Source organism: Gordionus sp. m RMFG-2023, chromosome 1, assembly GCF_954871325.1.
Source record: "Gordionus sp. m RMFG-2023 chromosome 1, tfGorSpeb1-WG-v2, whole genome shotgun sequence".
Taxonomy (NCBI): domain Eukaryota; kingdom Metazoa; phylum Nematomorpha; class Gordioida; order Chordodea; family Parachordodidae; genus Gordionus; species Gordionus sp. m RMFG-2023.
This window is the reverse complement of record NC_088775.1, coordinates 55749941-55894119: the sequence shown is the minus strand read 5'-3', so window position 1 is coordinate 55894119 and position 144179 is coordinate 55749941. Positions and strand designations below refer to the sequence as shown.

Sequence of the window (144179 nt, the reverse complement as noted above, 5' to 3'; positions counted from 1 at the left end):
AATAGATTACTTTTAATTAGTCCTGTAAAATAACATCAAAAGTAACATAGTTATTAACGGCGTTACCTTTTTTGAAGAAAAGGAACTCCATTGGTTACCTTCTTATAGATGAAACGTGTAACTGTAACGCGTTTTTTTGAGTAACGGTAACGCAAAACGTTACTTGTTACTTAAAAAATTTCTTTAAAAAATATGGAGAAGACATATTTATCTTTCAAAATTAATTTTATTTATTATTTTAATTTTATAAATAAATTTAAGCAGAGTTTTTAAGTCAGATCAACCATTATTTTAAATTTTTGTTATTAAATTTTAAGTAAAGATTGTCAATCTAATTAATATTGAATCAATCAATATATGGTAATTTATATTCCCGCCAATAATGACGGGGAATCAGAATTTTCTTCTTTACTCAATAATTTTTTTTTGGAAAAATTCTCAGATGGCAGATTCAAGAATTGCTGTCATAAGGGTGTTTGAGGTTTATTATAATAGATAGATTGAGCATATGAATATAATTTTTACAGATTTTTGATAGCCCGTCAATAATGACGGGAAATAAGAATTTTTTTCTTTTATAAATTTTACCTTTATTTGATAATGAATGAATCAAAATTTTTTTATCTTATGAGGTTCCAGCAAGAATATATATTTTATATTATAAATTACAAATACAAATGAATAAAAATTTAGTTTAAAAGATTTGTGCACAATAATTAAAAACTAATCATATACTTCGTTAATATATATAAAATAAAATGGAAAATTTTCAAATAAACCCTAATATAAATAAATAAAAATTATCACATCTCATAAGATAAGAAAATTTCTGATTCATTCATCATCATATAAAGGTAAAATTTATTATTCGTCCATCATTCAATAAAGAAGAAAATTCTTATTCCCCGTCATTCTTGACGGGCTATCAGCTAATAACTTATATTTTTGATAACGGGTTCTTAAAAAATCCTAAAATATATGTAAATTTAAGGCAAGGTCACAACAGGCATTATTTTTATTTGTGATTTATGCTAAAAAGTGGATTAATACTTCCTCCATATATAACTTCACAATGGCTTTCTTTATTTCCTTGTGTCCTACAATTTCTTAGTCCGGCAATTATCAGAAATTTTTTTGTCTATGGTTTGCCCATTCCTTTAAGTTCAAATAAAGTTATATGGGAAAACGAAATAATTCCGTTATTGAAATTAGAAACATTCACGGGCCTTGATTTATTATTCAGCCCCAGCCAAGGTCAGCAGTAAAAATAATTTGCAGGCCCATTCCATATTTAATATAAAAAAAATTCAAGCCCATGCCCATCATAAGTTTCAAAAATTTTGCCCAAGCCCATATCCAAAAATTTAATTAATTGCTTTAAATGAAAATAAACAATAGGTTTTTTAGGCAATCACTATTTTGCAATACTGAAATTTATTATCATTAGAAGAAAAAAAAATGCAATACATTTTTAAGTTAGTCATTGTTTAATAGGCTAAATTTAAATAAATTTTTTAGGGCCCAGGCAGATTAGTAACTATATTATTTATGCTAAAAAAATGGATTAATATTTCCCCCATATATAACTTCACAATGGCTTTCTTTATTTCCTTGTATTCCAACAATTTCTTAAATCCAGCAATTATCAGAAATTTTTTTGCAAATGATTTAAATAAGGCATATCTATGGTTTGCTCATTTCTTTAAGTTCAAATAAAGATATATGGGAAATGAAATAATTCAGTTATTGAAATTAGAGATCTCACGAGCCTTGATTTATTCATCAGCCTCCAGCTCAGGTCAAGAGTAAAAATAATTTGCAGGCCCATTCCATATTTAATGAAAAAAAATCCCAAGCCTATTATCATAAGTTTCGAAAATTTTGCCCAAGCCCATATTCAAAAATTTAATTTATTGCTTTAAATGAATATAAATGATATTTAAATGTATATAGGCAATCACTTTGTTTGCAATACTGAAATTTATTATCATTAGAAAAGAAAAAAAAATATTTTTAAGTTAGTCATAGTTTAATAGGCTAAATTAAAATAAAAAAAATTTACGGTTTTTTATCAAAAACCCAGTCCTGGCCCAGGCACATTAGTAAATATATTATTTATTCTAAAAAAAATGGATTATTATTTCCTCCATATATTACTTCATAATGGCTTTCTTTATTTCATTGTGTCCAACTATTTCTTGAATCCAGCAATTATCAGAAATATTTTATCTATATATATAAATTTGCAATTGCTATCAGCTAAAGCATTTGATTTAAATGTAAAAAAGAGTTCCAGATTTTGCAGGACTTTTTATTTTTACGTGCTTATCATTTAATGAGCCAAGGCAGTTTAGAAATCTATGTTTCTCAAAATATTCTTGTGCAATATAAAATGTTTGATTTTCTAACTCTAAAATAATTAAAATTTATTAATATTAAAAATTTACTTTGATATAAACTTCTATTTCTGAATGCCACCATCACATATATATATATAAAATTATAATTGCTATTAGCAAAACTAAACAATTGATTTAAAAGGTCTATAATTGTAAAATGGGTTCCAGATTTTGCAGAACATTTTATTTTTATGTGCTTATCTAATGAGCCAAGGCAGTTTGGAAATCCATGTTTCTCAAAATATTCTTATTTTCTAACTCTAAATCTAATGAGCCAAGACAGTTTGGAAATTCATGTTTCTCAAAAATCTAAATTTTACTTTTTCACAATGTTCTCTAGTTGGAACTTAATATCTTATAAAGTTTTCCATATAGCATCGTATCCTCTGAAATGATGGTAGTTATGCATTTGAGTAAATTAGCCATATTATACATAGCATGGAAATTACTATTGGCTTAAAATTTCTATGATGATTATCATTGGACAGTTTTATAAAAGAACACTATTGGTTAAATTTGATTGGCGTTTTAAGGATTATTATAATAGAATATGATTTATTTTATAAAGAATATTAAATCAATTGTACATAATTTTTTTAAATGAAGATGATGTAACCTGCCCTGGCCGTAATATGAAACATTTTTTACAAAAATTCAGATTATAGAGTTTAGGTAAGTGTCCCAACTCAAATATTTCCTCAATTGCGGAATAAACATGGACAGTCTCGATAAGCCACTTGCCTGCAAGACATAGATAAAAGGTATACAGTTTAAATATTGTTTACAGTTTATATTTTAATTATATTTAATTTCAATAGATTCGAACATATATATAAAGATGAACATATACTATCAGCAATAATTCACCGGCAACTTAAATTAGATTAGCCGACTAAAGAAAAGGCAGACTTAGAATAACACACATACCAGACTATTTTCTGTTAAAGATTTTAAAAAAAAATTCATAAGGATTTGAATGTAGATTATTTTAAAGATGATCTATTAATCTTTTTTCAAAATAAGGAATTTTTTTTTAAATAAATCAATTAAAATTTTTATTTATATAATACAACCCACTCGTGTTTTGCACCTGTTGAACGTGTATTAAGCACAGCAAAAGATGTTTTGAGCATTCTTTTGCTTATCTAATCAAAATTTTGAAACTCATTTGTTGTTTTTTAAAAAAATAATTATAAAAATATCTTTTCTTATGTTATATAATTTTATTTATATTATATATAAGAAAAAAAATAATTATAAAAAGATCTCATCTTATAATATATTATTTTTGTATAATGTTATTTATAGTTTATATATATATAGGAAGTTTATATATATATATTTTAATTTTTCAAGTAAACAGTAACCCGTTACTTTTGACAAGCCAGTAACGCGAGTTCCTTTTTACATAAGGTAACGAATAATAATAACGCGTTTCTTTTTAGACGTAACGAGTAACGCGTTCATTTTTGAAGTAACGTTTACATCAGTACTTTTGATACAAATATTATTTGCAAAAATTATAAATGATATATAACATTAATAATCATTAATATTACACATTATAAATTCCATAAATTAAGAATATATTATTTTATTGAAATTTTATGTCTGCTATTGTAGAAAAAACCTATTTTATGGTAACCTTTTGAAAAAAACATACACTGGGCTTAGACTTGATAAAAAATTAATATAATATTAGTGGTGATAACAACCTTTGACAGGGAACTCGTAATAAAAATTAAAATATTAATCAGGTGTATCTAAATATATATTAAAAGTTATATTATCTAAAATACCATAGAGAGTAAAGTTGTTATATGATAGAAAAACAAACAAAATATGACAAGCTTCTTATCTATCTACTCCTATAACAGTTAAATAAGGATACCTGAAAAGCAACTTTATAATAAAAAAAATCCTAAAATTTTTAAATAAATTAATGCTACTTTAACTTAAATATGCACTAAAATGAATATGAGTATTATAAATAATTTTTAAATAGATTACTTTTATTAAAATATTAATTAGCAGATAAGTAATATTATTTTTATTATAAAATTTACATTAATAAATGTATTGACATAGAAAATGAAATGTAAGCAATGAATAAATATTTAATACATGTTTTACAATATTGAATTAGGAAAGGCATTTAAGAAAAAATAAGGGGTAAAGATAAAAAAATCTATTGATAGGAATTAAATTTATATTAACCCTTCAATACTCTGGTGGGGTATATGAAACCACAGGCATTCTAGAAATGATATTACATAAAGGTTAAAGCTTAAATCAAATATTTCTTAGAATCTATATTCCAAATTTCTTATATTTCGGTTGAGTAGTTTTTAAGATATAAGCATTTTGTGACTGATTGGGGTTTGTGAGACCCCACCAGAGAATTTGTAATTTTTTAAGAAATTTTTTTAAAAAATTTTTAAAATTATAAATATATACTAATATATTATAAAATTTATTAAAACAAGATTCAGTGGCGTCACTAGGGAGGGGAGCGCAGGGGCTCGAGCCCCCTGAAAAATTTGAATAGCCCCCCTGACGCAAAATTCTTTTTTTAATGGCTCCTTAATATCCCCTTGAACTAAAAATAAATTTTTTTGATTGTCCCCTGAACGATTTCTTATATAATTTTATTACGTAATATATAGATTAAATTTTATTATTTAAAAATTAATAAGACTATCTAAATTTTTATTAAATGAGCACTATTTTAATTATTAGATTGGATTAATACATATAAATTATATTTTCACTATGTCAGCTTGCAATCAAATTCTGTGTTAACAATAGAATGTCAATATCAATCTCTAAATATTAATTTAGCATTAACAGTTGAAACTTAATTGACTTTTATTATTTAAATTATTATATAACCCTAATTAAATATATATAATCATTTATTAATTGAAAATTAGCAAATTTAATATTGTAATTAGCCGAGTTCAAAATCACTAACTATATTATTCATTTTTAAATTTAATTATCATGCCTCTTCCTAAAAATATTTTCAAAGTACAAATAAGTATAAGAGAAATCTTTATAAAAAGTGTAGATATATAGTTTATAATCCTCTAATATATATAATTGGTTATAAAATATTAGGTAAATTGCCAGTTGTACAGACGTATTTGACAGTTATAATATAATATATTTCAGTTAATATTTTAATAAATTTTACAAATAAATGCTTTTGATAATAAACATAAGTAACAATTTGCATTCAATTCTTTAACGCCATCTATTTATTTTAAAAAAAATTAAACATCTTATTATTCATCTCACAATGAATGTAATAAATTAGATATATTTTCTTCTCTTTTTTTACGTGTTTTCAGGGAAGTTATTGAAAACAGTTTTGAGTTATATTTTTAATACGAGTATATTTTTGATATTATTACAAACTACAATTATTATAAGATATAATATACCAACTAGAGGTGGTGAGTCAATAATATATAAAATCTTAATTGCTTTCATCATATCACTCTGGTTCTTATTTTATAGTTACAAAATGTTTCATTTCTAATATGGCATCCTTGCCGTGTAAATAACTCAAGAATTCAATATATTTAATAATTTATTCTAAAGATTTTTAGTGTTTTTGTTTTATCAATTTATCTAACATAATAAATTCTAATATGAGTTAACATCGTGAGTGTCATGGCTATGACTGCAAATTAACCAGCATCTATTATTTGTGTGGCCATATAATTTAAGATTATTACTATAGCTTCTGAGAGCATATGATTACATATTTAGATAAGCAATAATTGTCTATAGTCGTTTATATATCATTGAAAATGGATGATAATCTTTTAGAAATTTAATATCTCACACTACTTTTTTAATTACTTATCTAGCTTCCAACATGTCATCTAAGAGGAAGCTCTAACCACCATATTGTTTTATGATTTGGGTTGGTCGTTTATATTATCTTCTGCAAGAATTGTTGATTTGGTTAGTATCACCAGTGGCGTAGCTAGGAATTTTTCTTAGAGGGGGTCCATACATATAAAAGCCTGGGGGCTTCGCCCCCCAGGCCCCCTTTAACGGGCCTTAGGCCCTTTTCCAATCATAACCATATCTTCTATAATATATAATAAATATATTTTTTAAATGCATCAATATGTTATTATAATTTAGTAGATTATTCTCAATGACTCTATAATAATACTATCCAGAATAATTTGAATAGTAATATAATATCCTTCCACAAACATCAAAACAGAAAAATACAAATACTAATGGCATTTATTTAATGTAAAGTCACTTTTAAGTCTTTTGAACTTATAATCTGGAAAAAAGATTTAGCTTGGGAGGGGTCCAAACCCGAAAACCACCCCCGTAGCTACGCCACTGAGTATCACTAACTAAATATATATTTAGCATTAACAGTTGAAGCTTAATTGACATTTATTATTTAAATTATTATATAATCCTAATTAAATAAATATTAATCATTTATTAATTGAAAATTAAAATTTAATATTGTAATAACCGAGTTCAAAATCACTAATCAACTATATTATTCATCTTTAAATTTAATCTATCGGTTTTTCGGGTCCGGTTTCCAATGAAACGAAATAAAATTTGTTATCCTCAATCACAATATAGAATACCAAGATTCAATACTATATTAGAAGTTATTATTATAATGTATATTTATTTTTTTAGATCAAACTATAATATCGGTGGTGGGTATGCCATGTAAACACTAATTGAAGTCCTATGAAGAATATTCAAAGTTATGGAATTATTTTCAAGAAGCTTTATATTTATCAGAAGATCCTCAAGGTAAGATATTTTGTTAATTATTTACTTCCAGCTTATACAATTTATAATTATAACATGAAATTTCCTATCTTATATACATTTGAATCATGGTCAGTACATAGATAGTTACATCTAAAGAGAGGTTTTGGTACTTGTGTACCCCAATTATGTACATATATAGAACTGTAATGATCTTGCATTTGTGAATCCCTTAGTTACACCTAAAGAAAGATTTTGGTACCTGTGGAACCGTAATTATGGACATGTTTTTAGAACTGTAATAATATTGCATCTATAAATCCCTTTTAAGGAAGTAGCATTTATTAACTATAATGTAGATAAATACATCTTTTTTTATACATATACCTTTAAACTGGAATAGTTACATTTGATCTATTTTAACTTTGTAGTGTATATCAGATAGATCTAAAAGACCACACAATTTGGTTATTGAACATTTCATTCCACTCTTGATTATACATAGAATATCTTAATTCTTTATAAGGATTAAAAGACATGCAATATTATATTGAATTTTTTTTATTCCACTCAGTATGTAAAAAATAACCATACAATTAGATTTATTATAATATTCTACACTTCCTTTTGCAATTATAAGTTTACTTACACATATAACTTCTAAACTGGAATGGTTTCATTTGATCTATTTTAAATTGTTGAGTATATCAGATCCAAAGTTAAGTGAAGGGTCACACAATTAGATATATTGAATTCTTTATTCTTGTAAATATAAGAACCAAAAGATCACACAATTAAGTTATTGAACATTTCATTCCACTCTTGATTGTATATATCTACATCCTTTTGCAATTTAAAAGAGCAAAGGATCATCCAATTTTATATTAAATATTTATATCCCACTCAATTCCCTTTGAAGCTGAAATGGTTACATTAAATTGAACATAGACTATGATTACTGTATTGTATGGGTTCATTAATAAAAAAATAAATATCTAGTGTTCAGGCAAATTTTTTTATTTTGATCATATTTATTTACAGATTCTATGAAATCTTAATAGTGATAGTAATCATTAAAACTTACATTAAAGAATTTAAACTTAAAATCAGCCATCACCCACCTTTAAAGTAATTAAATTATACTGTAGTTCTCGGGTATAGGCTCTTTTTTTACCCCACTCCTTTTTACTAAGCCTATAGAGGTTTAAGCAACTTTTTTCGAAATGTTGCGCCTACAAGTAGTGTTGTTAAACGACTCGTTTTGAGCCAATTTTTAAAAACGGCTAACTCAATATTTTAGCCAGAAAAATGTTGCCTAAGCTACGAGATTTCGCTGATAAATGTCCAAACCTTTGTTCCTTCTACAAGCAAAATCTTCAGGCTTTATTAATATTATTTTGGATGAAATATTGAGTTAGCCGTTTTTAAAAATCGGCTTAAAACGAGCCGTTTAACAACACTACCTACAAGTACGTGCGGCTTGCCCACAAACGTGTGAAGGGCTCCTCATTTTTCTACCCCTAATTAACTATCCAGTTTGATGGATTTTGAGGAAAACCTAGCGTAGCTCTGTTGTACCCACAACCAGAGGGCGAAAACGCTTTTATCACGTATCACGTAATTACCATGCCTCTTGCTAAAAATATTTTCAAGGCCCAAATAAGTATAAGAGATTTCTTTATAAAAGTAAGTAAACATATAGTTTATAATCCTCTATTATATTTAATTGTTTAAGTTATATAATATATTACAGTTAATATTATAATAAATTTTACTAATAAATGCTTTTGATAATAAACTAAGTAACAATTTGCATTCATTTCTTTAACGCCATCTATTTATTAAAATATATTATTAAAAATAATATATCTTATTATTCATCCCGCAATGGATGTAATAAATTAGATAACTTTTATTCTCTTTTTTTTAACGTGTTTTCAGGAAAGTTATCTTTTTCTTCTTTGAAAAACAGTTTTGAGTTAAATTTTTAATACGAGTATATTTTTGATATTATTACAAACTACAATTATTATAAGATATAATATACCAACTAGAGGTGGTGAGTCAATAATATATAAAATCTTAATTGCTTTCATCATATCACTCTGGTTCTTATTTTATAGTTACAAAATGTTTCATTTCTAATATGGCATCCTTGCCGTGTAAATAACTCAAGAATTCAATATATTTAATAATTTATTCTAAAGATTTTTAGTGTTTTTGTTTTATCAATTTATCTAACATAATAAATTCTAATATGAGTTAACATCGTGAGTGTCATGGCTATGACTGCAAATTAACCAGCATTTACTATTTGTGTGGCTATGTAATTTAAGATTATTACTGTTGTAGTTGGGAGAATTTGGATTGGGAGATTAGGAACCCAAATATAAAATATAAATAAAATTAAATACTAAAATTATAGTTTTAAATCCTTTATTAAATACTAATAATTAATTATAAGTTATATAAATTAATATAAAAAGAAAACATAAAAAAATAAATTAATTTAAGAAAAAGTAAAATAAAAAATTAAAAATTATATGCAAAAAAAATAAGTAAAAGTAAAAAAGAAAGAATATCTTCTCTTTCTCTATAAAACCATATATATATACAGTATCATTATTTACATAATATAATACTCGTTGTATTATTAACAATATACATATTCAAATTTTACATAAACTCTAAATATTCAACTTTATATGGTGGCTGTGGTGGTGGTTTTTTTTAAAAAATTAAATACTAATTACTTTATTAAATAATATTAATTGTAATTAAATAAATTATAAATTAACATAACAAAAATAAAATTAATTTAAGAAAAATAAAAGTAAAAAATTAAAAATTATATGCGAAAAAAAAATAAGTAAAAAAGAGATCTTCTCTTTCTATATAAAACCATATTAATATAGTATCATTATTTACATAATATAATACTCGTCGTATTATTAACTATATACATATTCAAATTTTACATGAACTCTAAATATTCAACTTTATGTGGTGGTGGCTGTGGTGTGGTTTTTTTTTAAAAAATTAAACTAATTACTTTATTAAATAATATTAATTGTAAATAAATAAATTATAAATTAACATAAGAAAAATTAAAAAATAAAATTAATTTAAGAAAAATAAAAGTAAAAATTTAAAAATTATATGCGAAAAAAAAATAAGTAAAAGTAAAAAAGAAAGAATATCTTCTCTTTCTATATAAAACCATATATATATAGTATCATTATTTACCAGAGTTGTTAAAAGATACTTTTTAACTGGATCTAGATACCGATACAGATACATAGTCTCAAAAGTTATCTAGATACAGATACAGATACAGCGTCTAAAAAGTTATCAAGATACAGATACAATTTTTAAATGTATCTGTATATAGATACATTTTTTTATGCTCTTATAGGTTTGCATAAACCTAAATTAATATTATATTGTAAAAATTCATGAAATGAGCTAAAAATTTATTGACGCGATATAACATTTATCAGAATATAACTAAAATTATAATTTTAATATAATATATGAAAATATATGATTAAATAATTATTAGATTTCAGTAATAAAATATTTTCAAAATTTTGATCATTTAGGCATCCTCGTTTATCTGTGAAGACATTTTTAGCAACACTAAATAGTCTTTCCACAGGGGCGCTTGAAGGAATTGTAGTGTTATATTTAATAAATAACAATTTTATATCAGTTCTTTAAAAATGCTAAAATCTCTACATTTATTTTTGAAAAAGTTATTTAAAATTTGTTGATTTAGAAATTATATCTGCTGTAGGGTACTGAAAAAAATCTGAAATTAAATTATTTTTTTTTTGGCAGGTTATTTGCTTGCAGTCAGTTGATGACTTTGATAATTCACCAGCTAATCTTTGTATCAATTGTTTTCTTTTATAATGGCTGCATGCCATCTATAATAAAAGCAATAGTTAAATCATCTAAAGTGCCTTGAGTTTAAGTCAAAGGTCTTTTAGCAAAAATATTATTGGAGGATGAGCCTTGCCAATATTTTCTTTAGTAATTTATTTTCCTTCCCCTTTTTTATTTTTGTTAACAAGGTTGGATATTTTCTCTTAAAATTTTAATTAGAATTTTAAATATATAATATCTATACCCTTATGTGCTTCACGATATTGCACGTTGAAGTCATACTGACGACGGATATTTTTGTATTTTTAGGTAGACACGGGAAACCTTTTACCATCAGAGAATTAATTGTTTTCTTTGTTTTGAGATATTATTTTAAAATATGCTCAATTTGGCCATGGTAAAGCAATAGAACTTGTTGCTTCCTCTTCTTCATCGATATAGATCTAAATAAATATATAAACTTAAAAATTTAGTTATAAAATAAAATTTACCATTTCCATATTGTAATATTAAAATTTGTATGGTTTATTGATAAACTAGGACATAATATTTAAATTAATGAATATTTATATATATTTTTTATATATAAGTTTTAATATTTTATGTATATATAATTCTTTATTATAGTATTAATAAATATTAATATATAATATATATATATTTATTTATTTCATAAGCTCATATGAAATAAAATAAATTTTACAGTCAAATATTTTTATTTATAATAAAAAAAGGGGTATATAAAATGTATCTTAAAAAGTATCTAAAAACAGATACAGATACCTCTAAAAAATATCTAGATACAAGATACAGATACCTTTCTAAAAAATCTATCTTGATACAGATACAGATACTACATTTTTATATCTAGATACAGTATCTAGATACTTGTATCTAGATACTTTAACAACTCTGTTATTTACATAATATAATACTCGTCGTATTATTAACTATATACATATTCAAATTTTACATGAACTCTACATATTCAACTTTATAGAAAAAAAACTATTTTCCGTAAATATTTAAATTTATATACACAAGATCTTTAATCTAAATAATACATCACAACAATTACTACTGTCGTAATTGAATAAAAATATTGAATTATATTTTTAGATTTGTAAAAGTTTGTTTTAGTAAGTCATGATGATTTTTATTTAATTTTATTTTAATCGCGTTAACCTTTTATTTTTAGATTTATAAAATTTGATTATCGTAAAGTCATTATGATACGATAATTTATAATTTCTAAAAATGTATTTTTATCTTATAATTTAAATTTGAAGCATGAGTAGGTGCTTTATAATTGTAAAAGAAGATATTTTTAGATTGTTAATTTTTAATTATTTTTTTAATTATTATTCGCTTCCCTATAAAAGGGATGCAAAATTGTAAATTTATAATTGGTATTTTTTTGGTTGTAAATTTTGTATTTGATTACTTTGCTATATTATTTTAATAATAAAGTTTGCTGAGCGCATATTATTTCCGTGTAGAGTTATATATTAATTCAATCAGAGTAATACGGCACAACGTTAAAAACTACAGCTACTGAGAGCATATGATTGCATATTTAGAATAGGAAAAATAATCAACTGTGTAGTCGTTTATATTTCATTAAAAATGGAAGATAATCTTTAAGAAATTTAATATCTAACAATAATTTTCTTGATTACTTAAGCTTCCATCATGTCATACATATAAGAGGAAGCTCATTCTCTTCTTCAAGAATTGTTGATTTGGTTAGACCTATAAATTTTTCCTTATTAGTCCATTCTGTAATACATTGTCTAAAATGGTAACAGTGAGTTATATTTCATGATCTTTTATCAATGTAAGTTGCTAAGAATTATATTATATTATGTGGTTTTTTAAAACCATTATCAACTGAGGCATATGTATGAATTAATTAACCTTTTTTATAACTTGTAATTCTTTAGACGTAAATTTTTTTATACCAGCAATCGAAATATTTTATTCTGTAATAAATAGATTTTGTATTAAAAAATATTATTTTAAGAAATATCATGTATTGTTTTAATTATTTATATGCTAGCTAGTTTATATTGTAAGCATATAATAAATAACAAAATATAAATTTCAGAATAATTGTTCAGATTTAGCAAATTTTAAAAATATATTATATTAATATAAAACCGGCCCGCAAATTACCCCATAAATTTTTTTAGTTGAGCCCCCTGAAATTGTAAAAGCTAGCGAAGCCCCTGTGTAGGGATATGGATTATCTCATGGGCCATCCAAAGATAATAACGATCTGTTGGACAGTACGGATAAAAGTGGCCTCGTGGACCATCCAGGGATGATAGGGATCTCTTGGCCATTCTAGGATAACGGTGACCTCATGGGCCATTTAGGCACAATGTCAACTAATCTACAATGGACTCGATAACCATACTCCGGTGGGTTATCCATCAAGGTTGATACTCCGATGGGAGAAAAAGCATGTAATAACTTGATAACAATACTCCGATGGGTGATAGATTCGAGGTTGGCATTCTGATGGGAGATCAAGCATACAATGAACTTGATAACAATACTCCGATAGGAGATCCGTCGAAATATTCCTGTGGGAAATCAAGCATACAACGAAATCGATAATGAGATCTGCCAGTGTTGATACTCAGGTGAAAGATCAAATATATAGACTCGATAAGAATATTCCGGTAGAAGATCCGTCGATATTGATGTTCCGGTGGGAGATCAATCAACAAGGCAAGCGAATATTGATGCTCTTTGATGAGATTATAGATTTGATAGGAGGAAAAAGAGCGACCTTCCGAAAATATCAAACAATCATCTGACTCGTTAGGTCTGGAAGATGACCACCTGCTATTTTAGTGGAATACAGACTGGGTCGAGAGATCTTATAGCCGAAGCATTTAGTAATGTATAAATTATGGTATAATTAAAACCATAGTATAAATTAAGGTTTATGTTTTGAAATTTCGTCGTAATATAAATGATAAAATGGCAAATTACTATTTTTACTTTTGTACCTTTCTGGTGGTAGTCATAATACTTAGTATAATTTTGAATAATTAGTAGTATTACAGTTATATTTTATATTTATCTTTAGTTAATGATTTTAATGATAAAAATGTAGCAAAAAAAATAAACCAAATATATCATTATGATTGTATTCACTAGTAGTTTACGTGATTAGCTTCCGAACACTGGGATTGACAGACAAAAATAATGAATCCACATCATATGGTTTTGGAGATGGATTAAAGCTCGAGAATGATTGCTGGGGATTATGGAATGGATGGGGTTGTTTATATTGGATGTTTTTGATTGTATTTTATTATGTTGTTATCGGATAAAGATGATTAAAATAATATGTATAAATGGCTTCTTTGATTGCAATAAAGAATTACAAGTAGTCCAAATTATATATATATATATGCTACAATAGTATTATTTAAAAAAATATAAACATCAAATGTATTATGCGTTATCTTATTTTATATTAATATTTTAAAACCTTGTCTTAGACAAGAAATAACTTGGAAATTTTGCTCAATGATTGTAACAAGGTTTGGACCTCTATTTAGCAAATTTCGCTTACATAATATTATTTTGGCTATCTTAATCGGACCCTTTTAAAAAATAGGGCCAAATCAGGCTCTAGTATTAATGATATCAAATTATAATGAAGATAATTATCAAAGAACTTACTTTATAATTAATTTAAATTTCATATTAATAGAATATCCTTCCACAAAAAATAATTTTAATGCTCAGATTGATATTATACTAAATTTCTAAAAATATATTTGTTAAGATATTTATTTAAATATAAAGTAATTTTTGAACTTTATTAGCTATAATTTGCATTTTTTTGGGTTTAGTGTTGGGGGGGGGGGTCTAAACCCCAAAAATATCCGTGGCTACGCTACTATCTCGGGAGATGATAGACTTATGCCAAATGGCGTATTAGCAAAAAATAAAAGCGATATTTTTTCTTATTTATACGCATATTCCGAATCGATAAAAAGTTACGAAGTGGTCAAGAAAATGGATGTATAAATAATAGTGATGTAAAAATTTCTAAAAAAAGTTCATGTTCAAAAAAAAAGGAACGCGTTCAACTTCATAAAACCGTTCAAAATTTTAAGATAAATTTTTTTTAAATTTAATTTAATATAAATAAACTTATATTTTTTAATACAATATATTTTAGCCATGTTAAAAAATAATATAGTTTTATTTTGATAATATAATTATAAAAAAAATATAATAATATAATATAGCGAATAAAAAGATATTTTTATTTATAAAAAATTTTTATTATTAAATTTTAATAACAATTGTTTTCAATATATTTATCTGATAGAGAGGAACAGTTGGCAGAATTCGACATTAGCCTAAAAACACGCTCTACAGGGGCAGATGAGGGGATTGCGGTATTATACTTAATAAACAGCTCTTTTAACGTGGAAAATTAATTAAAAACATATTGTTTTGTTATTTCAAAAAATTGAGATAAGTTATCCTCCTCCAATCTATTCTCTACTCTCGACAAAAAAAAAGGATATCTCGAAATTAACAGTTCTCTAGGGTTTTCAAAGCATTTTTTTCAATAACGCTATAAGTTTATAATATGTTCGTTCTGTGGAAGTTTTATTTAAGGCCATTGAAGATTAAATGCTGGATGTATAATTGCAGAAAGAAGATATTGATCCTTATATATATGTTCAAATCTTTAAAAAAATAAAATATTTGTAATAATTGAGAGTGATAGGTTTAATACCTTTTATTAATCCCATTTAATACGGCGTCTATTAATGGTTGACCATATTTGATGCCACTAATTTTTTTAATTTAATAAAAAATATCGCTATTGTTGGGGTCAAATATCCCAAATGCATTATTTCTTCAAATTTAATGATTTAACTTAGTTATATAATATAAAATCAAAAAATTAATATTAAAATCAAATGTCTTAAATTGGAACCTGAAGATTTTGACAATATAATACTTTTTGGCCACATTTTACACTTGGTAAGCATTGGATTAGTTCCTTCAATATAGGATGTTAATGTAAAACATTTATCATATTTGGACATAGTAATGATGATTTATCTGATTTTGGATTTTCAGAATCAGATGAAGAGGATTAAATAATAATATCCATGCTTATGCTAATCTATTAAATTAAAATATAAACAAAAACATTTAAATTCATAAACTATATGTTAAAAAAATTGAAATGTGAAAAGGAAATACACAGCCGATTAAAAAATATAGATAATACATTTTAAAAAAAATTTCGGAAATATTAAATTTTTCAAATAAATAAAAATAAAAATATTTTTAAAATTGAACGAACGTTAAATTCGAACGCGTTCGTCATAAAAAAGGAACGCGTTCACGTTCAAAGTTTGTCAAAAATAAAAGGAACGCCGTTCATCATTTTTTTCAAAAAAACGAACTTCGTTCACAAACGCGTTCATTTAAACGCATTCGTTTATAACACTAATAAATAATATAGTAAACGAATCTCAATTACCTCAGAATTTATTGCCATCTTTTCAGTAATGTTATATATCATTTTTTTAAATTTTGGTCACTCCAAGTATTTATAAATAAATATAAAGAAATACATTTTTGTCTTATTTTAAAGGTTACTTGGAAACATTAAAGTTCTTACCTTGTGATGACTTATTCTATAAAATTGACACACAACAATCCCTAGCAAGCTTCAAATCTACAAACAATTGCTCATTTTTTATATAAATTTTTTTATTGAATTTATGTTGAAATTTATAAATTATATCTTTTGATATTTTTTTTTAATAAAGAGAGTTTAGAAAAATAAATTACTCTTAATGAGCTCCCATAATCTTCTTAATTAATTTACCTAAATTAATATAATTTTAAAAACTTATGAACCATTTGGGAAATATTTATACCAATTTCTAAAAGACTTCTTGTGATTTTCTTATGTTTCTAGAATTACTTCAAACTGGTCAAATTATGTATTTTGGCAAAATTTTTGCCATTAAAATATTCATTATGAATTTTAACATTTTATTAAAACTTAATTGATGGCAATTTTTTTTATTTAAAAAAATGATATTCATGTTATATACTAAATTTTTAAAATAGCCATTTTTGAGTTGATGATTTAAAAAAAGGATTAATTCAGATTTTAAAAAAATTTCCAAATTTATTTTTAGAATTTGGGAAAAATTGTACAAGCAATACAAATTAATCTAAAGTAAACATAATAATTGGTGTGATTACATAGTGTTGTAATGAAATGTATATAAAAATGGTATGATTAAAAAAGATATCTTTATTCTATATATTTATTTATAATATGCTTAAAATAGGATAAATAAAAAGAAATATGCATAAAAACTTGTTGGAATTAAATAGAGTTTTTCCATTAAGTAATAATATTGAAATTTCTAAAGATCTCTAATGGTGCAGACTTCAAGAATATAATTTTTAAGTCAATTTATTGATATTTAAATTTAAAAAATATAATTATGATCGCATAACTCAAAATAGTTTCCTATATATATTGACAATTTAATTTAATGTAGTTTATAATAAATTGATCTTTTTAAAGTTAAAATATAAAATTGAACATTCGTTTTTTAAGTAAATTGATTTATAAAATATAAAATTTAATATTAGTTTATAAGCAAATTAATTTTTTAAAATATAAAAGTTGTTTTTAACAAAAAGAAAGAACAATTCTTATTACATTTGAAATATTTTAAGTTACGCCATAAATAGCTTAAGGATGTAAAAAAAACAATTTTTTAAAGTTAAGATAAAATACATGAGTGTCACTGTTTAACATTTCACACTTTTTTTTTTATTTCTTATTTGCCCTCTGTCTATAATTTTTGTCGTTTGTCATTCTTGTTCGTTAACCCCTTCGTTGATCTTTTTTTGTTGTACGTTTTATCAATTTAGTTCCACACACAAAAAAAACTAATTTTGTTTTAATATAAGGAAGAGAAAAAAAATTTATTATCAAATTTAATTCATTATAAAATTTTCAAATTTTCTAGGCAACACACTATTTCTAACTGGTCTTTGAACGTTGCGATTCTGATCATTCACTTGTATATTTTGGTTTCTTGGTTCATCACCTCCCCTTCTAAAATTCAATGTATAAGGTGATGCATTATTATTAACATTCGCTTTAAAAACTGTTGCACCATTAGAAGAAGGTTCAACATTAGTTGATCTTTTTTTTATTTGGTCCAAGTGTCTTTTTATAATTTTGTTCCCAATATCTATCTCATACAACAAATTTCCGTTTTTGCGCATTATTGTACCTTTTTCCCAATTATTATCCTTAAAAGTTTTATACCATATGCTGTCTCCTATTTCTATATCCCTATCTATTGATATCTTGCGATTTAGTATATGATCTCTTTCATCCCTCGGTTTTATCAACTCCCATTTTGTCCTAATCATTCTGGAGAACATTACTTCTCTTGGTATTTTGTTGTTCGTTGCGTTGGGTGTATTACGATAATTAAAAAGAAACTTTTCTAGAGCTATGTCTACGTCTATTTTATTATTATTTTCCATATTCCTTTTATTCATTTTCATTGATTTTTGCTTGTTATCCTTATCATCTTATAATTCGCTTGAACATCATCTTCACACTAGCTTGTTCATCTCGTTATTTATTATCATTTTTATCAATGTTTTTAAATATATATTATGATCAATATATCTCAAATAAAATAATTTTGGAATAATTGAAATGATAATGGAATAAATAATTTATCAGAATGATTCATAAGAATAAGAATCATAATAGAATATTTGGAATTGTTTCATTTTATATAATAATAATTTTTTTTTTATTTATTATTTAATTATTTTTATTTTTTAAATTTTACTAATTTATTTTTCAATTTAAACACTTTTTTTATATCATAATTTCTCTTTAACTTGTTCTTTATAACAAAATTTCTCTTTCTCCTTCCATTTTCAACATATGATCTCCATATCGTACTCCTAATCTCTCTTTCAACATCGCGACATTTAATCACCCTTGTTTTAATTTTCTTTTCCATAGTTTTTTAAATTTTTTATTAATTATAAAAAATTTTATTTTATTATTTTCTTCAATTTTTATTTCATTATTGTTTTTAATAACTATTATTTCTCCAATTGTTATCAAATGATTTATTTCTTCTAATTTATAAGAATTAATTTCTTTTTTAACATTTGGTATTAAGTTACATAATTCAATTTTATTCAAGTTTTTTTTATTATGATATTTATAATTATAATTTTCATACTTTTTATTGTAATATGTACCTTCATAATTTTTACTATCTACTTTTCTATTTTCCTCGATTATATTTACAAAATTACATTGCTCTATTAATTCTTGTATGGTATTATCATAATCATCCTCGACAATATTCACAAATTTATCTAGTATATTCCCAAAAACTGTTATCCAAGTCCTTCCTAATAGTGCAATCTTATCACTCTGGACTACATAAGCAGTTAAGATTTGACTTTTGTCCTCGAATTTTGCCTTGACTTTGGTAGTTCCCAATACATTTATTGTGTTTCCATCATATCCAGTTAATTTAATATCTGATTTATTTAAGATTTTTACTCCAATCTTTTTCGCGATATGAATCGGTAGAATACTAAACTTCGATCCGGTATCAATCTGCATTAAAATAGGCATGTCGTTCAAATATACCGTGACCTTATAAGCATCGTTAGCTGTGTAATTATTATCGGTATCCATATTGTTTATGTCTAAATTGTATAAATTATATTCTTTTCTTTCTAGTTTGTCATTATCATCTTCTTTTATCTCTTCTATATTTACAGTGTTTACTTTATTTGTATATCGTGATTGATTATTGTCGTTGTTATGATATTTACAATTGCATACTTGATTTGTTCCTCGATTTCCAATATTATGATTATCGTTATATCTTTGAATGCATCTTGAATCGTTATAATGTCTGTTATATCTGTAATTATAATCATTATTAAATCTATTATTATTATAGTCATTTTTATTATAACTAGCTCTATTATCATATTTCGAAGAATTATTGTACGATCCTGGAGAGTTTGCTCTGACGTTGTTGTAATAATTCGCGTTATAATTCTGATATCTAGGGTTGTAATTATTTCCCTGATAATTATTTCTTTGAAAGTTGTTGTTTCTCGTAGTCCATAGTTGTCTGTTATCGTTATTCGATCGTGGATTATGTCTATCGTCGTATCTGACCACCTGTTTGTTTCCTTCAACTTTCATGCCTATTTGTCTTTCCAAATGTTTTACGCTTGTTTCTTCTTCAGTCACTTAAAGAAATGTTTTCAACTTTAGCTATTATATTTTCTTTTAATTCTGTCTCCTCAAAATCATCTCTTAAACTAAAGACTTCTGCTAACGTAATATTCTCTTTCAACGTAATTTTCTGCCTGATACTACTGCTATTTGATAAAATTTTTACTTTTTCAATGACTCTACTATCGCTTAACGAACATTCATTTTGTAAAATACATAATCTACTTACCCAATTGATGTAACTTTCATTTTTACCTTGTACAGCTGCATTGAATAATAATAATTTCGAACTTGTAGATTTCCTCGGGTGTAATAACCTAAATTTTTCAATCAATATCGATGGATTGATGAAATCGATAGGTGAACATATTGATTTGAGCTTGATGTATTCTTCGTCGGGTAGTCTACTTGTGAAGGATCCTGCCTTTTCGATATCAGAGATCTGAGCATCGTTGAATATGTCTTCGAAACGACTTAGAAAAACATCGCCATTACCTGTGTATGTTGGAAATTCAATATTAATATTAACGTTATTATTTGAGGTCTGTTTCATAATTTATAATTTACAATATCCTTGAATTTTTCTATTTTATAGTATTGGATTTTATAAAAATTTTAAGAAGTTAATTTATATTTAATATTTTAGAAAATTTTAATTTAGGATACGCTGCCACCATGAAATTTCTAAAGATCTCTAATGGTGCAGACTTCAAGAATATAATTTTTAAGTCAATTTATTGATATTTAAATTTAAAAAATGTAATTATGATCACATAACTCAAAATAGTTTCCTATATATATTGACAATTTGATTTAATGTAGTTTATAATAAATTGATCTTTTTAAAGTTAAAATATAAAATTGAACATTCGTTTTTTAAGTAAATTGATTTATAAAATTTAATATTAGTTTATAAGCAAATTGATTTTTTAAAATATAAAAGTTGTTTTTAACAAAAAGAAAGAAACAATTCTTATTACATTTGAAATATTTTAAGTTACGCCATAAATAGCTTAAGGATGTAAAAAAACAATTTTTTAAAGTTAAGATAAAATACATGAGTAAATATCATGATTTATATATTTTATTTTTGTCATTTATTTTTTATATGATAAATTACATTTTTATTTTCCCACCAATTACATTTTTTTATCTCTTTATATATTAAAACAATAATAAAAAAAATGACTAATACAAATTGATGTATAAAAAAATGTTAATATAAAATTTTCACCGATTAAATTTAAATACAAATTGATATAATATAAAATAAATCAATTGCCAAAATAAATAATAAAATAACATCGATCAACATATTCAACATTCCACCCTCCAAAGAAATTCTGCTTATGATTTCCTTGGATAAGTTGAGTGGTAACGTCATTAACATTCATGATCACCACGCAATACGCCACCCATACGATGGCTTGGTAAAGTAAAGACAACCCCTAGCTAATTTCCAAACCGGGTCGCTTGTGCATGGCATCGGACATCTAGATTCCTTTCGAGCAAGGTTTATTTTGTCGTGCTTCAGACAGCAATCCAATTTCTGAGTCGTTGCATCGATCTTGGCGCACGGAATTCTCCTTGAAGGTATGATCTTAGGCACAGCATCGGTTTTCAAGTGAATTTATCTTGTCTGACCATTTTGGGTTTGTAGGAGTAATTTGATTCGAGGTCTTTTTTTGTTGTCGAGATTATTATCTCGAGATCATTCTCTACATTACCCACCAAGAACGTTTTTAAAATGTTGTTAAAGGTGTGGAGCCACATACGTCCTAGCAGGGGGATCTTTTCACAATACACTACAATGTCTTCCAGTGTATGTGAGTTTCCTTCATAGTTAACCTTCACATTGGCAAGACCTAATATCTTGATAGCGCTGCCGTCATAACCAGTGAGTCTCATGTCCGTCTTACGTATCGCGGTTATACCTACAGTCTTTGCTGTCAGCTTCGAAAGTATACTGTACTTGGTACCGGTGTCAACTTGCATCAATGTTGGTATGTTGTTGATGCTCACTGTCACGTTGTACTGTACGCGTCATATGTGGAATCCTTGACCCCCATATTGTACACTTCCAAATTCTGCAGATTATATTCTTTAAAGTGTGTTTTTGAGTCGTCGTCATCATCTATTACTTCGATGTTCATAGCATGGTTCGTATTCAATTGACAATCACGATCTTTGTAATCAGAAGATCTATTGTAAGTATTATTGTCATTTTTGTACTGGTTGGGCCTCGACGAATATTTCGGAAAACCATTAATATTTTGAGGGTTGTGTCTGTGCTGACCACGACGGGAATAGTTGGTTCGGTTATCACCTCTATAGCAGTCATCCCGTCGATCAGGGCTTTGATGATGGTCACAATGAGAGTCGTGGCGATTGCCATGGACGTTGTACCCGCTATTGTTGTATCGATCGTCGACGTAGTTATCGTTGCGATTATCGAAACGGTTGCGGTTATAGTGACAATTATCGTAGCTTTGATCAAAACGATTGTCGTGGAAGTTGCTGTGCCGTCTGTTGAATTGTTTGTCGCGGTCGTTATCGTAGCGTATATCCGTTCATCAAATCGTTTGTCACATCAATAGTCGCAGCGTAAATCGTAACGTTCATCGAAATACTGTGCGGGGCGATTGTCATTGATGAACTAGGGTTGCTTGATAAGAGATTTACCATGTGCATGAGAGTCCTGAATGGATTTTGTTGTTACGTAACTATTTTTGACTCTGCCCATGTGATTAACCTCTTGTGCACCAGGTGATTCTTTCAAATGTAACATTTTTATCTCGCCCTTGATGCCACTTGGGTCCGCAGTGTCTTCTTCTAGACCTAGATTGTAAATGTCTTCTATGGTCATAAAGCTCTTGACAGCTTTCCTGACATCTTTGGAATACGAAGATACTCTCACTTTCTCAATTATTCTCTGAATGTCATTAAATTTACATTCTTTGTTGAGTCGTGCTACACGCGTGACCCAAGACGAGAATGTCTCATCCTTGCCTTGAGTTGCAGCATAAAATAATGATAGTTTATCGTTCTCGGTCTTCGATAGATAGTGCAACTTGAATTAATTTGCAAAGCAGGGCGATTGGGTCTTGGAAGTCTTCCTCAGTGCAAATTGCCCCAATATTATTGAATTCGTCATCAGGAAGACTTCAGAGAAATAAAGCGGCCTTTTCTCCGTTGGAGATCTTGCTGGTGTTGAAGAAATTCAGCAATTTCCCTATGTAGGCGCTGTCATGGCTACTAAATTTGGTAAAATTCAGCTTGACAAATTCAGTTATATATGTGGAATTGTTCAAAGTACAGAGAATTATAATTGACAAAGGCGTGAAATAGAATAAATGTACATAGCAAAATCAAGTTCAAATTTTGAGATAATACTTACTCAGAGTTCAGACATAGATTAGCCTCCATGTTGGAATTAAATAGAGTTTTTTATTAAGTAATAATATCATGATTTATATATTTTATTTTTGTCATAATTTAAATTTTATTATATGATAAATTACATTTTTATTTTCCCACCACAATTACATTTTTTTATCTCTTTATATATCTTTTTTTTTAAACAATAATAAAAAAAATAACTAATACAAATTGATGTATAAATGTTAATATAAAATTTTCACCGATTAAATTTAAATACAAATTGATATAATATAAAATAAATCAATTGCCAAAATAAATAATAAAATAACATCGATCAATATATTCAAAACTAGACAAATACAATCAACTAAAATACTTTTAGTAAATATCAACATTTGTAATTAATCTTCAAAATCAATAACATTAACAATGGGATCCAGAATTGTTAAAATAAATGTTTTTTATATTTCAATCATCGTATTTAAATAGATACATTTGCAAGCAAAATGAAGCTCCATAGTTAGCATACACCATAATCGGGGTATTGAGAAATGTGGCAAAACTTTCATTACCCATTCAGCATTCTTATTTACCTTTTCAATTATATACTGTTGCACATCATCTTCACATGTATTTTGACCTTAAGCATAATCTAATATATTTTTTTTGCAGCATCAGCAAGACCATATGTGATCTAATCAAACCATACGAGTCTTGTTTTCCTGTAATCTTCATACTTATAGATCTAATTATTTTTTAAAAAAAATTAAATGTTACTATCTAAAAATCAATCATGCTTTAAAAAAAATAATGTTCTGAATTAATATAGGATATAATCATTAAAATTTAAGGTAAAGAAAAAAACAAAACCATATCCTATGAATATTAGTATAAAAAAATACAACTATAATTTATAAAATATTAACCCATATAATCAGGCAAATTTTTTTATGATTTTTAAATTACCAGTAAAAAAACAATTCCCATCTGGTTAAATTGTTTCCATCTGTGATGGAACAGTTAGCACCCTTTCTATATTGGGGGACTTTCCTTTTTACTGACACTAAATTTTAGAAGCATATTTTCTCTAAATATTGGTAGTTGGATGTTTAAATGTATGTTGAATGATTTTAATCAATGTGTCATCTATGGCTTTAAATATTTAAAAAAAGTAAATTAATCATGATTTTTAAGAATTACAATTAACAGTAAATAAATACAATTTTTTAACTTTGAGTCTAAGTGTACAAAGTCTACCTCTACTAGGCCACTTGAAGATCCTTCAAAAGGTGACAAGAAGATTTTTTTAATATCTAATTAAAAAGGTTTATAAATTTGTCTATATCAACAATATACCTTTGGTAAGAACTAAGAACTATTTCGAACATCATCAAAAAATATTGGGCAATTATCGTTTATTTAACTTCGTAACTTTTTATCGATTCGGAAAATGCGTATAAATAAGAAAAAATATAGCTTTTATTTCTTGCTAATACGCCATTTGGCGTAAGTCTATCATTTCCCTACTATCTCAGCTACTCATAACCAAACTTCTGCATTGCTGGTGATATCCATTGAATTATTTTTGTTTTATGTATTATCATGTGTAAAACCTTATCACAAAATATATTTCAGAAATATTTTGTATAAACCAGCGGCATACTCAATATTTGCTGGGCCTACCTTGCCAATATTTATTATTCTTTGAAAAATAGTTTTTTTGTTCGCAATAGGATTATATGTATATTTCGAGAGGCCAATACAGATTATGCTATTTATTATTTATACAAGATTTTGTCTATTTCTACTGATCCTAACTTTTTTGAAGTTTGCTTCAAGATAAATATTTTGCAACTCATTAAAAAACGATATGTTGTTCATTTAAATATGATTATATATATTTTCCGAAAGGACAATACTAGTACGCTATTTTTTTGTTTAAATAAGTTTCATGTCTATTCTTATGGATCCCACCTTTTTTTGAAGTTTGCCCCTTGGCTTCCTTGAACAATATTCTTCTCTATTCGGGATACACTAATTATTTAGCATTATGTTAGTAAAAATATTTGTATATTTGTATAATGTTTATTTTAATTGGCTACTAATAATAAACTCATTTATACTATAGCAATATATAAATTATTAACTATTTTTTTAAATTTATGACATATTTTTCTTTTGTTTAAAACTCTGTAATCTCATGATTTGTGGTCATCTCTATGTAATTAATCACTATTTGTGATTCAAGCCCATTCGTTATTCATGACCATTTCTGATTCCGCGTTGTGATTCCTAGGCCCTACTATCTCCTTCCGATAGCCCTAGGGCCAATATCTAGTGAATATATTAATCGGATTACTACATAGTACATAATATTACAATAGGTGTTGTTAAAAACCTCGATTTGGGTCAAGACCCTATTAAGATTCAAAATAACATAAGCCTGGAGATTTTTCTCATTGATGACAGAAAGGAATCTCCTTTTGCCAAATCTTGAATTATATTATTTCGACAAAAATCGAAATCGGACAGTTTTTAGCTTTTTAAAAATACTAATTGCAGTTAACATTGGGAAGGAAAAATAATATAATGTAATTCCAGTTTCAATTTTACTATATGAAATTATTTACTATGAAACTAAGATAGAAATCACGTAAGTAGTCTGATAATTAACAATTATTATTATATTGAATTCTTAAATTACGATTTATTAAGTTGTATTTTAAAACTTATAAGCCTTAAGAGAGGCATATTTATAAACTAAATTTTATTTTACCTTAAATCTACATATTACATTTATATGAATATTTTATTAAATAAATAAATTATTTATTAACTATTTAAGATCATTTTTTAACATAAATATTTTGGAAAGTAAACGATCAAATTTAAACATAAATCATAATTATATATATATAATATTCTTGTTCAAAATTATTTTAATTTTTTAAAATTTCCTCAAGCATTATATGAAAATGGCCGTTATTATTTCAATTTATCAACCTTGCAGTTATTACTTTTATACAATTAGTCTAAAAACCTTTAGAGTTTTTAAGAGTTTAAACATTATTAATTTTAATTAATTGAACTAGAAAATGACACGTGACTTAAAAGAATACTAACAAAATGTCATCTTTTCTTTAAGAAAATGAAGTGAAATATAAATCATTCAATTATTATTGATAACATAGATAACCTGTAAGTAAATAAATATTGTTATTTGATACCATACCTTTAATTTCAAATTATTAATAAATATAACGAATTAAATTATTAATAAAATTTTATTAATTAAAAATAATTCCGGTGAGCTTAATAAAAAATATAACATAAAAAGTTAACACGCACAAAAATTTATGAAAAATAAAATATGTCGCTAAAATAAAATAACAAAAAAATATAATGATATAAAATAAAACCTTTTTTAAAAAATATTTTTTTAGTTTTGGTTTAGTTCTTTCTCTTATGTTAATATTTGCTGTTTTTAATCACTTCTGACTCTTCAATAAATTTTGCGCCATTCAAATTTTGCGATAATTAAGCTATAGATTAATATTCCATTATCTATTATGCTTTTGAATACTAGCCTATTCATAATCTTAGGAGCGGTCTTGGATGGATACATTTGCACGACCTTGTTAAAAGTGAACAAACACTTTTATTATTCATTATACATAATCAAATAATATCCGTTGCTTGCAGTAATAATATGGAAAATAATTATGAAGAGTTTAATCGAAAATTGAAAACATTCCATCAAAACAAACAGTATAAATATAACAAATTTTTAATTCTTAAATTTATTTAGAACTGATCTTGAATACTATCCAAAAATTGATGGTAACAAAGTTGACCTTTATAAATTGTATAATATTGTGCAGTGTTTGGGAGGAGTAAATAAGGTTTCTAAATAGAATATGCTTGTTATGTACAATATATAGGTGCTAGATTTCAATAAATGGACCAATGTTTTTGAAACTTATGGATATCCCAAATCATGCTTAAATGGCTGTTTTATAATGAAACAAATTTATACAAGGTTAATTTTTTTTCACACATACATTATATATATCAATTTTATTTTTTATAGATATTTGGAGAGCTATGAAAGAGTTGAAAGGGGAGAATTAACAATGGATGAATGTGACATAGAGACAATTCCATCAAAATATCAAATGAATCAATACTTCAAGACAGTTTTTCCACTACAAAAAAATGAACAATTACTTAAAATAGAATCACCATACAGTTTAACATTTAAAAAGTTGCAACTCTTATTATTGTCCAATTTGTCAAATGAAATTAATTTTGCATTAAAATTTTTGCACCTTTTGTCTGAAAATGAATGTGCTATCAATGAAGCTCAACATAATTATAATTCAAATATAAATCCCTCCAATTCATTAGAAAATAGTTTATTTTCATTCCTCAATTCACAAGAATCTAAAATTTTTCAAAATTTTATATTAAATTCATATAAAAATATATGTAGTACTGGTCAAATTACTTCTCACTTCTCTTTATCTCTGCTTAACATAGGTAAAAATTCAAAAATAATTGAAACAATATTACACATCCTTAATCCATTCATACCACGAACATTTGTCAAAAAAGGTATATTTTTATTATTGATGTTTATATATTTAAAGATAACAATTAACATCAGAGACCTGCAGAAGTACCATTTGCATGGTCCTTTAAAAAAATTTTCAGGCCTGGCTCAGATTTAAAAAAAATATATTATATACATTTTTGATTTTTATAGCTAATAATGTCAATTTCAAATATTTGGTTTTAAAAATATATGGCCTGACCTGGTCTGGATAGTTTTTTAAATATACCTGGGCCGGGCCTGAAATTTTTTTAAGCCAGGCTTAGGGTTGTGCCTGCAGGTCTCTGATTAATATATTGCAAATAGGTAGATACATTGAAATCCCCCCCCCCAGAAATGTACCTTTTAGGCTAATAAAAATGTCACACTTTCACTACCCCTTTAGAAATAATTTGAAGGATAAAAATAATGACTAATACAAAATTGAAAAAAACATTTTTATTAGGGGTGTACCAATACCACTTTTTGGAGGCCGATTCAATCCGATATCCCCAATATTAAATTGATATCGGCCAATTACCGATTCGATATCTTATCTAATTTTGTATTCTTTAAAGATACCAAATTTTTTATATACTTTTTATTAGTATAACATTTTAATTTAACTATACCATAACTATGTCATTTAAATAATATTATAATGATCAATTATAGTTTATATTCAATTCAATTGCAATTCTAAAAATATATAAAATAGTTTTTTTGAAAAATCACTTATTTATATAATAAGTAATAACATTATTAATCTATTTACATAATAAGTAATAAACATATATATTTGAAATTTGAAATAAATATTTAAATTAATATATCGAAGATTTCTTTTAAGAAATACCAAAATTTCCAATTTATCAGAGATCAGTCTGCGGTGATGGGGACTGTAAATATCACTAGCTTCACTAAAAACAGATTCTGAAGAGATTATTGCACACTTTTATAACCAGAATGCAAACAAAAATAACAATATGGCAGTATGTTTATTAACTAAGTATTACTATTAAAAAAAATTAAATATAAAAATGGACTTTGATTTTATTTATAATAATAAATGGATTTTTAGATATAACTTTTTTTAAAAAATTTTATATTTTATTTTTGTGATCAGATTGGGAAATTTTATAATATTTGCCAATAACCAATATTTTAAAATGGGTGAAATATAGGCCCGATCCGATCCGATATAAAATATCAGTACATCCCTAATTTTTATATAAGAGTTCTAAAAAGGGTATTTAAAAAAATATAACATAACCAAAAGCAGGCAATAAATAGACTAAACACCTTCAATGAAATATATATGAAAACCTATCCAATTCAGCTAAATGTTGGTCACACCTTTGGCTAATAAAATTTGTTTTCTCAAAATTTGTGAAATCTGCTAGAATTATTATGATTTCTTAATGTTTTGTTCATTAGGTATTGACAATCAACAAATATTTGCTCAAGTTGAGAATGATCAAGAGGATTCAAATATTAATGTAAATTTTACAAATAAATATTTATTCTTATATTTATAAAATTAGTATTGGAAAAAACATGTCAAAAAGGGGATTTGTCAGAAAATTTTGCTCTTAGGAAGTATAATTATTTATACATTGATTACAGCTTTATAACATTTATCTGCAAAATTAATATAAGCTTGAACATTTAAATTTATTATAGAGGGCAGTCTGGGCCAAATATCATTGTTTAAATTTGTATATTAAAATTTTTCTGACTGGGCTGGACAATTTATAGATAAAAAATTAGGTAGGCTCACAGATCTTTGTTTCTTAAAATTTTAATAGGCCAGCTCGAGTTTTAAAATTTTGATAAATTTTTTTTTCAATTATAAGCTAGCTATATTTTTATTTTGATTAATACTATTAAAAAATAAATGTTATTTCTGTGTATTTTAAGAGCTGTAAATCTAAAAATAATATTAGTAAATACACAAAAAATTAAGTTATTTAAATATGACCAATTACAAATAGATATCAAACACAATTGATTTATAAAACATTTGTAGAAATGATTGTCTTAGAGGAGATCTTAATTGACATTGAGAAAAATATAGATATAGATATTAAAAATGATGGCCAGTTTTGTACAAAAAATTTAATGGATTAGCGATTTTTCTAAAAATTTTAACTGGCCAAGCTGGGCAAATTTTGAAAAAAATTATAATGAGCTAGGCTGAAAATTTAATATGCTGTGATGGATCAGGCAACTCTTGCAAATATTCCTAGCAACACCCAGGTGCAGATCCCTAATACTTAGGCCTTTTTGCCAAGTTAAAGCTTGATCTGAATTAAAATTTTTAGCATCATTTTTGCAAACCATTATTTTTTTTACATTATAAAAAAATTAAATAACTTTTACATACAACATGTCATGTAAGAATTGCAATATTCAATCCCCACTTTGTGAGTTTACTGACCAAAGTTAATTTAAGATGCTTATTTTTTTTCCAAAATAGAAAGAGATAGGAATTTGATATTTTCATTTTAAAAATACCTAAAAGCTTGAATCATATTAATTTTTAGTGTTAAGACTTAATAGAATTTATAGTTATTTTTATTTTCAAATCACATTAAAAAACAAAAAAAATCATTATAATCTTAAAAATTTCACTAAATAAATTGTACACAATTTTCATATAAATTACATTTTACATTATATGTATAGATTAATTTTGTAATACTTGAGGCCTATAAAATAATAAAATCAATTATAAAACCTTTCAATACAAAATCTTAGAGTATTTAACTTAACTCAATTTATATCAATTTACATCTTGTTAATATAAATAAATAATTATTTAACAATAACTTTAAATAAACATCACTTAAACATTTCAACAATTAGGAACATGATTTTTATCAATGTGGGGACATACTAGTATTGCAAAATCGCTCATTTGAGCTGATTTTTGAAAACAGCTATCTCAGTATTTTATCCAGAAAAATATTACGCAAACCTGAAAATGTTGCTCATATATGGCATAAAGTTTTATCTATCAGCTAATTTTCGAGACTTGGGTAATATTTTTCTGGTTAAAATATTGAGTTAGCCATTTTAAAAATCGGCTCAAATGGAGCGATTTTGCATCATTAGTACTTAGAACACCTTTAGAAACGTTCATATTTAATAATAAACATTTTATTAAAAATATTATTTGGCACACATAAGATTATATAAAACTTTATTATAATTATTAGAAGCATATTTTTTATTTTATGTTTTAAACAAACGAGTTCAATTCGTAAACGAAGTTTTTTTTTTGAAAATGTTTAACTACGTTCTTTTTATTTTTGACAAAATTTGAGAATGAATGCGTTCCTTTTTTGCGAATGCGTTCGTATTTTACAATCGTTCAATTTTAAAATATCTGCTTGCTTTTATTCAGTTGAAAATAAAAAATATTTGTTTAATATTAAACACAATTTGTTTCAAAAAGAGTGCTTAATCAGTTGCTTCCTTTATCAATGAATTTTTATAACCCGCCACTGAATATTATTATTTATATTTTATAGATTAGCTAAGCATGGATTTTGTTATTTCATTATCATCATATGATTTTGAAAATTCAGAACCAGATGAATTAACATTACCATAGCATATAAATAATAAATATTTTACAGTAACATCCTATATTAAAGGGACTAATTCTTTCCTTATAAAATTTAAAATACGTCTAAAAAGGCTATAAATATTTCTATGAACGTTGGTCGAATGCGTTCAACGTTCATTGACAAAAATCGAACGCGTTCACGTTCAAAGTTCACCTTTAAAAAAGAGAACGCGTTCATTGTTCAAACTTTATGAAAAAAATAAAAAAGAATTTTTTAAAAATTTTATTTAATATTTAATTTATATAAATGTTTAAAATTAATAGTTTTAAATGAATTAAAAAATTATTAAAAAACCAATTTCTTAATATTTTTAGTATATAAAACTTTTATATATCACATAAAATTTAATTATTTAGAAAATATATAAATTTATACGACTTTAAATTGTAATATTAAATGATTTTTATTTTATGCATCTATAATAATCATAATAATTTAATAAGCACATAAAATACAACAATCAAATAAATAAATAACAGGATACTAATAGTATATAATAAATATTACAATAAGTGTCTCTTTTAGAACTTCAAGATTTTGAAACTGAGACACATTTTACATTTGGTATGGATAGAATTAGTTTATTGTATATATGATGTTAGTGTAAAGTATTTATTATATTTGGGCCATGGTAATGTCAATTTACCTAATTCTGAATTTTCAGAAACAGAAGTGATGATGTGATCACAACATTCATGCTTACTCTAACTATAAAATATAAATAATAATATTAAAATTAATGAACTATACTATAGGACAGAAGAAGTGGCTAGTTAAAAAAAATCAATTATGATAAAGGAAATAGCTTATTAAAAAAATAACCCTTTTTTCTTAAAAAATTTGGATTAATATTAATTTAATATTTTTTATTTTTAAATGAATAAAAATGAGAAGATTTTAAATTGTACGAACGTAAAAAAAACGCGTTCGTCAAGAAAAAAGAACGCGTTTACGTTCAAAGTTCATCAAAAATAAAAAAACGTCCTTCATCATTTTTTTCAAAAAAACGAACTTCGTTCAAGAACGCGTTCAAATTGTACGCGTTCGTTTATAACATTACCACAAATTATTATATCAGCTTCAAATTCTCAAGTTTTAATGTAAAGAGACACTGGATTGTAATATTTAGTATTTTATATAATATGACTAATAATAACCCTTTAATAATTTATTTTAGATTGTTGTTTTATGATTTTTATAATATAAAAATAATGAAATTTTGTATATTTACATAAGGGGTGTACCGTACCGATCCACAAATTTTTTACCGATGCGATATCTATTCGATATTTAAATTTAAATGGCATAAAATTAATTCCTATTCAAAAAAAGTTTTTTTTTTATTTCCAAAAAATTAATTATCAGGGCAATGAAAACGCCTATCAAAATTTTAGCCAAAATTTCCTTAGGTTTCGAATTTTGAAAATATATTTCCAAATCATTTTGCCAACTGTGGTCAAAATCTTCAAGCTCAGATAATTTACATTTGACTAAAATCTTGAGTTAGCCGTTTAAAAACATTAGCTTAATGTGACTTGTTAGATATTTTAAAATCATTTTTTGTTGCAGATATAACAAAAAAAATTAAATTTTTAGCTATTCTATCTTTTAGAATATTTCTATTTTTTTAAACATTACAAATAAAATTGAATTTTGTTATCTTCTATAAATTTATTATTATCATATGTATAAAATAAAAGATATTTATTATATAATTATATATACAATCATAATATTACCCATAATAATAAAAGTATCGGATCGGATCGGTTTTTTGTTCGGCCATTTCCGATTTTAAAAAATGCGAAATACCGGTCCCAATCTAATATTGAATATCGGTATAGCCCTAATATAAATAGATATAAAATAGTTAAAAAGAGGTAGAAAAGAATAGTAAAATATTTTGATTTAAGTCTATCTTTTTATCATGTAATTACATTACATGTAATCAAAAATAATATTTTCGTTTTCAATTCATACAAAAATGTTTTTTATTTTAGTAAATGTAAATTTATATGTTAAGATATAGAAAATATTTAATACGCAGAATCATTTCGATGACGGAGATAACATACCCAGACCTGTGCATCAAACCCTAATTGACAGCAGCGGTCTTTTTAAATTTTTTATCAACTTTCGGTTAATTTAATTTATAATTCAATGTATTGATTTTTTTATAATTTATTTGGGCGCATTTAGCACATTGTTAATATAGTTTAATTCATATTATTTATTTAATAGGCTGATATAATTTATTTCCTGTCTTCACCCCTATTTAAATTTATGTAATTATTCTCAGAAAAAGAGTAAGGAATTGCATTTTTACTCAGATCAGAGATCTTCACTTACATATTTGGAATCCTCATTAAATTCGCAATATATCGATATATAATATCTAGTTTTAGACAAAAATTACTAAAATTAATTAAAAAAATTTTTAAAAATATGTAAATTTATATATAATCGGAATCACCATCAAATTAGCAGCGATTCTAAGTATGTAAATATATATATTTATTTATTAAATTAAAAAGATACTCACAAAACTGGAAGTTTTTATCAACAATATTATATTTGTTTTCCTGATTTTGGCCAAATATTTTTTTAAAATTTTCTATTTTTTTTACACTTTCCTGATTTTGGCCAAATATTTCTAAATTTTTTTTAAGATTGAAAACGTTATAATAAGAATACTTTTATAAATTTTTAACAAAATATAGAAATTTATACATATTTTATATATCGATAAATTTAATGAGGATTTTAAATATATATTTATTTATTAATTAAAGATGCTCATTTATCTAATTACAATCTTTGCTCAGAAATGGAAGTTTCTAGCAATAATATTTTTGTTTTTACATTTTCGTGATTTTGGACAAATATTTTTATGAAAACAGAATTATTTTTAAAATTTTTATAATATTTTTTTAAACATTTTCTTGATTTTGGGCAACGCGACTGAAACTAGTGATCAGCATCGGGCCTATTTTTTTAAGCCAAGTCCGAAATTTTTTTTTAAAAAATATTTATCCTGCAAAGCCTGATTCAGAAAAAAAATTTTTTTTATTTGTCCAGAAAAGTCCGACCCGAAGAAAAATTTAATATTTTTTTATTTAAGAAAAATTTAATTTTTTTTTTCTTGCAAGAATTTAAAAATATATATATAATGATATCATAATTAAAAATTTAAGCCCGACCCGGCCCGAAATTTTTTAAAAATAGTTAGGGCTGTGCCTCTATATTAAATATGGGATCGGCACCGATATTTAGCATTTTACAAAAATATCGGATCGGGCCGATACCTATAAAAAACCGATCCGATCCGACCTTTTTACTAATAGAATAGTATTTTATAAGTTTTCTTATAAAAATAGAAAGGAACAACACCCAAAGTTTTATTTATTTTAAATCTTTTAAATAATAAGTTTATAATTTAAATAAAAGAATTGTTTTAAATATGGTATCTGCTGAATTATGGAAATATTTTAAAGACAAAGATAATTTTGTAAAATGCGTTATCTGTGGAATTCTAATTTCACAGCAGGAATAATGAAAAATTTATTTAATACTACCAATATCCGTAAATCATTTTTAATTATTATAGAAGTTTTTTTTAAATCAAATGCATAATTCGACTTTTTGCATAAAAAATAATGATTTCTTAATTACATTTGATTCAAAGGGGGGGTGTTGAAAAATCAATATAATCGGTATCGGATCGGTGAAAAATATGTGGATCAGCACAGTCCTAAAAATATTAGGCCCGACGCAGCCTGGATTGGAATTATTTTTTAAAAATAGACCTTTCGACTCTACCGAGATATTCCATTTTTTATATTAAAAAATATTAATTTTAAATAATTGTAAAAATGTAAAAAAAATATACTGATCTGAAATTACTAAACAGTTCGTAAAAATACTAGAAGTTTCAATTATTCATCTATCTCATTGTGCTATACTAAAATAGATTCTTAAATAAAACTTATATTAATATAGATCAACCAAATATGAGTACCAGGAAGAGTTTTAATGGATAGGTTTTTTGGAGTTCAATCCGATTTTATTAAAAACTATGAGAAAAATCTCTATAATATTCGTATTCCCTTCTTTTAAATCATACAAATTTGAATGCCATTTTTTGTCTAGAATAATTTCATATATTTTTTTATTATTTTTGCATTTAATCTCCTGGTAGCATCAGATGATTTTGATGAGGCACACGTTATATTCAAAAGCAAGGATTCTCGAGATGAAAATAGGAACGAGAAAAATTGGAAGGAAAAGCTCAAACTAATATGCGATATATTCCGTAACTGGTCATTCGTTACTGCAAATGCTATGATTTTAGCCAATAGTTTAACGCTTGTGAAGTTTATGCATTTTTAATTTGTCCATTTTTTTTATAAAGAAGGAATTAAATATATATTATATATTAATCGTAAAAATGAGATATATATATATGGTTTCCCTCATTTAAGGATAAATTATTGAAAAAGAGAAAGTCCAACCAAAAAGGAAAAGATCCGAGAAAAAAGTGAAAAATCCAATTAGAAAATTCTTATAAAGACAAATCGTCATATATTCTATTTTTATTATTTTGATATTATTTTTGTATTTCAATTTTATTTCAAAACTATGCTCTAATGGGAAATTGGTCCTCTAGAATACCCCCCCCCCCCCCCCCAAAAAAAAAAAAAAAATTTATATACCCAAAAATTGCCCCTCTCACCCAATATTTAATAAAATATTTATTTTTCTAAATATTTTAAATAAATTAATTTTAATTTTAATAAGTTATGAAGAATAATAACAATCAAATCGTCTTGACAAATTTTTTTTATTTTTTGCACATTAAAATACAACTTCCATTCATTCAATATCCTTTTCTAACTAGATAGCATTAAAAAAAGGCATAAGCTTTTTAAAGTCAGTATATCTGAAAAAGGAAACTATGTAAATAAAAAAGCTATTATAATTATTGTATATTATAATATTTTTTTTAACTAATATTAAAATAAGAGACCTGCAGAGTTCTGTATTTTGAGCCTTGTCCGGATTCAAAAAATTGTTCTCAAGCCAGTTTTTGCTGGACAGGGCTTTTTATCTTTAAGCTTAGCTAGGATTTTAAAATTTTTACTATTTATGGTTTACTCCCGGTGTAGTATTGTAAAATCAATTTGATAATTTATGACCGAACCTCAAATTTTACGAATAAAATCTAAAATATAATTTAGAAAATTATTATTAATAATGAGTAAACAAATTAAAATTATATAGGATATCAAGAATTGTAAAATAAATATATTCCTTGAAAAAATTATATAAAAGAATAGAAAATCATTTTTATATTCATTTAAATATGTTTAAAACTATTAAAATAAATTTTTTACAAATAGAAAATGGCCACCAATATTTTTGAAGCGATGAAAAAATATATACAGTGTGGTGATGATTTAATGAAACATATTGACGATTAAATTAAAACCCATTCATATAAAATTATAATCTTTGCAAAAATAACTAAAATAACAAAAGGAATAATAAAAAAAAAGAAATTTTAATAATGCTTTTGTCTATATTTTAGTTATTTTTGCAAAGATTATAATTTTATATGGATGATTTTTAATTTAATCGTCAATATGTTTCATTAAATCCTCACAACACTGTAAATAATAAATATTTTACAATTTTAATGGGCGCTAATATATCATATCACATCAAGCACGTTAGTCATGGACATGCCCAAAGTGAGCGAACGTGCCTCCATATAATTATGCCGATTCTCAAGGGTACCAACAAACCTTGTAACTCAGATGTGTTATATCATAATGAGCGGAACTACACCCTTACAATGATAGTATTAGAGTACAGTATAGTCATGAGTGTGTAGGAGAAAAGAAAAGAAGGAAAAGAGAGAGAGAAAAAGAAAACTATTTAAATACCAAAAAGTTATTATTTAATTAGTTGGGTTTTAGATATTGAGAAATTTTATATTTAGTACATATTATGTAATTAGTTTAAGGACGTTATAAAAAACCAAGTTAATTTTTGCTTAAGTATTATAATTAGTAATTTTCCTATAATCCATAAAAGACATAGGTTATCTTACTTAGTATTGGAGTCCTATAATTAGGGCTGTGCCGATCCACATATTTTTGGTTAATGATGCTTACTACCTTAAGGTACTACCTATCAAATTTGAATTTTATTCATTTTTCATTTGGATAGGCACTACCAAATATATTTATAATATATATTTGAAAAATCGTGATTTTTGGAAGGCCTCTATGGTCTAATCGGCAAGAGCTTGGCTTACTGATCCCATACTCCCGGGTTCGAATCCCGGGAATGGTCATGTTATTTTTCTTAATCTAACTTGGTGGTTCCATCCTTGGGGGGATAATATTAAGGAGGCCGGACTCGACCACGTGATTCCGTATTAATATATTAAATAATAAGGGTCTTATTACATTTTAATATATTTTGGTCAGTATTTAGCAAATTAGGTTGGGATTTAAAATATTTCCATACATTCACTTGGTAGTAAGCATCATTAACCCATATTTTTCACCGATCCGATATCAATATTTATATTGATTCCCCCCCCCCCCCCTTGAACCAGATGTAATTAAGAAATCAATTTTTAATATATAACGACTAAAAACGATTTTTTGTTTTAAATAATTTAATAGACATTACTTAACTCTTCCTTTATATTTATAAAAAAAATTGGTCTGGGACGCGGCCTTCTTCATTCTCAAAATAGATAAAAATGTTTAGAAAAGTGTATAAATATTATCTCGAAAGGGGGCGTCTTTGAAAAAATTATATTTAAATTTTAATGTTTTTCTTGAACTATTTGATATAATTTAAAGGATTATTCATCTTAAAAGTGAAAATAACAATAAATGGGGCTTTCATTCAATTATAGAAATTATTATCGATAAAAGAAATTCAATTTATTACATTATTTATAATTTATTATATATTTGCACATATAACATATATTTAATGAATATTAATAAAATATGTTCAACCAAGTTTCGAGTTCTTGAATATATGAAATCTTGTGCATTTCATATATGACGCCAAAAATAATATCAAAATTTTCGCTACTCAATTTTTTAAAATAATTTGATATTTTTAAAATATTACAAATATTAATTTATTATTATTATGAAATTTTATACAAAATAAAAGTATTATCATCATAAAATAACCTAAAACAATATAATTATTGGATCGGATTTTTCTAAAATTGGCATAGCCTTACTTGTATAAATATGAATAACAATAAATCTGTGTTTCAATCAATAAAATAAATAAAATTTTACAATTGATTAATCATTCAATAACACATGTTCACTATATTAATTCATTTTTAAATTAATTTCTTGGTATTTTGATTTCTATCAACACCTAACCCCAAGCCTGGAAAAATTAAAGATTAATACAGTTAAAATTGTACAAGAATTTTATTTGTATGGACGAAATAAACAGAATTATACCAGGCAAGAAAGATTGCATTTCGATTTTGACCAAAGACGGAAAAAAGAATACCATACAAAAGAGATTAATTTTAGATAATTTGAAAGAAATTTATATATTTTTTAAAGAAATTCGCCCTGATGTTAAAATTGATTTTTCGAAATTTGCAAGCATGCGCTCAAAAAATTGTATACTCGTTGGAGGTAGTGGTACACTACACATCATGTATGTGTTTGCAATTTTAAATTAATGATCATTGGATCAAATTTACCCAATTTAACCAATGATATGATGCCCTTTAAAACATACAAACATATTTTACCCTTAATAATTTGTAATCCGCCTCAACCATCCTGTTATATGGGCAAATGTGATAATTGTCCAGGGTAAACACATTTACACGATCAAATAGAAATATTGTTTCGTTCTAAGGACTTCGAATTTATAACATACAAACAATGGCTATCCGTAGATAGAACCACTCTTGAAACAATAACCAAGCCAGTAGATGGATTTATCAATGCCTTTTTTTTGAAAAAATGGAATTTTTATTACCCCATTCTTTTATTTCAACGCAAAAATCTAAACAATCTAAAATTGAACTTAAACGAAGGCCAATATTTAATTTTAAGTGATTTTTCAGAAAACTATAGCTTTATACTTCAAGAGAAGTACATTTATAATTGGAATAGGGCTCAGTCCACTGTTCACCCTTTTGTTATATTATAAAGATAATTTTGCCAATATTTGTCGCCTAAATTATGTAATGATATCCGAATCTTTGCAACACAATACAATAGCAGTACATTATTTCCAAAAAATCATTAGCAAATTTTTTAATAATAAAATTTGTATGCCAAATAAAATTATCCGCTGCACAGTATAAAAATCGTTAAAATTTTATTAATATTTGCCATCATGAGATGGATTTCAAGGAACAGGCGGAATGACATTCTTCTGCTACAGCACAAGGGAAAGATGTTTGTGATGGGATTGATCGCACTGTTAAAAGATTAGCCGCTGGAGCTAGTTTACAAAGGCCTTACTCAAAGCAAATAACCATATCATATGAATTGTACGAGTTCACTAAAGAAAATAAAAAAATTATAATTACAAAGAATTATTACTGAGGGAAAGATTTTCAAAAACTAGACCTATACACCATGATTCCAACAAATCTCTATCAATTTAAAAGTAAAATGTATTCCAATTCAATAGAAAGCACTATAGAATATTTATCATATAATGATGAAAGTATAATTTTTGGAGAAATATCAGGATACATAACGTGTGTTTATGATTCTAATTGGTGTTTCACCATTAACTGTGGGGCCTATTATACATTGTCGTCACAAGAAAGTACATTAGCTACCAAAGAATTAGCAATTAAAAGTGAGTTATATATTTGATTTTTAAATTTATATTATATCAATAATTTTAATATTTAGGGCGCCATATATGAAATGCATAAGATTCTGATTCATATATTCAAGAACTATAAACTTGTTGAATATATTTTATTAATATTCATTAAATATATGTTATGTGGGCAAATATTTTTATAATAAATTATAAATAAAGTAATAAATTGAATTTCTTTTATCGATAGACATTTTATATAATTGAACGAAAACCCCATTTATTGTTATTTTCACTTACAAGATGAATAATCCTTTAAATCATATCAAATAGTTCAAGAAAAAACCATTAAAGTATAATTTTATTCAAAGACGCACCCTTTCGGAAAAATATTTATACACTTTTCTAAACATTTTAATCGATTTTGAGAATGAAGAATGGTCCCAGACAAATTTTTTTTATAAATATAAAGGAAGAGTTTAGTAATGTCTACTAAATTTTTAAAAAAATTCAAGGTCGTATTATTTTTAAAAAATCGTTTTTAGTCCTTATATATGTCGTAATTTTAAAGGGATCATAACTACCCGTGATCATCACGGGATTTAAAGGAATCCCTTTAAGAATTCAATTTTTTAAAGGATTATACGGCATTATCACGTTTCTACCCTACCATGATATAGAAGAATCTTATTTTAAAATGCGTTTTACGCGCGTTTCGCTTTATTTTTTTAAAATTATTTGTTATTTATTATTTTCAATGTTGTTTTTTTGGCCTTATGTAATAAGATATGTCTAATATAGGGTATCAATCGATAGCTAATAAAAGATCTATTCAACTGGAGGTCAATCTCTCCCCCATAATGGGCGGGTGGTGTTTTCCCGATTAGTGGCCTTAGTTTTGGCCATTTTTTTTATATGGAGATTACGTTAAAATGGATGATGACATATGAACTTGAAGCTGGACTATCATTGAAAGCTGATTGCGAAATAATTTCAGATAAATTTAGTTGAGTCTCATTAGGATCTTTATTATTATTAAAATTAATGAATTCGAATTTTCGTCATTAAGAATCAAAGGATTCAAAACCCTCCCGAATATTTGAAGCCGTATGGCTTTTGGAAGATTCTCCTTTACCATTCCACAGATATCATAAAAAGTAAAAATTTTCCCTGGGTGCATTCTCATCCATGCATCCAAGGGACTATTTTAATATTTTTTATCCAAAAACAGTTCTATCCAATGATTGGAGTCCAATGGTTGAAGTTTATGAGTACAATGGGGAGGCAATGCTAGTCAAAGCACAGCTCAATGACTTCAATACATTAATGATATGTATGATTATCTATAATAAGTACAACTTTTTTTTCAGGACTGGGCTTAGCATATTCTATAAAATGTTTTAAAAAATGTATAAAATCTTCATCCAGCATCCATCCAGAACCATTGGACATGCCAAAGAATCCTACAGGGCCATATATTAAATAACGATCATAAAGATTTTTTGGGAGATATATAAACATAGGTAGAATAGAATTTTCTAAGGTATTAACGCCAATTGCCAAGGTCATGAGTGCACCGCGTTCTGATGTAGTAATTGCCCCAACTTGTTTCTCGCCTTTCCTTGCTATAACTGTATTAGGCCGTTGAATGTTGTTAATCTTCTGAAAATATTAAGCTGAAGTTTTTATACATTTTTTAAAACATTTTGTAAAATATGCTAAACCCAGTCCTGGAAAAAAAGTTTTACTTATTCTAGATAATCATACATCTCATCAAATTGAAGTAATTGAACTGTGCTCTTCAGAATTTATTTTAGAATTAAAATATACAATCTTCTGCTAAGATTATTTAAAATATATACATAGTAATTTTTAATGTATAGGTAAGAACCTAAATATATTTTAATGCAAGATATAATATAAAGCTAAATCAATGAAATCATTTTAAAATTAATATATATACATGGCAGCATCATTTTATTTAAATATATATCATAGACAGAAAATTAAATCTTTTATTGATATAATATATAATGCTAAATCATGTATAAATCATTTTTAAATTAATATATATACATGGCACATTTTAATGCTTAAGTTAAATGAAAGTATTTTAGTATTAATAAAGATGTTGTAGTTGGACAGACGGGTCCCACCGTCAGGGAAGGGGAGATATTGACGGGGTTCGAGGGTCCGGAATAATGGGGACAGGGGGACCGGATTTATATATGACCTTCGTCATAAAATCCCAGTAGCTAGGACAGGTAATTATTGAAATGCGAATTTTATTTTAATAGTTAATTCATAAGAACATCAAATTCATAAAAAAATAAGTAAAATTTTTAATGATCACAATTCGTCCCTTTTTTTTCAATCGAACAATAAAGAAATATTAATTTCATCCTCGTCCATCTCGAAAACTGGCTAGAACCATTTTGAGGATGAAATCAAAACAGGCTCGGTATAAGTGAACAAAAAAATATATAAATGGTAATATACGTATAATGTACAAACATAGAGAAAATAAACAAGTTATATCGTACAAACAAAGGGTAATATAAATTATAAACAGTGCTGAAACAACAGTTTCATTAACATATAATATATTTAATAATGAAAAAAATTTTTTATTAAATTGTTCTCAAGTTTATTATTATTTAACTAAAGAAATACCATGGCACAATTTTAAATTTTATAACAAAATTCTTTTACAGAGAATTTATGATATAATAAATAATTAAAATAATTGTTTAGGGCATAATCCTGAGAATAGTCTTGATCCTTTAATTAAATATTCTGTTAATTTAGCTTCTTGGATAGGAGTAAATACTGATCTGTCAACATATCGCTCTTGAAAATCTTCATTACTTTCCTTTTGAGATTTATGATACCTCTTAATTCTTTTTCTTAAATATATTGATTTAAATATATTAATATACCTCCCATAACTTAAATTTGTATTAAAGGCTATAGCTGTCAAAAGAACCTATCTTTCATCATTTGAGGAATGATTGCCTTTTGATTATCATTATTTTTTTTGTTTTTCTGAAATATGTTCGTACCATTTTGCAAAATCAGAACTGGTAATTTAATGAATGTATGTAGAAAGATAAGACGCACCCCGCTAATACCTTCCCCAGGTCCTCGGGATTATTTAAAAATTATTTAGAATATTAAATTAACTTAATGATTGTCAATATTTTTATATATGATAAACAGATTTTTTTATCATTTTGAATTAATATTAAGTCTGAACAACTTTTATAAAAAAAAGTTATTAGTCAAAATGTAAAATTTAAAAATGTTACTTTAGGTATGTTATAATAAATTATGCTTTTAAAATTTTTTATGAGCAATTTTGTCTGAAATAATTTTAGACCTACTTAAGCACCTTATTAAAATACATATATGGCTTAAATTTCAAATCTCAAAGTTTATTAAATTTTAAATTATTTGAGAAAGAAATACCTACCCTGATTCCCTATTTCTTAAAACCATAGATTAATCTTTTTATATATGATAATATAGTGGCCTGGATTGATTTTTAAAAACCGACCTATTAAATTTTAGCTAAAGATTTAGCAAATAGTTGTCCAAACTTTTCTGCCATCAATGAATCTCCAAGCATACATAATATAGTCTTGGTTATAATCGTAATCTGGCCGTTTTTAAAAATCGACACGAATCGGGCTTACAATACCAGATCTTATAATACAATTGCTTATTTTTAAATTTAAAAAAATTGTTAAATTTATTAACTGCAAATAATTAAATACTGCGAAAATAATTTCTAAAAATAACTGCTCAATGGTTAAAAATTGGAAATATTATTTTAAACTGCATATTTCGATTAAAAATTTGCGCGTATAATTAATTCTCTATATAAGTATTACATCGTCCACTATATCATTGCTGGATCACATAAATACTTTTTTCTATTGTAATTTTAAAGGAATAAATCAATAATAAGAACAATTGAGGGAAATACTTAGATAAAATTTTATATTCACTTTTAGTTTTTTTGTTAAATATGTATAATCTGTAATCTCGTTTTTGTGACGTATTTATTTACTAATAATTCAATGAAAATGTGCATTATAATGTTTATATTATGGTAATAATTACTTTATCTAGCTTTATGACCTTCCAAAAATTACGTGAAAAGAAAATTTTGGTTAGAATAATTAGTTGAAACACAATTAATACATATTAACCTTTTTATATACATTATAATACTAATTATTTTACCCCTCCCCCCTCTAAAAATGGAATTACTTAGAGTCTTGTTGTTAACCATCCATTGCGACATTCCTGAAGCCAGATCATCAGCCTTCGATACATTATCCAACATATCCAAATTTTTAAATCTCACCAAAATGGCCGTTTCCAGGTTTCCCGTCATTGTAGAAGTCTTAGTCGTTACAATTCTTCACGGCATATTTTCCTATGATCGCTTTGAATTAATTAGGAGTTTGCAGCTATTGATAATAAATTTTTATACACCCTACCTCATTACTATAAATCCAACCAAAACTTTAACTTACCTATCTAACCCGTTGGTTGAGTCAAGTCGGGTATTATTTTTATTTTGGGTTGGGTCGGATTGATAATTTTTTTCAGGTGTGTTGTGTTGGGTCGAGTTTGGAAATATTTTGTTATATTCTTTAATTTTATCAGTTGTATCAATCAAAATCATGGCTTATTTTATAAATTTGTTTTTTAGATGATTTCTTATAGCAATACTAAAATAATTTTTTTTTATATTTTGATTTTCAGTTTGGGTCGGTATATAAAATTAATTTTATGTTTAGGTTACGTCAAAAAATTTATGTCTTACAGGACTTAAAGCCTTGTAATCTACATTTTTTTAGATTTTTTTTGTTTACTCTTACCTAGTTATCTTATATTTCCAATTCCTATATCCTCAATAAGCAGTAAAAACACTGGTTTAACATGACATAAATTTATACGAGAAAACTTTCACTGTGGCCATCAAATTGATATAGTAGGGTACACTGTCAAAGTTTTGATAGAAAATCATAATTTTCTGCTCTGTTATTCACGATATATTATCCATATCCACAAGTTGAAAATCTATTGCATAATTTGTCGGAACTTGGAAGGAACATATTTTATTGACGAATATTTACTTTTTAAAATATTTTTTAAATGAATGATGAAAAATGAAAAATAACTATTGGATTTGGTTGATATCAGTAAAAGATTTTGAAGGATATTTTTCTCATGTAAAAGAATATATAATCCTGCTTTTTGTATTTATATTTACATATAATGGCAAAGAGTCCTTGCTAATTATAAGATATTACAGATGTATTATTTATTATACGTAATTGATTAAAAAGACATCATATATTTGGAATAAACGCGATTAGAATATTATCAAAATATGTAATAAGAAATATAAAAAATTGATCAAGAATATAGGAGTCTCAATTGCAATTAACGTTGGTTGAGTATTAATGTGAAATACACTTATCTAAATATAGAAAGACAAATATTTTATAAGGATATAAATTACCCAAATCTTACAAATTTTTACCTGTTCTCCTTATAAGAATGAAGCTTGTTTATTTCTCAACAGCCTTATTTTTTATTCTGAAAAGAAATATTCAGAATTATTCTTTAAACCATTTAAAAAGGAGTGTTTTAATCATTTTCTGATCACAATGCTATTAAAAATTTTAAGAACAGTGAAGTTGCTGTTTTTTTACTTTTTTATTCAGATTTTATATAATATCCATACGAATTTTGTATAAATTATAGATCTATTTAACTTAATTTATTTTCTTCTTTGAAACGATCCTAAACAAATTAAATAGTTATATTCATATCACCCCCCCCCCCCCCCCCCAAGGCTTAGAAATTCTGGGAAACATTTGTCACGATATTAATTTGAACATTTTGATCAACAAGATGGGTCTGGATGTGTGCGGAAGATTGGTCAATTTGCTTACATTATATGGGGACATACTTATTTTGTGCAGGACGTTAGAAACGCTTTATCAATTAACCTTTTATGGAAAGGATAGCTTGTCTAATCATCTAGTTTTGGTTCCACGTTTTATAGGTACATGTTTTTTAATTCAAACTTCGTTTTTAACATTATTTGGTTTTTTATATATATATTTGTTTGGTTGTTTTATTACTCCTTTATTTTATAAGTTTATTTTTAAACACATAATTATGGGGATATGAGGTATTTTAGCAGCCTATGTTATTATTTGTTAATGTATGAAGTAGTTGTCAGCAAAGCAAGCCAACCTAATAGTGCCTTGAGCCGATATTATCCTAATTTTAAAATTACTTTTTGGATCGTATCATAAATTGGATTTAGAGTTGGGCTAGTATTTTTTTTTAATTTTCTAATTTTTTTAGGATTATGAGTTTTTTAAAAATTTAACAGTAATTACTTAGTCATCAACAGGTTATAATTTTTTTACATAGCATATCTTCATTTTTAATTCAATAGTGCATTCATTTAATTAATATCATTTTTTTATATTAAATTACTTTTGAAAGTAATATTTTAAATATTTGATAAGTTAATGTACATTGATCGATTATATTGTGGTCTTAAAGTACTTCCAGGCCAGCGGGAACATCATCAATAATATATTTTCTTAATTTCTTCCTTTTGCATGATTGAATATCACAATTATAAAATATCTAAAAAAAACCAGGGAGTAGGAAATATTTGATAATATATTTTGCAGAAACCTGCAGAGATACCAATTGCAAACCCTACCATATTAAAAATAAATTTTTTTTCTCTGCTATTTTTTTAAAAGATGAGTAATATTATATGGGGTTATTATATTGTAATTGTTTATAAATTACCAACTATTTTTTTAACCTAGTATAATAGAAGTATAAGGACGAATTTAAATTGTTTGATTTGCCAAAAAATAAATAAATAAGTGAATATTTAAAAAACAACTTTATGAAATTTTTTTGAAAGGATGAGAAGTAAATGAATGTGTTATATCATACTATGATATAATTTATAAATTTATTATATTTTATAAAATTATATATTATAATAGTCAAATTTTTAAATATATGGCCTGGCTTAGTGGCTAGGTAAAAAAATATTCCAAGCTAAAAAAATAAATCTTCAGGCCCGTACAGGTTTATTTAAAAATATATCGGTTGGGTTTTGGTCCAAATATAAACATCTAATATTTTAGAATATATCGCTGAATTTAAATTTATTGCATAACAATAACTAAGCAGGAGAATATAATAAATATTTTAAGTTTTAGATATTTCCCACATATGTTTTTATAAAAATTAGGCCAGGCTCTATTATTCCACTAGGCCACTATTAGTCAGATGCTGGACAATATTTTTCAGGTCTGCAGTAAGCTGGTTTACCCAAATGCCCGCCCATTGTTTTTTAACCCATTCACTTGCCGGCCTATGGTTTTTTTAAAATTTACCTATAAATGTGGGGTTCCCTGGCTGAAGGTAAGAGAACCTCATGAGCTATTTTGGTTAAACTAACTTCCATAGCTCGCCTTTAATGTTTTAAAAACTATCATTGTCACATCATTAATATCAGAGACCTGCAGGCACGGTGTTAAGCCTGGCCTGGGTACACGGGTCCAGTCCGGAATATAATATTTTTAAATATATTCGGGCCGGTCCTAAAAGATTTGTTTTTAAAAATAACCGGGCCAGGTTGATAAATTATGTAATAAATTATTTTATTGGAATTTAAGAAAATTATCAAGAATGGCGTCCATATACATCATGCAGTACTTACTTTCTGGCCATGGGTTCGAACCGAACCGCAAAACCGGAATGAACCGTTATGATTTTCTGCTTAACCTAACCGTTATGAAGAATATATTAAAAGAGTGAACCGAACCGTTATAAATATTTTAAACCGGTTCAAAACGGTTTTAAAAATAATTAATTTTAAATTATTAACCTAAATTTAAAATTTTAATTTTCCTTGGGGGCATTTTTTAAATTGGTGATTTCTTTTCAAATTAAATATTTCTATATTATCAACATTATATATCAAATTAAATATTTTTATATTATCAACATTAAATATCAAATAATACCAGGTTTGTTGTTTTTTCTTTAAATACTTAATTTATAAGAGATTAGACAATTTATCTGTTAATTAGATAAGATATATTAAAATCAGACATATTATTCTTGGCTAAATTAACAAATTTATATATAAGATATTAATAAGCTTTTAGAATAATACCTGCTAATAATTATGAAAAAATTATATAATTCTATTATTAATAAATAACATCTAATAGAAATCAAGTACCTTTTACATTCATTTTTATATTATATGGTTTATTTTTTATCTCATTATAAAAACTTGGATCATAGAATTTAAATGACAATAAATAAAATAGTCAGCAATATTTTAATGATATAATAATTTTTTATTTATAATCATTGTTTTTTTAAATTCAGAATTCTAATATTATAAATTATTTACTATTATAATATGTTAGTTAGCATTTACCATTATCATATATGCAAAATAAAAAAATATGATTAAAGAATGGCATTTGTAATGAATATTTTTCTAAATTTGTATTTTTAAATAATAAAAATCTTACTATAAATCTTCTGTTTAAATAAGTTAATTAACATTGCATTAAATTATTTTTATACTTTTATTTATTTATTAATGTGTTTTATATTTAAATAAACTTACAGTGAATTAAAAATAGGAATTACATTTTGATGTTAAACTAAATATAAATACTATAGTTTAACTTAAATTACCTATTCTGTCATATTATATTAACATCTAATAGAAATAAAGTACTGACCAATTTTTATATAATATTGTTTTACAATAATTTCTTATTAATTGATATATTCAAAAAAAGTTTATCTTAGTTTATATAGAATATATCAGAGTGGGTAATTTGAATTAAACTATACTAGATATTTAGTTTAACATCAAAATGTAATTCCTATTTTTAAATGTAAGTCTATTTAATATAAAACTAGTGTGATGAAATATTTTTATTATAAATTTAACAACTTTTTACCTTTTGTACCGCAGTATATATATATTTTACAAAACAAACAAATAATCGTCGTACACAATTAATAATATATATATTTTAAATTCATCATATATTTAATTGCCTTTGAGGCTAATTGTTTCTATTTCATCTATTCTCTCCTTTTTTGGGCTCTCGATTTGAAACGGTATAAATTGTTTTCTTATCCGTTTTGGATAACGGCTGCTTGTACTGTCGATTTTCATCTTATCATTTATGATGGTGTCTTTGTTTATTGAGTCTTGTATTGGGTCCATGTCTTTTATCACAAATTCGTGTATAGGATCTATGTCTTTTGCTATCGAATTTTGTATATGATCATTTTCATTCATTTGTGGTGTAGTTTGCATCGTTTCTTCTTCTCTTCCCTCCTCTCTATTTTTTAAATCGGAATTGTCGAACCTATGTTTTAACTGATTAATATGTCTTCTCCATACCCCTAATTTAGTTTCAACTAAAAACGTCAATGGTCCTGTTCTTTTAACGATGATACCTGGTATCCAATTATCTTTTTTAAAATCTTTTGCATATATTTTTTCATTTATATTAAAAAAACCTGGTAACTGAGGTATATATGGATGAGGATAAATTGGTTTTATTAATTGTAAAGGTCCTATGTGTTGAAATTTAAGCATAATTGAACTTGGTGATTGTTTTGTGGTTATTTGTGGCGTATTTCGATAATTAAACAAAAAATCTTGTATTTTATTATAATCATTATGTTTTTTTTTTAAAAGTTTGTACTAATCGCTCCGCTTCTCCGTTGGTTCTAGGCAGTATGGGGCACTATATACATTTTTAATTGATAATTGTTTGCAAAATAAACTAAATTCTTTACTTTGGAATGGGGGGCCATTATCCGTAACAATCGTATTGGAGTAACCGAAAATAGCAAAAAGTCTTAACAACAATTTTCTTACTTCAGTAAAATTATTCGTCGTCATTTTTTGTATTTCAGGCCATTTACTAAAACTATCTATTATTACAAGATATATATCTCCGTTAATTGGTCCGGCAAAATCTAAATGAATTCTTCCCCATGGTTTATTTGCGGAGGGCCATTTCCTTATGATCGTTTTATTGCCAGGATTATTTGTTTGACATAAATCACAATTCTTACCGTGTAATTCGATATCTTCGTTAATATTCGGCCACCAAACGTTCTCTTGTGTCAATAATTTTGTTTTAGTATAACCCTGATGCCCCATATGTAAAAAAGACAAAATATTTACTTGTAATTTTTTTGGAATTATGGTTCTTAATCCCCATAATATACACCCTGCCTCCATCGTGAGTTCATTTCGGCGCTGGAAAAACGGTTTTAGATTTTCCTCTATTATCTTTGGCCATCCAGTTGTAATGTAACGTGAAACTTTTGATAATATCGGGTCATTTCTTGTGTGTGCTTTTACATCTAACGCTGAAATAAATTGTGGAGCATCCGATACTATTAAATTAATATCTAACTCTTGCCAAGCAGATGGTTTACCGTCAATTGTAAACCGGGAAAGCATATCCTCATTACTATTTTTTTTCGTCCCTCGAAGTTGCAATTCATAATCATAATTTGCTAGTAGTAATGACCATCTTACTAATCTTGATGACATATCTGTTATTCTTTTATGTGGATTAAGTAACGATATTAGGGGTTTATGGTCAGTAATGATAATGAAATGTCTGCCAATTAAATATTGTTTAAATTTAATTAATCCAAATATAATTGCTAAAGCCTCACGCTCTATCTGACTGTAATTTCGTTCGGCAGCATTTAATGTTCGAGACGCGTATCCAATCGGTTTTTCCTCGTTGTTATTGATATGAGATATAACTGATCCTATTCCATGTTGAGACGCATCAGCAGCTAGAATTATCGGTTTTTCCGGATTATAATGTGTTAAAATTGGTGCTTCTGATATTAATTTTTTAAATTTATTTATCACAATTGTTTCATTATTTGTCCATTTCCATGGCACATCTTTCCTTAAAAGCCTATATAATGGAGCGGCAATAGTCGAAAAATTGTTTATAAATTTTTGATAATAATTTATTATACCGATAAAAGCTTGTAATTCTTTGACGTTTTTTGGTAACGGTGCGTCTAAAATTGCATTGACATTCTTATTTGTTGTCGTAATTCCCTCTTCGCTAACGGTATGACCTAAAAATTCAATCTTTTCTTTCAAAAAATCACATTTTTTTAGATTTAATTTCATACCGTTTATTTCTAACGTCTTTAATACATTTATCAAATTTTTCAATTGATTTCCCCGTAATTATTATATCGTCCAAATATATCGCTACTCCAGGTAATCCCTTTAATAATGAATCCATTGCTTGTTGAAAAATCGCTGGCGCTGAGGCTACCCCAAACGGAAGTCGTGTGAAACGACACAATCCACTAGGCGTGTTGATTACTAACAGCTTTTTTGCCTCCTCATCTAGCTCTATTTGAAAATACGCTTCGGATAAATCTAATACTGTATATTTACACCCATTACCTAGTGTGGCTAATAATTCATTAATTCTGGGTAAAGGATATTTATCTATCAAACTCCCATGGATTCCAGTCGTTGTAATTCCGTTTCGAGTTTTGCCTTCCACGCAAATGGTATCGGTCTACTTTTCATACATTGAAACTGTGGGTTGGATTTTACCGCTAAACTGGCCTTAAAACCTCTTAGTAAACCTAATTTTTTAGTGAATAATAAGGAAAATTTATGTACAATATTATCCTTCCAAACCTCATTAACTATATTACTGATTTATTTTTATTTGTTTATTAGGTTTCTACCTTTCAAGTTAATCCCATTGTTTACAATAATAAATTCATGATATATAACTTTATTCATATAATTAACGGGTAATATTCACTTACCTTTAATATTGATGATTACATTATTATAAGATTTTAAAATAATATCCGTTTTTGTTACTGGTATTTTTAAACGGTAAACGTCTTCTATATTCAAAATAGAGACTGCCGATCCTGTGTCAATTAAAAATTTAATATAAATTTTATCTATCAATAATTTCACCTCAAATTTTTCTCGAGACTCCTTTGGAAATTCCCAATCCTCAAAACTTTCTCGCTCATTTTCTGGAACATCTATCGTTCGAATATATTCTTTCTTCCCACGATTCCTTCTGCATACTTTTTGTAAATGTCCTTTTATCCCACAATTATGGCAGATGGCATTCAAATTAGGGCACTTCGGTTTTATGTGATCTCCTAATCCACAACAATAGCAAATAATTTTTGATACGGTTTGTACTTGTCATACTGCTCCCTTGTTACTGTTTTTTAGATTTTATTTATCTCCTTCCCTGCAGATAATTTTTCATACGACATCATTTCTGTAGTCTCCATTGCGGTCGCGATTTGTATTGCACTTTCCCATGTCAAGTCCTGCATGTTAATTAATTTCATTAATATTTTTCCATTATTATTTTTCCATTATTATTTTTCCATTATTAATTCCTGACACTAATTTGTCCCGCAATATTGTATTATACATATCTTTAAATTCACACGTCTTTGACTTTATCTTTAATTTATTAATATACTCTACGATGATTTCATCTTTTTCTTGTTCCATTTTAAAGAAATAATATCTTTCTAATATGAAGTTTGTCTTTTCATATAATAATTTTTTTAAAGTTTAATTATGTCATCATATGATATTTCCTTTAATGTCTTTGGCAAACAAAAATTAAAAATAATTTAGAATAAACCTCTAATCCAATATTCGCTAATAAAAATGATTTTTTATATTTTTGCGATTTTAAATAGGAATTCCATTTTTGTAAAATAAACTTCCATATTGCACTCCTTTATATTATATTTCTCCATTTGAAACGACTGCGCCATTGTGATGAAATCAATTTTTATTATAAATTTAACAACTTTTTACCTTTTGTACCGTAGTATATATATATTTTACAAAACAAACAATTAATCGTCGTACACAATTAATAATATATATATTTTAAATTCATCATATATTTAATTGCCTTTGAGGCTAATTGTTTCTATTACAACTAGGACAGTAGTTGTTAGCACTTTCGGGCTACTTGACTGTCAGTAACAATGGACATGATTTTCCCATACATGTTCTTAGTATACCTCCTCCACTCTGATTTACACTTTTGATTAATATGATGTGTTACGAATGTGGGAATAATAAATGCACGTTCGATCTCATCAAAGGGAGGGAGAACTCCAAGGGCCCATTGGCGATTCCTATATATAGGTTCGATGCATCCACCTGTATGATACCATTAAGAAAGTGTTACATAGGATTGATGATGCCGGCTATGACTTTGTAATAAGGGATCTATGGGTTCCATCTCGAAAGTGTGAATCAATGTGCTATAGTAATGTACAAACATATTTGATAGTCTTGTGATGGACTATATTGAGTATGCCCAGTACTTCTAATGCGACCTCTCCTTGATTCTGCATTACTGACAAAATCTCGATCTCGCTTTATTTTCTTTGTCGATTGTAACCGTCTTGGGATGACGAGTCCTCAGGCCACTACAATGTTAATGAAAGCAAGTGTGTCTTGGTATGTGACGTCTAGGTCACGACAAAATATTATTATATCATCCAGATATATCCAGAAATTCTCTTTACTAGCTTATCTTAACCGACCTGCCCAAATTGAGCGAACGTGAATCTCCATATAATTCTATTTTTTTCTCAAGTATACGAACAAACCTTGTAACTCAGATGTATAGCTATCAAAATGAATGGAACTACGACTCTCCAATTTGTATTATTAAAGTGAGGTATAGTTATGAGTGAAAGGTAAGAAAAAAAAAACTATTTCTTCCAAATACAAATGGCTATTTACCTATTTAGTCAAATTTTCCGTTTAGGTATTGTAAATATTTATTATAAATGTTTTGTTACGTTATATTTTAATTCACTTTGTAATCGAGAAAAATTATTTATAAAGTTTCATTTGTTTCTCATAGTTTGACTTCTAACTAATAATCAAATTTAATCTACTTAATTTCGGCCTATAAGTTTCCTAGTCATGATGAATTTTAATCTTTATACTACTGATGATAATAGAGTAACATTATATACAACAAAAATATATCGATAAAATATCATTAATTTAGAAAACTAACAGAGAAATCTTAAATATAAATATATAATTACCTCTCAAACATTACAAGTTATTCGTCAATCGTAGATTTGCCTTAGAATAGTTTTAAAAGTTCTCAAGCCCGCTTAATGAATTCTCAGGATATGTCTATCTAAACTATTGATCTGGTTATCCTGCCGAACCAACTATTATTATATATTAGAAATGATTTGAGGGATGACTCCTCTGGGGATACTTATAACGAGTGCTTGATATATAAGTGGTTTGGGGCTTGCTTAAGAATATTGCCTACTAGTTCATTTTTCCTATATTCTATCATTCTATATAATGGAAGTGTGTCGCATCTGGCCCATATGTAAAAATCAATATTAAAGTTTAAAATCGAATATAGGGAAAGCTTAGTGATCAATTTTGATTGAGATCTAACTTGGGCAAGAATTAATATATTTTAATTTAGTTTTTATTTTAATATATATTGGGAATAAATAAGTTATTATCCACATCTAACTCAAAAATTTTGAAAATGTCGAGTGGAGCACTCCAATTCTATACCGACGATATACCTAACATTAAAAAATTTTTGCTATTATAATTGGTAATTTAATAAGTAATTTATAAAAAAATGGATAACTGGTAATCTAAGAGTGATATTGCTGAATTCTAGATCCTTGAACGTCGCGCAACTAAGAATTCTTTTAGACACACTGGAGGTGGATTTAGTTTGAATTCAATAAACTAAATGGACTGACTAATAAACTATACTGTAAGGGTTACCATTTAATTAGTTCAAGAGAGACAGAAAAAACTGGTGCTGTATATGTATAATCATTAAGAATAATCTAGCAAGTTATATTCAAAATTCAAGGCTCTAAATAGCAGGTTATATAGCATTAAACTAAAATCGAGGTGCAGAAATCGTAAATGTATATCCAGCAAACTATCTTGAAAGACAAGCATTTTTCCCAATTTTATGGGAGTATTTGCTTGCTAAACATGAAAATTTACTTATAGCTGCGGACTGCAATGTGGGGTGATTAGTAATAAAGAATCATAACTCCCTAGGTTCGGGAGCTCACGACATAAATTCTGATGGAGGGGGGAAACAACTTCTAAAACTATGCCGTAATCTTAACCTTCCTATTACAATTACTTTTTTCGAACATGCTGACCCCATAGAAATATATACTTATATAGCCCATCATACAATACATAGTCTCCAATTGACTATTTCATTTGTTCTAGAACGACAATTGGTTGGATAAAAAATATTAAAGTAATCCATCAAGTTATGTTTAATTTAGACCACAAACTCCTTATTTGTTGTATGATGATTGATCAAAAAATCTGGTATAAGAGCAAAAAAAGTAATGGTAAGAAAAATGAAAAGCACACCAAGATAGATATTGAGGCCTTGTTAGATCAAAATATAAAGGATGAGCACGTAAAACTAATTAGAGAAAAGTTCCAAAGTCGTTAGGATTCAGTTGAACAGGGTTTCGAACCGTTTAGTATAACGGTTCGGTTCGTCCCGGTTTTTAGTTTAAAATTTTATAAAGGTTTTGTTCCATTTCGGATTTTTAAAAAAAATCATATCGGTTCGGTTTATAATTTATAACAGTTCTTTTCGGTTTGTTCCGGTTTTTATAAATTTAATTTTAAAAAAAATTAATCATTAACCATGTATATATTAATTTTAGAGAAAAATCTTTTTAGTTTATAATTTCTTATTTAATTTATCCATGATAATCTAATAGATATTTTTATTAAATTTAGGAAATATAAATTAGACAAATTAGTTTTTTTTTATTTCATAAATAAATAAGATAAAAACAAACATGCATAAATACAATAATGATAAAATAATATGTATACTATACTATTTAGGTTTAAAAAGAGAATTCGAGCGGATAACTAAAATATTTTCTAATATTTCAGGATTTAATTTAGTTCTCTGCGCAGAGAGTATAAACTTAAGGCTTGAAAATGCTCTTTCTACGGAGACCTGCGTACACAGTTATAGCTAACTTATAAAGTTCTGGCATACTATTCTTTACATTTTCCCAATAATTCAAAAGATTAGTATCTTTTTCTAATCTCTCTATATTATCAAATGACCGAATTATATATTCTATTTCTATTACATTTATTATAATTCTCGATGCCCTGAGAATTATTCTTATTAAGACTTTCATGCGACTTTAATAAATCTTCAAAATCATCATCTAAATTATCCTTCGAATACGAACACGTAGGCATAGTATTTAGAATTTCAATATTCTGATTATTTAGATTTTGTATCAAGTTCTAAGTTTTACAAAGATGTTTTCTGGCGATCTCTCTTTCTTCAAAAGTTAAAAATACATTATATCTAGGGTCGAAATAAATAGCAGAGCAAAAAACTTCATTTTTGAAATTTATTTCTCGTGCTTTCATCGTAGAAACTAAAAGTCTGGCAAATGGAGTGTCTACTTTACTTGTTTGCATGAGACATTTGCTCCACGCAGCGTAAAAATCCCCCATTGTCAATTGTTCACTTTGTAAATATTTTGTCAAAACATAAGCTGGATATAAAGCTTTTAATATGTCACTAATTATTTTCCATTCATTCTCTGATAAACATTTTTCGCGATCGCTTTGTAGCGATATTTATTGGCAAAAGCTTTTTAACTCTAGTACTCTCTCCAACATTAAATAGATAGAGTTCCATCTTGTGCAACAATCTATTAGTGGTTTTTCAAATTTAATTTTGAGAGAATAGCCATTGTTGTCTGATTTCTTATTTTTTTGCAGATGTTTCTTGCTTTATTTATAATGACAATTTCATTTGAATTTTTAATGCAATCATTAATTGCTAATTGAAATGTATGTGAAGCACATTTAATATCTATTAATATGGATCTGGCATTTGATGCAAGATTAATATTTTCAATATTAAAAGGTTCTTTATTTTCATCATGAATTATATCATTATTATCTAAATCATCATTATCTATATCATTATTATTTAAATCATCATTAATTAAATAATCGTTAAGGTCTTCATCTTCTTCATCGTGTAGTATTAATAGTTTATTTAACTTAATCATATTTGCTGCATTATCGGTGGTTATTGTGTAAATCTGCTCAATTTTTATTTCATATTCTTTTAGAACATCTAGAATAATTTTTTTAAGATATTCTGATGTGTGTCGTTCTTTAATCACTTTCATGCATAGAGTCCTTAATTTTATTTTTCCGTTATTTATAAATTGGATCCCCAATATGGACCTATCATATCTAGTTGCTATATCTAATTTTAACGAAATAAGCTTTTGATATACTTCCTTTTTTATATTTTCCGAAAAATCTAACGCCATTTTTTTTAATATTATTGCGTATATTTTCCGAATTGATAGTTAAATTTCCACCCAATCCTATAATTATTGGATCTATAATATTTCGAAATGATTTGTCGTCAATTGATTTTATTGGCCTACCGTGAACTGTTATTAGCTCGGTGCAGAAGCGGATTAAAGTTTCTTTATATTGATTTGTATTGTAGTAGTGTTGGGCTTAAAAGCATCTTGGATTGTATTATACTGGTTTGCAGTTTTCGTTATTTGAATTTTTTTAATAGTCAAATTTTCTCTTTTTTCTTAATAATTTGAATTCCATATTGTGGAATCTTTCTATATGTCGTTCAAGATTTGCAGCATGGTCCCCATTTAAGACCTTACCACAATCTTCTATTTTACAAATAGATTGATTTTTTATGATATCTAATTTAAAATAGGAACGCACAGGATTTGACTTTTCCCGAACCATTTAATAGATAACTAAAAAGCTATATGATGATAGATGAAAATCTTTTATTATATAAATAGAATAAATAAAAAAGCTTAATAGAAACAATTTTACCTTCATTTTTATTTTTTTAAATAACTTGGATTATAGAATTTAAATGACAATAAATAAAATGGTCAGCAATAAATATTTTAATGATATAATAATTTTTTATTTATAAAAATCATTTTTTTTTAAATTCAGAATTCTAATATTTATTATTAAAATATGTTAGTTAGCATTTACCATTATCATATATGCAAAATAAAAAAAATATGATTAAAGAATGGCATTTGTAATGAATATTTTTCTAAATCTGTATTTTTAAATAATAAAAATCTTACTATAAATCTTCAGTTTAAATAAGTTAACTAACATTGCATTAAATTATTTTATACTTTTATTTATTTGTGTTTTATATTAAATAGACTTACATTTAAAAATAGGAATTACATTTTGATGTTAAACTAAATATAACTAGTATAGTTTAATTCAAATTACCCACTCTGATATATTCTATATAAACTAAGATAAACTTTTTTTGAATATATCAATTAATAAGAAATTATTGTAAAACAATATTATATAAAAATTGGTCAGTACTTTATTTCTATTAGATGTTAATATAATATGACAGAATAGGTTATTTAAGCTAAACTATAGTATTTATATTTAGTTTATCATCAAAATGTAATTCCTATTTTTAATTCACTGTAAGTTTATTTAAATATAAAACACATTAATAAATAAATAAAAGTATAAAAATAATTTAATGCAATGTTAATTAACTTATTTAAACAGAAGATTTAAAGTAAGATTTTTATTATTTAAAAATACAGATTTAGAAAAATATTCATTACAAATGCCATTCTTTAATGATATTTTTTTATTTTGCATATATGATAATGGTAAATGCTAACTAACATAATAAATAATATATAATATTAGAATTCTGAATTTAAAAAAACAATGATTATAAATAAAAAATTATTATATCATTAAAATATTGCTGACTATTTTATTTATTGTCATTTAAATTCTATGATCCAAGTTTTTATAATGAGATAAAAAATAAACCATATAATATAAAAATGAATGTAAAAGGTACTTGATTTCTATTAGATGTTATTTATTAATAATAGAATTATATAATTTTTTCATAATTATTAGCAGGTATTATTCTAAAAGCTTATTAATATCTTATATATAAATTTGTTAATTTAGCCAAGAATAATTATGTCTGATTTTAATATATCTTATCTAATTAACAGATAAATTGTCTAATCTCTTATAAATTAAGTATTTAAAGAAAAAACAACAAACCTAGTATTATTTGATATATAATGTTATTTAATTTGATATATAATGTTGATAATATAGAAATATTATATTTGAAAAGAAATCACCAATTTAAAAAATGCCCCCCAAGGAAAATTAAAATTTTAAATTTAAGTTAATAATTTAAAATTAATTATTTTTAAAACCATTTTGAACCGGTTCACAATAAATATATTACAATAACTCAGATCGTAACATTAAAGGTGCTGGAAAATGATCTACTATATGTCAAACAATATATATATATGGTTAAAAGAAAATATTGATGATATTACCAAATATTCTGAGTCAATTTTAAAATTGACAGACAAATGTAAAATATTAAAAGGCAAAAATATAAAATAGTTTTTTATTTTAGGAATCTAAAAATTGACATCTCGGAACAGTATTATTTTATATATGTATATAAAATTAACTGCATCATACCTCAATGAAATTGCTACCCCTATGTCTAATGATTGTTACTATTATTTGTTATTTATTATTGAATAATAGCTAGATCAAGATAATACCAATAAAGCAAATGTAAACCCTATAGTTATTAATAAAAATATTCCTATTTCTACTCTTAAAAGATATTATATCATTTCTATTATAATTTTATTATATAACTCAAATATAATAATTTATATATATTTTACGGAAAAATTATCTTTCAAAATAAAAGTAATTAGTTTTCCAACTGTTTATTAAATATTGATACAATTATTTACAACATATATTTATTTATTAAGTAAATAAATAAAATTTAAATATAACCAGAGTTGTTAAAAGATACTTTTTAAATGGATCTAGATGCAGATACAGATACATAGTCTCAAAAGTTATCTAGATACAGATACAGATACAGCGTCTAAAAAGTTATCAAGATACAGATACAATTTTTAAATGTATCTGTATACAGATACATTTTTTTATGCTCTTATAGGTTTGCATAAACCTAAATTAATATTATATTGTGAAAATTCATGAAATGAGCTAAAAATTTATTGACGTGATATAACATTTATCAGAATATAACTAAAATTATAATTTTAATATAATATATGAAAATATATGATTAAATAATTATTAGATTTCAGTAATAAAATATTTTCAAAATTTTGATCATTTAGGCATCCTCGTTTATCTGTGAAGACATTTTTAGCAACACTAAATAGTCTTTCCACAGGGGCGCTTGAAGGAATTGTAGTGTTATATTTAATAAATAACAATTTTATATCAGTTCTTTAAAAATGCTAAAATCTCTACATTTATTTTTGAAAAAGTTATTTAAAATTTGTTGATTATCAAAATTTAAATCATTATTAGAAATTATATTTGCTGTAGGGTACTGAAAAAAATCTGAAATTAAATTATTTGTTTTTTTTGGCAGGTTATTTGCTTGCAGTCAGTTGATGACTTTGATAATTTACCAGCTAATCTTTGTATCAATTGTTTTCTTTTATAATGGCTGCATGCCATCTATAATAAAAGCAATAATTAAATCATCTAAAGTAAGTTAAAGTCAGTCTTTTAGCAAAAATATTATTGGAGGATGAGCCTTGCCAATATTTTCTTTAGTATTTTATTTTCCTTCCCCTTTTTTATTTTTGTTAACAAGGTTGGATATTTTCTCTTAAAATTTTAATTAGAATTTTAAATATATAATATCTATACCCTTATGTGCTTCACGATATTGCACGTTGAAGTCATACTGAGGGATATTTTTGTATTTTTAGGTAGACACGGCAAACCTATTACCATCAGAGAATTTTTTGTTTTCTTTGTTTTGAGATATTATTTTAAAATATGCTCAATTTGGCCATGGTAAAGTAATAGAACTTGTTGCTTCCTCTTCTTCATCGATATAGATCTAAATAAATATATAAACTTAAAAATTTAGTTATAAAATAAAATTTACCATTTCCATATTGTAATATTAAAATTTGTATGGTTTATTGATAAACTCGGACATAATATTTAAATTAATGAATATTTATATATATTTTTTATATATAAGTTTTAATATTTTATGTATATATAATTCTTTATTATAGTATTAATAAATATTAATATATATTTTTATTTATAATAAAAAAAGGGGTATATAAAATGTATCTTAAAAAGTATCTAAAAACAGATACAGATACCTCTAAAAAAATATCTAGATACAGATACAGATACCTTTCTAAAAAATCTATCTTGATACAGATACAGATACTACATTTTTATATCTAGATACAGTATCTAGATACTTGTATCTAGATACTTTAACAACTCTGAATATAACCCTTATCTTTAATTGGTACCATGTTGCATTATTTATGAGGGAACTTATAGGGTTAATGTATCTACCTACCTTTAGTATACATCATCTTATTATAATTCCATATTATAAGTAATTTTAAATAATACTAATATGAATATGAGTTATCATCAACAATGAAATAATATTAATCATTTATTTATATAATAAAATCGTTGTAATTTTGTTCTGCTCCAAAATTCTTTCACATGTAGAAATAAGAGAATTCTAACTAACGTAAACTGTTAGAATTTTTTGAAATTATTTATTTAGTTTAAACTTCAATTATATATGTTCTTAACTTATCTATTTATCGGATCGTAACAGTAAATTTAATAATATCTTCCGATAATCGATATTTTTAAAAATACAAATAATTGATCCGATCTGATACGATAAAAAATATCGACACATCTCTTGTTTTTTGCTATCTAATTAAAAAAGGCAAAATAATATGTCGCCCAACCCTACCAATATTTAATACATAGTTAATTTTTCGGGCCTATTTTGCAAAACATTAGTTCAAATTATTCAAGTAATCTTATTTTTTTTAATCATTTTTATATAACTATATAATAAAAACCCCTCCCGATATAGAAATTCTGATAGATTTTCTTACCTATCAATCTAACAATCAACCTCAACCTTTAATTGCTCAAAAGCCTTTATCAACACGAGACATTCTTCATATGGTCATGCCGATTCAAACATGGCCTAAAATGGAGACAGTCTTCAAGGGTGATAAATTTGACAACAGTATGCATATACAACATATTTTATATTAACATATGTTATGTTTCTTAGCCTATTAAGGACGATCGTTATATTAATGAAAAGTAAATCAATTTTTCCCAATCTGACTCAATATTTTGGTCGTATTTAACGACTTCGACCCAAAGTTTGAGTGGTATTTTTTTCCTGGCATAAAATTCTTGTCATTTTTTTTCGACCAAGATTCAATTCAAAAATATATAATTAAATAACTCTTAGATATTAATATTAGGGGGGGGGGAATTAAAGTCTCATAATTTTGAGACTGACTCATTCGATAATCATTTTAATGGGCGTGTCTTGGGGGTTCAGAAATATTACTAAAAATAACAATATCGTAAATAAATGATCAATTAAACTTTTTATTAAAAACTTTTTATTAAAAACTTTATAATAAAAATCTTTATGTATGAACTTTATCAAACATATTAAGCTCACTATCAAACTTTTAAACCTCCTCTCAATTCTTAAATATCTTTTTTTATTTTAAATTTTAAAAAATCTTGCAATCTTAAAATAAATATCACACAATTTTTAATTTTCAAATACTTTTAATATTTATCACAAGAGTTGTTAAAAGATACTTTTTAAATGGATATAGATACAGATACGTCGTCTAAAAAGTTATCTAGATAAAGACATAGATACATAGTCTAATAAGTTATCTAGACACAGATACAATATAAAAATGTATCTAGATTTTTATTATACTCTTATATAAGGTTTGCATAAACCTAAATTAGGATAGGATTCTATTGTGAAAATTCATGAAATGAGCTAAAAAATTTATTGACTCAATATCACATGTATCAAAATATAACTAAAATAATGATTTATAGTTTTTAATATAATAATATAATAGAAAATATATGATATATGATTGAATGATTATAAATAATTATTAGATTTCCTTATATTTTAAAAATTTTGTTCATTAAGGCATCCTCGTTTATCTGTAAAGACATTTTTAGCAACACTAAAAAGTCTTTCTACTGGGGCGCTTGAAGGGATTGTGGTGTTATATTTTATGAATAACAATTTTATATCAGGATATTATTTAAAAATACACTAAAATCTCGACATTCATTTTGGAAAAAATTATTTAAAATTTGTTGAGTATCAAAATTTAAATCATTATTAACAATCATACTATTGGCATCCACAGTGGCAGCAAGATTCAATGTGTGACTGGCACAACATTTATGATTATAAACTATATGATTCTGATATTTCAAAATTCTGAGCAATAGTTAAAGACTTGATTGGTATAACTGTTTCTTCATCTTCCATATCATCCATGACTAGTATTTTCATTTTATAATTATAATAAAATAAACCTTTGAGAAAATTTTTGGCATTGTAAGTTTGACTTTGAATGCAATAATCCTTTGCTATATCTTGTAAATTCTTTTCTATTTTATCATATGTATGACTATCAATCATTCTTTTACAAGTTAACGCTCCATTTTTTCTTTCCAAACTTGTTGGATCTATATAGTGCATAGTGATTCCTAAGTATGAACTAAAAATTATCATACAAAATTAAATGTTAGATATGCCGGCGATAAGCACTCCAACAATCTGTTGTGCATATTAGTGATGGTTCTATTATACTTTTTATGATATCTTTCTTTTCATTTCCCCATATTTGGGAAATTCTACCAACCACTATCTGTCGGCAAATTATATTTTTTTATGGAGCGCTAATGTTTTGATCATTTTTATATGAAGATTGAAAATGGCTGAATGCTGGTTTGGGTTCAAGTCTGAGGTCTCTTAATATAAATATCAGCGAACGATGAGCCTAGTTCAAATTTTCTTTAATAGATATATTCTCCTTCCCCTTTTTATTTTCATTATCAGTGTTTGATGTTTTCTCTTAAAATTTAAAATCACAATTGTAAACATTTATTTATTATCTATACACTTAAATGTTTTACAATGTTGTAAGTTGAAATGCTAACTGAAATTTTCGTATTTTTTGGTAGACATGGTTAAAAAATATTTTACTATTAGAAATTTGTTTTCTTTATTTTGAGATATTATTTTAAAATATGCTCTATAAATTTGCCATGGAAAAACAATGTCTGAACTTGTTGATGCTTCATTGATTATTACTTCTTCCTTTTCATCACTATTAATATTAATCTAATTCTTAAAATTAGTATAATAAAATAAAATTAACCGATTGGATTGAAAATAAAAATGGTAGATTCCTTGTGATGGATTGTAATATCAAAATTTATCTGGTTTATTTATAAACTTGGACATAATATTTAATAAATATTTATATATATTTTTTTATATATAAGTTTTAATATTTTATATATATAATTTTTTATTATAGTAGTCTTAATATTTTCTAATATATATATTTAAATTATATGTTCATATGAAATAAAATAAATTTTGCATTCAAGTATTTTTATTTAGAATATAAAAAAGCGTTAAATTAAAAAATATCAAAATGTATCTTAAAAGTATCTAAAAATAGATACAGATACCTTTAAAATAATATCTATATACAGATACTTTAACAAAAAATCTAGATACAGATACCACATTTTTATATATAGATACAGTATTTACATGCTTGTACCTAAATACTTTAACAATATCAAATCAAAATTTTTTTTTACAATAAAATTCTATAAAATCGAATAATCTACTATATAATTTAATTAAAAACTTTTTTTTAATTATGAATTTTATATTACAAAAATAATAATTATTTTTTATTTATTATAACTAATTTCTGAGTTAATATATTGTAAAAATTACGCATGCTGTGACAATTATATTATTTACATATAAATATGTAAACAAATATATTATTTACATAATAAATATGTAAACAAATATATTATTTATAATCAATTCAATGCTGACTAATTAAGGCGAAGGGAAAATTTTTTTTTGGTGGACATGATATATGCAATTGAGAATTTATAATTGTTTTTTAAAGGACTTATTATATTTATATTCTCTTAGTTTTTTTTAACGTTTCATCTATTAATAAAATATTTAGAGTCAGCATATTTATTTATAAAAATGAGAATATAAATTTTCTAAAGCATTATAACAATAAATTTCATTTATATCAACATTTTAAAAATATTTTTTTTGAGTTAGGGTTAAGTATTTTTTATCCCTTGGAAATAATCTAAATTCATCATGATAATTATTCTGATTTCCTGGAAGGGTTCTTTATATATTTTTTAATTAAGGCCATACCTGTTAGAGCTCATAATTAAAAGGATAAACCAAAAATCAGTGGCGTCACTAGCTTTTACCATTTCAGAGGATCAATCCCCAATTTGGTGGCCTTCATTTCCACTTCGGCCGGGTTCCTTTTAATATCTTGTATTCCATTTATATTGCGATTTATATCTACCGAGTATTCAAATTCTCACATTTTCCCATTTATCATCATATTAAATAGAATTCTGGAGATTCGGAATCTCTTAATTGCACAGACTATAAATTTTAAACAATTTTTCCCTAAACTTATATTGGGATATGGAATCTCTCAATTTTATATCATTTTCTGTGGGCTCTCTTTAAATTTTATTAATTGGATTTGACCTGAAATATATTCAGCATATGTAGAATATCTCGAACCACCTCAATACCGCTAAACATTCCTTAATAATCTCAAATGTATTACCGCGAATATTGATCACCTCGAAAAGCTATAGTGAATGCATTATCGTGGATATTACCGCCAAAACAACAGAATATGAATATATATTTTATAATATAAAACGACAAAAAATTAAAATTCATGTAAAAGTTTTTTTGAGCAAAAACAAAGATGTATCTTTTCCATATGTATAAGCATTTATTTATATATTTTTTGTTTTTTACTAATAATTACATTCTCAAATTTTCTTAAACCTTTAACAATCTTTATATAATGAAAATTAAATTAAATCTTGAATTATTATTATATATGAGAAAAATATAATTCAATAATTTTAATTAATATTATTTTTTAATTTACAGACATAATATATCTTGAATTATTATTATATATGAGAAAAATATAATTCAATAATTTTAATTAATATTATTTTTTACTATTTTTTAATTTACAGACATAATGTTAATATCTCTGACTTTTTTTCTATTATTTTTATTCCTGACCTTATTATTATATAGAATAGGATGTGACTTTAATGATTATTTATTTTTTAAAATTATTTAGGTTTCCAATTAACAATAAATCTTTTTTAAGTAAATGGACCCACACAGTTAAAAGAGAATTTTTTAAACCAAAAAAATCGATATCTCTGCTGTACATTTTTGAAATGAACCTTTTTATTCATTATCTGAAAATTATCATATTTTAATTTATCAATTAACCCTTTGACGCCCAACTTTTTAATAATTAAAAAAAAATTTCTATGAAATATTTATTTATTCACTATAGATGCCCAAAATTTTTTCCAACTTTTATTTTTAAATACACAGGTAAAAAATGATGATGCAATTTGCATCAGGTATATTGTAATACAAAAAATACAAATATCTATTTACTATGAAAATCACGAAATCTTTGCCTCGTTTCGCAGGTATCCTACCAATGACCAATTTTGTCATATCTAGTATCAGATATAGAAGCCATTATTGAAGAACTTTTTTTAAATTATCGGTTCATTCAGTCTATTTGATTTTCTTTTACTAATTTGCCTGCGGATAACAATGCTTTTACAATATGTGTTTTAAATTGATAATTCAATAATTTATTCTCTTTTTCAGGGCATATTTGCTGCCTATACAAAAGCCATGAATACATACATATCAATGAGATAAAAAATGATTCTCAGGTAGAACCTTTTACCTGTAATATCTACCTGATAGCATTCAACAATCACATCATGTAAATCGACTCCTCCCATACCTTCATTATATATTTTTAATATATTTGTCCCTGACACTTCATTATATTTTTTTCTACTTGATTATCTTTTTACATTTACTATCGGATGAATACCAACAAAGAATGAGATGACGTGCACAAACTTATTGTCATACCTTTGACAATTATTATATTTTCATTTTTATCAACTTTACATACATAGCTCCAGCGACCTACTTTTTTAAAGTCTCTATCACATTTTAACTTGCAATCTTCATCCGATCTTCTAATACTGTCATAATATACTGATCTCTTTTAATTTTTACAGCCAATGCTAAGGAAAAATTTGGAAAGCGAAACACCTGGAAATTTTCTCAGGAACTATACTAGGAGGCTAAAATTTTGGATTCGACGCTTTCAAATGATATTCTCTCAGCATACAAAATTTTATCAAAATTAAAAAGGTTGAGCCGAAAAGTTATCGATTTGTTATGGAATTACCCTAACGTCAAATTCAAAATCGATGAGGTCTGATTGGATTTAGAATACATTTTATGGTGAAATATAATTATAACTATGGAAAATCTTTATAAAATAAATTAAAAAGAGTATTCTAATATCCCATTGACTTATTTTGGCATCGTACACTTTAAGTTGATAAGAGTTCATTTTTAATAAAATAATTATTCATAATATTATACTCTTACCTTTATGAATAAAAATTTTAGCCTTATTACATATCAACAGAATTCGTTATATTATCGTTATAAAATCATATAATGATTGGATGAAATCTAAAAAAAACATTGTGATTTAATAATTTTAATAAAATATGAAAGTATTTAATATATCTATATTATATGATATCAAAACAAAGTGAGACATTAAATGGTTAAATATTTTTAAATTCTTCCATTAGAAAAATATTTACAAGCTAAATCTAAGTGGCCGATATATGTGGCAATTTCAATGGAAGAAATAAGTTTCTTTTCATCCAATTCCTTTATTAATTCTAAAATCAATACTATATTAAATTAACAATCAATTATAAGTATATATATTACGATAATATGTTTTTTCCGGGGATGTGCTTAAAGTAAGTTCAAAAATTTATAATTCATAGGATAGGTTTTCCAAACATTATGCAAATACATTTCCGGTTAAATTAGATATATAAATTCAAAAAACGCACTCAAAAAATGATATAAGTTGAAAAAATAACACATTTTTTAAAATAATACATTGTTACTAAATATATTAATTTTCTTTGTTATTAATTTGAACTAATTAAAGTATTTTAGGGCCATTCCACAAAAACGGCATTCTCATTTATTTACCTATTTAAATAATTCCAGAAATTTTTAACAATTTTAAAAAGGGTCGGCCGAAAATCTGCCCTTTTTGATCGATTTGACATGGAATGGCCTATTAATAGAATATCTGGATGATTTTTTTGTTATCATGAATAAAAATACTTAAATTAATATTATTATTTTTAACATACCTATATTATTTACTATATTTTAATTTACAGATATAATGTTAATATCCCATATTTTTATTTATCATATTGAGGATGTGTCTTTGAATCAAAATGATATCATTTTTTTAAAAAATTATCAAGGTTTCCAATTAATAATAAGTAAGTGAACTTTTTCAGTTAAAAGAGAATTTAAAACATATGCTAGATCAGGAATTAGGATCCCTTAGTAATTTGCAAATAATAATTAAACTAGTTCCTAGATATAAAAACATTTTATTTCATCATTTTGAGAGAAAATAAAGCTTAAAAAATATGATAAATGAATAAATTAAATATATAATAGTTTTAGGCCAATAATTTTTTTCCATTATATAAAACATAATTTCCTGTTTTTTATAAACCTTTGTTTTCATGAATTATATCAGGTTATTTTTAATTTTCTTTCTTTTTGTTATTTATTAATTTATCTATTCTTCCGAAAAAATTAAAAGCTTTTACATGAATTTTAAATTTATATCATTTTATGTTATGTCGTATCTGGATACAAAATCATGTGGGATTCACCACGTTTTATTCGAAATATTTTGTTTAAAACTATTAAATTAAATTTTTACTAGCTGATAGCCCGTCAAGAATGACGGGGATTCAAAATTTTCTCCGTATAGATAAATAATAAATTTTACCTTCACTCGACGATGGATAAATAAAATAGTCAAATGAGAGGAATAGATTATCCTTCATCCTTCCAAGATTTCTATACGTTTTTAATAAAAAAAATGATTTGTGAGTTATGATATTTATCAATTCTTTTAAAAAAATTTCCACATCCAGATGCAATGGCTTTTGCTCTCTCACTTCGTATATACATTCATCTCAAAGTTTAAAACCTTCCTAAATACTCCTTTAAAAAAGACCTGTCATCATAGATTTGAATCAATTATGGGGCAAACCAGATTATCTCACAAACACTGTGGCGGTATTCACCCCATTGCAATGGGCTATTTAGAAGATTATTAGCAAAAAAAATTGTCATGGGTCAAAACCCAGGGTATTAAATTAGGATTTGGTGTTAAGGAAGAAGGAAAAAAAATAGCTTCACATGCCATTTGTATTATATCCAAAATCCTCCTCCTAACATGGCTATTATCAAAGTAGATTTTAAAAATGCTTTCAATAGCAAAGTGAACATTTCATAAATTGTTTTTATCCCAAATTTCCTGTTTATTCAAAATTCCTAGAGACATACTGTAACATTGAAATTCCTTTATTCAGCTCACATGTCATAGATTCTGACGAAAGGATCCAGCAGGGGGCAAATCCTCGTTTATTTTACCTTGGTATTCATTATCTCATCCATCATCTTAAATCTAGATTTGATTTGGATATAAATATATGGTATCTTGATGATGAAAGAATCTGTGATGCTCTTCCTAAAATAATTGGTTTTCAATTTCTTGAAACTAATTTTAAAAGACTCATTCTTAATAAGTCCAAATCCGAAATCTGTTTCCATGATAACAATACACAAAACCCTCATCTAGCAAAATTAAATTTTTTATTGAGTACATAAATAATAAAAATTAAAAAAATAAGGAAATTAATATAATTTAAAAAAGTATACAAAGTTGTATTAAGAAAAATAAATGCAATGCTGGGATTCGAACCCAAAACTATCAGATTCGTAAACGAGGCTCTTATCGATTAGCCAAAGATGTTTTACAAAATTTACGATTTTTTAAATATATATTATAAATTGTGGCACTGTGATGTGACACGGCTTTTATTATATATACTAGCTGATAGCCCGTCAAGAATGACGGGGAATCAGAATTTTCTTCTTTTCAATGATGAATGAATAATAAATTTTACCTTTATTGATGGATGAATCAGAAATTTTTCTATCTTACTATCATCCAATAATTATGATTTTTTACATGGAAACAATAATAAAAAAAGATAAAAAGACTTTAAAAATTTACTGTTAAAAATATAACTTGCCTATGAGATATTCCTAATAAAACTTATTTAATATATATGTATTAATTATGTAAAATGTAGAGAAGGCAATAAAATAGGACCTTCATGGCAAAAATTTTTAAATTTCTCATAAAAAGGTTTTTCAGAAAAAAATCATAGCATTAAAAAATATAATCAAAATAAGAAATTTATATAGGTCTTTGTTTTTTTATTAGGACCGACTTGTAACCAGTTTATATTAAAAAATAAAAAACTATAAAAATTTAATTTCCATTGCCTATGAGATATCCTTAAAAAAACTTATTTAATATATATAATATATATATATATATTAATTATGTAAAATGTAGAGAAGACAATAAAACACGACCTTCATTCCAACAATTTTTAAATTTTCCATGAAATGGTTTTTCAGAAAAAAATCATAGCATTAAAAAATATAATCAAAATAAGAAATTTATATAAGTCTTGTAAAAAATAAAATAACATAAATTTACAAATATATATGTATTAATTATGTAAAATTGAATAGTGTAATATTAATATAAGATTGTGTAAGAATATCTATAATATATCATTTAGTTTTAGTATATATATATATATATGATGATGAAAGATGGTAATCGTGTTATGATTAATGTAAGATGAATGAATGTTTGATATGATATGATTATATGGTGATTTTTATTGGACGAATATTTTTTAAAAGAATTTTAAAAATTTAAAAATAAAAGAATATATTTAATAGTTTGAATAACTTTGAATCGTATCTTTTATATGATTAATTTTGCTAGATTAAGAAAAAAAAATCTTTGCTGGGATTCGAACCTAAGTCCATCAGATTTATAAACGACGCTCTTGTCGATTGGGCTCAGACACTTTTCAAAATTACAAGGCTTTTATATATATTATAGATAGATGTTTATGATATATAAGATGGTAATGTTAGATATTATTTTAATGGATGCTTTGATGAATGAGTGTTTGATAGTGTTGTTATTTTACTTGGTCGTAAAATTTACCTCCCAATTATGTGCTCAGGCCTGCTCTGAGCACAAACCCGGGGTTCAAACTCGAGGTTCGGATAAATGAAAAGTAAGATAAAATAAATCTCATTTACTAATCTTAAATTAAATCTTATACATTCTAATTAGTAATTAAGACTTTTTTATTTAAATCAAATTTTGATACTCGTACTTCAGCCCATTGTTAATATTCTTGGTCATTATTTATAAATATATTATACTTGAATTTTAAGCTATAAAAGCTCAATTCAATTACTAATATAATATTAAGTAAGATATTAGTATTTATATAATATATGCATACGTTTCTTTGGACAAAGCCCCTAAATCAAAATAAAATAATTATTTGAAATTTTAAAATAAATTCTTTCTTTTTTTAAATAATATATATGTCGTATTGGGATATGAAATCATGTTGGATTCGGAATCCCAACGAGGGGATTCGATAAAACAATTAAATAATATTTTTTTTTCTTCCTTTTTTGCCGCCTGGCTGGCACCAGAAACTTTAATTTTTTTAGAGATATTTTGTTATAATAAATAAATTATCAAAAAGGATAAGAGAATGTTTAAAAAAGTAAATAGTATAAAATTAAAGCATATAATGAATGAAAAAGAATAAGGTTAAAAGACATTTTTTTGTAAAATTTTAACATAAAAATCCGAATAAAAAAAAATTATTTATTGCAACAATTATTCAATGCAATATGATATTTCGTTGAACATTTGATGTTGTTCTTGAAGAAACACTCGCACTTTTTATTCATGCAACTCATTTTGCAATTGCATAACTATGTTTTCCCATAGTTTGTGACATTCCGGGAAGCCTCTAAATATTTTTAGCAGTTTAAATAAAAATTAATATATTTACATGAATTAATTTGAGGAGTATGTGGTTACTATAAAAATAACTTAAATTGCCTATGATTGATATATCGTTGTTGCGAACTTCAAAATCATTTAATTTTATAGTTTTATATAGATTAGAGGCAATAAATGGTGTTGAAATTCTCCCAGCCCACGTTCCTACCCCTATTTTATTTTGTTCAATTTTATACACTTTCCCTTCTAAATTTTTAGAACAGAAATTAGTTCTATCTCTCCTATGGATAGGTATTAACACGTGATCACCTAAGATAAAGTTATTTTGTCCAACTATTTGAGAATAAAATTATGTTTTGACGCCCACGATTATTTAAATATTAAATAAAAGAAGGGACCCTTTTTAAAATATTAGAAATATTATTCCCAATAATATTGGTAGTACAACTTTTTTTCCATGTTACTTTGTGGCCAACATTATTTGAACAAGGACTATTAGTAATATTATGGACAATTTGAAAGCGCGGATCCTTATTTGAAACCTTTGCTATTTTAGTAGCAATGTATAAAGCGTTCATTGGTAAACAATAAAAAAAATGACGGATTCCTTAATATAAAGGAAAATCGCTATCGATATTTAATTATATTTGAAATAATTTGGCTTTTAATGATTTTTTAAATAAAAAAAGATCGCCCTCAGCCTAATTTTTAGAAAACCTTAATCTTAAAATTTAAATTTGTTAATTTTTATTATTTTATGGCATACTTTGGATTTTTGTGAATAGTTTAAAAGGAATTTATTGTTAAATAAAAAGTATTAATATTTTAAATTTTATCACTTCACAGCCCTGTACAGGACTAGTATAATGTATTAGAATACAATATTTAATATCATTTTTATATCTTACCTATTTCCTTATGTAATTTGAGGCGAAAGAGCATGAAAAGCTCAATAATTGTTAAATCGAATCGCTTTTTTTTTATAAAATATAGTGAGTAATTTTTACCATTACGATCTAACTTCTGATTCACAAGTAAATAAACCTCTGCTGCTAATAATATCATAAATTTGGACAAATAATTAATGGAAATGTTATTTTATATCTTACCCATGTCGGTATATTCTTTGATTGGACGAGTTGCACTAACTTGTTAAATATATGCTAAATCTAAACAATATTATTTAAGAAATATAAACTTTGGTAAAATTTTCTTTTTTAATATAATTATTTAGATTTTTATATTGTCTAATATCTAAGATTTCATGTAGAATAAATTTAATGAAATTATTTTTATAGCTTACCTATTTCTGTAGGGTCGGTAACGAGCAGAGAATTTCCAGGAATATGATCAATAATAGTTAAATCTTTATTTTATTCATGAACAAATATTTGAGTAATTTTTACCATTGCTATCGATCGGTGGAAACAATGTTTATATCACCATTTTCAATTATCTAGTAAATACTATCGAAATCCAAAGATGCGTTGTCTGGCAATAAATAAGGTATATCAATCACCCACTACTAGTTCTGTATAGGGCTGCGAATTGATTTAAACTATTCAAAAAATCCAAAGTATGCCATAAAATAATAAAAATTAACAAATTTAAATTTTAAAAGTAAGGTCTTCTAAAAATTAGGCGGAGGGCGATCTTTTTTTATTTAAAAAAACATTAAAAGCTAAATAATTTTAATAAAATTAAATATCGATAGCTATTTTCCTTGATATAAATAAAGTAAATTTAGATTATATTTTTATCGATTAGGGAAAGAGGGGATATTAAATAAAAATATTTATTTATATATTCATAGATAAGCATTTTTTATTGTTTACCATTGAGGAAAATTATGTGAACGCTATATACATTGCTAACAAAGATTTGCGCTATCAAATTGTCGATAATATTACTAATAGTCATTGTTTAAAAAATGTTGGCCACAAAGTTTCATGGAAAAATAATTGTGCTACCGATAATATTGGGAATAGTATTTCTAATTTAAAAAGGGTCCTTTCTTTTATTTCATATTTAAATAATCATGGTCAAAACATATTCTCAAATAATTGGACAAAATAACTTTATCGTAGGTGATCACGTGTTATTACCTCTCCATTAGGACAGTTAAAACTAATTTATGTCATAAAAATTTAGAAGGGAAAGTATTAAAAATGAACAAAATAAAATATGGGTAGGAACTTGTGCTGGAAGAATTTCAACACCATTAACAGCAATTTAAGTTATTTTTATAGTAACCACATATACTCCTCAAATTAATTCATGTGCATAAAATATATTCATTTTTTATTTAAACTGCTAAAAGAAGCTTCCCGGAATATCACAAACTATGGGAAAACATTGTTTAGCAATTGCAAAATGGGTTGCATTAATAAAAGGTGCGAGTGTTTCAAGAAAAACCTTAAATGTTTAAGGAAATGTCATATGGCATTGAATTGTTGCAAAAAATAATTCTTTTTTAATTTATTTTTTTTTTAAAAAATTTATTCTTTATTTTATTAAATTTCTTTTTACATAAAACCTAGTTAATAAAAATAAACTTCTATAATTAAGTCCCCAAAAAGGAACCATAATTGTGTCTTTAAATTTCTATTAGAATTTTTTGTCGAATAAAAAGAAAATCTCTAGGTTCATTTGTGAAAAATATTTTTTTACCCAGATTTTTTAAAAATATAAATGTTGAAGGCGAAAAATGCCCGTTAGAGTTTTTAAATTTTTTTTATTTGTCTGTCTTTTTAATTTCTGCCTGTGTTATTAAATTGAAATTTATGTTTGAAGGGAATGATGAGACACACGTGTAATCCCATGAGTGATTTGCCGAGGGCGCAAGCTAGTATCATACCATCAGGTCTTAAACCATCTACTTTTGGTCTTGATGGGTATGACTTGGTCTGGGGTGGTCGGGGGGGGGTGGAGCATGGTGTGTAAAAAATAATTTTTTTTGATATGGATATCAAATAAAGGTAATTAAATTTTTTTAAATTGTAATAATAATAATAATCGCTTATAGAGGCGGGTCTAAGTCTTGCGGGGTCAGGAATATTTTTATCAAAATAAAATATCGATATGGGTATCAAATAATAGCTAATTTTAATATCTTTTGGCTGAAAGTCTTCATTCTTATTCTTAATGGGTATGACTTAGTGTTGTTAAACGGCTGGATTTTAGCCGATTTTTTAAAACGGCTAACTCAATATAGCCAGAAAAATTTTACCTGAGCCTCGACCGAAACGCGTGTAAAACGCTTTTTAAAATAAGATTCTTCTATATCATGGTTCAAACGTGATAATGCCGTATAGTTCTTTATCCTTTAAAAATTGAATTCTTAAAGGGATCCCTTTAAATCCAGGGATGATACCGGATAGTTATGATCCCTTTAAAAATTACGACATATATATTCATATTCTCTTGTAAATTAAACTGCTATTTTTTAAAAATACTCCATCTTGCCGAAATTTTCTTGTTACTTTATTTTCTTATATATTATTATTCTAAAAATTGTTTAATATATATATATATAATTAGTTTTTTACATTCATAGTTAATTATTTATATATTATATCGTTTTACAAAAACACCTTGCAATATATATTTATATGCGATATAAAAAAATTTCAGAAAAAAATACGATTAGAATCGAATAATTGCATTATTCATCTTCATTTAAATTGAATAATTCATTATTCGTATTCGTACTAATTATAAAATTATTATTCGATTATTCCAATATTCAATTTAATTTGAAAATTTTATTTAACCATAAATTAAAAAAGATCGAATATTTTATTTTGTAAAATTTAACTATGGGTAAAAGACAAAAATTTTTTATTAGGAAATGAAGTTGCATGCTTCAGTTATTGGTGGAAATACCTCAACAGTCAGTCCATGGGATCGAGTATGAGCCATTATAGATTATTTAAGAAAACTAAAACGCTTGCATATTCAAATGACACGTAAAATTTTATTTTAAATTTTATTAGGTTAAAAAAATAAATAAGTATAAAAATTTATTAAACCAAAATTATAGTATCAAATTATAAATCAAAAATGTATTAATCCTCATAAAAATCAGTCTCAGTGTAAATGCCCAATTATAAATTAAAATATAATTGGCGCAAAGTAAAAAAAATAACGTTTTTGCGAAAAGGAGTTTTGGGTTTAACGTACATAATTGGAGATAAGACCAACCCCTCTATACTTTTCGGAACTCAAATTATACCTCTAGACGCAGGGCGATCTCCGGGACCTAGATATCTAATTTATATTTGCTGAACACCTTACTAAGGACTCCAAAAGTACCAAAATCCCCTAAGTAAAAGAAAACAAAATCCATATGTTGTACTTTTAATAAGCTTAACTCAAACAAAAGAGAGGCCTAAAAAACTTTATTTAATTTTTATGTATTTAAGACAAAACAAAAAAAGGGTAAATAAAAAACTAGAGTTAACCACTTTTAAAACTCAACTAAATCTAGTTTGGAAAATCTGTTAGCACAATCTCCAATCTTGGGTAATTTACTTTTGGATAAAATCTTGAGTTAACCTTTTTTTCAAAATCGTGAAATCGATCCCTTATAAAGAAAAATATAATATAATTATTATTATTTTATACGAATCTTAACAAAAATATATCTGGTCGATTTTTAAAAATATCAGCCCTATCCGATTTTAAAAAAAACGTTAAATATTGACTCCGATCCGATATTTAATATTGACAACTTTACCAAGGATTTAAAAAATTCGGTAAAAAATTAAGCGCATGAACGTTAAGGGTTATATAGTAATAAAAATCTTTTTATAACCAAGGTATTATAAACTCGATGTCAGTCCGACTAAAAAACCTTGACCCCTCTTCCCTTATTGTGATTTCGGAAAATCCCAATACACGCATTTTGGACCCTCCTACCAGCTTCATTATAAACATGTCATCACTTAAAATCTGTGATAAACTGAGCTCCCATTCCTTGCAACATTACAATGACTCTACATCTTTGGTATCTTCCCATTGCTCGCCCAACAACTTGATGCACTTCGAAGCAGCTAGATTTGCTGAAAGATGGTTTAAAATAATTAATTCACGATATAAATGTTTCAACCCAATACTTTTCGTTTTGTATAGTTTTTCTTATGCCTGTTTAAAATTGCGTTTTCTTTATTCGGAATTGATTTAAAAAATTATTTTTTCTTATTATTTGAGGACTTCTGGTTAAAAAATGATAAATTAACATCTCTCAATAAGTTATATAAATAATATGAATATTTGTCTAGCAATAATTTTTATTTATACTGTCAACGATTATACATAAACGATGCCAAATCTGAACTCGCATGCATTCATTTTTAATTGGAAAGTTTTTAAATCAAAATTAAATTTTAAATGCAGACAATTTTTTTAATATACAAACCTACCTTATATCTCCAACCTTTTGATTGACCATACCTTAACCTCGTCCTAGTTTTATAAGAAGTAAGTCATTTAGATTCGAATACCATATGCTTATTAAACGCACTGCATACCCCTTGAGCTTCCACACCACTTCAAAAAATAAATTTTTTATGTAAATAATTCATGTAGTTTTTGTTGCAGGTGTTTTATTTGGTAATATCTTAAAAACAAAGACCATTAAATGGTATATTATATAAAAAAAATTTTTTTTTATTATTCATTTATCTTTAAAACATGTAAACAAAATATAAAAATGAATATATATATACAGTATTAAAATGATTTGTTGTAACACATTTTCATAATGTGAAAAAACATTCTTATATAGTTAAATAACTTTCCATAATTATTGTAAAAACATTTTGATATAATTTTTTTTTAAATTTTTTTTATAATAAGAGTTTTTAAACTTTAATGAAGATTTACGTCAAAGTTATATATCGAATATAATTTTTTTATGTTTTGGACTCAAGTTTAAGTGGGAAAATGAGAATAAAAATTTTCTAAGATTTTTAGAATAATTTTTTTTTAAATGCATTATAAATTTTTTTAAATTTAAAGTATTATTACAATATATTAATGTTACTTTTATGAAAATCAGGATAAGAAATTCGATAATTTCTTAATAAACATAAGTGAAAGGAAATTCGAATTTAGGGTTTTTAGATAAACATAAGTGAAAGAAAATTCGAATTTAGGGTTTTTAGATAATTCTTATTTTTTTTTGGTTTTAAAATTAAATAAAATTTAAAATTTCCTAAAATGACGCATACCAAAAATCATCGAGATGTGCCACCAACCATTCTACCCATAACGGAAGCCCCGACACTTCAATTTAACTTTCCGTAATTATTGTAAAATCTTGTTGAGAAAAATACATCCTTTTTTAAAAACTTTTAAAAACTTGAAAGAAAATTTTGAGAAACACATTATATTTTTAAAAACTTCCGGTAATTAACTTAAATTAAAACCTATAATAATTCTTTCTTAAATTTATGACAATTTTAATTTTAAACTTCTATATTTTATAATTTTTTTTTCTATAAAAACTATATTTCCATTTTTTTAAATGTCAAATTTTACTATCGCTAGTATTTTGAATCTATCTCCAGTTTCAGGTTTGTTAATATAATATTCTATTATTTACTAACCTTATATATAAAATTCTAGATACACCTAATGAAACTTTTAATTCTCTCGGGGGGTTATCTGAAATAACAAATAGATACCAAAGTTATTCACCTATCCCATCAAATTCCTCGCCGCAATTAAATCCGATAGAAAATTTTTTCGGAGTAATTAAAAATCAATATAGATCAAATTCTCTTAAACCCAATAACCGAAATGAAGTTATTTCAATTGTTACGAGTATTTTAGCCAATTATTTTACATATAATTTTTCAAATTTTTATTCTCACACCATAAAATTTATTGAAGAGGGAATTCGATGCATTCCTTTAAATGATTGAATTTGTAATTGTTTTATATTGTGGTATTTTAAATTTTTTAAATATACGCGGGCCGGGCCTAAAAAAATTTTTTTAAACATATCCGGGCCGGGCCTAAAAAATTTTTTTTAAATATATCCGGGCCGGGCCTTAATATTTTTTATAAAAATTTTTACATTATGGGTTAATGGTTATAAGATTATATTATATTATAGTTATGATTAATATAATATTGGGTGATGGTTAACACTACCTAACAACCCACAGATCGATCTAATTATTAATTTCCTGCAAATTTATTCAAAGTATTAATATTTTTTTTATAATTCATATCTAAATTTTTAGAATATATTTTACCAAAACAATCAAATAAAGGATTATCACTTCTTAAAGTTTGTAATTGATTTTACTTAATATAAAGCATTTTTTAATTGAAAAATTTGTTTTACACAAGTATCATTTTATTTCTCTTTTTCTCTGTCCCAAATTCAAGCAATTACGTATGTAGTCAGGGACAGATCGCAAAATGACGGAAAACTATATAAAAGATTATATTAAATTACAAGAGGCTCAGGAAGTAAATGAAATACCATCGACCAGTCAAATTACGACTGTTGTTAAACAAACTGAATCGTTTTATGACAAATGGGGCGATGGTAATTCTGTTAATATGTCAATACCCGATGATGAATATTATAATTACATAAATAATAGATAAAACATTTAAGGTGGATAATTTGTTAGAGTGGTGGGCGGCTCATCAAAGCGAATTTCCAATTTTAGCAAAATTGGCAATTTCTGCTTTAAGTGCAAGCTGTGAGCGGAATTTTTCCACTACTGGGAGAATTCTTGAAGAAAGAAGAAGTAATCTTAAACCTGAAAAGGTAGATATGCTTCTCTTTCTTCATGATAATTTGTGAATTTTTAATATCTTTCTTGAGTATAGGGTTTCGTCAATCATGCTGGTTTTTTACTTTGCAAACTGTCAAATATTTATTGCATTTATTATATTTACCTTGAGTCATGAAAGTTTTTAATCCAACATTTTTCATTATTTTTTTTTACAATATTATATAATACAATTATCTTCTTTTGTTAAAAATTTATATTATAAAATAAATTATATTAATATTGTGCAATTAGATTATATTTCCAAAATACTATTTATTATACATGCATTTTTTTAAATAGCGATTTATTTTTATTTTATAAATTAAATAGTAAATTAAATACAATATATTATATTCTCAAAATATTTTCCATTTTTATAAATTAAATATTAGTTTTATTATTTTTAAATGCAATATAAAATATAGTATATGCTCAAAATATTATTACCATTTTTATGAATATTAATTTATTTTTATAAATGCAATATAAAATATAGTATATGCTCAAAATATCCATTTTTATAAATAACAGTTTTATAATTTTTATAAATTCAATATAATATTCTCAAAATATTAGCTTTTTACATGCATTTTTTAAATAATAAGCGATAATACTCGCTGAAAAATATGGTTAAATACCTCATAGGTGAATTTTTGTGTATACCAGGTCGAATATAATTTTAAAAATTCCAAGCCGGGCCTGAAATTTTTTTTAAAAAAAATATCCGGGCCGGGCCGTAAATAATTTTTTTAAAAAATATCCGGGCCGGGCCTCAAAAATTTAAAACCGGGCCGGGCCGTGCAAATGGTTCCTCTGCAGGTCTCTGCAAAGAATAAATAAATAATAAATGTTTTTTTTTATTTGATGTTTCGAATTGATCATAAAATATTCTAAACAAATAAGAATTATCTGAAAACCTTAAATTCGAGTTTTCACTCATGTTTATTTAAGAAATTATTCAAATTTCTTATCCTGATTTCCATTCTTTTGGATAGCTAAAAGTAAAATTAAAATATTGGAATAATTCTTTAAATTTAAAAAGATATTGTAAAAATCTTAGAAATTTTTTTTTATATAATATCTTTTAAAATTCTTATTTTTCCACTTATAAACTTATGTCCAAAACATAAAAAAACTATATTCGATTCATAATTTTGACGTTAGTCTTCATTAAAGTTTAAGAACTTTATTAATAAATTTTTTTTTTTGAATTCTCATTTTTCCACTTAAACTTGTGTCCAAAAAAAACTATTTGATTCATAACTTTGATGTTAGTCTTCATTAAAGTTTAAAAACTTTTAAAAGATTTAAAAAAAAATTTTATCAAAATTTTTTTAATAAATTTTAATTTATATCAAAAATGTTTTTTACAAAAATTATGGAAAGTTATTTAACTATATAAGAATGTTTTTTCACATTATGAAAATGTGTTACAACAAATCATATTAATAATATATATTAAAAGTGAATGTATATTTTAAAAATATCGATGGCTCTAAAAAGAGCTTATAGTAAAAATGTTCCTAAAAACAGGTATAATTATGTTTAAAAATTTCTAATTGGAGTTTTTGTTTAAGAAAAATTGATTCGCGTTTTTCGTTTGTAATGTTAAAAATTTTACGTGCTAAAATTTAAAAAAAAATATATGTGGATTGTGAGAAATTGCCATTAGTTGAAATGACTATGGGTTGAAAAATAAAGTTATTTAGTATTGAGTATTTATTAATTTTTTTATTTTTGAATTAATTGATGAGGGAAAGGAAGAGACGCAGGTTGCGTCACAAATTAGGGATTTCCCATTGGACCATGGGGTGCAGGTTAAACCGTCAGGTCTGAGACTATCTTGTAAAGAGAGGTTTGTTGGTTCTAGGATGTTAGGTATTTTAGTTTTATTAAGAGCGTTATGGATGAATTTATTTATAGCTTTATGCCGGAGGTGGCGACCTTGGCTGCGGGAGCAGTTTAGGCCTTGCGTTTGGTTAAACGGGTAGGTTGCAAAGGTGGCAAGTGTGTGAATGTGTAAGCGAGCATCCAAGTCTAAATCCCTCATTTAGTCATTGGTAGATTATCAAGGCTTAGGCTTGGAAGTGCCTCGAGCCATTCATGCCCGCCGTATTTATCGTTTAGTTGAAGAAGTTGTATATCGCTGATATCGGAAGGGTTAAGACTATTTTGTAGTTTCTTTATAAGGGGTTCCAAGATTGATTTTTTAGAAATTTCGGTTGGGAATGTTTAGACCGTCTGGGGTTAGTAGATTCCATTTTTATTAATCATTTCCATGAAGTTTAGAAATATATTAAAAATTTAAATAAGTTGGAGATAAGAGGCTTTTCACAATTGCCTTCAAAAATAGTTGGCCAATTTTTCAATAGGTAAAATTTTGTTAGGCAACATATGAAGTCTTTTTTGATAGTTTTTAGAATATAAAATATATAGTGATCCATGTCAAAAATTTGTCATTAATTGGCAAAATAAAAGCATGACTTTTATTAACTCTTAAATAGCGCCCTTTTTTGTTTTTAATGCTAATGATGGACTATTAAATGATATAATTATAATATAAATTCTATGGTGAAATAGGAAATTTGCAATTTGACCTGGTCTCCTCTATTTGATAAAATTTTTTTTATTGAAGTTATAAATCTTGCTAAATTATATTTTTTTACTGCCCAATTTAAATTAAATATTACCAAAAGTGATGAAAAATGCTGACCATTTAATCAAAAAACATCTATTTCAAAGGTTATTATTAGCACTGATTATTATATATTTCAAATTTTATATTTATTATTTTGCTTATGAATTTTTTTAAAAAATTTACAGAAAGAAATAAAACCATTTTTAAAATAAGCCCTTGTAAAAAGTGGTTTGGATCAATACTAATCAGATACAATTTTTAAAATAAAAAGTATTAACATAAAAAATTTCCATTTTGTTATTTTGGTCCAGGATTCATACTGATATAGATTTACGGAACAGAATAGTGTTCTAATATAATGTTATATATATATCTATTTAACTTAATGGCTAGTTAGTTTTTAATACCCCCTCTTCCCTTTTTCATGGTAAATATAACGTGGTTAAATGATCTGTTTTCATAATATCTATTGAAATCCAGATGAAAAGTAGATTATGAAAATAATCTCCTTATTTCTAGGATAAAAAATTTCACTTTTTTTTCAATTTTAAATTGCAACCAGAATTTTTATAAAAATCTATCATGTTTTCTTTCCAAGATGTCACAAATCTTTATGCTATCTACTAAATTATAAAGTATCAAAGCTACCAACCGATTTATCGATTCTCATATTTTAAGATTTCCCTTTTATCCCTTAGAATTAAAACAAAAATAATGCTCAAAAAAATATCCACAAACGTCGAGAATAAATACTCAACTTTCAGAAAATACTGATTATAATTTTTTAGAAATATTTTCGTTATTTTAGCAGCAGGATTATTTTTGATAATTTAAAAAAAATATTCGGGGAATTATTTTCCGCTTACCAAACATTTTAGTGAAAATTTAAATCAAATTAGATGAAAAATTTGGTATCACGTCAATTCGGCACGGCGACAATTCAGCGCATCGTTAATTCGGCTCGTATCTAATGCAATTTATTATAAATTTATTAGTATAAAAAAAGAATGATTAAATAGAATTCATTTTGAATGTTAGTCCTATTAATTAAAAATCTCAATTTTATTTACCAAATGTGTAATATCAATATAGAAATTTAATAATATAAAAAAAAATTAAAAACAAATATTTATACCGATTTCTTTGGTGGACAATTTATCACATTATATGGTATACATCATATTATTTTGGCTAAGTTTATAAAAATAGACCCAAATCGGTCGTTTAACATTTTGATTTGAATTTATAAAGAGAGGTCTATTTTTCTCTGAGATTTTGCTAATTCATCTAGAATCAAATTTTTATCTAGAATAATCTCCTTATAAATATTTAATAGGGCTAATTCAAAAATTTTCACCTGTAGTATTTCTTAAATAGGTTTTTTAACCTTTTTAAAGTTGAAATAGTGCAGGTACTAATTGGTGATGTAGCTAAAATATTAATAATGTTTTGATATTGGGAACCTAAAGTGCAATTACACCATGGTAAGGGTCTGCAGAGCATTTTTTGGTCTCAAAGAATACTTTTTTCTGTCATGATTACGACATCACAACATAACTTATCATATGAGCCTGCTATATTGAGATTTTCCTAATATCCTCAAGCGAATCAACAGTTTAGATTCAAACCGCAAAAGAAAAAAAAAGCCTTTTAAAATAAAAATATGACTAATAAATCTTTCCTTTAATTTAAATAAAATGTATCTATAAGATAAATAAAAATGTTTATTTTATAAAAATCCTCAATCGTAGATGCATCAATATTTGAGCAATTGGATTGTCTAGAAACTAAAGTTTAAAAATTTCAATCCCAAACATATTAGGAATCTCCTTACTTTCTCATATTTGATGAAATTTTTATCCACATTCTCTCTAATATTTGTTAATATTTCAACAATATCCTTTGCTCTATTCATAACCTCCCTTAAATCCAAATCAATTTTTTGTAGCATTTTGCTAAAATCATATGTATAATTAAATAAAAAATAAACATAATGAATAGATATTAAAAATTGTGGCTTAATAATAGCCTGCTAATAAATCTCAGCATCTGCTGAATCTTTTTCCTTGCTTGATATATAAAATTTCAGTGCTGCAATTACAACATCATATAGTTCAATAGAGAGTTTCACCGACTCTTGTCTTTCAATGAATTTAGTCTTAAAATCTTTTTAGTTTCATTTTTTGATTTTTTAAGTAATGTCACGATAAGCCACTTATATTTTTTTATCCATGATAATTGGAATGTTAAATTTCTCATATTTAATGACACTGGAATTTTATAGTTTTATTTTCAATTAGTATATTTATAAATTCAATACCTATAATATAAATAAATTAAAAAATTGCGCAGTAATTCGTCGGGGCGATTTGGGCTTATTTTTAAAAACGGTCTATTATAATTTTAGCCAAAATAATTTCTAAGATTAGAGATAGAGGTCCAAACCCTTTTTTATTTATTTCTTTCATTCTTCTATGCGCAAATTCTCCAGGGTTACATAATATTAGCTACTAATCAACATACCTTATAATATGGTAAATTGGTCCACCAAAGAAATCGGTATAAATATTGGTTGTTAATTTTTTTTTGATTTTATTAAATTTTTTGTTTATATTACACATTTAGTAAATAAAATTGAGATTTTTGTAAAAAAAAATATAAAGAAATAATTAATAGGACTAACATTCAAAATGACTTCTATTTAATCATCCTTTTTTTAATACTAATAAATTTATAATAAATTGCAGCTGTATTAGATAGCGCCGAATTGTCGCCGCGCTGAATTGACGCTGCGCCGAATTGACGTGGAACCGAGAAATTCTGTTTATTTTTAATGAACTTAGAATATAAACGCGTTTCTTTTTTTAAGGAACGCCTTCGGGTTTTACTATTATTCAATTTTAAAAAATCATATTATTTTTCGATTTTTTTTTAAAAAAAGATTTATTTTTATCAGCGGTTTACTTAATTATATTTTTTTAACCCGCCACTATTTCTATCCTATAATATAGTTTATTAATTTGAATATTATTGTTTATAATTCATAGACTTACATTCAGAATCAGATGAATTACCATGGCCTAAATATCACAGGCGGACTGGCGATGCTATGGCCTCATGGGCAATTTTTTCTAATTTTATGCCGTCCGCTACGATAGGCTAAACACTATAAACTTTTTAAAAAAATTAAAAGACTACTATGATATGATAATTACATATTTTATTTTAAATGTCGCGCATTTGAATCATGTTCATTGCACATTTAAAAACATATTTATCGTAATTGCGTATATAAGAATATATGTTTCCATATAAAATCATTAATTGCACATATATCTAAAATTACATCAACATTATATTGCATCACTCATTGTACAAATAAAATCAGGCATATTGTTTATAGTTTTAGAAATTGAATTTAACTAAATGAATACGAATATTATATAATTTTTAGGCTGATTATTTAAGAAAATAGAAAACGACATCACTAAACTCCATAAAGAAAAGATCTGAAAATGAAGAAAAAAAATCCCATTTTCTCTTTCTATTGGATATCCTTGTTTAGGCATAATAATAAAAAATGTTTTAAAAGTTAGGAAAAACAAACTATAAGTTATACAAATAAATATAATGTTATTTCAGCAGAGGAAGATGAAAATGAATTTTATAAACTATAAATTGTGCATAACAGTTTATTTAAAGTTTTATTTAAAAACATATCGCTTTATTTATATTAGTTTACAAGATAGAACCAATATTTCATAATGACCTTAAAGAAGTTGAATTATTTCATATTGGGTGGAACTAAATATCTCCATTCGTTTGGGAGAATTTCGAATAAAATATAATCAATTTTTCATTAATACTTTAAAAATCGTGATTTTTGCAATAGTATTAAATGAATATTTTATAATAAGGGTTATTGTATGACATTAGAATTAGTGATCTGCATCGGGCCTAATTTTTCAAGCCTATCCCTGCCCGAAATTTCTTTAAAAAAGTTTTGCCAGGCCCGGCCCGAACCCGAAATTTTTTTAAAAAATTATGCCGGCCCGAATCCGAAATTATTTTTGAAAAAATTTACGGGCCTGGCCCGAATTTATTATATATATAGAAATTAATTTTTATAAATAATTCAAAATAAACGATATATGTTATATGGCGTCTAGTTTTTATTATAAAGAAAATGAAATATTTTTATTTTACATAAAAAATTTAACATAAAATTGATAAATTTAGATATATTTAAAAAATTTATAAGGCCCGACCCAGCCCGGTCAGAATTTTTTTTGCAGATCTCTAATTAAAATAATGTTGTACATTCGTGAACGAAGTTTGTTTTTTTGAAAAAAATGATGAACCACGTTCCTTTTATTTTTGATGAACTTTGAACATGAACACATTCGTTTTTTACGTTGGTATTTATTTAAAAAATTTATATTAATCCAAATTTTTTAAGAAAAAGGGTTATTTTTTAATCCGCTGATGAATGTTATTTCATCATTATCATCTGATTTTGAAAATTTAAAATCAGATGAATTTACATTATCATATTTTAAATAAATTAATTATATCCTTTGTAAAATAAATCCAAAAAGTATAATATCAATTTCAAAATATTCAAGTTTTTAATTTAGAGATACTTGATTGTAATATTATAATTTTGTATAATATAACATAAGTATCCTGTTAATAATTTATTTTAGATTGTTATATTTCGTTAATAGATTATGATGGTTATTATAATACATATGCAAAATATTTTCATAAAGTTTTGAACGAATTTGAATGTGACCTTAAATGTGATTGCGTTCGATTTTTGTCAATGAACGGAACGTTAAATGCGAGCGTGCTCGACTCTTTTAGAAATAGTTACGCGCCACATTAGAGGTCTGCAAGAGATGTCCATAAGCTGGTCCCAGCCTCGGGTTCGGTTAGGACATAAAAAATTTAATATTAATATAAATATTTTATCATTTATTTCATAGTGCCAATTAAAATAACATGTTATTTTTCTCTAACACATTTCATCATTAAAATGTCAATCAGAATAGCATGTTTTTTCAATTATTATTTTACATAACATCCTTTTACCAAACTGTTTTATGTGATTATATTTTAGTGAGACATATATCGCCGGGATAGCTTAATGGGTTGTGATGCATGCTTGGAAACAAAAGGTCCCAGATTCAATCCTGGTAAGGAACTTTAGGTTTTTCTTTGACTAATGTGTAAAGTCATATGATAAGATGAATTTCGGAGCTTAGAGATGACACCCCGGTCCTGACAGGCTTGGACAACCGGGCGCTAAAGATACTTGTCCAATAAACAAATGAAGGATACAAACGGAAATATAAATATAAAAGCTATGGCATTCCCTCCAAGCCACGTGCAGGGTGTAGACCCATCATATGAAAAGTAAAATAAAGGTCAAAGCAAAGAAAACAAGGTTAGCAAATTTGAATATTGGTACACTTAAGGGTAAGATGAGAGAATTGGCATCAATGTTGAACAACAGAAAAGTTGATATAGCATGCATACAATGACGAAATGTTAAGGTCAGAAGACTCTAATGATTGAAGATAGGTATAAATTGTACTATAATGAAATTGTTAGTAATAGGAGGTCTCGTCATCATCCTCAGTCCTACTAGTCATGGATTTACACCTCACAAATAAATCCACTCAAACAAGATAAAACTTGAACCATGCATCAAATGGTGTAGATTAAAATCAATGACAGATGCCTTTGCAATCAATTGAAACAATAGATTCCTCACAAGTCAGTGATAAAATGTGGACAGACCTTTCATCCAGATTAATAGACAATGCCAAATCGAGGGAAAAAATCATACAAAAACTATGGTGGTGGAATGAAGAGGTACAAACCACTATACAGGAGAAAAAAACTCTATATAAAATATGGTACAAATCCAAAAACCAGATGATAAGACAAAATACAAAAAAATCCAAGAGAATAACTACAAAGGCGGTGGCTAGGGCGAAAGTAATGGCATACTATGACATATACGAAGAACTACATTCTAAAGAGAGGCAAAATAAAATATACAGATTAGCCAAACTGCTCTCCTAAAATCCTACCTTCAGCCTCACCGTGGGAGTGGCAACGTCTTTTGGCAGCTAATGGAGGTCTAAAAAGTTCCCTGTGATCTGGGTCTAGAATAGGATTACCGTCTTCTCGACGGGGTATAAAAACCACTTGAGTTTGATGTCAGGAAAGGCATCCGATTGTAAAAGCCTTGCTACAAAATTTCCCTATGGTTACAACAAAGCATGGGCAGGGTACAGCCCAACGTACCCCGTAAGCCTCCTCATCCGCCTACGACAAAAAGAAGGATGGGAAACCTGATGGAACAACGATTCATGAAAATGAAACTTATGACGGCCATAAACGACCTGATAAAAAGTGGAGAAACCTGTTTACGAGGGATCGAGTAAAGGTCGCGACATAGAATGTTGGGAGTATGACGGGAAGAGCGGGAGAAAGGGTTGATGTATTTCATAGAAGACATATAGATGTGTGCTGCATACAAGAGACCAGATGGAAAGGAAATGGGACAAGAATGATTGGCTAGACTAGTGAAAAGTATATATTCTTTTGGCAAGGAAATAATGATGGTAAGGCTGGAGTTGTGGTATTGGTTGCGGATAAATTGGTATTCAAAGTAGTCGAAGTGAGAAGACTAGATAACCAGATAATGGTTATCAAGATAATTTTTGGTAGAAAGCTATATAATATTATCTCGGCATTTCCCCAGGTTGGAAGAAGTGAATAAGAGAAAGATATATTTTGGGACAGTCTATTGGGGGTGACATCGAGACTGGCAAATGAAGAGGAGATTATCCTGGCTGGTGATCTGAATGGACATGTAGGAGCGAGTAGTGAAGGTTATGAAGGAGTACATGGAGGGTACAGTTACGGCATGAGGAATTTGGAAGGGGAGAGTATTTTAGATTTTAATGATGCTATGGATATGATTGTCTGTAATACAATGTTTAAGAAAGAATCAGAGAAGTTTGTGACTTATAAGTCAGGTAGTACCAAAAGTGCGGTGGATTATTTGTTATTAAGGAGATGTGATAGATGTATAATAAAAAATGTAAAAGTGATACCGAGAGAGGAATGTATTAATCAGCATCGACCAGTTATAGGAGATCTTACTTTTAAAGGCGCCAGGATCACTAAAAGAAAGTTTGTGCCAAGACTGAAGGTCTGGAAATTGAAAGAGGAGAGTGCAAGACGACAATCAATATGACATTGGCGATAAAGGAGGCGGAGGTGGCACAAGCATCTGGGGTAGATGACAAGTGGTAGGCCATGAAGAAAACCTGGGTGATGACAACTGAGGAGGTATGTGGATGGACAAAAGGGCCGCCTAGATAATAGGAGATTTGGTGGTGGAACCTTGTGGTAGCAAAATCTGTGGATGTGAAACGCAGGTGTTTTAAAGAATGATATAATAGTAAGGATAATAGTGATAACGATATTTACAAGATGGCGAAAAGAAATGCAAATAAATTAATAGTGAAGGTGCAAGAAGAAAAAAGGCAGGAGTTTGCTAAAGAAATGGAATGCGCTGGAGGAATGGGAAATGTGGTTCGAATGGCAAAGCAGATGGCAAGATGTGGTAGGTGTTAAATGTTTGGAAAATATGGAAGGAAAAATGGTAATTGATAGTAATGGTATTATGAACACCTGAAAGATCTACATGGAATGACTTTTGAATGAGGAAAATGAATGGGATAATAATGTTAGTTGTGCAAAGGTAGAAGGTCCAGGGTGTAAATTTGGCAAGGATTAAATAAAGAGAGCAGTGAAAAAGATGAAAAAAGGGAAGGCATCGGGTTTAACGATGATGGTATCAGAAATGTTTAAAAGTTCTGATGACTTAGGGATTGAATGGTTAATGAATTTGGCAAATCAAATTGTCACAGAAGGAACTATTCCCGAGGACTGGCGAAGAAGTATAATTATCCCAGTATACAAGGGAAAAGCTGATCCTTTAGATTGCGGGTCTTACAGAGCTATTAAACTCTTGGAACATATAATGGGTATTTGAGAGGGTATTAGAGAAGCGGATAAGGGAACAAACTAAAATTGATGAAATGCAGTTTGGTTTTACATCGGGAAAGGCACGGCAATTTTTGTGGTGAGGCAAATACAGAAGTATCTTGCGAAGTAAAAGAAACTGTGCGTTTGTTGATTTGGAGAAAGCATTTAACAGGGTGCCGCGTGAGGGCCTTGAGAAAATCAGGTGTGGAGAAATGGTTGGTTATCGAAGTGATGGCAATGTGTGTAGGAGCACAAACATCAGTACGGACAGATTATGGTTAGTGAAAGCTTTGAGGCGAAAGTAGGACTTCATCAAGAATCCTTTCTGAGTCCATTATTATTTATCTTAGTAATGGATGTGGTGGCTAGAGAAGATGACCTTGTATTAATGGCAAACAGTGAGGAAGAATTGAGGGATAAAATTAGTAAATGGAAGATGACTATGGAAGCAAAGGGCCTGAAAATGAATGCATTAAAGACAAAGGTGATGATTGGTGTGGAAAATCTAAAGATGGAGGAATCCTGTAAGTGGCCTTGTGGTGTATGTGGGAAAGGAGTTGCTAGAAATTCAATCCAATGCACCAGATGCCAAAAATGGGTACATAATAGATGTAGCGGAAAAAAAGGAAGTTTGATGTTAGAAAGAATGACCTTTATTTGTAGAACATGTATGAAAGGGATACATAATAATGATAACGTAGAAAATGGTGGTCTGGATATTGGCTATGGGTTAACCCTAGAAAAAGTGGAAAGTTTTGTTATTTGGGTGATATACTAAACGCAGATGGTGGTATAGATTATGCCGTTGTTGCAAGGGTCAGACAAGCTTGGAAGAAGTTTAGAGAGATGTCGTCTATTCTTACAAATAAAAAAGTCTGAAGTTAAAGGGGAAAGTTTACATAGGCTGTGTTAGGAATTGTTTAGTTTATGGCGGCGAAACATTGACAATGAAAGCCACTAACGAAGCCAAATTAGAAAGAACAGAGATGAAGATGATTAGATGGATGTGTAGGGTATCTCTGAGAGAGAGAAAAACTAGCAAGGAATTGCGAGCAAGATCGGGTATAGAAATGATTGGAGTGGTAATGCGACGAAATAGACTAAGGTTTGGGCATGTGGAACATATGACAAAAGATGACTGGGTAAAGAGATGCATTTTGATAAAAGTAGGAGGATCAAGACCTAGAGGAAGGCCCAAGATGACGTGGACAAATGTGATAGCGGCGGATATGAGAAGCATGAAACTTACAAATATTGATGCTCAGGATCGTCATGGAAAAGAAAAATCAGAGGGAAAACTGGACTACCCGTGTGAACCAGGAAATCGCCATAAAACGGAGAAGAAAAAGCCAAACAGTGAGAAAAGAATTCTAGGGATATAAACGGAGCTCCGAAAGTAATCAAAAATAAAGACGGGAAATTGATAATAAAGGAAAAAGTAATAATGAATAGATGGAAAGAATATTTCAGGAGCTTCTCAACTTTAATCCCCACATAATCTAGATGAACACTCCCCATGTCATAACTTCATTCAACCAATAACGGAACGCGAAATAATTACGTGCCTCAAGTATATGAAAAGCAACAATGCTAGGGGTCCAGATGATATTCCAATAGAAAGCCTTAAAGCACTAGGAGATGATGGAATACATTTCCTCACAAATCTGTACAATAAAATACTGGAAACGCAAAGATTCCTCAAAAATGGAGGCAGAGCTCTAGATCCTATCTTCCAAAATAAAGGGGAACCACACAATTGTCAATATTACGGGAGCATGAAACTATTTTCACACTGTCTAAAACTTTACGAAAAAATCTTAGGAAAAAGGTTAAGAGACATAATCGAAATAGGAGAGACTAGAATTTTGAAACAATAACGGGCGGGTTAAGGAAATTTGAAATTTTAGTTCAAAAACAAACTAAAGAAAAATCATAATTAATTAAATAATCAATAACAATATTTCTTTTTTTATTGTACCAATCCGTTATTGAGTGAAGAACACTTTACTAGTTTTTCGATATCTTTATCTACTTTTTCCCACCATATATAATGTCTCGTAATGGATTTCATTGATGTAATACCCTGATGTCCTGTATGCAATATATGTATAACTCTTTTTTTAAGTGAGTACGGAATGATTAATCTGCCATTCCAAAATAAAATACCCCATCATTTTCTATTTCATCTATTCTTGTTCTAAAAGCTTGTAATTCTGATGCTTGATTTGTATATTTGTACTTTTTATTAATCTTTTTGTTGGCATTCGTTCTTCGTTGAATATCAGGGTTGAATTCCTTCTTGACTTGGTTCTATTGTTTCTACTGTTTTACTCCTAGCTTTATTGATTCGGTTTCTAATGGTTCTTCCCTTGTTCGTAGTTGGTCGGCATGTTTTCCTACGATTTTTTCTTTTTCTTCTTTCCTTTTCCAGGGTTTTGATGGCGGATTCCCCTAGTATACGGCAACACTTAGGTATATCTCTGCATTGTTTATGACATCCACTTCTCTTTACTAGTTTTTCGACCCACCATATATAATGTCTCGTATTGGATTTCATTGATGTAATACCCGGATGTCCCGTATTATATGTAAAACTCTTTTTTGAGTGTGCGGAATGATTAATCATCCATTCCAAAATAAAATATCTTCATTATTTTCTATTTTATCTATTCTTATTCTAAAAGCTTGTAAATCTGGTGCTTGATTTTGTATATTTGTACCATTTATTAATATTTTTACACTTCTTAAAATTGGATCTTTTGCGGTTTCCTCTCTAAGTTCTTTTCTTGATAAGGTTAATGTGTCATAAGTAAGATTTCTTATATATTTCACTGTTTTAATTTCGCTTGTTATCTATCATCATTTTTCTCTATTGGGTTACTCGAAGAAGCATCTGCAATTATATTATTAGCGCCTTCTTGTACATTATATCATAATCATTTGCAGATAATTTATAAACCCAATGTATTAATCTTTGGTTTGTTAATGAGATTAAATCTCTGTTATTACCATATGTCTTTATTAAAGGTTTGTGGTCTGTTCGTATTTTAAATTTTCGTCTATCAAGTTATTAATATTTTCTGCGCCGTTTATTATTGCTTTTGCTTCTTTCTCTATTTTAGAATAATTCTTTTCAGCGTCTTGTATAGTTCTTGAGGTGTAAACTATTGAAAATTCGTTATATCATATTTTTGCATGAGTACAGCTCCAAATCCATGGTTAGATACACCTGTTTCTAATATTATCTCGAGGTCCGGTTTATAAAACTGTATAGTATTTTGTTCTGTTACTATTCCTAATAGCATGAAAACGATTACAAAAATAGCACGGTATTTTATTTTGGAATGGCAAATTAATCATTCTGTACTCATTTCAAAAACATATATTGTATACGGGACATCCAGATCTCACTTGAGTAAGAGGATTTACTTCAAACGGATATCCTACTTTGGTGGAAACGACAAGAAAGAGATTTGTCAAAGCTATCAAGATAAGCAATTAAAATATTGGCAATTCCTGCAACTAGTGCTTCTTCTGAAAGAGGATTTAGCATTGCTGGAAGGTTTTTAAAGAAGAACGTGTTTGAATTCAGAAAATGTCGATTCATTATTATTTTTGCATTATAATTACATATAATATCAATTTTATATATATATTTTTTTTTCATAAATATTTTATTTGATCAAATAAATTGTCATAATTTAAATTTAATATTTTTTATGCATAAATTAATTTCCTAAATTATAAACTTTTTGTAGAGGGGTCATTCCATGTCAAATCAATCACTTTACAACCCGACCAACTCAGATTTTCTTAAAATTTGATATTTAAGTTAATAAACTATTGTAATTGACTAATCCAAAATATTAGAGTCTTAACTCTATTAGAACCGGAAATATAGGGCTTCAAAGTGGATCAACTTGGTCATTTTTCGAAAAAAATGATTTTTTAAAATTTAGATAACTTTTATATTAGACTATGTATATCTATTATGGCTCATTTTATAGCCCTAAGTAAACTCTTTAACATATGGTAAATAAAATTAATTTTTAGTTTATATATTTTTTTTTAAATTGCGGTTAAAAATTTGTAATTAATTTTTTAAAATATTAGACTAATTTTTTTTTCCAAATTTCAGGTATTTTATAAAGAGTACCAAGAACTGTTCATATAAAAAATTTCAGAGTGGGGCCAAAAAATTAATTAGGAAAAAATCTCATTTTTAAAAAATCCGCTAGATGGCGCAAGAAATTTAAAATATTAATTATAACAATATAAGTTAATCTATTTTTTTATTCCATAATAAAATATTTATCGAATAATTAATAGTAAGCGTATAATATAAATATTTAAAATAATTTTAATTTCTTTGAAATTAATTGAATTATCGATTTTTCGAAATATTTTTCCAATTAATGACGACAATGCGCAACTACCTACTCTTTTTTTAGAATCCTTAAATTCTACTTTAAATTAAATAGGGCATTCTCCAGTAAAAAAAAAGAGACTAAGAGAAAAACGATATCCCAAGGAAAAGCTCAGCAGCATTTCAAAAGCTATTGTCAAAATTCTTCAACCAAAGGTGAATAAAAATGATAGCGACGATTGGATAATTCATATGAAAAATAATTATCCATTATTGTCTAAAGCACAAAAATATCAATTATTAACGACTGGAGCATTCACAAAATTAAAAAACAATTTAACGCTTCGTTTTATATGATCCATAAATCTAAATACATTCATAGTCTAAAGGGGATTCTTTCAACTCCTAATCCCAAGGCAGGTAAAACCATAGATCAAAACACAGTTGACGTTGTAAAAAGTTTCTATTTAAATGATGAATATAGTAGATTATTGCCCGTAAAAAAAGATTGCGTTTCTATAATGGAAAATGATGAAAGGATTAACGTTCAAAAACGGTTAATTTTTTATAATTTAAAAGAAATCTATATAAATTTTAAAACTATCTAACTTAAAATCGGATTTTCAAAATTGGCCTCATTGCGCCCTAAAAATTGCATAATGCCAGGTTCAAGTGGCACTCACTCGGTTTGTGTCTGCCTAATCCATCAGAGTGTTAAGTTGCTAATAATAGGTAGCAATTTAGCAACTTTAACAAAAAATAGGGATTTTGAGATAAATACTTACAAAGACATATTTCCAAAAATGATTTGCAATCCTCCACTGCCAGCCTGTTATTTTGGCGAATGTCATAGGGACCAAGTATTAAGGACTAAATATGAAAATTTATTAATTGCACAAGATATATACAGGATAACCTTTAAGCAATGGATAACTGTAGATAGAACCAGTCTAGAGACCCTAACACAAACTGCTGACGAATTTCTTAATTGCTTATTTGAAAAAATATTTATTTTGATTCGCCATTCTTTTATTACTGAACAGCAAAATAGATTCCATCAGAATCTTAAGAACAACTTAGAGCTAGATCATTATTTGGTTATCTACGATTTTTCTGAAAATTACTCTTTTATACTTCAAGATGATGTCCAAAGTTATCACTGAGCCACTTTTCAGGTCTACATCCATTTGGTATATATTATAAAGTAAATAATGTATTAAATCATATAATTTATATGGCCATATCCGAGTCGCTAGTACATAACACTTGTTTATTTCATTTATTTCAAAAAAAATGATAAATTTTCTAAAAAAATTACTTTTTATCTGAGCCAAAATACATTTATTATTATTCCGATGGGTCCGCGGCGCAATATAAAAATAGGAAAAATTTTATAAATTTGTGTTATCATCAAGTGGATTTCGCCATCCCAGCAGAGTGACATTTTTTTCCTACTGCCGATGGGAAAAATGTTTGCGATGGAATAGGGGGAACCTTTAAACGCTTGGCTGCGCGGGCCAGTTTACAACGTCCTTATGATAATCAAATAAAATCTCCCTAAAATTCTTTAAATCGCTGAGGAAAATATAAAAAATATTTATTTTTCCTTTACATTCCATAAAGAATACCAAGATGAGCAAGAATTTTTATAGGAACGATTTTCAAGAGCTCTTCAATATCTGTGACTCAAAAAATGCATGCAGACTATCCTGTTAATTTATGCTATTGAAGCTAAATTAGAAAAATACAAAATATAAAGCGAAATATCAACTAAAGATATTAAAGGGTATGTTACATGTTTATATGATAATGAATGGTGGTTATCATAAGAAATTTAATTTATTTTAAATATTTATATTATACTCTTACTATTAATTATTCGATAAATATTTTATTATGGAATAAAAGAAATTTCTTAGATTGACTTATATTGTTAAAATTGATATTTAATATATCTTGCGCCATTTAGCGGATTTCTTAAAATTAAGATTTTTTTAGTTAATTTTTTTGGCCCTACTCTGAAATTTTTTGTATGAATAGTTCTTGGTACTCTTTACAAAATATCTGAAATTTAGGGAAAAAAATTTAGTCTAACATTTTAAAAAATTAATTACAAATTTTTAACCGCAATTTAAAAAAAATATATAAACTAAAAATTAATTTTAATACGTTCAAGAGTTTACTTAGGGCTATAAAATGAGCCATAATAGATATACATAGTGCATCTAATAATTAAAGTTACCTCAATCTTAAAAAATCATTTTTTTCGAAAAATGACCAAGTTGACCTACTTTGAAGCCCTATATCTCCGGTTCTAATAGAGTTAAGACTCTAATATTTTGGATTCGTCAATTAGAATACTTTATTAACTTAAATACCAAATTTTAACAAAATCTGAGATGATCGGGTTGTAAAGTGATTGATTTAATGTGGAAAATGACCCAGAGGTGTAATACTGAAATATTTTTATTAACCCAATACTGGTGGTGCATATATACACCACCTCCTATACATCATTTTTAAACATAGTAGTTTTTATTTTAAAAAATAATAAAACAGATTTTTATATAATTTAGACATTGTACCTCAACACTGGAAAAGAAAAATGAAAAAAATTTTTTTTATATCCCTAAGAAGCCCTCAAATAGGGCGAATTTATGAGGTCTAAAATGCAAAGTCTTCTAAGTGATCTCACGAGCATATTATGAAATTATTTTGATGAAAACTAGTGTATATTTTTTTTATAAATATATCAATATTTATCAATCATTTTTGAAATTTTAAATAATTAAAATTTTAATTGATAACCATATAAAGTTGACTGGTGCATATATGCACCGTTAACCATCTAGCAGTATAAATTTAAAAAATTCAAACAAATCAAATTTAACATAATGAATTATAATTTTTTATATTATACTTAGAACTATTACCATTACTAAGGATGGGGGGGGGGGGGGGGTTGGCTCGAGCCCCCTGAAAGTTGACTGGTGCATATATGCACACCATCTAGCAGTATAAATTATTTTAAAAAATTTAAACAAATCAAATTTAACATTATGAATTATAAATTTTTATATTATACTTAAAACTATTACCATTACTAAGGATTGGGGGGGGGGGGAGTTGGCTCGAGCCCCCTGAAAGTTTTGAAGAAAAATTTTATACCCAAAAAAAGGTCTTGAGAATATTTTTGAACCCCCTGAATCGAATAATATGTTTCTTTTATAATTTTTTATCTCGACCTAATTATATGAAATTCGCAAATATACGGTTCATAAATATTCGAAAATCAAAATTATTCATAAAAAATTTAAATTATTTGTACCCTCTTCCTTGCTGAACATTTTTTTTTCTTATGCACCTGTTTTGTCAATTCAATCAAAATTATCAAAATAATAGATGACATTAAAAAATCAAGATTCTATAAAATAAATATTTAATTTTTAATTAAAATTTTTAAAAATCGTTTTTAAAATGACTTAACAAATGACGGAGTTTTACCTTGATACTCCTGGTGAATTGGAGATTCATAATTCAATTGATGACGACATTCATTCCAGAACCATCTGCTACAAGAAGCTATTCTGTAATTTCTCGCCATTTAAAATGAAGAAACGTTATATTCTACAATTTCTTTCAATGGGGAAAATGAAGATATAAAAAAACTTGAAGACAATTTGCATGGTAAAAATACATCAGATATATTTTTTAATTTTCGGCGAAGACTTATATTCACTAATTGTAGATCAAAGTAATATTTATGCAAAACCAATGAATAGGTCTAATAATGTATAACCATCCCAGATATTAAGAGTTAGGCCTTACAAAACCAAATTATCATAAAATATATTTTGATAATTTCTATACCTCAATTAAACTTTTATGGGATATTTTACAACTGGAACTGTGAGGGATAATAGAATGGAGCATTCCCCAGTTAAATCTATAAATGCTGTAGAAAAAAAAGAAAGAGGATATTATGATTATGAAAAATTAAACGAAATATTTATAGTTCGTTAGAATTATAATACGGTGGTGACGAGTTATTCCAAGAAAATATCTTCTAAAATAAAAATTCCTCGACCAAATATGATCACTGCTTATAACAAACACATAGGTGGAGTTGATCTGTGTGATAATCCCATATCTACTTTAAAATAAAAAGAGGGAAAAAAGGGCGGAGGAATTTTATCGATGTAACTTTGGGAAATTTGGAAATTCATGAAAGAGATTGCTTGTAAAAATTGAAAAAATTTAAGTACAGGTCACTCAAGCCAGTTTGCATAACAGAGCGAAACCCTACTGATTCATCTGGATATTATTTATCCAGAATCTATAGATGGAAAAGACATAGATGCAAATATTGCCATACGCACTCAAAATATATGTGCCAAACATGTCAAATCACACTTCATACTAAATGTTTCAAGGATTTTCATAATATATAAACATTTTCTCGTTTTTATTATAAATTACAAAAAAAAGAATAAAGATTTCTATTGTTTTTTGATCTTATAGTATTATACATAATTTTTATCTTTTTTAACCTCTTAATGGTCAACGGTGCAGATATGCATCAGGCTAGATTTTCTATTTAGGATTATTTTTTTCGGCTGATTTTTTTAGAATATCATATTTGAGCATTAATCAATATAATTTGAAAAAATTGAGCATATTTATCCACGAAAAATCTTGACCATTAATGGGTTAAATGTTTAAAAAATTGAAAGAATGACCATAATTAAATTTTATAAGCGGGCTTGGGTTAAATTTTTTTATAAATAATAGGCGGGCGGGTAAAAAATTTTAGATTAATAGGCAGGCGGGTAAGGAATTTTAGACAAATGGGCGGGGCGGGCGGGCATATATTTATTTGAAAACTTTGGGTGGGCGGGTAAAATTTTTTTGAAAACATTGGGTGGGCAGGCTTTTGGTCTAAAAACCCCCCAATGACCTCTAAGAGAGACTCAGTTTGGCTTTATGCCTGGAAGATCAACAACTGATGCAATCCACGCAATTAGACAAATAATGAGTGCTCGATCTAGAAAATGCCTTCGATAGAATCTCAAGAAAACTTGTATGGTCGGCGCCACGCTACAAAAAGTTTCCCGAAAAATATATAAGAATAATACAGGATATATATATGCGCCATACGACAATGGTCCATGGTACTTCAGTAGGCTTCACGAAAGCCGAGGGAGTCCATCAAGGGTAGGCTCTCAGCCCACTTCTCTTCATAACAATAACAGTCCCGTGGAATATGATATTTGCCGATGTTATTGTGATACTTGCCGAATCCAAGAATGAAATGGAAGAAAGATTAGTGAGTTGGATAAATATCCTAAGCACGGACTAAAAGTAAACAGAGAAAAGACTGAGTATATGGTGATAGGAGGAGATGAAACAGAGAGCATTAATATAAATGAATGGCAGATATTGGCAATTGAAAGCTGCAAATATTTGGGCTCCACGATACAAACAAACGGTACAATAGAGAAAGAGATAAAGAGTTAAATTAATCAAGGGTGGTTAAAGTGGAGATGTTTATCTGGAGTGCTCTTTGACAAAAGAATCCCACACAAATTGAAGGGAAAAATTTACAGTTCCATAGTACAACCAACTATTCTATATAGTTCGGAAACATGGCCAACCAAAGAATCAGACAAGAGAAGTTACAAACTATGGAGATGAGATTGCTGAGGATGATTGCTGTGGTATCAAGAAAAAATTTAATGCGAAGTACAAGAATACTAGGAAGTTTAAAGATAGTGCCTATTAAGGCTAAGATAATTGTGAACAGACCTAGGTGGTATGGGCACACAATGAGAAGGCCTATGAACTATATAGGAAATAAGGTTGAGAGTTTGGAAGTGATAAGTAAACGTAAAAGGGGAAGGCCAAAACTTCAATGGGGCTTTAAAGTTAGAGCCAATATGAAAAAATATAAATTAGATAAAAGAGATAGCATGAATAACATAAAGTGGAGAGATATATTGAAGGCGCTTACCACTAGAAAGGGTGAAAGCTAAAAAGAAATTTTTTTTTTAGTGAGACATATAGCTCATTCGCCAAAAAAGCCTTTAATCAAAAATTTAAAGGGCTTGAAACCGATTATTAATTTTGATATTATACACTACAATTTAAAATTATTTAAATATTCCTGACTATCACTTAAGGATGACATATTATTTTTCAATTATTTGTTTATTTTTTAAAAAAAATATAATATAATTGCCCTTTTTGGTTTATTTAAATTCAGATTTAATATACAATTTAGAAAATACCATTAACAAACAATCTCACGTTTTATGATAGTTAGAGAATAAAAAAATACTAATGCAGAAAGTGCGAATTTAAATGCTCACATAAAATAAAGTATTTCTTCGAAATTATAATTGTAAGAGACTATTTACATTTTGGATTTTTAGAAATCTGTCATTCTAAGGAAAAGATTGCAATAATTATAAATATATATTTAAATTTCATTATTAAGTTATATTTGTGAAGAATTTAATATTAAACTTAGATCTCATTTTTATACACTATTATATTTACTTCTATAATATAAGTCACATTAAAGAATTATCTTTTAATTTAACATTGCTTGTTTTTGGTTTATGCTTTAGTTATTATGTTATATATATACGTTTTTGTTTTATATTTGATAAATGTGTTTTGTTTTTCTCGATTTTTTCGGATATTCCATAAAAAAAATTTTTGATTCGAGCCATATATAAGTACATATAAATTATTTTTGAAAAACCGACGGAACCATTTTTGATCTTCATTATTTTAAATAATGAATCACAATTAATTTTTTTTATATCTTCTCATAGGTTTCGAGCTTATTATGAGGAAAGTATCGACCAAATTACTCCACGAGCCGAAATGCTCAACTGTTATTACACATACGGAAGAAGATATTTCAAGGAAGAATTCAGACCTCTCAAATATACTTCTCTATGTAATTGTATAAAGTAATGACGAAAGCATTAGTTACGTTCATTATTTCTGACATCGTTAACAGACCTTTAAAAACATCATTTTTAATTCCAATTTGAATTTAATTCTTGATTTATCGCTTAAAACGATTAAAACTCATATATTACAACTTGAAATAAATTGTCTCCCAATATTTTTTTAGACGCGCCTTCCCGAGAGCCAGGCTAGACCGAAAGATTCGCGAGAATGGCCAATTACAAGTCCTCTGCGAGGGCATTAAAAAAAGATCCAACCCTTTGCCATTACATCAGGGTTAGCGTTAACAATAAATTATAATTTCTATAATTTACTTATCTTATTGACAAACTTGAAATTAATTTATACAACACGTTTGGCTGCTTATAAGAGGTCTATCTGACATGAATTGAGTTTATTTTTCGAAATTTGTTATTAGCTAATCATAATATAATAAGGTAAGACAACTTATCGATAATTAAAAATGTATTTTATAAATTTACAAGAGAACTTTTATTTTTAATATTCCTCTTTTCACAAAGTCCCTCAATTGCTACCCACTGAATATCAACCACATTTGATGAAAAAAAACATTGAAGAAGGTACTCCCAAAAAATTTTCACCCAACCCTGTCACAAAAACCGTTTCTCCTTCCATAACATATCCCTCTGCGGGCTTGGATAGCTCTATTACCCAAACACTACCACCCTATTTGAAAATTGACAATAACAATTTTGACCAATTGCATAGCGTAGATAAACTTAAATTGCTACACACAGATAGGAAACCTAAATCCCCACATCTAGATAAGAAAACTAAATTGCTGCATAACGAATTTTATAATGGTGCCTACCCTCTGGTTTACAAGCCTAAACTTTTAAATTCTATATACGTGCCTTGTTCTCACAGTCATATAGACCTTTTAAAAAGACCTCAGGGTAGACCCAAGGGCTCTTTCGGTAAGAAAAAACGGTTGATTCTAGATACCTTGAAACCGCTGGTTAAATTGGAGCTCGAAACATTTTACGACGATTCAAATTTCAACTGGTTTTTTAAAATTATTTTACTTGAATTGTTATACAACATCATAACCTTGGTGTTGAATTCATTTTAAATTTTTTAACATTCCTTTACTACCAAAATTATCACAGAAAACAATAGTTACTCTTATATATTTTTTTAAGCTCACAAAGTTCTCAGAAATTTATGAAAATACTAGACACAATTCCTGCTGCCGTTACATGCTTAGACTGTCCCTTGTTACAAGCCAGGCTAACCTTTAATAACTCCCGACTCAGATTTGGATTTAAAACCAACAAAATTAAGGTATTTGTCATTTAAACCCTAATTTAGCATTTTTTAAATACTAATTTACATGGCCAACCCCCCCCCCCCCCACATAATTTATTTATTTAAGCCACCCACCATACTAAATCAACCCTCTTTGACTTATCCTGCTCCTCCTTTCGTAGACTCCCACAAAAAACTTTTGAATAATGCCCACATTAATGGATCCACAAATTTTGGTACCAGAAAAATGGAGTTTCTCTCCAATTTGCAAGAAAATCTTTTAACGAATGACCAGATTACAGACTTTAGGGTAAAATGTATGGGTGAAAATTTTGACCCGGAGCCGATGGAACTCGATCAAGAATTTGTCCAACCAGAAAATATCGACATACATATTATTGGGGGTGACAAGAAACGTCATGCTGGTTTGATCGATCATAATACAACAAGCTACTCAAAGGAAGATCGCCCCACTTTAATAATGATACCCACTCCTATCACGACTGATCCTTTAAATATCATTATTTCCACAAGTTACAGCAAAACCAGCACATTGAGCGAATCCATGAATGGGGTCGTCAAATCCCTGGCTAGTAACTTGATTCTCATTCGTAAATTGGGAGACAAAAACTTTTTTATCACGAATGGACCCCAATTGGGTTCGCCAGTTGATTCTGAACCCACCAACAAGAATTTTACCAGAAATATACCTTATACGAACAACTCTGTTTATGGCGAAACAAAGGGATCAAACCATTTTATATGTCATTTGTTTGATAAGAAAAACTCTCTATCCACTGACACTATTTATAAGATTTGCAAAGGTGGGGTTAGAGAAAAGATTCCTAAAATAGCAGAACAGATCCTTGCATTACAAATCAATGAAAATGTTAAAGAGAATTTTGTTTTAGCCAAGCCTGAAAGTTTTTATAAGTTAAACCAAATCCTCGAATTACCTTCTCAACCTTCCGAAAATCTAGAAATTAACCCAACTGAGAAACTTCCTGCCAAAGAATATAACTCATTTATTCTTCCTGATAAATGCGATGATGAGCAAATGCGCATAATGTTCAAAGGGTACAAATGTGGATGGAATGACTGCGGGAAGTAGATATTTAAAATGATATCATTTTGATATATTATTTGAACATTATTTATTCACTGATTAATGCCAAATATGTTTAGTTTATTTGTGAAGTAAATTTATCATAAGGCCATTCATATCAAATCGATTAAAAAAATACATTTTCGGCCACTTTTAAAATAGTGAATTATTAATATAGATAAAAAATGTGAAAGCTGTTTATTTTAGCTCGCAATAGATTTCTTCTATATTATAAAAAAACGAATGTGAGAAGGAGCAAATAATTTTAGAAGAGATTCAATAATTTCTCTGAATAAAATTTTATTCAAACAGAATCGCAAATATAACATTTCTCTCGAATATTAATGCGAATTTAAGAAATGGATATTTACAACCTATTTCACAAGAGCCGATAACGTTGCCAAGTTTTTGCATCGTATATATATTTATTTAAAAATGTGTCTAAATAAAAAGCAAAAAAAAATTTCGAAAACCAACTCTAAATTACTAAAAAACACTGGTGATGCCGTAAATGTATACCCAGAGTTGGGCAGTACCGCGAATACTTGTATCTAAGATACAAGATCCTTTTGTATCTTGTACTCAGTATCTTATTGACATTTTTAATAAGATACTAGTATCTGTATCTAAGATTCTTTATTTTGAAAAGAATCTTGTATCTATTTCATTTTCTTTTAAAAGATACAGATTCTTTTTAAAATTCATGTTTAAAACATTTACATATCACACAATGTAACTTTATTTTCTTCGTGAAATCTTGTATTGATAATAATAATAAAACAAAGTCCATTGACAAGTTAGAAGATTATTTAAAATTTCATGATAGTGAGAATACTCTAAGCTTAATAGGTAATTTACCAGATGAATTATATTTAGTCATGAAAGCAGTGTTTCCAAGAGAGTTAAATTCGAGTTATGATAAAACATTATATACATTAAAGTGTTTATGTAATTATAAATCGGCTACAGAAATAAAAGAAAATTGTTCTAATAAAAATTTTAGTAAATCAATAATGAGAATTATTATAAAAATAGAAAATTGGATAAAGAGACACATTATTATAAAAGAAATTATCATTATAATTGTAAATCTTTTAGTATAAAAAAATTAAAAAATATTAAATGAAAACCTTATAAACTAAAAGAAATAAATTATATAATAAAATTTGAAACATTTGTGATTATAGAAAATAAGAAAATAAACTTTAAAGAAAATAAGGAAATAACCTTTAAAGAAAATAAGGAAATAAACTTTAAAGAAAATAAGGAAATAAACTTTAAAGAAAATAATGAAATAAAAATTGAAGAAAATAATAAAATAAAAAATTTTATAATTAATAAAAAATTTAAAAAAACTTTGGAAAAGAAAATTAAAACAAAGGTGATTAAATATCGTGATGTTGAAAGAGAGATTAGGAGTACGATATGGAGATCGTATGGAGAAAGAGAAATTTTGTGATAAAAAACAATTTAAAGGTTAGTATTAATCGGTCATATTAACATTCCACCCTTTAAAAAACTTTCTCCACTCAGGTTTTTCTTGCATGTGAATCTTATCGTACAGTCAACGTTTCTTGATAAATGATATTTATTTTGGTTGTTCATATGATTGTTCAAGTCGTTCATGAGTCATTGTAGTCGTTGGCTTGATTCTATCACGTTGGTTTGTAAATATCGTTCTGAGTACGCTGGCTCGTCGTTAAGCTCCGTCATGATCATTGTCAATTTTACAAAATTGTTATTATCACCAATTGTAAAATTATCATTAATAAATAGGATTTCGGAATATATGAATAATTAGAGAATCGATCAAATTTGGATGTTAGAATAATAAAATGATGATAAATATATATTATGATCAATATATCTCAAATAAAATAATTTTGGAATAATTGAAATGATAATGGAATAAATAATTTATCAGAATCATTCATAATAATAAGAATCATAATAGAATATTTGGAATTGTTTCATTTTATATAATAATAATATATATTATTTAATTATTTTTATTTTTAAATTTTACTCCTTTATTTTTCAATTTAAACACTTCTTTTATATCATAATTTCTCTTTAACTTGTTCTTTATCACAAAATTTCTCTTTCTCCTTCCATTTTCAACATACGATCTCCATATCGTACTCCTAATCTCTCTTTCAACATCACGATATTTAATCACCTTTGTTTTAATTTTCTTTTCCAAAGTTTTTTTAAATTTTTTATTAATTATAAAATTTATTATTTTCTTCAATTTTTATTTCATTATTTTCTTTAAAGTTTATTTCCTTATTTTCTTTAAAGTTTATTTCCTTATTTTCTTTAAAGGTTATTTCCTTATTTTCTTTAAAGTTTATTTTCTTATTTTCTATAATCACAAATGTTTCAAATTTTATTATATAATTTATTTCTTTTAGTTTATAAGGTTTTAATTTAATTTTTTTATTCTAAAAGATTTACAATTATAATGATAATTTCTTTTATAATAATGTGTCTCTTTATCCAATTTTCTATTTTTATAATAATTCTCATTATTAGATTTACTAAAATTTTTATTAGAACAATTTTCTTTTATTTCTGTAGCCGATTTATAATTACATAAACACTTTAATGTATATAATGTTTTACCATAACTCGAATTTAACTCTCTTGGAAACACTGCTTTCATGACTAAATATAATTCATCTGGTAAATTACCTATTAAGCTTAGAGTATTCTCACTATCATGAAATTTTAAATAATCTTCTAACTTGTCAATGGACTTTGTTTTATTATTATTATCCCATATTGGTCTATTCATAATTTAGAGAAAATTTTTTTTTTTTAATTATTCTTCACTTTTTTAAATTAATCATATCTTACGTGTTTTTAGAATAATATAAATATTACATTCCTGAACTTTTTTTATCTAGATGTCTATATTCTAGTAGCTAAAATCATATCGTCTGTGGATTTAGAATATTTTGTAAGTCATTATAGCCCAATTTTATTTAGTTCGTCTAATTTGATATACACCTCATCTGGTAGTCTTCTCGTAAAGGAACCTGCTTTTTCAATGTCCGAGATCTGAGTGTCCTTGAAGATGTCATCTGCCCAAAAAAAAGATTGCCATTGCCTGAGTATATAGGAAATTAAATATTTATATTAACATTATTATTGGGAATCTGTTTCATATTTATTTATTTATTTACGATTTCCTCGAATATGTAGCTGAGCTGCCACCATAAAGTACTTTAAAATATTAGATGTAATCCATAAAGTATTTTAGAAGATTAGTTTATATAAAAAATCGTTTATTTAAATAAATTATTTTATTTTATACAATTTAAAAATTTTACATCTTTTTTTAAACTAAAAAAAATCTGCTTTATATAACAAAATATATAAAAAAAATTAATCTATCAATATATATAAAAAAATCAATTTATATCAACATAAAAAAAAACAATTTAAAGGTTAGTATTAATCGGTCATATTAACAATTTTCTTTATTTTTCCCCGCTATATTTTAAAACCAAAATTAGTTGGAAATTTTTACAGGTCACAAAGATAGATAGATTAAAAATAACAAAATACATAAAAGAAGGATATATTTTATATGTAATATTTTTTAATTTGTAGAATGTTTAATAATCATAGTAGTGAAGATGAAATTATTTAGATAGGTTCTCCTGAATCAAATCCGAATATTAAAATTCTAGATGGAAAATTTTATAAAGTAATTCATGTGAAAAAGAACAAGGTACAAGCTGAATGTAAAATTGCACAAGTAAAAAAGTTATTTAAGGTTCAACAAACTCCTTTACAAACTTTGTTAAACATATTAAAGTATATTATACATTTTTATTTTAGAATTATTAAAATATACTTAAGTCCCTCTTAGATAATTGTTATTAAAATTTTTTATAGAAGATGGTTGATTATCAAATTAAAATTATTTTGGATATATATTTTTTAGGGGTGTATCGATACCACTTTTTGGAGGCCGATCCGATATTCCCGATATTAAATTGATTTCGGCCGATTACCGACCGATATCATATCTAATTCTGTATTCTGTAAAGATACCAATGGTTATTTTTAATATACTTTTATTAGTATAACATATATAATTTAACTATACCATAACTTATGTCATTTAAAATATTATAATGATCATTTATAGTATATTCAATTCAATTGCAATTCTAAAAGTAAATATTTTTATTGTTAAATCACTTTTATATAATAAGTAATAACATTAATCTATATACATAATAAGTAATAAACAATTATATTATGAAATTTGAAATAAATATTTAAAATAATATTTAACATTAATATATCGAAGATTTCTTTTTAGAAATACCAATATTTCCAATTTATCAGAGATCAGCTTGGCGATAATAACTGTCAATATCACCAGCTACTAAAACCAGACTGAAGAGAATCTTGCACACTTTTATAAACAGAATGCGCAAAAAAATAAAAATATGGCAGAATTTATTAATTAATTATTATTATTAAAAAAATATACATAAAAATGGATTTCGATTTTATTTATAAAAATAAATGATTTTATAAATAACTTTTTTAAATTTTATTTTTGTTAAAGAAGCCATTTTATATCGGATCAAATTTTATAATATTGGCCGATAACCGATATTTTAAAATGGGTGAAATCGGCCCTATCCGATCTGTAAAAAATATCGGCACATCATTAATATATTTTATATATAATTATTTTAGCAAGTTCTTATTAGAGGAAATATTTAAGCTACAATTGATATATAACATTAGATAATTTTAAAAGGCTCTTAATAAAATAATTATAATAAGGTAGAATTTAACTTTATTCGTTACTTTTATTTATTTATGATATAAGTAAAATTACATTGCGGTATTTATTTACAAAATTTAATCAATTTAAAATGCATTAAAGAAAATTGTTATGTATTTAATAATTATAATATAATGTTGTACATTATTTTCATACTTTTTATATATAATTAATGATTTTGCAAGAAATATATAAAAAAAATTTGAAAAGCGATGTAAATGATAATTATATATATGATATTACAAACGCAAGAATTAATAAGTCATACTAGAAAATAAACTAATTTAAAAAATATATAAATATCACAAACGGGTCATTCCACGTCAAATGAGCAAAAAAAATGAGATTTTCGGCCGACCCCTTTCGATTTTTTTAAAATTTGGTAAGCAAAGAAAGGTCAATGTAACTAAGAAATAGCCTCGGCCGACCCCTTTCGATTTTTTTTAAAATTTGGTAAGCAAAGAAAGGTCAATGTAACTAAGAAATAGCCAAAATTTTAGCCTCCTAACATTTATATTTTTGAAAATATTAGGGTTTCAAAGTAGCAAAAATGACGTATTTTTTCCATTATCTGCGTTCATTCAATTAAGCATATCTTAAAAACTACATAATTGTAAATAACGAATTTAATATCAAAATTACGTAAAGATTCTACTTTTAGATAAAAAAAATTTTTTATTTTTTTTTCCAATTTCCGGCCATTTTATTTAATATATAAGGACTAAAAACGATTTTTTGGAAATAATACGACCTTCAATTTTTTTAAAAAATTTAGTAGACATTATTAAACTCTTCCTTTATATATATAAAAAAATTGGTCTGGGACGCGGCCATCTTCATTCTCTGATCGATAAAAATGTTTAGAAAAGTGTATAAATATTTTCCCGTAAGTGGGCGTCTTTGTATAAAATTATATATTAATCAGTTTTTAATGGTTTTTCTTGGACTATTTGATATAATTTAAATGAGTATTCATCTTGTAAGTGAAAATAACCCTAATATCTTCAAAAATATAAATGTTAGGAGGCTAAAATTTTGGCTATTTCTTAGTTACATTGACCTTTCTTTGCTTACCAAATTTTAAAAAAATCGAAGGGGGTCGGCCGAATCGTGGTTGATTTCTCATGGAATGACCCAAACAAGTAATGATAAATACTTATTAAAAATGAATAAAATAAAACTAGTATATTTTTTTTAGAGATGCCATTTAGCCATATACTCCGAATATAAGCTATATTTAAAACAACACAGAAAATAACCTGCAAATTCTAATAAATCATTTGATTTAATTTTTTTTTCCTATTTGAGAATTTTCAATTCCATTAAATATACTACTCTCCCTTCCCTTTCACAAATAAATAATAAAAACTGTATTTTATAAACTATTCTAATTTAATTGGTAAAAAAGTATCTTGTATTTAAGATAATCTAATTTAGTAAAAGATACTTATCTTTTTGATATTTTGAAAAATATACTGGTATCTGTATCTAAGATTCATTTTTTTATAAAGAATCTGTATCTGTATCTAGATTCTTTTTCTGGAAGACGTGCCCAACTCTGTGTATACCATAAAAGACTCAAATTATCGCCATTTTTTTCTTTCGATAGACCTTTAGAAATTTTTTGTACCTACAATATGATATATTATATTTATTTATAGTTTTTGAGATAAAGCATTTTTGAAATTTTACAGATTCAAAAGTCACTATTTTTCGCACCTTAGAGACCCTCTAACTCAGAAACCAGGTGTATTAGCGAGCCAAAAAAACGAATTTCTCATTTTTTTACCTATCTAAATATTCCAGAAAATTTTAACAATTTTTAAAAGGGGTCGACCGAATCATGATCAATTTGACAGGAATGTCCCCACAACTTGTTTAAATTACATAAATACTAGCACACTCATTTGAACAAAGAAGTGTTCAAAATATATAACTTGCTTAATTATACAAGTCAAAATAAAAAAATTCCAAATTTATTTTTTTTAGAAAATAAAGTTAATTTTTAACAAATGATTTTTGATAGAGTTGGTAAAGAGATTTATTTTATACGATTGCAGGATATTCAAATCTGTTCAGTCTATTCAGTCTCATGTTTACTTTATTCACTCATCTCATGACGGGTATTGTTCTTGGCCACCTTGTGTCGGCAAAATTTACCGCCGAAAATTTTCTCTTGCCAATCATTTGCAGGTTTAAACGGGTATTATATTTGAATATTTTACACGATATTCGATTCGTATTTAGCGAATAAAAGAAAGAGTTATTATTTTCTATCTAGTCGATTTTATTCGTATAATTTATTATTATTATATATTATTTGAAATAATTTGTGATTATTATAAATGTTCGAAATTATTCTTAGATATTTGTAAATCCTCTAAATTATACGAAAATACCAATCGAAAACGAATAATGTAAATACCCTATTATTAATTTTGTATAAATCACTTCTAGTTATTTAAAATTTTGTAATATAAAATTAATTAAATTTTGATTGCTCCTTATGATTGGGTTGATACAATGATCAAAATCCTCATACATGAACCCTTTAATGTTTTAAACGTTCTTTGTATGCTGTATATCAATCTTTTATTAATTTATAAAGTTTACTCATAATGATTTCTGATATCGACTTATTACATTATATTTTATGTATTTTTTAAATATATCTTTGTAGGATTTTCATTGTGTTGATAAAAATTTGCAAATCGTGTCGACGTACATCCCAGACATAAAAAAGGGCAATTATAAAATTCAAACCCAAAATCCTGGCCCCACTTCTCCCAAAAGGATTACCGAGAACGAGCTTAAAGTATGCCAAGAGCTCAACTCTAAAGATTTATCGCACAATATCAATTATATGCGAACTCCCAATAATTTTTTGAATGATTACATGAATCAATGTTCTCACGATATGCCTGACCAGGCTGCTTTGCAGACTATCTACCGGTATTTCAATGCAGCGATTTCTTCACAAAACATCTCCGTAATATATTTTTTATATGTACATATACTTAAAACTATTTTCCGGTATATCTATCGGCGGCCTGTGCGATTTTTAAAAGAATTGGGCACAGCTTTATAGCCGCCATCATTAAGGGCGACATGAATCGGTGCAATAGATTTTTTAAATAATATATTCATTATTGAATTATAATTTATTTTTTTAGGAAACGCTAAATGCTTATACGATGATTCTTTAAAGAAAACTATAAATTCTAATTTTCATTCTTTCCCTCTAATATAAATAGCAACCTGTTTGCTTTATGTAATACTTTTTAATTTTATACTATATTAAACAAATAAATATTTTTAAAAATTCAATTTATTATTTTATAGTTATCACGTATAAAAATAATTTTATTGAAATTTGCCGTACATAAGGATGATCTCCTTGAATTCAATCAGGCCTAGCGATAGAGAGGACTTTTTCACTATGTGTGCAGTTGCTGGTCCCTAAAAGTTTTTTTAGCAACATGGAAAGATACGGAAGTTTAATCCTCATACATTCCAAAATTTATAACATCCATATTCTGCGAATGACATTTTCCGATAAGAGTGATATTCTTGCTCTAATTCATTGATAGTAGAATCATAATTTATGTTTGTCATTGAATTTTACTTGCGAACTTTATTAGATCGCTTGTATATTATATCCCCCCTCCTTGGCTTTCAATTTTTACATTTATTAATTGTATATCATCATTCTTTAGACGTTTAAGATGCTTATAATAAATTCAATTTACATATAATTTTGTTCTGTCATATGTTTTGATTGAATGTTAATTTTTGAGAGGGGGTCTAATAAAAAGGCCAAAACCTAGATAATTTATGAAATAAAAAAATCGCTAAAAGGAAATCTTCAAGTTAGTTTTTTTAAACATATTTTCCTTTAGTGAAGTAACCTCCGAGCTATCATTATAATTTATTAATAAATGAGTTTATATCTAGTTCCTGAAAAAAAATCTTTTTTATGTTGAAGGAAATTTAATTGTTTCCTTAAATTTTGACAAATATGTTAATAGCACCTCCACTAGATCCAATTCATAGTTTGAGATTTGAAGTATTATTTTCTAATTCTTTTTAAAACACTATTGAGCGGATTTTTAGTTTCTGGAATACTTTCGAGCATATATTTTATTCTTTATTTAAAAAAACTGTAAATTATAATTCTCATCCTTTCCCTCTAATATAAATAGCAACCTGCATGCTTCATGTAATATTTTTTTTATACAACATTATATATTTTTTATTTATTAAACAATTAAATATTTTAAACACATCTTTTTACAACTAAATCTACGTAGTGCTATATCGTTATATAGAATTTAAAGAAAATTTAGAATTTTCAACTATTTTCTGGCCAGTTAAAATATATAAGTTTCTTGTTTATAAATATCTTGATAGATGTCGAATTATTTCATAAATATATGTGCTGTTAATACGGTTTTAAATTTGGATAACTTTTCTAATAAAAGTCGGATTCTGAGGTCGTTTTTGCAAAAGACATTTTGTTATATAGATAATATAATGCACTTATTGTCGTAGATATTAGCGCATATTTTTATAATCAATCCGAAAAAATGCTTTCTCGCATGCTCACCATCTTGTTCCCATTTTTTGAAGCCTACTTAATTTTATTGAAGCATTCTTTTATATAGTGCTGTGAAGTAACGTCAAAAAATTAACATTATTATTAACGACGTTCCTTTTTTTGAAGAAAAGGAACGTCATTCGGTACCTTCTTCTAGAGGTAACGAGTAACGGTAACGCGTTTTTTTTGAGTAAAAAGCGTTACTCGTTACTTTATATTTTTTCTTAAAAAATATCAACAAAAAGAAAAACACAATCATAAAATTACTTTTATTTATTTTTTAATTCTTAATATAAATAATTTAAACCAAGTTTTAATTTATATCAACCACTTCTTTCATTTTTATTTTAAATTCTCGTTGAATAAGATATTATTATTCTTATAATTTATTGTAAGAATATTATGTCCATAGTACTTACTTCTTCAGATGATTTAACCCTTCCCTGGCCCAATTTGAAATATATTTTAAACCAATAAAGAAATTAATGGTACCAAGTCTACACTTTTTAAATGTAAATTATATCCCAGCACAAATATTTCAACCTCAATGTCCAGCAGTTCAAACTTAAAAAAGCATTTCAGGGTAAAAAGATGAATTTTACTTTAATAATAGAATAATATTCTTTCATAATATTTTGAAAAGCCTAATCATGGAATTAAAATATAAGTAAGGCTGTGCCGATATTAAATATCGGATCGGGCCCATACCTGTAAAAACCCGATCCGGTTTCTTTACTTTACTTTTTTTGTTATTTTATGTTATGTATATTTATTTTACATTATTATAATATTTTCTAAATAATTTTTTTTTAAACAATGCAAATGCACAACACCCTCTAAATTTTATTCTTTTTTAAAATTTTATAGTATTTTTTATAGAAATAGAAAGGAACACCCAAAGTTTTAATTATTTTAAATCTTTTTAAATAATAACGCCAATTTTATTATTTTTACTAAATAAAAGAATTTTTTTAAATATGGTATCTGAATTATGGAAATATTTTACAAAAGACAAAGATAATTTTGCAAAATCATCTGAGTTTACCTTCAGTACGGCAGGGGATATAGATACTCCATATCGTAAAAACTTATTGCCAGAAAATCTAGAGGCTCTCGTATTTATCAAAAAAATCTAATATTAATTTTATATAATCTTCTTCTTCTTCTCCGTTTTATGGCGATTTCCAGGTTTACCCGGGTAGGCCAGTTTTCCCTCTGATTTTTCTTTTCCATTTTTGACGGTCCTGAGCATCAATACTTGTAAGATTCAAGCTTCTCATATCCGCCGCTATCACATTTGTCCACGTCATCTTGAGTCTTCCTCTAGGTCTTGATCCTCCTACTTCCATCATTGTGCATCTCTTTACCCAGTCATCTCTTGTCATACGTTCCACTTGCCCAAACCATCTTAGTCTATTTCGTCGCATTACCATACCAATCATTTCTATACCTAATCTTGCTCGCAATTCCTTGCTAGTTTTTCTCTCTCTCAGAGATACCCCACACATCCATCTAACCATCCTCATCTCTGTTCTTTCTAATTTGGCTTCGTGAATTGCTTTCATTGCCCATGTTTCACCGCCATAAACTAAACAACTCCTCACGCAGCTTACGTAAACTTTCCCCTTTAACTTCAGAGAAACTTTTTTATTTGTAAGAATAGATGACATCTCTCTGAACTTCTTCCAAGCTTGTCTGATCCTTGCAACAACAGCAGAATCTACACCACCATCTGCGTTTAGCATATCACCTAAATAACAAAACTTATCCACTTTTTCTAGGGTTAACCCATTGCCAATATCCAGACCACCATTTTTTAGGTTATCATTATTATGTATCCCTTTCATGCATGTTTTACAAATAAAGGTCATTCTTTCTAACATCAAACTGCCTTTTTTCCCACTACATCTTTTATGTACCCATTTCTGGCATCTGGTGCATTGGATAGAATTTCTAGCAACTCCTTTCCCACATACACCACAAGGCCACTTACCTGATTCTTCTATCTTTAGATTTTCCCCACCAATCATCACCTTTGTTTTTGATGCATTCATTTTCAGGCCCTTTGCTTCCATAGTCATCTTCCATTTACTAACTTTATCCCTCAATTCTCCCTCACTGTTTGCCATTAATACAAGGTCATCTGCATATAATATCTCCCAGGGAAGTCCTTCACGCATTTCTCTAGTCACCACATCCATTACTAAGATAAATAATAATGGACTCAGCACGGATCCTTGATGAAGTCCTACCTTCTCCTCAAAGCTGTCACTATCACCTTGATCCGTCCGTACTGCTGTTTGTGCTCCAAAATACATTGCCATCACTTCGGTAACTAACCATTCCTCCACACCGGATTTTCTCAAGGCCCATCTTGTAATCTCACGCGGCACCCTATCAAATGATTTCTCCAAATCAACAAACGCATAATAGAGTTTCTTTTCCTTCGCAAGATACTTCTCCTGAATTTGTCTCACCACAAAAATTGCATCTGTCGTGCCTTTTCCCGATGTAAAACCAAACTGCATTTCATCAATTTTGATTTGTTCCCTTATCCGCTTTTCTAACACTCTCTCAAATACTTTCATTGCATGTTCCAAGAGTTTAATAGCTCTGTAAGACCCACAATCTAAAGGATCACCTTTCCCCTTGTATACTGGGATAATTATACTTCTTCGCCAGTCCTCGGGAATAGTACCTTCTGTGACAATCTGATTTGCTAAATTCATTAACCATTCAATCCCTAAATCATCAGAACCTTTAAACATCTCTGATACCACCATCGTTAAACCCGATGCCTTCCCTTTCTTCATCTTTTTCACTGCTCTCCTTATCTCGTCCTTGCCAAATTTACACCCTGGACCTTCTACCTTTGCACAACTAATATTATTATTCCATTCATTTTCTTCATTCAAAAGTCCTTTCATGTAAATCTTCCAGGTGTTCTTAATACCACTACTATCAATCGTCATTTTTCCTTCCATATTTTTCAAACACTTTACACCTATCACATCCTGCCTCTTTTTTGACATCTGTTTTGCCATTCTAACCATATTTCCAATTCCATCAGCGCATTTCATTTCTTTAGCAAACTCGTGTCTTTTTTCTTCTTGAGCCTTCGCTATTAATTTCTTAGCATTTCTTTTAGCCATCTTGTAAATATCATTATCACTATTTTCTTTGCTATTATACCATACTTTGAAACACCTCCGTTTCTCATCCACGGCTTTCGCTACCTCTGGGCTCCACCACCAAGTCTCCTTATGTCTAGGCGGCCCTTTTGTCCATCCACATACCTCCTCAGTTGTCATTACCCAAGCTTTCTTCATGGCTTCCCACTTGTCATTCACCCCAGATGCTTGTGCCACCTCCGCCTCCCTAATCGCCAATGCCATATTGAATTGACGTCTAGCATTCTCCTCCTTCAATTTCCAAACCTTCAGCCTTGGGACAAACTTTCTTTTAGTGACCCTGGCACCTTTAAGAGTGAGATCTCCTACAACTAGTCGATGCTGATTTATACATTCCTCTCCCGGTATCACTTTCACATTTTTTATTATACATCGATCACATCTCCTTAATAACAAGTAATCCACAACACTTTTGGTACTACCCGACTTATAAGTCACCAGCTTCTCTGATTCTTTCTTAAACATTGTATTACAAACAATCATATCCATAGCATCACTAAATTCTAAAATCCTCTCTCCTTCCAAATTTCTCATGCCGTAACTGAACCCTCCATGTACTCCTTCATAACCCTCACTACTCGCTCCCACATGTCCATTCAGATCGCCAGCCAGGATAATCCCCTCTTCATTTGCCAGTCTCGATGTCACCCCCAATAGACTGTCCCAAAATACATCTTTCTCTTCTTCACTTCTTCCAACCTGAGGAACATATGCCGAGATCATATTATATAGCTTTCTACCAATAATCATCTTGATAACCATTATCTGGTTGTCTAGCCTTCTCACTTCGACTACTTTGTCTACCAATTTCTCCGCAACCAATACCCCAACTCCAGCCTTACCATCATTACCTCCTTGCCAAAAGAATTTATACTTTTCGCTAGTCTTGCCAATCATTCTGGTCCCATTTCCTTTCCATCTAGTCTCCTGTATGCAGCACACATCTATATGTCTTCTGTGCAATACATCGACGACTTCTCCCGCTCTTCCCGTCATACTCCCAACATTCCATGTCGCGACCCTAACTCGATCACCCGCAAACTGGTTTCTCCACTTTTTATTAGGTCGTTTATGGCCGTCATAGGTTTCATTTTCATGAATAGTGGTTCCACCAGGTTTCCCATCCTTCTTTTTGTCGTAGGCGGATGAGGAGGCCCACGGGGTACTTTGGGCTGTACCCCGCCCATGCTTTGTTGTAACCATAGGGAAATTTTTGTAGCATGGTTTTTACGATCGGATGCCCTTCCTGACATCAACCTCTTTAAGTGGTTTTTACACCCCGTCGAGGAGACGGTGATCCTATTCTAGACCCAGATCACAGGGAACCTTTTAGACCTCCATTTGCCGCCAAAAGACGTTGCCACTCCCCCGCCACGATGAGGCTGAAGGTAGGATTTTGGGAGAGATTAATTTTATATAATAAATACAATTTTATAATTCATACCAACATAAAATGGATATATTATCAATTATATGTTTTTTTTAATTATAGTCTTAATTGTAGAAATAAAAAAAAAATTAAATTAAACGCATAATTTGATTTTTTGCATAAAAAATATTGATTTCAATTAAATAAATATTATTTTTGTATATATTTAATTTTTTTAAGGAATTCGTTACTTTTTTGAAAAGTCGGTAACGCGCTTTCCTTCTTTAAAAAGGTAACGAGGAACGGTAACGCGTCCTTTTTTCAGATGTAACGTGTAATGATAACGCCTTTCTTTTTTGTAGTAACGTTTACAGCACTATACTATAAGATTCAATAAATAAATGTGGCAAGCCTATTAAGTATCTACATATATTTTTAACTTAAAGATTATCACAAAATACTTACATTGGGTTATGTTATATGAATTAAGCAAATGATTTATTTTAGGTAGGGAGAGGAGGGTTATAATTTTTTAAAATATTTATTGCACATGCATAAATAATCCGACCAGCCATTACTTTAAATCAGGGGCAGGGAAAAGGCTTCTGGATTAGACTAGGTAATTTTTATTTTAACTTAAGATAAATGTTTTAATATTCTATTTTTTTGGCAAAATTAAAATGAATATGAAAGAAATTTTATTTTTTATAATAAAAATCTATCTTATCTTATATACATCATACTATGACTAAATACTGCATTGCTAAAAAGGAATTAATCATAATCAATCAAAATTTGATTATATAGTATTTTTTTTAAAATAATTTTTAGAAACATTTTTTTAATACACAAATCAATTTTTTACTCAAATAATTTAAAATTCTATTTTTACTTAATATTATTGGGAAAAAAATATATTTACTAGCTTATTACAAAATGCATAAAAATGAAAATATATTCTTACGAAACCAGAATAATTATTCGATAGTGCTTTTTTATATTTGGATGTAAATACATATGAAAAACCTAATTTTTTTTAAATAATATAGGTTTCTTTGACATTTAATTAATGAGTAGGTTTAGAATCGAAAAATAATAAAAAATTTGTAAGGCACACATTCCTAGCGTTATTGATCAAAATCTCTTCATTTTTTGTTTATAGTGCGCACAAATTGAATGTTACAACGCAGCGTTTCAAAACGCATATAAAAAACGTAAACACAGCCATGTTTAAATTGATGCGTTAAGTTTTATTTTTTCAATAATAAGCATTTAAATTTAAAACAAAAAATCACCACAAGACCTTTCTTCAATGACATATAATAATTATGTCATTGCCTTTCTTACCAAGCAGGGAAAATAATTCATATTCAATGGAATCAAAAATTCCTAGAGACAAATTTAAAAATTTCATAAATTATTAAATATTTATTATTGTATAAAATTTATTTATGAAAATATTTTATATTAAATTATGTTTACATATTTAATTTTATAGACATTATGTTATTAAATGAGATAAATAAATGGAATATTAAGAAAAATTTAATTGATATATCCATTAATCTCTAAAATTAAATAAATTAATTGTATATTAAGAAAATTTTATTTGATATATTTAGACCTGTGCGCCGACGAAACTATAGGCGGCCGGCGCAATTTTCAAAAATCTAATCAACGGCCGGCGACGCGCCGATTTTTAGCCGCCGTTAACAAAATCGGCTTAAATCGGCGCAGTTATAAATTTTTATAACATAAATTTTTTTAATTGCTTAATAATTTTTTAAAAAAAAACAAATAACACTACTCTACAGATATCTCGGCATAATTTTTAATATTTATTAAATAATCCAAAATCGATTTCGTATTTATATAATTAATTATCATGTATAAAAATTATATTATTTAATTCGGGACATAATGATGATCTCCTTGAATTATACGTCAAACCAGCGGTAGAGAAAACTTTTTTACTAGGTGTGCTGGTTGCCGGAATGCAAAGAATTTTTTTGGCGAGTTTGGAAAGATTGGGAAGTTCACTCTTCTTTTCTCTCCAAAATTTTAGAACGTCCACATCTTATATTATCGTTTTCCAAGAAAACTGGCATTCTTGTTCTAAGTCACCTAACCTATAAATATGATACCTTCAAAAAATCTTTCATTCCTATATTATCAATTGATTGAAAAGATAATAAGTCAGCACAACATAATAACACATAATTTCTTGCTAGAATCTATTTTTTAGAGGTTTTAGAATTTGTCTGGAATTTTGGTTTGGATATAAAATATTTTTTTAAATCTTGCGATTTTGATGAAGTATCTGCTTTAATATTATGTTCAGAAGTCAAGTGTTTTAACAAATTTCCCGTGCTAATGTTTATTGAAAAGTTTTGAATTTTATAGCTAGTTTATATTTTACAAAAAATATATTTTAATTTAGTAAAGATTTTGGCTATATATGAGAAAATAATATTTAAAAAACAATATACTGTGAAAATGGCTTATTTGAATCATCATCGTCTCCAATAGCCTTTTCTAAGCAACAATTGCAGTAAAATTTGTCAGAATTTATGGAAATTGTTTTGTTATCTCTTTTTAAGTGTAAGTATCCTAAAAAATTTCTAGACTATGGATTTTTTATTTTCCAGAGTTAGGATATTAAAATTATTTATAGAATTATTATGCATCCATTTTAAAAATATGTAAAATCATGGTAACTTTTAGAATTTTTGATTGATTAAATCTATAATGACGTCAATATAATTATGATTTTAAAATAGTAGAAAATAAAAATTCATCAAAATCCTGATTGACATTAAAAAAATTACAATAGGGATGTTGACCTATTATTAAAATAAAAAGGTATAAAATATGAAAGTAATTTTTACGCCGGCCGTGCGCCGCTGATATGAAAATCGGCAGCACGCCGGCGAAATTTTCTTAAACAGCGGCGTTTTCGGCGTAACCAAAAAAGGTAAGCGGCCGGCGCACAGGTCTAGATATATCTCTTAATTTCTTGAATGTTAATTTGGACATGATTCTAGATGTAGCCCATTGAGCTTTTTTAAAGGTTGGGGAATGAACCTCAGACTTAAAATAATATTAATTGTATTCTCTTTGATACAATTAAAATTTTCATAGAATTTAAGAATAATTTATTTATTTTTTAGTTTAAAAACTATATCTAAATGAGATTTATCTGTTGCTTCTATAAATAGTTTTTCAATATCAATCAAAGTAATTAAATGATATAACTAAATTAATTGAATATTAAGTAAAATTTATTTGATATAGCCCTTAATTTCTATTGCATGTTAATTTGGATACTATTCTAGATGTAGCCCATTGAGCTATTTTAAAACTTGGGGAATGAACCTCAAACTTAAAATAATATTAATTCTATTCTCTTACAACATGATACAATTGAAATTTTCATAGAATTTAATATATATAATTTAATTATTTTATAGTGTGAAAACTATATCTAAATAAGATTTATCTGTTGCTTCAGTAAATAGATTCTCAATATCAGCCATAGTAATTAAATGATATAACTAAATTAATTGAATATTAAGAAAAATTATATATATCTCTTAATTTCTATTAAATGTTAATTTGGACACTAATATAATTTGAATGTTAAGAAAAAATAAATTGAAAATGAAAATAGAGACAAATATAAATATATAAAAATTTTATTAAAAGAATCTAATGTCAATATAAAATTTATATATATTATATTTTTATAATAAATAAATAATTTATATAATGCTATTAAATATATCAATGCAGATTCATTTGTAGGTCTTGGTAAGGTACCATTTGTCTTCAGATAGTGTAGAAATTTTAAAACCTCAGTTTTAAACAGCACTTGGTTGTCTAGACTCTTCAAGGCTATCCATAAAAAGTCTAAATAAAATATAAATAAATTATAGATATAAATTAGCTTTACTGCATCCCAGATGGCTTTTCTTTCAAAATTTAATAACATATTAGCATGTACTTAAGGTTTTTGTTGTTGTTTAGAGTTCCACATGAAAATTAACATTTCAATTATTTTAAAATTAACTTTTTGAAAATAAAGAAACAAAATACACTTATAATTTTTTTATGAATAGTAAAATATTTTGTGGGATTTATTCAAATATAGATAGTAAATAAAATCAATATAAATTTTAGATCAGTATTGTATAGGCTTTGTAGTAATATCAGAACAAAATTTGAGGGTTGGCACAGCCCTACTCTTTATTTTCCAAGTAGTTATTATCAACTTACCAATAAAATAAATAACATTAAATAGGATTTCCTATTTTATCCTTATTCAGCTTATCCTTAAAGTTTGTCAATTCCAATGCTAATCTAGTTATATTATTATATTTATCATTCTTATATATTTATACCTGGAAAAAATAACTGATAAATGTTCCATAACAATGAAACTTTTTTTATGATAGTCCAGGATTTCTCCAAACCTTTTGGTTATTTCATCGTTCCATATCCTAAAAATATTATTATATCATTTAATAATAATTATTCTTACAATTTAGAAGAATATTATCACTTCAAAATTTAAAAAGTTTTGAAAAACGCAAGCAAGTTTGTCTTTTAAAAAATAATTTAAAATGAAAAATGGAAATGTTCTCAATTTGAACGAATGCATTGTTTGCGTTTTGAAACGCTACATTGCAACGTTCAATTTGTGCGCACTATAAGTGTATATTTAGGTGTTAGGCTTTATCCTAAAAAATATTAGGATTTGACCGAATGCCGAGCTCAAAACCGACCACTTACTAAATATTCGATTGACCAAATTTGGTAGTAATATATCAATTGGAAAAAGTTCATTTTTTGGTTTATTTATCTATAAATTAGTGATCTGCATCGGGCCTAATTTTTCAAGCCCGGCCCGAATTTTTTTAAATATAGAAATCAATTTTTAAAAATACGGCGTCTACTTTCTATAAATAAAATCACATATTTTTATTTTACATAAAAAATTCAACATAAAATTGATAAATTTAGATATATTTAAAAAATTTAAAGCCCGACCCCGCCCAAATTTTTTTTAAAAGGCCAAATTTTCCAGATCTCTACTATAAATACGTGTAAATCATTATCCCAAAAAATATTTTTAAAATATCGTGATTTGACAGATAACTGATTTGAAACCGGGCAAATGACTAAATACTGCATTGCTGGCGATATCCATGGGAAATTTTTTATTTTTGGTTTATACGTTTACAATAACATGTTAAGCATTATCCTAAAAAATATTATGATTTGACCGAATACCGAGCTCAAAACCGAACCACTTACTAAATATTCGATCGACCAAATTTGGTAGTAATATTATTTGGAAAATGTTCATTTTTTGTTTATTTATCTATAAATACAATTATCCCAAAAAATATTTTAAAAATATCGTGATTTGACCGATAACCGATTTGAAACCGAAATACTGCATTGCTGGCGTTATCCATGGATAATTCTTCATTTTTGGTTTATACTTGTACATTAACGTGTTAAGCATTATCCCAAAAAATATTATGATTTGACCGAATGCCGAGCTCAAAACCGACCACTTCATAAATATTCGATTGACCAAATTTGGTAGTAATATTATTTGAAAAATGTTCATTTTTGGTTTATTTATCTATAAATACGTGTAAAACATTATCCCAAAAAATATTTTAAAAATATAGTAATTTGACAGATATCCGATTTGAAACCGGGCCAATGACTAAATACGGCATTGCTGGCCTTATTCATGTAAAATTATTTATTTTTCGTTTATACATGTATAATAACGTGTTAAGCATTATCCTAAAAAATATTATGATTTGACCGAATGCCGAGCACAAAACAGACCACTTATTAAATATTTTGTAGTAATATTAATTGAAAAATGTTCATTTTTGTTTTATTTTTCTATAAATACGTGTTAACATTATCCTAAAAAATATTTAAAAAATCGTGATTTGACAGATATCCGATTTGAAACCGGGCCAATGACTAAATACTGCATTGCTGGCGTTATTCATTTAAAATTATTTATTTTTGGTTTATACATGTACAATAAAGTGTTAAGCATTATCCTAAAAAATATTTTAAAAATATTATGTTTTGACCGAATGCCGAGCACAAAACAGACCACTTATTAAATATTTTGTAGTAATATTAATTGAAAAATATTCATTTTTGTTTTATTTATCTATAAATACTTGTTAAACATTATCCCAAAAAATATTATAAAAATCGTGATTTGACCGCTAACCGATTTGAAACCGGCCCAATGACTAAATACTGCATTGCTGCGTTATCCATGGAAAATTCTTTATTTATGGTATATACGTGTACATATACTTGGTAAGCATTGTCCTAAAAAATTTTGAAAATATTGATTTGACCAAATGCCGAGCTCAAAACCGACAATTTATTAAATATTCGATCGACCCAATTTGGTAGTAATATTAATTGAAAAATGTTCATTTTTGGTTTATACATCTATAAATACGTGTAAAACATATCCTAAAAAATATTGAAAATATTATGATTTGACCGAATGCCGAGCTCAAACCCCAGGGCTTAATAAATAATCTTAATTAAAATAAATTTTTAATGTTAAAAAAAATAATTTCAATATTACAAAAAATTATTCCTCCCTCCACCTCTGTCGAGATTACCTGAATGCCTGGTATTTTTCAATTTCATGAAAATTCTAAAATTTTTTAAAAAAATTTTTTGGCATTTTCTAAAGCAAAAATAAAAAAGTGAAAGTACATAAAAAAATAATAAATAAATAATAATTTTAAATATTAGCCGTTAAAATTTAAAATTATTATATAATTATAAATCATATTGTTTTAAAAATGTCTGATTTCCCGCCATATTTAATTTGGTAAGCTGAGGCCGTGCCAGGCCCTTCTAATTGTCTTTATTTAAACTATATATCTACAATTTTAAAGTAAAGACGATTGAGATAAACAATTATCAATATAATACAATTGGTTACAATTTGGTAAACAAAAATATGGCGGAGTTTACATTGTATATAAATCATGGCTTATTACAAAATGGTCAATTAATATTACTACCAAATTCATTTAGTAAATTGTATAATATTTTCAAAATATTTTTTAGAATGCTTAACACCTAATGATACACTTATAAACCAAAAATGAAGAGATTTTGACCAATAACGCCAGCAATATTATGCCGTACAAATTTTCTATTATTTTTCGATTCTAAACCTACTCATTAATTAAATATCAAAGAAACCTATATTTTTTAAAAATTTTTTAGTTTTTTACATGTATTTACACTCAAATATAAAAAAAGCGCTATCCAATAATTATTCTGGTTTCCTAAGAATATATTTCCATATTTATGCCTTTAACGCCCTTTTATGGATATATATTTGTTAAATTTTGCAATTGAAAAATAAAATTTAAATTGTAATAAGCTAGTAAATATATTTTTTTTCCAATAATATTAAGTAAAAATAGAATTTTAAATTATTTAATCTCAATTCAGCATCTTGTTGATATTGGATTTATTCCCATAAATGATGATATGGATAATCGATTATCAAACCATTTTAAATTATAATATTATTATTAGAATCTTATAATCATGGGACCCTCTTCCTCGGTTATCGGCCAATATTATAAAATTTGCCGATCCGATATTAAATGACGTCTTTAACAAAAATAAAATGTTATAAATTAAAAAGTTATATCTAAAATCATTTATTTTTATTAATAAAATATCCATATTTTTTTTTGTTATTTATTTGCGCATTCTGTTTATAAAATTGTGCGATAATCTCTTCAGAATCTGTTTTAGTGAAGCTGGTGATATTGACAGTTTCCATCAGGCTGATTTCTGATAAATTGGATATTTTGACATTTCTAAAAAGAAATTATATTTGTTTATTACTTATTATGTATATAGATTAATGTTGTTACTTATTATATAAAAGTTATTTAACAATAAAAATATTTTATATACTTTTAGAATTGCAATAGAATTGAATATAAACTATAACTGATCATTGTAATATATTTAAATGACATACGTTATGGTATAATTATATTATAGATGTTATACTAATAAAAAGTATATTACAAAAAAAAACCATCGGTATCTTGAATACAAAATTAGATATTTAATATCGGATCGTATCAGATTATTAAGTGGGGAGGGGGGCATTATCAGGTAGGTTTTGTCCCCATAAATTTTATTGGGGATACTTAGGTCCACTTATTATAAGCCTTTGGCTCTATAATAGGTTTTTATTAAAATAATTTTGGGTTTTTATATAAATATGTTTTTTTTTCATAATATATTATAGTCGTTATTTTAAAAGGTTATTAACTTTCATTAAATTTTAATTAAAATTCTTCTTTGTTTTGATATATTGTATACATTTTTTGGAGAAAGGGTAATGTAGGCAGGAATTTTTTTTAGCTTAAAATGATAATTACGAGAACAGGCATATTTATGGTGGGGGGAATTACCACTCTTGCGCATCTGCTTTGAAAATTTCACCTAAAATTGATTAAACAAATAAGCTACGTTCCTATTATATAACATATTAATACATTTAAAATAAAATGTTATTACCTTCACTAAAAATTCACTATATTTCACTTTTTAAAATTGATATAAATTAAAACAAGATTTACCTAAATTGAAATATATAAACCAAGAAATTTTGATATATGCGGAAAGTAAAAATGATTTATTATTTTTAATATTTTTTTTTGACACCCAGAATTCTTAACTTAAAAGGGTGGGGTTTGAGTCTAGCAAAAATACGAGGGTACGGGTTCACATCCCATATATAAACTCTTCGACAAAAAAAAGGTTCGGGTTCAGAGAAAAAAATTTTAAAAGCGGATTTAGGGTTTGGAAAGCATAAAGAAAAATTGTCCCAATATTAATAAAATAACAATTTTTTTTAATATTCTACTAAATATATATCATAAACATAATTTACTAGCAAAAAATTTATATTTTAGTTAATGTTTTATTAAATCGAACAATCATAACATGTTCCAAAATATCCTCTTTAAGATTATTGCGCATATCTGACAATATGCATCATATTTTATTTATTAATTGAATATCTAGAAAAAATAGATATTATTTTATATACTTATTTATATGTTTTTGTCCTATTATTTTACTCTCAAAAATTGATATAAAAACTAGTGTTGTTAAACGGCTCGTTTTGAGCCGATTTTTTAAAACGGCTAACTCAATATTTTAGGCAGAAAAATATTGCCTAAGCCTCGAGATTTCGATAATATATGTCTAAGCCTTTGTTCCTTCTGTGAGCAAAATCTTCAGGCCTGCGTAATATTTTTCTGGATATAATATTGAATTAGCCGTTTTTAAAAATCGGCTCAAAACGAGCCGTTTAACAACACTAATAAAAACAAGTTAAGCAATATATTCCTATTATATGATTATTTATAGCTTAAATTATCATTTATAATAATATTTTACCTATAAAATTGAGGCAAGATACTAAAAATTTTGAAAAATGAAAAATGCGAAAAAAATGGCTTTATTTATAAAAAGGATTCGGGTTCTGCAAAAACATGAGGGTTCGGGTTCACATCCTTGCTATTAATTATTTTTAACATAAAAATTTAATTACTTAATTTCATTTCCTACTTCAATTTTTGACACGATATATAAAAATAATTGTTAATTCCAATAAACCGATGCAACTTTTTTGATGAACAAAAATTATTCCATTATTAAAAAAGTAAAGATAAGAAATAATATATGAAATTTTTAAAAGTAAAAATTTATCAATAAAAAAATTACCTTCTTTCGGTTTAGTAATTTATAGATCAAATATTTTTTTATCAATTATCATGTAATAAATGCTTAAAAAGTCTTAATTTATGACTAATGATCATTTTGGGTATCCTAGCGAAAAAATTAACTATTTAATCCCATTTTATTTATATAATGAGTATTTACGAAAGTGAACCCGAAGATATAAAATTTTTTGAATAATGGTTTTACTGAGTGTTTTTATTACTCTATTGTGTTTATATGATATAGTTTAGCAGACAATCTATAACACTAAAAACTCCACATCCTCTACATGCCATTTAATTTTGATGTAAACTTTAAGAGAGCCTTTTTAGCAACTCTCATCTGTATTAAAATAAATGAGTAGCATGTTATACGAACTCTTAATTCAAAAAGATAATGTATTGGAGCTAGTAAATAGTCCACGTTCTTATATTGAGGAAGATGAATTATTTAGTTTCAAAAACTCCATAAATTTAATATAGCTTCTAACAATGTAGAACAATTACTATTTTTGAATATACAGTCAAACCTGTCTAATTCGTGTAACTTCCTAATTTGACCAAAATTTTGAGTCCCCAAATTTCTATTAACTACTTTTAGAAAATGCCTTGATAAATTGGAACTTTGAAAAGTCAGATTTTTAATTTTTTATCCATTTGGGTAAGACCTCTATAAAGTTAACATTTTTTAACATTCCATCATCTTTTTTAAACTAATCATGTCAAATAACAAAATTAACAAAGGAAAAAATAACAAGTTAAAAAATTTAGGATATTACTAGATCATCATACTCAAAGAGAATGTGCTAAAATATTATTTAAATGAACTGTTCACAATATTCATAAATCCATAGAGGAAATTATCAAACGCAATGCAAATAAAATATATTCTTCCAAATAAACCAACAAAGATAACATTTTATTTTATAAATTAATTTTGTTTTTTTTTCTTGTTCTGTATACAACCATTTTCTAATAATTATATACATTCTTATTTTGCATAAGTTTATGTATAGGGGTGACCGGGTATAATGTTATCTCGAGGCAGGTAATTTCTTAAATAATTTAAAAACTAATAAACTTATTTGAAATTTAAGCATATGTATTTTAACTAGATTAAGTAGGCCCAAAAATGTTTAACACAAAATTGCTCATAAAAAATTTAAATGCAAATTTAAGTTTTAACACGTCAAAAGTAATTTTTTACATTTTTATTAATTGATTTTTTATAAATGTTACTCAGACTAAATATTAATGTTGTGTTTGGATACTTAATTGCTTTTTAGTATAGGCTAAAAAGTTTTTGAACTTGGCATTTTATTTAACCATCACATTTCATGATGGTTATCAATATATATTTTTTTCAACAATTTCCTGACTTGGTATCCTGGTAAATTAACCCTTTTCTTGCAAGGTAATAACTGAGGTAAAAAAAAATTATAATAGTTTTTAATCTAAATTCATAATTCTTTAATTAAGTTATTAGTCATTTGATTAAAATAGTGATTTAAATATATGTTTATCAATCATACTAAACTAAATAAATAACCAAATTGGGGTCAGACTCAAATGGTTGGGTAGACGTAGATAACCCCCATTTTAAATATTAAACTCGCTCAAATTTCTCTATTAAGCTTTTATATTCTTAACATTTAACCCAGTCGGAATTCTCGACCTTCGCATATATCATAAAAATCAATCGTTTTATATTATATTTGTAGATTCAAGAAGATTCTTTGACTAAGAATGTCCGTTTGATATCAGCGTTGATACTTAGAAACATTGCTAAATATTCGCCAGTAATTGGAAAAAGGTACTTCATTGTTTTTATAATCAAAAATTAATATAGTGTGTAATACAAAACTGTATTTAACGGTAATAGGAAAAAAACCTCCGGCAAAAAACCCCATGGAAAAAAAATTCAAAAAGAAAAGAAAATCATTATTTTTTAAAAAAAATTTCTTGTCAATTTTTCTTAAATTTTTTTCTCAATTTATATTTTTCTTCCCATTTTTGCTTTAAGTCATTGTTAATCTTTATTTTTCTGATCTTTTCTCAATTTTTTTCTTCTCAATTTTCCCTTAATTTTTTTAATATAACCTAGCAATAATTAATATTGATAAATAATTTTATAAGCGAATGCCACAATCATTAACTCCAAAAAAAAACACAAAATACTTACGAAAAAATATTCGAAGTAATAATGTCTAAATGTCAAGAAGGGGATTTATTTCCTGATCCATTATATATATACATGGATTTCGAAAAGTCTGCTATGAGCGCGGTTAGAACTGTCATTGGTATGATTATTAATATGTTAAATTATTTATATTTATTTTTTCAATTAGGGGATCACATCATAATCAGAGGATGCTTTTACCATTTGTGTCAAAGTACCCATAGAAAAATTTAAAAGCTAGGTCTGGAAAGCCAATACAGAACCGATGAAGCCCTAAGCTTCTTTTGTGGCATGATGGACGGCTTAGCATTTGTTCCTTAATGTGATATGGGCAATGCAATGGCATTCCTTAGATCGGTTACTCCGAGCAATGGTAAGGATATTCTTGAATATTTTGATAAAAATTACATCAATGGAGTATCAAGTGAGGTCACAAGAAGCAATTCTTAATCCCAGACACGTCGAATTGGCCCTCGATTTTCTCCAGAAACTTGAAACGTGAATGAAAGCACTCTATCCGACGAAGAACGCATGCTTAATCAATGCGAAGGTTGGAATTATCGTTTTTTCTAATCTGGTTGGGAATAAACACCCATCAATGCGAGGTGGCTGCCGATGAAACCAAACTTGAACGTGTAGGTAGTTGGGCACTGAAAACAAAATCGCAGTGCTTAAACAAGAAAAAATGCTGATGTTCAAATTGGTACTGGGAAAAAAATATGAGTAATCTTTAAGTAATGAATTGGGGCCTAAAAATATTTATTATTAAATTATATTTTTATAATATTCTTTTCTAAAATACTAATTTGTTTATATCTTATTAAATCCAAATAAAAATATACCGATATTATTAGATCTTAAGTAAATTCGAAAAAAAATTTCGGGGTTTTTTTCCTGGGGGTTTATTTTCCGGGGGTTTTTTTCCGAGATTCATTTTTACCTTATAAAATTTTTGAATTTCTTTCAAATTTTTTAAATATTTTATGTTCAATTCTTTGTTCACTGATTTTATAACAATAAATATGAACATACAAAATCATATTATAATGCTTCTAATATTTTATTTTAGGAAAATTAAGATTTACGAAACTTATATTTCAATGTTGGCATTGAGCAGAACAGAAGCATCTCGAACGCTGGCTCAAACTCTATGGGAAATTAACCATTAATATGATTTTGATAATATTTATGAAAATATTTAAATTTTTTCTGTAACTTTTGTTGAATTTGCGTTCTGTATATCTTATATATTTGTAAAAAAATAATATTTTATGAATAAGTGTATATTTAAAAATATTGTATAATTAGTTATTTTTCTGACTTGTATAGCTATTATATATATATGAAGTAAAACAAAGAAGGTATTCAAATAAATGTTTAGACTTATAAGAACAGTATAAGGCCATGCCCTATTTAGATCCTATGTTTACAATCTTCCACAAACAATTTAAAATCAACATTAAAAGGCTCCATTGCTCCCTAAATGATATATGGAGGCAAATTACTTCTACCCTCCCCCAGTCATCGAAATATTAAATCAAGGTTTTAAAGAGGTTGAATTAAAATCTATAGTGGGCTGGGGCATATGAAAGTTTACCCCTCTATCAAACGCTTTAGATAAACTCTTGATTACTTAGTTTACTTAAAAAATATCCATTACCTTAAAAGCATTCTTATTGAATTCCAAATGTAACATGGCGTTGGGCAGCAATCTCCCTTCCTTATATTAATGTGTGGAGTTCCGAATTTAGAGACTGAACGTTTGTTTATAAAGTCCTTTTATTAATGAAGGTGTTAAAAGAAACAAATAATCACTAGTTTAATTATTTTATTTCCAAAACCAAATACTAGTGAATTTTTTGTTATAATCGGTTCTATACCGTTCAATGATAATATTTCCGTATAATTAAATATAAGATAATTTAAATTTCCAGAAGGAAATCCAAATTAATAAAAATAAAAAAAAATTAGCACCAAAATCTTACTATCATGGAATTATATTTAAAATTTCACCCAAAATACATGCGTTAAGTTATGTATCTGGAGAAATCAACAAAAATTAAACTATTTTTAACCTGATCATTTAGTAATTAAAATAATTGTAAAAGATTTCATATGTAAGACTCGAGCATATTTTACCAATTTGAATATCTCGAAGATATTGAGTTAGCATTAGCCTAAAAATTTTTTACTTTTATGGAAAAAATTAAAGGCAAACACAGAAATTGGTATAAAAAGAAAACGATACTTATCATCCTTTGGTATTTTTAGTACAATATACAAATCAGAGACCTGCAGAAGTACAATTTGCACTGCCGGCCTGGTTTTTTTTCAAAAAATTTTTATGGCCCGGCTAAGCCTTTTTTATGAAAAAATTTTCAGGCCCGGCCCGAATTTTTTTTAAATATATTATTTTTATAGTTTCAAATATTTGGTTTTAAAATTTCAGGCCCATCCCGGGTCGTATATATTTTAAAAAATTGAAATCCGACCCGGATTTAGAGCCGGGTCTGCAGGTCTCTGGTACATATATATAAAGCTTAGATGGTGGTTCTAGAAGTTTTGACTTTATTATTTTGTAAAGGGAAATGCCCTAATTTCTCTCATACTACATATCTTAAACAAGTTACAATAAGATCTGTGAAGTTAGCGAAACGACTTGAGGATCACTTAACATAACTTATGCCAACATTTGGAGTCCTAATTGATCATCAAACAAGACACTGGCGGAATCTAACCTTAGTGAGTTATATTGAAAGTGGAAAAATTTGAAGCTAGTGGAACGACTTGAGGATCTATTACCAAAACTTAAACCGCCCGTTAATTGATCTTTAATCCAGACAAAAACGGAATCAAACGTTACTGAGTTATAAGCAAAATAAGCAAGTATAACACTTGCCAAAATCGAAAATAAGAAGGATCATGATCTGAAATTTAGCAATTATTTAGTATTTTATTTGTGTTTTAATATTCTCTAAAACATATCAGTATCAACTAATAACCGAGTTATATTCATTTTAAAAGCATGAAATTGACGGAATTACTTGAAGTAAGTGAGGATCAATTACCGAAACTTATGCCAATGTGTAGTCGTAGTGTTGTTAAATTGCTTGGTTGGGTCGAATAAGCATGATTTTTGGTTGGGTTTTTGGTCGAAAAAATGAACCAAAACCAAAGCAACCAAATCCATAGACCCGAGCAGCGACCCGAGCCCCAACCCAAATCAACTTATAATAATTTATTGTTAATGTTTTGCTCAATTTTATGCATAGAGGACGAATATTTCAATAATAGTCTTTTTTTTTAAATTGTAAACTTATATTCAAAATTAAAAATTAGAGGACGAGTAATTCAATTTCATATTAATTAAATAATTGATATGGAATTCGAAATAATTACCTTCTGAGACCGGGAAAAATTTATTATAGGAATTTATCGATTTTTAGATATTTATAATTCATATATCATCGAAAAATGAGGATAATTTATGTTGATTTAATTCTTGCCCTAAAGTTGTAAAAATTGGCTAAGGCTCAAACAGATTAGATATGCTGGCTCAGGAGTTGACATTAGTCACCTCATGAGTTGACTCTAGTAGCCCGACTTTAATTTTAAGCTGAAATCAATTTATTTGTTGTTTAACTCTAATTCGATAATGGATATTACAAATTAATGTATAGCCTAAAATTGCCTTCCCATCAAAATATTTTTACATTTATCCAAAATATCCCTCTAGCGAGTAGTTCTAGCTGATCTTTGCTCACATATATCGATGGAAAGATCCTTCAGTGCACTACAAAGTAACCACATTACGAAATAAATTTGACAAATATACTTTAGACGATATTTTAATCATAAAACTTAATATAAATTTGTTAAACAACGTTATCTTTTTTGATATTCATTTTATTAATATTTGTAAATAATTTTATATTTGTCATAGAATAAATAAAATAATTTTAATGAAATTGTTACGACTTTTGATAGTTTTGAGGGAATACGGGTCATTAAATTAAAAGTAAATAAAATATAGATTTAATCACTTGACAAACCATGATATTTTTTAAAATTCTATATTTTGATAAATTTGCTTAGTCTATTTTTATAACACTTATTTTTAATGGATAAAAATAACCCCGGTCCGGTCTCCCGTATTAGATTGAAACAATCTAAGTTTTATTTGATCAGATTAGCTTCTGCTTACAATTATTCCACACATAGCCCTTAAAAAACAAATTTCCAAACTTTTTAAATCGTCTAAAATTAATTAAAAACAGATAGGATGTACACACCATAAACTAGGTTTTGAAGATGATTTTTGAATACTTTTAATCAGAATTGGCAAGTCGGTCAATTGACCGTTCAATTTAAGTCAATTGACGGGAGGAGTATTTGACCTGGTTAACTACGGTACTCAAAAATATTTTAAGTGATAAAATTAATTTCAAAAGTATAAACGTCATGTTTAATAGTTAATTAAGGCAGTAATTTCTATAAGAAACAATCAATTCCCACCTAATGTTAGTGGAATAAACTATGCCCACCATGTCCATTAAGGGACTAATAATTCCTAGTTATACTTTAAAGAAATATGTCGATTTGGGATATTTTTACGAAAACAGAAATCGATTGAAGATTTCGACATCAGGAAAGATGGAGAGGATTTGATAACTTTATCTAGATATTTTTTTGGAAAAATGTTTACCCCTACCCTCTCATGATTTAAACCACCAGAAGACATAGATTAATGATTAATTTGAAAGCTCAAATAATCATGCTTCGCTTAAAAATAAAAATATATAGTAAAATATGCTGAGCCATATATTATATTTTCTAAGAAATTCAATTTTGAGAAAATTAAAATTTTTACTTGGCAACTTTTGAGAATTCAGTAAAAATTACTTTAAGTAGTAATTCTGAGTAATTTAGGGGAAAAAATTAATATATTTTTAAGCACTAACCTTTATGTATTACAACTACTAAGCAATATATATTGGCTTACGCTTCATAATTAATGTTTGTCCTTATGGCTAACTTCGTGCTTAAGGCTACTTTTTAATATTAGATTCAGATTCATATCAAAATTTTTCAAAATATAACTAATATTTTATATAAATATAGACAGAAAAGATAAAAAAAATATCTATAAGGATCGCAAAATCATATGATTCAAAAATATTCTGGAATTGGGAAAATCCCTTTTAATTTAGATGTAATTGATTTTGAATCGCCATTCAAAATCCGATAAAGACAGTTTAATGAGTAATGTTATAGTTTTTATTTTTATAATTGTTTTTGGTTTGTGATTGGCAAATGATAAATTTATAAATATTAAGTACTCATCAAATAATCTTTTTAAAATGTTTAAGAGTGAGAAAGTACAGATTAAAACGGCCTTTTTTTAGTCACACTTTAGAGTTAACATTTTAAAGCGAAAATAATTAATACGTAGAGTTGTTAACATTTTTCTAAAAAGAAATCTTTTAAATATTCATTTAATAAATATTTATTTCAAATTGCATAATTTGTTTATTAAGATTAATTTTTATATAAATAAACCATTTATCAATTAAAATATTTTAGTAAGATTTTCTGAAATTTTATTTAATTCTTCTTAATTTATAATTATTTAGCAATTTTTCACCATAACAAATATAGTATAGTCTTATAAAATCGAGATATCTTCTGTATTTTTATATTAATATGCCAAGGTTCAAAATAGACCGGGGATAGTGTTATCACATTTCATTTTCCTTCAGAAAATATTCAAATAAAGTATCCCATGACCGGAAAAAAAAATAATAAAATTTTAACTATTGTAAAGAAAAAAACTACTTTGTTATTCCACACCTAATCCCCATAAAAATAGATCTTATGGCACACCATAAACTTTTTAAAATTTATTTATTAAATTCCTAGAATAAAATATAATAAAAAAATATATATAATATTAAAAGTATGTATTATAATTTTGTTCTTAAAAACACCCCTCCCCCTCCTTCCTTGATTTTATATTTTTTTTAAAAAAAAATTTTTCTCTATCAATGAAAAAAATAACAATTCTATTTCTATTCTACTTTTGAATCCTTTTGCCGAAAAAATTTTCAGTTTTATTTTTTTTAATATTAATAACTTCCGTTTTTTACTTATTTTTTGTTTTTTCCATAAGAGCATAACTAACTTCCAATTCTATTCCCCTCCCTTTTTTTTCCCCCAAAAATTAATTCCATAATAAAAATATTTATTTTTTGTTAAAATAATTTCATTCCCAAGTCAAAATTAAATATAGGCCCTCTCCTTCCCTCCTTTCTTTACTTTAGTAATAATTATCGCAAGGTCTAAAAGTCGAAAGGCTGCATGATACGAAAGGCTAAAAAATAATATTGAAAATAAAAATAACAAAGAAAATGATTAATGTGTAATTTGAATTGATTTATTGCTTTTTTTACGAGAAAAATATAATATATTAAAAAAATGGAAATTTTAAGATCTTTTCAATTTTTTTATTAATTCTTTGAAATAAATTGAGGTTTTAATTTTATTTAATTTTATTAATTTTTCATTTATATTTTTAATTAAATTATATTTATTTATTTAAAAAAAATGGAATATAATATATTTAAAAAATGGAAATTTTAAGATCTTTTCAATTTTTTTATTAATTCTTCTAAATAAATTGCGGTTTTATTTTTATTTTTATTTAATTTTTAATTTTTATTTTTAATTAAATTATATTTGGTTATTTTAAAAAAATGGATTATAATATTTCAATTTTTTTATTAATTCTTTAAAATAAATTGCGATTATAATTTTATTTAATTTCATTAATTTTTAATTTATATTTTTAATTAAATTATATTTGATTATTTTAAAATGGAATTTTTAAAATTATATGTATATTCTATTTAAGTTTTTTTTCAAAACTAAATTGATAGTAAGTATAACGATATTGTGAGTACTGGATTAGGGAAAAGGCTAACATCTTATATGCAATTTTGAATATTTTTATATCATTCTACTCAGAATTAAATTTCCTATCCAATTATGCTTAGATGTATTTTTTTACATTTCCGGTTCAAAAAATAACATTTTTGTCGCGAAAACGTTCGAAGGGAAAAGGCTAACATCTTTAGTTTAATTTTATAAATTTTTATATCATTGAACTCAGAATTAAATTTCCTATCAAAATATGCTTTGATGTGATTTTTTAAATCGGTTCAAAAAATAAATTTTAAAAATTTTTTTGTGGTAAAAACGTTGGAAGAGAAAAGGCTAACATCTTATATACAATTTTGAATATTTTTATATCATTCTACTCAGAATTAAATTTCCTATCCAATTATGCTTAGATGTATTTTTGTTCAAAAAATAACATTTTTGTCGCGAAAACGTTCGAAGGGAAAAGGCTAACATCTTTAGTTTAATTTTATAAATTTTTATATCATTGAACTCAGAATTAAATTTCCTATCAAAATATGCTTTGATGTATTTTTTTACGTTATCGGTTCAAAAAATAAATTTTAAAAATTTTTTTGTGGTAAAAACGTTGGAAGGGAAAAGGCTAACATCTTATAATCAATTTTGAATGTTTTTATATCATTCTACTCAGAATTAAATTTCCTATCCAATTATGCTTAGATGTATTTTTTTACGTTTCCGGTTCAATAACATTTTTGTCGCGAAAACGTTGGAAGGGAAAAGGCTAACATCTTATATGCAATTTTGAATGTTTTTATATCATTCTACTCAGAATTAAATTTCCTATCCAATTATGCTTAGATGTATTTTTTTACGTTTCCGGTTCAAAAAATAACATTTTTGTCGCGAAAACGTTCGAAGGGAAAAGGCTAACATAATTTATTTTTTGAACCGATAACGTAAAAAAATGCATATTTAGATAGGAAATTTAATTCTGAGTTCAATGATATAAAAAATTTTAAAATTAAATTTAAGATGTTAGCCTTTTCCCTTCGAACGTTTTCGCGACAAAAATATTATTTTTTGAACCGGAAACGTAAAAAAATACATCTAAGCATAATTGGATAGGAAATTTAATTCTGAGTAGAATGATATAAAAATACCTAAAATTGCGTTTAAGATGTTAGCCTTTTCCCTTCGAACGTTTTTACCACAAAAAAATTTTTTAAATTTATTTTCTGAACCGATAACGTAAAAAATTACATCAAAGCATATTTAGATAGGATATTTAATTCTGAGTTCAATGATATAAAAATTTTTTAAATTAAATTTAAGATGTTAACCTTTTCCCTTCGAACGTTTTCGCGACAAAAATGTTATTTTTTGAACAGATAACGTAAAAAAATACATCTAAGCATAATTGGATAGGAAATTTAATTCTGAGTTCAATTATATAAAAAAACTTAAAATTGCGTTAAAGATGTTAGCCTTTTCCAACTGAATGTTTTTACAACCAAAAAATTTTTAAAATTTATTTTTTGAACCGATAACGTAAAAAAATACATCAAAGCATATTTAGATAGGAAATTTAATTATGAGTTCAATGATATAAAAATATGTTAGCCTTTTCCCTTCGAACGTTTTCGCGACAAAAATGTTATTTTTTGAACCGGTAACGTAAAAAAATACATCTAACCATAATTGGATAGGAAATTTAATTTTGAGTTCAATGATATAAAAATACTTAAAATTGCGTTTAAGATGTTAGCCTTTTCTCTTCGAACGTTTTCGCGACAAAAATGTTATTTTTTGAACCGGAAACGTAAAAAAATACATCTAACCATAATTGGATATGAAATTTAATTCTAAGTTCAATGATATAAAAATACTTAAAATTGCGTTTAAGATGTTAGCCTTTTCCCTTCGAACGTTTTGGCGACAAAAATATTATTTTTTGAACCGGTAACGTAAAAAAATACATCTAAGCATAATTGGATAGGAAATTTAATTCTGAGTAGAATGATATAAAGATACTTAAAATTACGTTTAAGATGTTAGCCTTTTCCCTAATCAAGTACGCACAATATCGTTATACTTACTATCAATTTAGTTTTGAAAAAAAACTTAAATAGAATATACATATAATTTTAAAAATTCCATTATTTTAAAATAACCAATTATAATTTAATTAAAAATATAAATTAAAAATTAATAAAATTAAATAAAATTAAAATCGCAATTTATTTCAAAGAATTAATAAAAGAATTGAAATATTATAATCCATTTTTTTAAAATAACCAAATATAATTTAATTAAAAATATAAATTAAAAATTAATAAAATTAAAACCGCAATTTATTTAAAGAATTGTTAAAAAAATTGAAAAGATCTTAAAATTTCCATTTTTTTAATATATTATATTCCATTTTTTTAAATAAATAAATATAATTTAATTAAAAATATAAATTAAAAATTAATAAAATTAAATAAAATTAAAACCGCAATTTATTTCAAAGAATTAATAAAAAAATTGAAAAGATCTTAAAATTTACATTTTTTTAATGTATTATATGGTAATGTTATTATAATATTTTTCTCGTAAAAAAAGCAATAAATCAATCAAATTACACATTAATCATTTTCTTTGTTATTTTTATTTTCAATATTATTTTTTAGCCTTTCGTATCATGCAGCCTTTCGACTTATAGACCTACCCATAATTATTTATATCCTTGTTTTATAGTAAAATAAAAAAAATAATAAATCAAAAAAAAATATATAATTTTTTAGCTTACTCTATGAATATGGATATTTTTTTAAAAACTATCAGCCGAATACTCCTAATTTTAATAGGGACCCCGCTAGTAATATGGATCCTGATGTCGACGCTTCTACGTGAGCCTTAGGAAGTCAGAGATGAAAAATGTAAATAGGTAATTTTACTAAAAATGCCAAAATGATAAGGAATATTGTCCCTGAACCTCAACCTCTCAAATTATCAGACATCCCTAATTCCGATCATGATGATAATTTGAGGTTGAGGTTCAGGGACAATAAAAGTAAAAGCAGCGGCGTTCTTGCTACTCTTGTATATTTAAACCTAATTTTCTACACTCTTCTGGACGATTATTCGATTTTATTTTCCTATACGTAAGTTTTGATACCTTATTTTCTTCTAATATTATTATATGGTGCATATAAGTCAAATCTACATTACCTTTTCATCTCTATTTTTATTTCCCATGGGCATTTAAGTAAGGGGTTTTGCTTCTTGCGCGCAGGTAACCGCAGCCTTCCCAAAAAACGCGGATGGTCCTCTTAATTATTTAAGTATTTCCCATCTTCTATCTCAAGATGGGTTTTTCATGAGAGAACCAAGCGTTGCTCTGTTGTGTATATATTTCTGATATATATATATGACGTTTTAGGGCTAGTGCGCTTAATATCACCTAAATTATATTAAAAAAAATTTTTTTTAGATGGATATCGAACTCGAAAATATTGGACTAGATTTCTTAGCTGAATTTGCACAATCGACACCCGAAACCTCCTTTAATAATTCCTCTATATCGTTAGATATAAAGGGGAGTTTTGTTGAGACTCCCACCAAAAATCATAAGAAGTGTATTCATTGCTCAAAAAAGTACAAAAATACAACTTCCACAAGTAATATTTTATTCCTATAAATTATATTTTTGTTAATTTTTAGCAAATTTAAAAAGACACTTGGGATTATCTCATCCTAATATAATATCAGAAACATCTATCACAACCCCTGATGTTATGCCGGGAATAAGAAAACCCACAATTCAAGAAAATTTAAAATTAAATATGCTGATATTAAAATATCTCATCCTAACAAATATTTCATGTAGACTATAGAACATAACCAGGCGCGTAACCAATGGGGGGGAAAGGGGGAAATCCCCCCCATCGCAAATTTGACTATTTTCATAAATATCATATTAAGCTAATAAAAATTTTACCCCTACCCCCCAGACCCCTCCCCCCCACCTAACCAATCAAAATTTTACAAATATTTGAATATCAATTTTCCAACATATTATTCAAAAATATTAATAAAATGGAAAAATATTTAGCCAAAGAGATTGAAATCAAACGATAATTTATAAATAAGGTTGAGCATGAAAAAAAAGTAATGTGTCGTTAGCAGCGATATCATTATTGAATTCAATTGATCAATCAGAGTTTATCATTGCTGCTAGTTGCATCAATAAATTATTTTCCTATAACTCACTACTTTGTAGAAATTTACAAAAACCAAATTTAGATTTGATTCAGGTTATTGATTTGGCGGAAAATATACATGAACAGGTAGATACAATAAGAATGAATGTAGACGTTGAATCGAAGGCTAAATATTATGATATAATACTAATTAAACCTCGTCTAGCACTTAGGCCATTATTGAGATGAAAATAAATATTGGCTCAACTGAAGAATATTATAAAATATCCATTTTCATCCCATTCTTAGATACTTTTTTATCGCAAATAAAAGTACGGGTTTTAGATAAAAAACAAGTCTTTAGCAATCTTCAAGTTTTATTACCCAAAGATCCTTCTTCATTTTCTAATGCCACTATTGGTAAAATTAAATATTTAGAAAAATTTTATTCCTATGAGATTGATACTGAAATAAATTTAATCAGTGAATTCGAATTGTGGTATAAATATTTATACGTTTAGCTATTTTACCTGAGCATGCTATTGATGCACTCAATCGGTGTAAAGAAACCTTGGCTCAATTTCCTAATATTTCGAATTTGTTTTATATTCTTGCATGTTTGCCTATTACAACATGTACGAATGAAAGGACTTTTTCCAACTTGAGAGGGTTGAAAACATATTTACGAAATACTGAATCTCGGCTAAATGGGTTAGCTCTGTTAAATATACACAGAGATTTGGTTCCAACGACAAACGAAATAATTAAAAATCTTGTATTTGATAAGAAGTTAAAAAAACTTGTTAATTTAATTATTTTCTAGTCAATATTTTAAACTACTATTAGTATTTTCAATAAAAAAATTATATTCTACTTATATTGTATGAGAATTTAAGCTGAGGCTAGTTTTTAAAGCAAATTTTATAATGACATTACACTCTATTTCAACTTTACATTTAAAAAAACTTTATTAAATATATACCTATCTTGAAATAATAAAAAAGAGGCTTATAATATCCTATCCATAAGCACGAATTAGTAAATAATAGTTAAAAATAGAAATATAATTAAATTATGAATAATTTAACCGAAGGCCGGGGGAAAGCTGGCCGAAGGCCAGGTAAAAGGGGTTTGGGGGCGAAACCCCCAAAAAATTTTTCCCCCCTATAAGAAAATCCTGGATACGCCACTGAACATAACAGTTTTAAAGAGATGATTCATTATTGTAACAAAGGCTTTAAAATTTGGACGAGACAAACACTAAAGAAAAAACTTTGTACAATATATGAATCGTCTAAAAAAATAATAATTAAAAAATTAACTGATATAAATAAACTAGCAATCACTACAGATTGCTGGTCAAGCCCAGATTCCATAACCTACTGCGCTGTAACTATTCATTACATCAGTAGTGAATGGACACTAACAAATTTATTACT

At 26.5% G+C, this 144179-nt stretch overlaps 1 protein-coding gene across 13 annotated transcripts; it reads left to right on the top strand.

The window, feature by feature from the left end:
• Positions 1–26888: 26888 nt before the first annotated feature.
• LOC135923002 (AT-rich interactive domain-containing protein 2-like) lies at positions 26889–132994 on the top strand. Of its 13 annotated transcripts, XR_010571097.1 has the most exons (24): positions 27124–27534; positions 27575–27668; positions 27708–27805; positions 27857–28380; positions 29795–29856; positions 29902–29956; positions 36191–36365; positions 45122–45312; positions 46718–46930; positions 63075–63233; positions 77246–77326; positions 78237–78489; positions 103132–103272; positions 103440–103549; positions 103795–104299; positions 104437–104578; positions 104670–105649; positions 112524–112656; positions 113144–113452; positions 131178–131269; positions 131593–131756; positions 131805–132008; positions 132054–132369; positions 132705–132807. XR_010571097.1 is itself a non-coding variant. In XM_065457582.1 (22 exons), exons 2-22 carry the CDS (start codon positions 27476–27478, stop codon positions 132802–132804), a joined length of 4476 nt encoding a protein of 1491 aa, XP_065313654.1. In that variant the 5' UTR covers positions 26889–26964; positions 27353–27475; the 3' UTR covers positions 132805–132994. The 13 variants fall into 13 exon arrangements, 6 of the variants coding, with proteins under 6 accessions (XP_065313654.1, XP_065313659.1, XP_065313655.1 ...); XR_010571095.1 differs by having other exon boundaries at positions 131805–132358; positions 132705–132994; XR_010571094.1 differs by having other exon boundaries at positions 131805–132369.
• Positions 132995–144179: the final 11185 nt, after the last annotated feature.

What these genes read in the sequence shown, in the direction of transcription:
- LOC135923002 (XM_065457582.1), top strand. Translation starts at nt 27,476, where the DNA reads ATGGAAAATAATTATGAAGAGTTTAATCGAAAATTGAAAACATTCCAT. An exon ending in AAGAGGATTCAAATATTAAT is followed by an intron (nt 29,857 to 29,901) that starts GTAAATTTTACA and finishes TTATAAAATTAG; the next exon opens with TATTGGAAAAAACATGTCAA. An exon ending in GGGTGATAAATTTGACAACA is followed by an intron (nt 63,234 to 77,245) that starts GTATGCATATAC and finishes TATGGGTAAAAG; the next exon opens with ACAAAAATTTTTTATTAGGA.